The following is a 136424-nucleotide window of genomic DNA, read 5'->3' on the forward strand; positions in this document are numbered from 1 at the left end:
AAAAAAATCATACTTAATGGTAAAAGACAGAACATTTTCCCCCTAAGATCAGGAACAAGGCAAAAATGTCTGTCCTCACTACTTCTTCTTTTTCTTCTTCTTCTTTTAAAATATTGGACTATAGTTGTTTTACAATTTTGTGTTAGTTTCAGGTGTACAGCAAAGTGATTCAGTTGTACATATACATACCTCTAATCTTTTTCAAATTCTTTTCCCATTTAGGTTATTACAGAATATTGAGCAGAGTTCCCTGTGCTATACAGTAGGTCCTTGTTGGTTCCTTTCACTGCTTCTATTTCACATTGTACTGGAGAGTCTAGCTAGTACAATCAGGCCAGAAAAAGAAATAAAAGACATCCAGATTGGAAAGTAAAAGTTAGAACTGTGTTCACAGATGATATAATCGTCTATGTGGAAAATCTGATGGAATCTACAATAAAGTAATAAATTACATCAGCAGGGTAACAGGATATAGGATCAGAATACAAAAATAAGTTCTGGACTTCCCTGGTGGCACAGTTGTTAAGAATCCGCCTGCCAATACAGAGGACACAGGTTTGATCCCTGGTCTGGGAAGATCCCACATACCGCGGAGCAACTAAGCCCGTGCACCACAACTACTGAAGCCCACGCACCTAGAGCCCATGCTCCGCAACAAGAGAAGCCACTGCAGTGAGAAGCCTGCGCACCACAACAAAAAGTAGCCTCTGCTCGCCGCGAATAGAGAAATTCTTCCGTGCACAGCAATGAAAACCCAACACAGCATCCCCCCCAAAAAAGTTGTATTTCTATATACTAGCAACAGACAATCATCAATTGAAATGTAAAAAACAGCATTTACAATAGCATCAATAAACATGAAATTATTTAGAGATAAATCTCACAGAAGATGTGGAAGACCTGCACAGTGAAAACTATAAAACATGTCTGAGAAAAAATTGTAGAAGATGTAACTAACTGAATCAAGAGATATACTGTATTCATAGATCAAAAGACTCAACATTATTAAGATGTGAATTCTCCTCAAATCCATCTACAGTTTTCAACACAATCCCAATGAATATCACAGCAGGCGTTTTTACAGAAATTGACAATCTTATTCTAAAATTTGTATGTGAATACAAAGGACTTAGAATAGCCAAAACAAGTTTGAAAAAGAAGGGTCAGAGTTACACTACCCTTTTCTTTTTCTTTTCTTTTTATTTTTTAATTTTTTTTGGCCGTGCCGCACAGCTTGCAGTATCTTAGTTCCCTGACCAGGGATCGAACCCAAACCCCAGCAGTGGAAGCATGGAGCCCTAACCACTGGACCACCAGGGAATTCTCTACACCACCTTTTTCATATCTCATTATATAGTACACTAATCCGGGACTTCCCTGGTGGTCCAGTGGTTAGGACTCCACGCTCCCAATGCAGGGGCCACAGGTTCGATCCCTGGTCGGGAACTAAGATCCTACATGCCCCATGGCATGACCAAGAAAAAAAAAAAAGATTGTGGCATGGTGACTATAGTTAAAAACAAACAAACAAACGTAATATTGGCATCAAGAGAGACAGATAAATTGATGGAACAGAATGGAGGGTCCAAAAATAGACCAACATATGTATATGGTCAATTGATTTTTTTTTCTTTTTTTTTTTTTTTTTTTGCTGTACACGGGCCTCTCACTGTTGTGGCCTCTCTCGTTGCGGAGCACAGGCTCCGGACACGCAGGCTCAGCGGCCATGGCTCACGGGCCTAGTCGCTCCGCGGCATGTGGGATCTTCGTGGACCGGGACACGAACCCGTGTCCCCTGCATCGGCAGGCAGACTCTCAACAACTGCGCCACCAGGGAAGCCCTGGTCAATTGATTTTTGACAAAGGTACAAAAGCATTTCAGTGGAGAAAGGGTAAGTTTTTTCTTTTTTTTTCTTTTATAAATTTATTTTTTTTTGGCTGCGTTGGGTCTTTTTTGCTGCGAGAGGGCTTTCTCTAGTTGTGGCGAGCGGGCGCTGCTCTTCGTTGCGGTGCGCATGCTGGTCAGTGCAGTGGCTTCTCTTCTTGCGGAGTGCTGGCCCTAGGCATGTGGGCTTCAGTAGTTGCAGCTCACGGGCTCAGTAGCTGTGGCTCACGGGCTCTAGAATGCGGGCTCAGTAGTTGTGGCACACGGGCTTAGTTGCTCCGTGGCATGTGGGATCTTCCTGGTCCGGGGCTCGAACCCATGTCTCCTGCATTGGCAGGCGGATTCTTAAGCACTAAGCCACCAGCGAAGCCCGGATAAGTTTTTTCAATAAATGGCCCTGGAAAAATTGTTTTCCCATATACAAAAAAAAAAAAAAAGAGAGAGAACTTGCACCATATACAAAAATTAACTGAAAATGGATCAAAGACCTAAATGCAAAACCTAAAACTATAAAACTTGTAGAAGAAAATGTAGGATAAATTATCTTTGGGTTCTTTGTGCCAGTACAACCCCAAAAGCACATTCCATAAAAGAAAAAAATTGATAAAATGGACTTTATAAAAATGAAGAACTTCTCTTCAAAAGACACTGTTAGGGCTTCCCTGGTGGCGCAGTGGTTGGGAGTCCGCCTGCCGATGCAGGGGACACGGGTTCATGCCCCCAGGAGAATCCCACATGCCGCGGAGCGGCTGGGCCCGTGAGCCACAGCCGCTGGGCCTGCGCGTCCGGAGCCTGTGCGCCGCAGCGGGAGAGGCCACAGCAGTGAGAGGCCCGCATACCGCAAAAAAAAAAAAAAAAAAATTGGCTTGTGTTTTGACAAGCCAAAGAGTGAGAGAAAAATCTTCCTATTCATACATCTGATATATGTCTTGTACCTAGAATATACAAAGTACTCTCAAAACTTAGTAATGGGAAAATAAACAACCAAGTAATAAAATGGGCAAAAGATTTAAACAGATACCTTCACCAAAGAATATTTATGGATAGAAAAGAAACGTATGAAAAGATGTTCAATATCATTAGGTATTAGGGAAATGTTAAAACCATAATATGATGTCACTACACACATTTAGAATGTCTAAAATTAAGAAGACGACACCAAGTGTTGATCAAGATGTAGAGAAAGTATAGCTCTTGTACACTATTGGTGGGAAGATAAAATGGTACAACCGCTTGGAAAACAGCTTGGCAGTTTCTTAAAAAGTTAAACATACGTTTACCATAAGGCCTAGCCATTATACTTTATTTATTTACCCAGGAGAAATAAAAAAGCATATGTCCACACAAAGACTTGTACGTGAATATTCATACCAGCTTTATTTTTTTTAAGGAGACTATTTTTTAATTAATTTTAAAAATTTATTTATTTTTGGCTGCACTGGGTCTTCGTTGCTGTGCGTGGGCTTTCTTTAGTTGCTGTGAGTGGGGGCTATTCTTCACTGCGGTGTGCGGGCTTCTCTTGTTGCGGCTCACAGGCTCTAGAGCGCAGGCTCAGTAGTTGTGGCACACGGGTTTAGTTGCTCCATGGCATGTGGGATCTTCCCAGACCAGGGCTTGAACCCATGTCCCCTGAATTGGCAGGCAGATTCTCAACCACTGCGCCACCAGGGAAGCCCAATACCAGCTATATTTGTAATAGTAAGTGGAAACAACCTAAATGTCCATCCACAGATGAATGATTAACAGTGGTTAACTCTGGTATATTCATACAATGGAATAAAATACAGTAATAAAAAGAAATGAACTATTGATATATGCAACAACATGGATGAATCTCAAAATAATTATGCATGGTGAAAGAAGCCAAACAATAGAGTATATACTTGGATGATTCCATTTATAGAAAATTTAAACTAATCTGCAGTGACAGAAAGCATATCTGCCTAGGGATGGAGGTGGGAAAGGCTAGAAGAAAAGGGAGGTTAAAGGGGGTCTGAGAAAACTTTTGGGTGTAATGTGTATATTCATATCTTTTTTTTTTTTTTTTTGGCCATGCTGCATGGCTTGAGGGATCTTAGTTCCCCAACCAGGGATTGAAGCCAGGCTACAGCAGTGAAAGCACCAAGTTCTAACCACTGGACCACCAGGGAATCCCTACATATATATATATATATATATTTTTTTAAATATTTCATTTATTTATTTATTTAATTTTTATGGCTTCATCTAGTCTCAGTTGTGGCGCATGGGATCTTCTTGCGGTGAGTGGGCTTCTCTCTAGTTGTGGCGTGCGGGTTTTCTCTTCTCTAGCTGTGGCGCTTGGGCTCCAGAGCATGTGGGCTCTGTAGTTTGCAGCACGTGGGCTCTAGTTGAGGCACGCGAGCTCAGTAACTCTGGCACGCAGGATTAGTTGCCCCACGGCATGTGAGATCTTAGTTCCCAACCAGGGATCGAACCCGCATCCCCTGCATTGGAAGGCAGATTCTTTACCACTGGACCACCAAGGAAGTCCCCCTATATATATATATATATATATATATATATGTATTTATATCATGATTGTGGTGGTGGTGTCATGGGTATACACATATGTCAGAACTTATCAAATTGTGCACTTTCAAAAAGTATAACTTACTGTATGTCTGCTATACCTTAAAATTTTTTAAATTAAAAGTTTAAAGCCAATAGATAAAATTCTAAAAATTATTCAATTAATACAGAAGTAGGCAGAAAAAGAATAATAGAGGAGCAAAAAAGAGGGGCAAACAATAAACAAATAGTAAAATGGTAGGCTTGAGTCCATTCATATACATAGTTACCTTAAATGTTAATGGGCTAAACACTGCAATTAAAAGATATTATCAGAATTTAATTTTTAAAAATGCAAGATCCAATTATATGCTGTGTCCAAGAGATGTGCTTTACATATAAAGGGATAAATAGGTTGAAAGTAAATGGCTAGAAAATTATACACCATGAAAACTAAAGAAAGTTGGTGTGGCTATTTTAATAACAGATAAATTCAAGACAATGAGATAAGAAGAGGGAAATTTCATACTGATGAAAGAGCCAATTCAAGAAGAAGATATTATAGTCATAACATATGCATTTGTAAAGTTTGAAATTGCATAAAACAAAAATGACAGAATTAAAGGAATAGACAGGGACTTCCCTGGTGGTCCAGTGGTAAAGAATCCGCCTTACAATGCAGGGGACATGGGTTCGATCCCTGGTCAGGGAACTAAGATCCCACATGCCGCGGGGCAACTAAGTCTGTGCGCCACAACTGCTAAGCTCGCGTGCCTCAACTAGAGCTCACGTGCTGCAAACTACAGAGCCCACGTGCTCTGCAACCCACGCGCCACAACTACAGAGCCCATGTGCCCTGGAGCCTGCGTGCCACAACTAGAGAAGAGAAAACCCACACACCACAATGAAGAGCCTGCGCTGCCACAAAAAGATCCCTCATGCCTCAACAAAGATCCCACATGCCTCAACTAAGACCGGACACAGCCAAAACTAAATAAAATAATAAAGGAGTAGAAAATTCCATATAGTTTAAGACTGATAGAACTAGGCCCCCAATTTTTTTTTTTAGTAAAGACATAGAAGACCTAAATAACACAATCAACCACCTTGGCCCCATTGATAATTATAGAATAATACATCCAATAACTGCAGAATACAAATTTTTTGCAAGGGTACTTGATACGTTCACTAAGTTATTCTGGGCTGTAAACTTACAAGAATCTTTTAACACCTTGCACCTTGTACCTTCTATACCCTGAATCTTGGGAAAAGCTGAGGGTTATTATAATTTATTACTTGCTTGGATGATGTCATTATTCTTTGAGGGGCAATTAACGTGCTATTTCTCTTAAAAAAATACACAGCATATTAAAAAATTAAGGCATTAAAATTCTTATTCAATACTAATATATTTTTTTCAGGTGAAAAAAATTACAAAGCTTCATAATCACCCCAAGACCGCATAGAGCAAACATGAATGATATTTCTCAAAAGGCTGAGGTAAGTCTTAAAAGTTAAAAAATGGGGGAATCATAGGGTTGACTGTAGAATTGCTGAAAAGGGCAACTGGTGGAAAGGTCATTCACAGGAGTTCATAGTGACATAGTGTCAAGATGTAAAACATAAGAAGAGGTAAAATTTACAGGCTGGTCTTGGGCCCAGTATTTTCGTTTGGATTCTTATCTAGGAAGCATGATTATTAAGTTTTGTGAGTGATAGTGAAGTGGATGTGATGTCTGGCATCTTGAGTAGATTTTAATACCTTGATAAATTTTAGAAGTTATTTTTTCAGTATTAAAAAGACAGAATTGATGTATATACTTTAAGGAGAAAGAGATAATTCACTCTCAGGTGAGGATCCTTCTTAGCTACTTCTTCTAGCATCTGCAATTAAACTTATCTTAGGCCTTTTTCTGGTTCTTGGCTGTTGTTACTGAGAATTGTAATAAGAAGAAATCAGTTGCTGACACCCCAAAATTATAAACTTTAAAAAACCTTAAAATGGCCAATGGTACCATAAGTAGAAAATAAAATAGGGGCTGGGTATGGCACAGATTAATTATGCAATTTGCCATTATCACTAGAAGAAAGGGTTTGGTGTTCTGAGGCAATGAAGTTTTATTTTCTGAAACTTCTTTTAGAGATCAGTTTAATTTTCAAAAAGATGAAAATAATTTGCTTTCCTGGTTTCAGATGGAGGAAAATCATTTCTCTAGTCTTTTAACAGATTCCTCCTTCTTTGGAAAGCTCTTTTGTTATTTAGGAATTTTCCTCTCAGGGCACCTCCTACTTGGAATGATGCAGCATTTTTACGTATTTTCAACTAGGGTTTAAAGAAGTTCTAGATGGGCAGTATAGCAGTAGTAACAACAAAAATCACTGCTTGTGCACAAAGACCTTGGCTCACCTCAGCCACAAATGAGAAGTAAAGGCCTTCAGTTTTGCTGATATTAGATATGGAAACAAGCAAGAATTAGGCTTATGTGAATTAGTCTTAAACTTTTTGCTTTGTTTTCAACTTCATCTAACTTATTAAAATTAGTCTTGGTATCTTTTAAGCAAGAGATGTAAAATCTGAATCTTTAATGTAATGAAATAGGACAATAAAATACAGGTTGTTTTAAATTGGAATCCAGTCTTCAGTTTTTATATTTTGCTAGCCTTCAGCTTCAGTGGAACACACCTACAAAATGGGACTTCTTTGCTTTATATTAATAACATTTTTACTCTCATATTTTCTGTAATTTCATTTTTCATACTTAGACTTTAGAAAGTATCTAATCAGATTCCGATTATACAAATAAAGGTTTCCAACTCATTTCTATCTATAGTCTGTTTCAATAAGTATTTCTTATATTGCTTATTCTGATCTACCTTTACCTAATTTCTTCCTTTCTTATTTTTTTAACTTTCTTCTCTTTATTTTCTTCTAATGAAGCTTCTGCTTTCTTCATCTAAACCTGTACCAAAAACCTATGTGCCAAAACTTGGCAAGGGTGATGTAAAGGATAAGTTTGAAGCCATGCAGAGAGCCAGGGAAGAAAGAAATCAAAGGAGATCTAGAACCGAAAAGCAAAGAAGAAAAGAACAATATATTAGAGAGAGAGAATGGAACAGGAGAAAGCAGGAGGTTATTTTATTTTATTTTATTCTCATGCAAATATTCATTTTCATCTTTTACATTTTATTTGTTATTCACATTAACCACATTTCATATTAACTATAATTAATATTTTCTGTGTTTATAAGCTAATTGCAAACTCTGCATATAATGTGATCTAGTCTAAAGTTTGGATATGTTCATATTAATTTATTTAACCATCTAGATTAAAGAAATGCTTGCTTCTGATGATGAGGAAGAGGTATCTTCTAAAGTAGAAAAGGCTTACGTCCCAAAGCTAACAGGTAAGACACTTGAGGGGCAAATTGTAAATAAAATTGCAGAAAAGGAAGCATAGCAAAATATCAAACATGTTTCATATATTCTTAGGAACTGTTAAAGGTAAATTTGCTGAAATGGAGAAACAAAGACAAGAGGAACAAAGGAAGAGAACAGAAGAGGAACGAAAACGCAGAATTGAGCAGGATATGTTAGAAAAGAGGAAGATACAACGTGAATTAGCAAAAAGGGCTGAGCAGGTATACACTAGATATTAATTTGGTATTTGCTTCAGAAACTAATTGTACAGAGTAAAACTAATCAGTATGCTGCCTAATCAAAATATTTTAATATAACATAAACCTATTAAATAGTAGCTAACATGGAAATAAGATCTTAAGCACAAATATTTAACATCAAATGCCTAGAAGGATAAGGGCAGAAAGTGCCTATTTCAAGGTTGAATACTGAGATGACTTTTGTTATATACCATCTTATCATTCTCTCTGCATTCCTTACACTGTCCACATTCCTTATTTTTCTTGACACATTAGAGAATTTTACAAAGATATAAGGCAAGTTCACACATAAACTATCCACAAGCATATAACAAAATGCTGGTCTTTTAATAGCAATCAAAAAATACTTGCTGGTTATTATCAAACACAGGCTTAATTAGGATATCTTCCTACTCAATTATTTGAAACAAATTCAAGTCACATTTTATTCAATAATGGTATTATTAGCTGGCTTAGCTTTGTATTTTAAGTTGGGGACGGTAGTAGAAGGGAGAAATGTGTGACAGTCATTTCCTTCATATAGCCATTACTGTTGCCCATAGCCACAGAGGACAAATTAGAGGGAGAAAAACATTATTACTATGATTTTATATAGTCTCTTAATGAACTTAGAATTCCCATATATTTTCTTCTCAGAGCATGAGACCTAAGAAGCTGGTAAGTATTTTAAAATACTCAAGAATCTGACCTAATTTCCAGAAAAAGCTAATCTCTCCAAATGATTCATGTGTGTAATGACATAGAAACTTGAAATTCTAATAGTCATAATTACATTTTATTAAGTAAAGAACTGGTCAATTCACAAAAATTTCTTTAATATATTGATATCTGTTTTATATTATAAACGATCTGTTGTCATAGAGACATAGAAAAAAGACACAGAAGACAGTTATATTGCTTATGTACTTTAACTTTGTCTACACTGTAGGATCAAAAGAGATGATCAATGTATTGAGCTTAACAAGACAATAATGGTATATCTCCTAGCGTTTTTAATAAGATTATATGAGTTAATAAATGCAAAGCACTTAGTACAGTGCCTGGTACAAAGTAAGGGGGCTATAAATAAACGTCTCACCTAAATAATGGTACATATAGATAAAATGTCATGAAATCATTTTAGTTTCTCCTCCTTCTGTCATCAGTATTTTAACAACTATCCCAACATCGTCTTCACAGTATATTGTCTTTCATAACCGTTTTTTTTTTTCTTATTTTTTTTAAAATTTTTTTAACATCGTTATTGGGGTATAATTGCTTTACAATGGTGTGTTAGTTTCTGCTTTATAACAAAGTGAATCAGTTATACATATACATATGTTCCCATATGTCTTCCCTCTTGCGTCTCCCTCCCTCCCACTATCCCTATCCCACCCCTCCAGGCTGTCACAAAGCATCGAGCTAATATCCCTGTGCCATGCGGCTCCTTCCCACTAGCTATCTACCTTACTACGTTTGTTAGTGTGTATATGTCCATGACTCTCTCTCGCCCTATCAAAGCTCCCCCTTCCCCCTCCCCATATCCTCAATTCCGTTCTCCAGTAGGTCTGCGTCTTTATTCCTGTCTTACCCCTAGGTTCTTCATGACATTTTTTTCCTTAAATTCCATATATATGTGTTAGCATACGGTATTTGTCTTTTTCTTTCTGACTTACTTCACTCTGTATGACAGACTCTGGGTCTATCCATCTCATTACAAATAGCTCAATTTCGTTTCTTTTTAAGGCTGAGTAATATTCCATTGTATATATGTGCCACATCTTCTTTATCCATTCATCCGATGATGGGCACTTAGGTTGTTTCCATCGCTGGGCTATTGTAAATAGAGCTGCAATGAATATTTTGGTACATGACTCTTTTTGAATTTTGGTTTTCTCAGGGTATATGCCCAGTAGTGGGATTGCTGGATCATATGGTAATTCTATTTGTAGCTTTTTAAGGAACCTCCATACTGTTCTCCATAGTGGCTGAACCAATTCACATTCCCACCAGCAGTGCAAGAGTGTCCCCTTTTCTCCACACCCTCTCCAGCATTTATTGTTTCTAGATTTTTTGATGATGGCCATTCTGACTGGTGTGAGATGATATCTCATTGTAGTTTTGATTTGCATTTCTCTAATGATTAATAATGTTGAGCATTCTTTCATGTGTTTGTTGGCATTCTGTATATCTTCTTTGGAGAAATGTCTATTTAGGTCTTCTGCCCATTTTTGGATTGGGTTGTTTGTTTCTTTGTTATTGAGCTGCATGAGCTGCTTGTAAATTTTGGAGATTAATCCTTTGTCAGTTGCTTCATTTGCAAATATTTTCTCCCATTCTGAGGGTTGTCTTTTGGTCTTGTTTATGGTTTCCTTTGCTGTGCAAAAGCTTTGAAGTTTCATTAGGTCCCATTTGTTTATTTTTGTTTTTATTTCCATTACTCTAGGAGGTGGGTCAGAAAGGATCTTGCTGTGATTTATGTCATAGAGTGTTCTGCCTATGTTTTCCTCTAAGAGTTTGATAGTTTCTGGCCTTACATTTAGGTCTTTAATCCATTTTGAGCTTATTTTTGTGTATGGTGTTAGGGAGTGATCTAATCTCATACTTTTACATGTACCTGTCCAGTTTTCCCAGCACCATTTATTGAAGAGGCAGTTCTTTCTCCACTGTACTTTCCTGCCACCTTTGTCAAAGATAAGGTGACCATATGTGCATGGGTTTATCTCTGAGCTTTCTATCCTGTTCCATTGATCTGTCTTTCTGTTTTTGTGCCAGTACCATACTGTCTTGATTACTGTAGCTTTGTAGTATAGTCTGAAGTCAGGGAGCCTGATTCCTCCAGCTCCATTTTTCGTTCTCAAGATTGCTTTGGCTATTCAGGGTCTTTTGTGTTTCCATACAAATTGCAAAATTTTTTGTTCTAGTTCTGTGAAAAATGCCAGTGGTAGCTTGATAGGGATTGCATTGAATCTGTAGATTGCTTTGGGTAGTAGAGTCATTTTCACAATGTTGATTCTTCCCATCCAAGAACATGGTATATCTCTCCATCTATTTGTATCATCTTTAATTTCTTTCATCAGTGTCTTATAATTTTCTGCATACAGGTCTTTTGTCTCCTTAGGTAGGTTTATTCCTAGATATTTTGTTCTTTTTGTTGCAGTGGTAAATGGGAGTGTTTTCTTGATTTCACTTTCAGATTTTTCATCCTTAGTATATAGGAATGCCAGAGATTTCTGTGCATTAATTTTGTATCCTGCTACTTTACCAAATTCATTGATTAGCTCTAGTAGTTTTCTGGTAGCATCTTTAGGATTCTCTATGTATAGTATCATGTCATCTGCAAACAGTGACAGCTTTACTTCTTCTTTTCCGATGTAGATTCCTTTTATTTCCTTTTCTTCTCTGATTGCTGTGGCTAAAACTTCAAAAACTATGTTGAATAAGAGTGGTGAGAGTGGGCAACCTTGTCTTGTTCCTATCTTAGTGGAAATGCTTTCAGTTTTTCACCATTGAGGATGATGTTTGCTGTGGGCTTGTCATATATGGCCTTTATTATGTTGAGGAAAGTTCCCTCTATGCCTACTTTATGCAGGGTTTTAATCATAAATGGGTGTTGAATTTTGTCGAAAGCTTTCTCTGCATCTATTGAGATGATCATATGGTTTTTCTCCTTCAATTTGTTAATATGGTTTATCACATTGATAGATTTGCATATATTGAAGAATCCTTGCATTCCTGGAATAAACCCCACTTGATCATGGTGTATGATCCTTTTAATGTGCTGTTGGATTCTGTTTGCTAGTATTTTGTTGAGGATTTTTGCATCTATGTTCAGCAGTGATATTGGCCTGTAGTTTTCTTTCTTTGTGACATCCTTGTCTGGTTTTGGTATCTAGGTGATGGTGGCCTCGTAGAAGGAATTTGGGAGTGTTCCTCCGTCTGCTATATTTTGGAAGAGTTTGAGAAGGATAGGTGTTAGCTCTTCTCTAAACGTTTGCTAGAATTCACCTGTGAAGCCATCTGGTCCTGGGCTTTTGTTTGTTGGAAGACTTTTAATCACAGTTTCAATTTCAGTGCTTGTGATTGGTCTGTTCATATTTTCTATTTCTTCCTGATTCAGTCTTGGCAGGTTGTGCATTTCTAAGAATTTGTCCATTTCTTCCAGATTGTCCATTTTATTGGCATAGAGTTGCTTGTAGTAATCTCTCATGATTTTTTTTATTTCTGCAGTGTCAGTTGTTACTTCTCCTTTTTCATTTCTAATTCTATTGATTTGAGTCTTCTCCCTTTTTTTCTTGATGAGTCTGGCTAGTGGTTTATCTATTTTGTTTATCTTCTCAAAGAACCAGCTTTTAGTTTTATTGATCTTTGCTATCGTTTCCTTCATTTCTTTTTCATTTATTTCTGATCTGATTTTTATGATTTCTTTCCTTCTGCTAGCTTTGGGGTTTTTTTGTTCTTCTTTCTCTAATTGCTTGAGGTGCAAGGTTAGGTTGTTTATTCGAGATGTTTCCTGCTTCTTAAGGTGGGCTTGTATTGCTATAAACTTCCCCCTTAGAACTGCTTTTGCTGCATCCCATAGGTTTTGGGTCGTTGTGTCTCCATTGTCATTTGTTTCTAGGTATTTTTTTATTTCCTCTTTGATTTCTTCAGTGATCACTTCATTATTAAGTAGTGTATTGTTTAGCCTCCTTGTGTTTGTATATTTTACAGATCTTTTCCTGTAATTGATATCTAGCCTCATGGCGTTGTGGTAAGAAAAGATACTTGATACAATTTCAATTTTCTTAAATTTACCAAGGCTTGATTTGTGACCCAAGATATGATCTATCCTGGAGAATGTTCCATGAGCACTTGAGAAAAATGTGTATTCTGTTGTTTTTGGATGGAGTGTCCTATAAATATCAATTAAGTCCATCTTGTTTAATGTATCATTTAAAGCTTGTGTTTCCTTATTTATTTTCATTTTGGATGATCTGTCCGTAGGTGAAAGTGGGGTGTTAAAGTCCCCTACTATGAATGTGTTACTGTCGATCTCCCGTTTTATGGCTGTTAGTATTTGCCTTATGTATTGAGGTGCTCCTATGTTGGGTGCATAAATATTTACAATTGTTATATCTTCTTCTTGGATCGATCCCTTGATCATTATGAAGTGTCCTTCTTTGTCTCTTTTAATAGTCCTTATTTTAAAATCTATTTTGTCTGATATGAGAATTGCTACTCCAGCTTTCTTTTGGTTTCCATTTGCATGGAATATCTTTTTCCATCCCCTTACTTTCAGTCTGTATGTGTCTCTAGGTCTGAAGTGGGTCTCTTGTAGACAGCATATATAAGGGTCTTGTTTTTGTATCCATTCAGCCAATCTGTGTCTTTTGGTGGGAGCATTTAGTCCATTTACATTTAAGGTAATTATCGATATGTATGTTCCTATTCCCATTTTCTAAATTGTTTTGGGTTCGTTATTATAGGTCTTTTCCTTCTCTTATGTTTCTTGTCTAGAGAAGTTCCTTTAGCATTTGTTGTAAAGCTGGTTTGGTGGTGCTGAACTCCCTCAGCTTTTGCTTGTCTGTAAAGGTTTTAATTTCTCCATCAAATCTGAATGAGATCCTTGCTGGGTAGAGTAGTCTTGGTTGCAGGTTTTTCTCCTTCATCACTTTCAGTATTTCCTGCCACTCCCTTCTGGCTTGTAGGGTTTCTGCTGAGAGATCAGCTGTTAACCTTATGGGGATTCCCTTGTGTGTTATTTGTTGTTTTTCCCTTGCTGCTTTTAATATGCTTTCTTTGTATTTAATTTTTGACAGTTTGATTAATATGTGTCTTGGCATATTTGTCCTTGTATTTATCCTGTATGGGACTCTCTGTGCTTCCTGGACTTGATGAACTATTTCCTTTCCCATATTAGGGAAGTTTTCAACTATAATCTCTTCAAATATTTTCTCAGTCCCTTTCTTTTTCTCTTCTTCTTCTAGAACCCCTATAATTCGAATGTTGGTGTGTTTAATGTTGTCCCAGAAGTCTCTGAGACTGTCCTCAGTTCTTTTCATTCTTTTTTCTTTATTCTGCTCTGCAGTAGTTATTTCCACTATTTTATCTTCCAGGTCACTTATCTGTTCTTCTGCCTCAGTTATTCTGCTATTGATCCCATCTAGAGTACTTTTAATTTCATTTATTGTGTTGTTCATCGTTGCTTGTTTCATCTTTATTTCTTCTAAGTCCTTGTTAACTGATTCTTGCATTTTGTCCATTCTCTTTCCAAGATTTCGGATCATCCTTACTATCATTATTCTGAATTCTTTTTCAGGTAGACTGCCTATTTCCTCTTCATTTGTTAGGTCTGGTGCATTTTTATCTTCTTCATCTGCTGTGTGTTTTTCTGTCTTCTCATTTTGCTTATCTTACTGTGTTTGGGGTCTCCTTTTTGCCGGCTGCAGGTTCGTAGTTTCCGTTGTTTTTGATGTCTGTCTCCAGCGGCTAAGGTTGTTTCAGGGGGTTGTGTAGGCTTCCTGGTGGAGGGGACTAGTGCCTGTGTTGTGGTGGATGAGGCTGGATCTTCTCTCTCTAGTGGGCAGGTTCACGTCTGGTGGTGTGTTTTGGGGTGTCTGTGGCCTTATTATGATTTTAGGCAGCCTCTCTGCTAATGGGTGGAGTTGTGTTCCTGTTTTGCTAGTTGTTTGGCACAGGTTGTCCAGCACTGTGGCTTGCTGGTCGTTGAGTGAAGCTGGGTGCTGGTGTTAAGATGGAGGTCTCTGGGAGATTTCCGCCGTTAAATATTATGTGGAGCTGGGAGGCCTCTTGTTGACCAGTGTCCTGAAGTTGGCTCTCCTACCTCAGAGGCAGAGCCCTGACTCCTGGCTGGAGCACCAAGAGCCTTTCATCCACACGGCTCAGAATAAAAGGGAGAAAATGTAGAGAGAATTAGTAGAAGTATGAGGAAAGAAAGAAGGAAAGTAGGAAAGGAAGGAAGGAAGAAAGAAGCAAAGAAGGAAAGAAAGGAGGGAGGGAGGGAGGAAGGAAGGAAGGAAGGAGAGAAAGAAGGAAAAAAGACAGAAAGAAAGAAGATATAGTAAAAATAAAATGAAGTATAATATAGTTATTGAATTAAAAAATATTTAGAAAAAAAAAGGGACGGATAGAACCTTAGGACAAATGTTGGAAGCAAAGCTATACAGAGAAAATCTTACACAGAAGCATACACATACACCCTCACAAAAAGAGGTAAAGGGGGAAAAAATCATAAATCTTGCTCTCAGAGACCACCTCCTCAATTTGGGATGATTCATTGTCTAAAGGAGGGAAGGAAGGAAGGAAAGAAAGAAAGAAAGAACGAAGGTAAAGTATAATAAAGTTATTACAATTAAAATTAATTATTAAGAAAAAAAAATTTTTTTTTAAAAAACATGGACGGATAGAGCCCTAGGACAAATGGTGGAAGCAAGACTATACAGACAAGATCTCATATAGAAGCATACACGTACACATTCACAAAAAGAGGAAAAGGGAAAAAAATCATAGATCTCGCTCCTAAATTCCACCTCTTCAATTTGGGATCATTCCTTGTCTATTCAGGTATTCCACAGATGCAGGGTATATCAAGTTGATTGTGGAGCTTTAATCCGCTGCTTCTGAGGCTGCTGGGAGAGATTTCCCTTTCTCTTCTTTGTTCTCACAGCTCACAGGAGCTCAGCTTTGGATTTGACCCTGCCTCTGCGTGTAGATCGCTGGAGGGCGTCTGTTTTTTGCTCAGACAGGACGGGGTTAAAGGAGCCGCTGATTCGGGGGCTCCGGCTCGCTCAGGCCGGGGGTGGAGGGGGGAGGGAGGGGCACTGCGTGCGGGGCGGGCCTGCGGTGGCAGAGGCCGGCGTGACGTTGCTCCAGCCTGAGGCCCGCCGTGCGTTCTCCCGGGGAAGTTGTCTCTGGATCCCGGGAACCTGGCAGTGGCGGGCTGCACAGGCTCCGCGGAAGAGGGGTGTGGAGAGTGTGACCTGTGCTCGCACACAGGCCCCTTGGTGGCGGCAGCAGCAGCCTTAGCGTCTCCCGCCCGTCTCTGGGGTCCGCGCTTTTAGCCGCGGCTCTCGCCCGTCTCTGGAGTTCCTTTAAGCAGCGCTCTTAAACCCCTCTCCTCGCGCACCAGGAAACAAAGAGGGAAGAAAAAGTCTCTTGCCTCTTCGGTAGGTGCAGGCTTTTCCCCGAACTCCCTCCCGGCTAGCCGTGGTGCACTAACCCCTTCAGGCTATGTTCAAGCCGCCAACCCCAGTCCTCTCCCTGCGCTCCGTCCGAAACCGAAACCCGAGCCTCAGCTCGCAGCCCCGCCCGCCCCGGCGGGTGAGCAGACAAGCCTCTCGGGCTGGTGAGTGCCGGTCGGCACTGAACCTCTGTGCGGGAATCTCCCCGCTTTGCCCTCCGCACCCGTCGCTGTGCACTCCTCCGCGGTCCCGAAGCTCCCCCCTCCGCCTCCCGCAGTCTCCGCCCGCGGAGGGGCTTCCTAGTGTGTGGAAACTTTTCCTCCTTCGCAGTTCCCTCCCACTGGTGCAGGTGCCGTCCTTATTCTTTTGTGTCTGTTTTTTCTTTTGCCCTACCCAGGTATGTGGGGAGTTTCTTGCCTTTTGGGAGGTCTGAGGTCTTCTGCCAGCCTTCAGTAGGTGTTCTGTAGGAGTTGTTCCACGTGTAGATGTATTTCTGGTGTATCCGTGGGGAGGAAGGCGATCTCCGCGTCTTACTCTTCCGCCATCTTCAAGGTCCCCCCTTTCATAACCGTTTTTATTGTGAGATTGTACTTGGCTCTTTTTTGCCTACTCTTTAAGTGCCTTAAATCTATTTGCTATGCTTCTTTCAGTTTCTACTACTTTTCTTTAAAAAACATGACAGGGAATTCCCTGGCAGTCCAGTGGTTAGGACTTGGTGGTTTCACTGCCGGGGCCAGGGTTGGATCCTTGGTCAGAGAAGTAAGATCCTGCAAGCCACGCAGTGCAGCCAAAAAAATAACCAAACAAAAAAAATTTTTTTAAGTGACAAAGAAGGCAAAGCATATGCTGTATTTGCATGTCAAAGAAATTTATTTACCCTGACTTTGCAAATAACCACTTTTATGGCACAAACAGCCATTTTTATGGTGACAAATAATGTCATATGCCGGATGAATTACAGAAAAGAATTGGAATTTCCTATATTTTATTACTTTGCATCTCTTTGTCTGAAGAAAGGTTGGTGTACTTTACCTCTGCCACCTCCAGTCATCAAAGATTAGTATTCATTTTGAAATGAAGTTTCGGACTTCCCTGGTGGTGCAGTGGTTAAGGATCTGCCTGCCAGTGCAGGGGACACAGGTTTGAGTCCTGGTCCAGGAAGATCCCACATGCCACAGAGCAACTAAGCCCATGCCCACAACTACTGAGCCTGTGCTCTAGAGCCCACAAGCCACAACTACTGAAACCCGCGTGCCTTCACACCACTATGAAGAGTAGCCCCTGCTCGCCACAACTAGAGAAAGCCTGCACACAGCAATGAAGGCCCAATGCAGCCAAAAATTAATTTTTTTAAAAAAGAAATGAAATTTCACAAGGGAATACAGTTATAAGGAGGGAGTTCCCTTATTATAATAAGGGGATACAATATATAATAAATGAATATTTTAGGTTATATATAAAATATATCACTATATGTAATTATATTTATAATACAAATCGTAAAATAAGGTAATAAAATATATAATTAAAATATATGGTGTTTGGCAGGAAATGGTGATTATGCACATGGGGTTAGTCTATCTCTTTTAAGTCTGTGCCCTTTTCCAAAAAGCACTGATTACACTACCACCCCGAGAACTGAATATGGCAGTGGTTTCAAAAAGAAGAAATATGTGTGTTGAGGTGAATTTGAATATGATGAAGACATAGGATACTCAGAGAGAGATGGAAGAAAACTAATCACGAAAAAGAACCACTTTCTTTAGTAACCCTGGATACTACATGGCAGGGTGCGAGAGAATCTTGGTTAATAAAATTTTTAGCCTATTAAATTATTTGAGAATATGTCGGTAGAGCAATATAAACTATTAATAGTAATTTCATCTTGCAAATATGGGAAGTCTAATTTTAAAACCTAATTAAATACATTTTCCACTCAAATCTAATAAAATTTAATCTATCTTTGAATATAAGAAGTAAGGCACGACATAGTCAAGAAGAGTCTTAATGTTTGTTTGAAAAATCCTCTTGTATAAGTCCATGTTCAAGAACACTATAGAAAAGATTCCTGAGTCAGACAGGTAGCTGAGTAACATTTAAGATAATTACCAGTTCTGAGATTCTAGGATATTATGATAAATTAAAAATAGGCATACTTCGTATACTGGATGTTGGAATCAAAGACCAATAAAATTTGGGGGAGAATCTTAATTTGGTATAATCTGGTTATCTTTGAGGATATTTTGATGGACAAGGTTAATGTCTAACAACTTGGAAAAAGAGGTTATTGGTGGGAGATTGAGATGTTGAAAAGAAAGGGGAGAAAGGAAGTTGATTTGGGAAGGAGCAAAAGGAGTTTTCTTTCCATAAATCAAAAGAAATAATTGGGGGCTTCCCTGGTGGTGCAGTGGTTGAACCGATGCAGGGGACATGGGTTCGTGCCCCGGTCCGGGAAGATCCCACGTGCCGCGAAGCGGCTGGGCCCATGAGCCATGCCCGCTGAGCCTGCACGTCCGGAGCCTGTGCTCCGCAACAGGAGAGGCCATAACAGTGAGAGGCCCGCGTACCACAAAAAAAAAAAAAAAAAGTAAAAAATAAAAGAAAGAATTGGGAAGCAGATCTTCAATGGTAGTTTCTGAAAGCTAGCACTATAATTGAACTGAATATCTTAGTTCTCTATGAATATACTGAGACCATGGCCACTTAGGCAAATTCATCTTTTTCTTTGTTTGTTGAAACCCAACGGAAAAAAAATTCTATCTTTTGTTGTTTTGATAATGGTTTAAAATGAGCAAAGAATAAAGCAAAAATAACAAAAAAACACCCAACTAAACAAAGAAAAACTATTCTAAATATAGTTTATTATCTACTGTAAGCTAATAAAAATCTGAGAAGGTTGTAGCAACAAGAAAAAGAAATTTGGGGTTAAAAAATTTAGAATTTTTCTTCCCTATGCTCTCAATGTCTCACTTCTCACCATATCTCCTAGAACTTTTTATTGAGATTAACATGATTTGTAGAGGAATTGTTAACACTCTTTTGAAGGGAAATAATTTTGTAATTATTTTATTACAGATTCATTAAAATTTTTCATAGTATCATTTATCATTCAATAAAACCTTCATCATTTATTTACACAACAAATCAGTGTAATAAATAATTCTGTAACAAAGCAAATTATTCTGAACAAAGCTATTTAAAATAAACTATTAAGATACAAAATAGACTTATTTTTAATAAATGATTTGTTCAGAATAATTTCTTTTTCAAGAAATTTGGTATCTTAATAATATGTATTATTTCTTCTTGACAGAGAATATAGAAAAGTGGGATGATGAGAGAACAGGGAGTTAGCCAGCCCAGTTCCTAGTATGAGACAAGGTATAGCAGAATTCCCTTAGACTGAGTGAGGAACAAACTACTTCCAGCTCTTTCACTGGTGTTAAAAATCAAATTAAAACAATAAACAATCTGAATTTTTACTTTCTAACTTTTTCCATTTTCCTGTTGCTTATGTTTCCTTTTCCTGAGATCTCAAACATTGTGTTATTTAAATCACCTTTCTGTCATTTCTCACTCTGTTATGTATTGTATATTAGCCTGCCCCTCAAGCTAATCTTAATGGCCAAATTGAGCTCCCTCTTTTTGAATGAGGGCCTTTCCTACCTAGATCTGTCAAAATACAGAGTAAACAATTATGATTTCCAGAATTATCTTCCCTTCTAAACTAGCCATGTGAAAGCCTACACCTTTTACTGCGCTTTATTATTGTGTCAGTTATATTTTTGCCATCTATTTATATTATAAAATATAGTCATGATGATTATTTGATTGCTAATGATAGGTTTTCCTTTCGCTGTGGCAGAGAGAGAATGGGGAAATGTTTCTGTAGCTCCATTTAAATTGCTTAATTAATAACTGCTGGTTGTAAGCTCACAGCCAGATTATAAGAGTTTGGTCCATTATTCAAATTCCAGAATTACAAAGGTAGGCTTTATTTTAATTTTTTCTTAATATGTTGTTCCCTAGATAGTGATATCAAAATGCAAAAATTAATATAAAGTTTAATCTCTATTTAAAAGGACATAATTGGCTAATTTGGAGCAACATAAAAATACTTCAGAATGCTAAATTTTGAAATTTACCATAAATCACAACTAATACTTTTCAGTTGTATGTTTAAAACAAAAAGCAGAAATCTGATGTAATGTAATGATATAAAATTCTTATTCAATAGATTGAGGACATAAACAATACGGGAACTGAATCAGCATCAGAGGTAAATGGACATTTCCTTTAATGAAACATTCACCTAAAATTATCTGATTCACAAATAATCTTTCAATTAAAAAAATTAAGAGTTTTTTTATTATAAATATAGCAACAACAACAAGGACAAAAATATTTTGCAAAGCAAGATCATACTTTTGCACTTTCAAACGCTATAGCTTAGTGTTTTTAAAGAAAAGTATGTTTTTGCTTTCATGGTTAGAGACACAAGTCTCAATTTGAGATACTCTGCCAAGGCTGTATATTTCTTGAACTGTTACTAATAGTTGAGATTGTTGAAAGCTAACATTTGAAAAAGGCAGTTTTCTTTTTATCTCTGTCTTCTTTCCTCAGAGTTCCTGATAGTTTGTTTTGCTTATCACATACTAGCAGAGAGTACAGAATCTATTACCATGAAGGAATGGTCAAACCACAAAAATTTTAGTTATCTCTTTTTATCTAACAGAGAAAGTTAAAGATCAATCAATTTGATGGTGTGCCTAAAACTACAGCCACATAAATTGGAAGCAGTTTTATTTTAGGGGGCATGTGTTACATATTACAATTCTTTGTTTTTGAAAAAAGTTCAAAGGCAGTAACAGATGATGTAATAGAACTAATTAAAATGGATTTCAGAAACAAGTTTAAGAATATTTGAATAGGACCAAAGGCCAAAGAGTTTTGTCCATAATATAAATGTTTTCTAAATCACTTGGAAATACTGGGGTTTTTTTCCTTGCTAAAATGTTAGTTTTATTAAGTATTTAAAAACTTGCATGGAGAGAAAAATCAAACACAGAAACCTTTCTTGTGTGTTTAAACTGAAGCCATCCACCATCAAATTGATTTAGAGTATGCTCACATGCACATTACCTTTTGTGGGATGAGTGCACGGATAGTGAAATTCAGATAATTTCACGCAATTTTATCCAAACAGCTGTATTAACACCATCTTCTAGGAAAAAAGATGCTTCTTGAACCCTGTCAGCAGTGGATTTCAATAAGATTGACTCATCATGTACAATGAATTCAGAGAAAGAGCTATTTAATAGAAATCTGTTAAAAATATTAATTTTTGTTCTTCATAACATTGATGGCAATGTAATGAAATTCACCAATGATGGAAGTCCCATGAAACCTAAATTTTGATTAGGAAGAAATACGCTAATTGTCTATTTTATAAATTAGGAAGGAGATGATTCACTGCTTGTAACAGTGGTACCTGTCAAATCACACAAAACATCTGGAAAAATGAAAAAGAATTTCGAAGATCTAGAAAAAGAACAAGAAGAAAAGGAAAGGGTCAGGTATGAAGAAGATATAAGATATGAAGAACAACGTCGGTCTCTCAAGGAAGCAAAGTGTCTTTCATTGGTCATGGTAATTTTTTTTAATAAAGAACAAATAAAAGCAGTTAAGTTGGTTAGCAGCATATCCCTTTATGATTAACAGGTTTTCATTATGTTTTCTTAGGACGATGAACTGGAAAGTGAGGCAAAGAAAGAGTCACTTTCTCCTGGAAAATTGAAACTGACTTTCGAAGAATTGGAAAGACAAAGACAAGAAAACCGAAGGAAGCAAGCTGAGGAGGAAGCAAGAAAACGTTTAGAAGAAGAGAGGCGTGCTTTCGAAGAAGCAAGGCGGCAAATGGTAAAACAAACTGATATATATGTAACATTTATATATGATATTATAATACATAATTATATTATGATACATAACATTTATATATTATATTATACAAATTATATATTATATGTATAATATGTTATACAAATGTTATATATAAAACATTTAATATTAAGGGAGGTAGCTGGCTTTAGATAAGGTTCATTGCTATAAATTTAAGGAGATTTTCTATATACAAGGGTCTGATTTTGAAACTGTATACATATTCCATATATAACATGCATTTATATTATTTTCTAGCTTTCATTTTGGGATATTTTACCTAATATGCCTTAAATTTTTATTTTTATAAATTGTTGTAAACATACAAAATAATTATTCAACAAATCTAATATCTCTTCATCTGTTAGCTCAGCCTGCAATGTGTTTAATAGCATGGTGCAGCGTACTTTCAAGTCTAATCATAAGTGTACACTTAGTGTCAGTATATATACTGAATATATATATATATATGTGTGTGTAATGTATATAATCTAAGTGCTTAAGAGCATGGATTTTGGAGCCAGACTGCCTGGATTCAGATATCTAACCTTTACTGTGTACCCATGGACAAGTTATTGAACCTCTCTACATCTTAGTTTCCTCATTTGTAAAATGGTGAAAATAATTGTGCCTACTTCTTAAATCATTAAATGAGTTAATATAGAAAGCAGTTAGAGTAGTGTTTGGCATATAATAAGTGTTTCATTTATTTATTTATTATGTATTTTTATCTTTTTATTATTATTTTTTTTGACCTCGCAGCACAGCTTTCGGGATCTTAGTTCCCTGACCAGGGATTGAACCCATGCCTCCTGCAATGGAAGCGTGGAGTCCCAACCACTAAACCTCCAGGGAATTCCCAATATGTGCTTTAAAAATGTTAACTGCTATTATTATAGTAACAGATTTAACAACAAAAAATAAAATTGAAATAAGAAAACACTGATTCCAAATCTCATTGCAAGAATTTAAGAATGGAACATATGTAATTTTTTAAACTTTCAGACTTTCTTGATCAGTTTTCATTAATGATGTTCTGAGGTCTATATCTCCAAAATTTTAATTTTCTAGATGTTTGTTTGAAAATGTTGTTATTGGGTTGGCCAAATTTCGTTTGGGTTTTTCTGTAAAATGTTATGGAAAAACCCAAACAAACTTTTTGGCCAACCCAATATTTTGGGTAGTTACAGTTGGATAATACCTACACATTTTAGATATCACTGGTGGTCAACTTAGTGAAAAGACATAGAAATATCATTAATTAATCAAATCATAAATTTCAATGAGTAATTAATTTAATTAGCATTACATTAGAATTTTAAGTATAAAATCATAAAATTTGAATTGTATGTAAAATAGTTCCAGATGTTTTATCCATTTAATAACCTTAGTTCATAGTAAAAAAAATCCATGAAAATTACAGAATGAGAACTTTATTTTATTATGTAAGAGACTCAGTGTGTGTATACTTGAACCTCAATTTAAGTACACACACACACACTTTTATTTTTTTGGAAGATAAATTGTAGAATTTTTAATCAATGAAATACTATACAGCAATAGAAAATAATTAACTACAGGTAGCCCCATCAACACAGATAAATCTCAAAAAAAACTACAAGATTCAGCAAAACTGTAAGTCAATAGGACCACATACAGTATAATTTCTTATATGTAAAATTCAAAAGCTGCAACACTGAACAAATTTTTACATATTCAAACAAAGCAAAAGAATAACAAACACAAAATTAAGCATATTAGGTTCCTCTGAAAAGCCAGCAAAAGGTGGATGGGCTCTTGAAGGATACACAAAGACCTTCAAGAGTACTGGAAACATTCCATATCTTAAACTGAGTAGGACCCACATCTGTGTGTTGGTGTTACTTTTATTTATTTATTTATTTTAACATCTTTATTGGAGTATAATTGCTTTAAAATGGTGTGTTAGTTTCTGCTTTATAACAAAGTGAATCAGTTATACATATATGTTCCCATATCTCTTCCCTCTTGCGTCTCCCTCCCTCCCACCCTCCCTATCCCACCCCTCCAGGTGGTCACAAAGCACCGAGCTGATCTTCCTGTGCTATGCGGCTGCTTCCCACTAGCTATCTATTTTACGTTTGGTAGTGTATATATGTCCATGCTACTCTCTCACTTCGTCCCAGCTTACCCTTCCCCCTCCCTGTGTCCTCAAGTCCTTTCTCTAGTAAGTCCACACACGTGTTTTATGTTTGTTCTGGGAGAGTTAATGTTTAGTAAAACTTTTAAATGATTCCTTAAGAATTTTAAACAATTAATCTTATCCATTTAAAAATTTGACTTGCTTGAGAAGTTTTATTTAACTTGAGTACATCTTTATTTGGAATTTTTCCAAATTTGATTTTTTAAATCATATGAGACGTTATAAAGGAAGGGGATTTTGGTCAAGAATACTAGAACAAAGAAACATTTCTGTGTAAGGTGGCTGAGTCTGTGCCTTTTGATTTATAATTCATTCCTGTCTTTGATTAATCCCAGATTTTAGTAGTGAGTTGTTTCTTCGTTAGGTAAATGAAGAGGAGGAAAACCAAGACACAGAAAACATTTTTAAAGGGTACCGCCCTGGTAAACTCAAACTCAGTTTTGAAGAAATAGAAAGACAAAGGAGAGAAGATGAAAAAAGGAAAGCAGAAGAAGAAGCCAGAAGAAGAATAGAGGAAGAAAAGAAGGCATTTGCTGAAGCAAGGAGAAGCATGGTAAGATAGAATGTGACTGGAGGAGGCCATTGGGATTCAGTATGTTATGAGAAATCATTCAACTTTGGGGAATACCCTATTATTTCTGAACTTATATGCCAAAAGTAGGGATGGCATATAAGTTATTAAAGTCTTCTATGGCATAACACTGTCAGTTAAAGGTGTTTGCTTCATTATAGTGTTGAGAAGTTTCTGATTAAATTGCTATGCCTAGCATAGAGGAGTGTATGTTATCTTCCTTCTCTGGGAAGGCATGTTTTCCAGAACTAAGTATCTAAGCGAGGAGGGAGCGGGGTTCCTACCCCCACCTTTCCTTCCCTCCTCTCCATTCTCTTCTCCTTCCCTCCCTCACGCCTTCCTTCCTTTCCTCCTTTCTTTCCAGTATCCATCCCATCTGGGATATATTAAATGATAAAAGCCATTTAATCACAATTAGTTAACTCTCCAAAATGCTTACCATCGCTCTGGATATTGCTACTAAACTTAACTCTGTTACAAAGTTATACTTCTTATACCATTTTAAAAATATTTATTTATTTTGGCTGCGTTGGGTCTTCGTTGCTGTGCACGAGATTTCTCTAGTTGCGGAGATCAGGGGCTACTCTACACGGGCTTCTCACTGCGGTGGCTTTTCTTGTTGTGGAGCACGGGCTCTAGGCGCATGGGCTTCAGTAGTTCTCGCTTGCGGGCTCTAGAGCATAGGCTCAGTAGTTGTGGAGCGTGGGCTTAGTTGCTCTGGGGCATGTGGGATCTTCCCGGACCAGGGGTCAAACCCGTGTCCCCTGCATTGGCAGGCGGATTCTTAACCACAGAATCCAGGGAAGCCCCTATTCCATTTCAATGTTTGTTAAATGCACAGTTACCTGACAAACTTTTTTTTAAGTAAGTTGACACGTGAACGCTGCATCCCCTTCCTGAAACATTTTAATTGGCTTCAATGATATCATGACCTGGTTTTCTTCCTGTGTCTGGGTGAGCTTCAGACAGATATATCCAAGTGTTTATTTGGCTTCATCACCCACCCAGATGCTCAAATCAGAAACCTGTGGGCCTTAAGCACTTCCACCTCTCGTTCATGCCTCACATCCAGTCATTCACTGTCTCATTTCCTATATCACTCTAAAAATTGATCAGTTTTCCCCCATTTCCCACTACCACTACTATAATGCAGGTCACTGTTATCCCTTGCCTGAGGCCAACTCCTAATTAATTTGCTTTCTTGCCTATAATCCATTCTTTCCTATAAAGCCAGAAGTGGTCTTTCTTAAAAAAAAAAAAAAAAAAAGTAAATTTGATTATGTTACTATTTTGCTTAAAAATTTTCCACGTCCCTTAAAACAAAAATCCAAACACTAAAATTTTTAAATAAATTTCTTTATAATCTTGCCCTAGTATTTTCTCCAGTTTCATTTCTTGATTCTTCCTTTTTTTTTTTAAATAAATATATTTATTTATTTTTGGCTGCATTGGGTCTTTGTTGCTGCACGCAGGCTTTTTCTAGTTGCGGCGAGTGGGGGCTGCTCTTTGTTGCGGTGAGCGGGCTTCTCATTGCGGTGGCTTCTCTTGTTGCAGAGCACGGGCTCTAGGCACACGGGCTTCAGTAGTTGTGGCTCGCAGGCTCTAGAGTGCAGGCTCAGTAGTTGTGGCGCACAGGCTTAGTTGCTCCATGGCATGTGGGATCTTCCTGGACCAGGGCTCGAACCCATGTCCCCTGCATTGGCAGGCAGATTCTTAACCACTGCGCCACCAGGGAAGTCCCTCTTGAGTCTTCCTTAATCTGCCATGTTTGTTCCATACTAAATTTCTTTCCATTTCTTCAAAACGCTATGCTCTCATCTCTGGAACTTCATAAATGCTATATGAAACGTGTCTCTCTCTCTTTTCCCTGTGCTGAGCTATCTCCTATTCATATATTCCATTTCCTCTGGAAGCCTTTCCTGCTAATACAAGTTCCAGAAAGGTGTTCCTTTCATGTATTCTTAGAGCATTTAGTGCTCCCCTAGCATAGCACTAGCGCTGTATTGTTGTGGCTTATGGCCATCTTCCTCACTCAGTGAGGCTAAGACCACATCAAGCACATGACACGGGACTTCACTGAAGCCCGCGCACTCTAGGGCCCGCGTGCGGCAACTACTGAGCCCATGTGCTGCAACTAAGGAAGCCCACATGCCTAGAGCCCATGCTCTGCAACAAGAGGAGCCACTGCAATGAGTAGCCCGCTCACCGCAACGAAGAGTAGCCCCTGCTCACCACAACTAGAGGATGCCCACGCACAGCAACGAAGACCCAATGCAGCCAAAAAAAAAGAAAAAGATGGTGCTTGGACTTAGGAAAAAAAAAGCACATGGCACAATGCATTCTAGTGTAACAAACTTCCTGTAAATGCTTGTGGAATAAGTGATTTATTTTATTATTATTTTTTATTGAAGTAGAGTTGATTTACAATGCTGTGCCAATCTCTGCTCTACAGCATAGTGACTCAGTTATACACATTTATACATTCTTCTTTTTAATATTCCTTTCCATTATGGCTTATCACAGGATATTGAATATAGTTCCCTGTGCTATACAGTAGGACCTTGTTGTTTATCCATCCTATATATAATAGTTCACATCTGCTAATTCCACACTCCCAGTCCTTCCCTCCCGCACCCACCTCCCCCTTGGCAACCACAAGTCTGTTCTCTATGTCTGTGAGTCTGTTTCTGTTTTGTAGATAGGTTCATTTGAGCCATATTTTAGATTCCACAAATATGGTATTTGTCTTTCTCTTTCTGACTTCACTTAGTATGATAATCTGTAGTTACATCCATGTTGCTGCAAATGGCATTATTTTGTTCTTTTTTATGGCTAAGTTGGAATAAGTGATATTAATACTATCTTATTAGGTAATCCTTGATTCACAAATGGTTTCTACACAGAAACCCTACAAACATTCTGAGAGCACTTAATTTCTGGAGAATCAGCTGGTTCAGAACTGGTAGATAAGAAGTAGCTGTGAAGATCAGGAAATCTAGTCCTGGGAGCAGATTTTTAGGCCAAATCTGCCGTTTTATCATGACTTACTAGTGGAAAAAGTGCAGGGAAGGAAAATGGCATTAAACCAAAACTCCGGTTTCCTAAAGACATTTCTATATCAGGAAAGGAAAGAGAAACTTTTTCCTTCATTTATGTTGTTTTCTTATCTAGGGCCAAGTATTGTCATTTCATATTATTGCTCAGTTAACTCATATATTAATAAAAATTTTTTTGGCAATCTGTGGATTTTGAAACCATATAAACATTTCTGAGTTGAACTAGTTCTGTGGTAAAGCCTGTCGTATATAAAACTTGGAACAAATAATAATTTCTCTTTACCTCTCTTATTCCTGTGTCTAGTTCAGCCACAGGGACACAATTCAAGTGAGAGGTTTATGTATATACTTTCAGGGGTTAGAATTAGGTCATTGCTTTTCATGGCAAAATGTATTCCAAGTCAATGATTTAAAGGCAGAGTTTCTATTTGCAATTTAGAGATTGCCTATATACAGGGAATGATATTGTAATAATAAAACTGCTATTTAGGAGCTTACCATAGTGTCAGACACACTGCAAAGTATTTCCAAACTTTATGTAATTCTCATGACAACTCTATGAAAGTTGTCACAGATAAGGAAACTCAGATTTAGAGAGGCTATGTAACTTGCTCAAGGTCATAACTAAACGGCAGTTAGACATGTAATTCATGAAATTACAAAAAGGTAGTCTAAATAGTTATTTATAATTTTATTAGAAAGACTTCTAAACTTTGGAATTTCACCTTTTCCACATAGTATTTGTGTTGACTTTGGACAAGTTACTTTTTAGTGCCTCAGTTTCCTCATCTATAAAATGGGGATATTAATAACACCTACTTCACAGGGTTACAGAAAAATAAGTCAATACACGTAAAGTGCTTAGAATTGTACCTGGCAGCTATAAGTATTAACTATTATTATTTACTTTTAATTAGCCTGACAGTAAATAAATCAGCACAGTAAAATCACAGCATTAACTGATTTTTGCCTGATTATGAAGGGGTCATGATATCTAATTCATTCAGGTAAAAACCATGATTTAACTGAAATGCTTTATTTTAATTACCAGAATGGAGGTTCATTTTAATCCAATTAAAACATTTTCCCAATATTAGAACATCTTTTTAATTTTTTTAATTAAAAAAAGTTTTGTTGTTAGAACATCTTAATGTCTAATTCAAATTACTCATAGTATAAAGTCAAAGTATTTATTTGTGTTCACTGGAATGGAGACTTTATGGTCACCATTTTCTCTGTTACTACAAAATACTTTAGTCTTACAGTTTCTAATAATTCCTTCTTGTTTATTGTTTTATACTTTTAAAGGGAATTTTTGGTTTTTAGTTCAATGTGAAACCTTTCTATTCAAGAAATATTCCCTTTGTAGTATGTATAATTCTGGCAAGAGTGATAAAAGAATTATTTTAAATAGGTAGTAGATGATGACTCCCCAGAGATGTATAAAACAATCTCTCAAGAATCTCTTACACCTGGAAAACTAGAAATTAATTTTGAAGAATTATTAAAACAAAAAATGGAAGAAGAAAGACGACGAACAGAGGAGGAACGGAAGCATAAGCTAGAGATGGAAAAACAGGAATTTGAACAACTGAGACAAGAAATGGGAGAGGTAAGACTTTAAGAAGTGTCCATTTTTATTCCACAAATATTTAGTAATCTCAGTATTTCACATGCATTACCTTACAATAACTATCTAAGTATTATTTTTACATAAAGGACACTCCTATGAGGCACGTGGTACAAGTTTCAGCATAGTTGAGTGTACCTTTCCAGCCTGCTATAACTCTACTCCTTCTTGCTAGTTTGAAAAATATATGAGATTCCAAGTGACTGAGATATTACTGTAGTATGTAAGTAAATATTTCTTCCTATATACCTCACAATTGTGTGAGATTATACCATGATTGAGAACTGTCACTCTAGAGTACTTAATATACCCAGTTATACTTATTTTCCTTGAAACAGAATTAAACTGGTAATCAAAATAAGAAAAAACTACAAGAGTACCATGGATGCTAATAGGAACATCAGTTTGGCAGGTCTTTGAATAATTTTACAGGCATACTGCATTTCATTGTGCTTCACTTTATTGCACTTTGCAGGTACTGCACTTTTTACAAATTGAAGGTCTGTGGCAACCCTGCATGGAGCAAGTCTGTTGCCACCATTTTTCCAACTGCATTTGCTCACTTTGTGTCTCTGTGTCACATTTTGGTAATTCTCTCAATATTTCAAACTTTTTCATTATTATTATATTTGTTATGGTGATCTGTGATCAGTGATCTTCATTCTTACTATTGTAGTTGTTTGGGGGCACCACAAACTGCTCCCATATAAGATGGTAAACTTAATCGATAAGTGTGTATGTTCTGACTGCTTCACTGACTGGCTGTTTGCCCATCTCTTTCCCTCTCTTCGGGCCTACCTGTTCCCTTACACAATAGTATTGAAATTAGGCCAATTAATGGTCTCTGAGTGTTTAAGTGAAGGTAAGAGTCGCACATCTCTCACTTTACACTTGGCCAAGAAGCGATTTGTCTCACTTTAAATTAAGCTAGCAAGATTAAGCTTAGTGAGGAAGGAACGTCGAAAGCTGAGATAGGCCAAAATCTAGGCCTCTTGGGCCAAACCATTAGCCAAGATGTGAATGCAAAGGAAAAGTTCTTGAAGGAAATTAAAAGTGCTACTCCAGTGAACACACAAATGATAAGAAAGTGGAACAGCCTTACTGTCGATGTGGAAAAAGTTTTAGTGGTCTGGATAGAAGGTCACATAAGCCACAACATTCCCTTAAGCCACAACATTCCCTTAAGCCAAAGCCTACTCCAGAGCAAGGCCCTAACTCTCTTCAATTCTATGAAGACTGAGAGATGAGGAAGCTGCAGAAGAAAAGTCTGAAGCTACCAGAGGTTGCTTCTTGAAGTTTAAGGAAAGAAGCCACCTCCATAACAAAAAAGTACAAGATGAAACAGCAAGTGCTGTTGTAGAGGCTGCAGAAGTTATGCAGAAGATCTAAGATAATCAAAACGAAGGTGGCTACACTAAACAATAGATTTTCAATGTAGACAAACAGGCTTGTATTGGAAGAAGATGCCATCTAGGACTTTTTTAGCTAGAGAGGAGAAGTCAATGTTTGGCTTCAAAGCTTCAAAAGACAGGCTGACTCTCTTGTTATAGGCTAAAACATAGCTGGTGACTTTAAGTTGAAGCCAATGCTTATTTACCATTCTGAAAATACTAGGGTTCTTGAGAATTCTGCTAAATCTACTCTGCCAGTGCTCTATAAATGGAACAGAGAACCTAGATATAGCAATCTATTCACAACCTGGTTTACTGAATATTTAAAGCCCACTGTTAAGACCTACTGCTCAGAAAAAATGATTCCTTTAAAATATTACTGCTCATTAATAGTGCACCTGAAAGAAACTTCTCTAGGCAGGAAACACAAGAAAAGGAAAAGATATACAATAACAAACCCAAAACAATTAAGAAAATGGTAATAGGAACATACATATCGATAATTACCTTAAATGTAAATGGATTAAATGCTCCAACCAAAAGACCCAGACTGGCTGAATGGATACAAAAGCAAGACCCATATATATGCTGTCAACAAGAGACCCACTTCAGACCTAACGACACATACAGACTGAAAGTTAGGGGATGGAAAAAGATATTCCATGCAAATGGAAATCAAAAGGAAGCTGGAGTAGCAATTCTCATATCAGAAAAAATAAACTTTAAAATAAAGACTGTTACAAGAGACAAAGAAGGACACTACATAATGATCAAGGGATCAATCCAAGAAGAAGATATAACAATTGTAAATATTTATGCACCCAACATAGGAGCACCTCACTACATAAGGCAAAGGCTAACAGCCATAAAAGGGAAAATCTACAGTAACACAATCATAGTAGGGGACTTTAACACCCCACTTTCACCAATGGACAGATCATCCAAAATGAAAATAAATAAGGAAACACAAGCTTTAAATGATACATTAAACAAGATGGACTTAATTGATATTTATTGGACATTCCATCCAAAAACAACAGAATACACTTTCTTCTCAAGTGCTCATGGAACATTCTCCAGGATAGGTCATATCTTGGGTCACAAATCAAGCCTTAAGAAAATTTAAGAAAACTGAAATCATATAAAGTATCTTTTCCGACCACATGCTATGAGACTAGATATCAATTAGAGGAAAAACTCTGTAAAAAATACAAACACATGGAGGCTAAACAATACACTACTTAATAACCAAGAGATCACTGAAAAAATCAAAGAGGATATCAAAGAATACCTAGAAACAAATGACAATGAAAGCCAACAACCCAAAACCTATGGGATGCAACAAAAGCAGTTCTAAGAGGGAAGTTTATAGCAATACAATCCGACCTTAAGAAACAAGAAACATCTCAAATAAACAACCTAACCTTACACCTAATGCAATTAGAGAAAGAAGAAAAAAACCCCCAAAGTTAGCAGAAGGAAAGAAATCATGAAGATCAGAAGATCAGAAATAAATGAAGGAAACATGAAGATCAGAAATAAATGAAGAAAACAATAGCAAAGATCAATAAAACTAAAAGCTGGTTCTTTGAGAAGATAAACAAAATTAATAAACCATTAGCCAGATTCATCAAGAAAAAAAGGGAGAAGACTCAAATCAATAGAATTAGAAATGAAAAATCAGGGCTTCCGTGGTGGTGCAGTGGTTGAGAGTCCACCTGCCAATGCAGGGGATGCGGGTTCGTGCCCTGGTCCGGGAGGATCCCGCGTGCGGTGGAGCAGCTGGGCCCATGAGCCATGGCCACTGAGCCTGCGCATCCAGAAGCTGTGCTCCGCAGCGGGAAGGGCCACAGTGGTGAGAGGCCTGCGTATGGGAAAAAAAAAAAAAAAAAAGAGATGTAACAAATGACACTGCAGAAATACAAAGGATCATGAGAGATTACTACAAGCAACTATATGCTAATAAAATGGACAACTGGGAATAAATGGACAAATTCTTAGAAATGCACAACCTTCCGAGACTGAACCAGGAAGAAATAGAAAATATGAACAGACCAATCACAAGCACTGAAATTGAGACTGTGATTAAAAGTCTTCAAACAAACAAAAGCCCAAGACCAAATGGCTTGACAGGCGAATTCTATCAAACATTTAGAGAAGAGCCAACACCTATCCTTCTCAAACTCTTCCAAAATATAGCAGAGGGAGGAACACTCCCAAACTCATTCTACAAGGCCACTATCACCCTGATACCAAAACCAGACAAAGATGTCACAAAGAAAACTACAAGCCAATATCACTGATGAACATAGATGCAAAACTCAACAAAATACTAGCAAACAGAATCCAACAGCACATTAAAAGGATCATACACCATTGATCAAGTGGGGTTTATCCTAGGAATGCAAGGATTCTTCAGTATACGCAAACCAATCAATGTGATACACCATACTAACAAACTGAAGAATGAAAACCATATGATCATCTCAATAGATGTAGAAAAAGCTTTCGACAAAATTAAGTACCTGTTTATGATAAAAACCCTCCAGAAAGTAGGCATAGAGGGAACTTATCTCAACATAATAAAGGCCACATATGACAAACCCACAGCCAACATGGTTCTCAATGGTGAAAAACTGAAACCATTTCCACTAAGATCAGGAACAAGACAAGGTTGCCCACTCTAACCACTGTTATTCAACATAGTTTTGGAAGTTTTACCCACAGCAATCAGAGAAGAAAAATAAATAAAAGGAATCCAAATTGGAAAAGAAAAGTAAACCTGTCACTGTTTGCAGATGACATGATGCTAAACATAGAGAATCCTAGAGATGCTACCAGAAAACTACTAGAGCTAATCAATGAATTTGGTAAAGTAGCAGGATACAAATTAATACACAGAAATCTCTGGCATTCCTATACACTAATGATGAAAAATCTCACAGAGAAATTAAGGAAACACTCCCATTTACCATTGCAAAAAGAATAAAATACCTAGGAATAAACCCACCCAAGGAGACAAAAGACCTGTATGCAGAAAACTGTAAGACACTGATGAAAGAAATTAAAGATGATACAAACAGATGGAGAGATATACCATGTTTTTGGACTGGAAGAATCAACATTGTGAAAATGACTATACTACCTAAAGCAATCTACAGATTCAATGCAGTCCCTATCAAACTACCACTGGCATTTTTCACAGAACTAGAACAAAAAATTTCACAATTTGTATGGTAACACAAGAGACCCTGAATAGACAAAGTAATCTTGAGAAAGAAAAACGGAGCTGGAGGAATCAGGCTCCCTGACATCAGACTATACTACAAAGCTACTGTAATCGAGACACTATGGTACTGGCACAAAAACAGAAATATAGATCAATGGAACAGGATAGAAAGCCCAGAGATAAACCCACGCACCTCTGGTCACATTATCTTTGACAAAGGCAGCAAGAATATACAATGGAGAAAAGACAGCCTCTTCAATAAGTGGTTCTGGGAAAACTGGACAGCTACATGTAAAAGAATGAAATTAGAACACTCCCTAACACCATACACAAAAATAAACTCAAAATGGATTAAAGACCTAAATGTAAGGCCAGATACTATCGAACTCTTAGAGGAAAACATAGGCAGAACACTCTATGACATAAATCACAGCAAGATCCTTTTTGACCCACCTCCTAGAGAAATGGAAATAAAAACAAAAATAAACAAATGGGACCTAATGAAACTTAAAAGCTTTTACACAGCAAAGGAAACTATAAACAAGACGAAAAGACAACCCTCAGAATGGGGGAAAATATTTGCAAACGAAGCAACTGACAAAGGATTAATCTCCAAAATTTACAAGCAGCTCATGCAGCTCAATATCAAAAAAACAATCAATCCAATCCAAAAATGGGCAGAAGACGTAAATAGACATTTCTCCAAAGAAGATATATAGATTGCCAACAAACACATGAAAGAATGCTCAACATCAGTAATCATTAGAGAAATGCAAATCAAAACTACAATGAGGTATCATCTCACACTGGTTAGAATGGCCATCATCAAAAAATCTACAAACAATAAATGCTGGAGAGGGTGTGGAGAAAAGGAAACCCTCTTGCACTGTTGGTGGGAATGTAAATTGACACAGCCACTATGGAAACAGTATGGAGGTTCCTTAAAAAACTACAAATAGAACTACCATACGACCCAGCAATCCCACTACTGGGCATATACCCCAATAAAACCATAATTCAAAAAGAGTTATGTACCAAAATGTTCATTGCAGCTCTATTTACAATAGCCAGGACATGGAAGCAACCTAAGCGTCCATCAACTGATGAATGGATAAAGATGTGGCACATATATACAATGGAATATTACTCAGCCATAAAAAGAAACAAAATTGAGTTATTTGTAGTGAGGTGGATGGACCTACAGTCTGTCATACAGAGTGAAGTAAGTCAGAAAGAGAAAAATAAATACCATCTGTTAACACATATGTATGGAATCTAAAAGAAAAAAAAAGGTTATGAAGAATTTACGGGCAGGACAGGAATAAAGACGCTGACGTAGAGAATGGACTTGAGGACACGCGGAGGGGGAAGGGTAAGCTGGGACGAAGTGAGAGAGTGGCATGGACTTATGTATACTGCCTAATGTAAAGTAGATAGCTAATGGGAAGGAACAGCATAGCACAGGGAGATCAGCTCCGTGCTTTGTGACCACCTAGAGGGGTCGGATAGGGATGGTGGGAGGGAGACGCAGGAGGGAGGAGATATGGGGATGTATGTATATGTATAGCTAATTCACTTTGTTATAAAGCAGAAACTAACACACCATTGTAAAGCAGTTATACTCCAGTAAAGATGTTAAAAAAAAAATAGTGCACCTGATCACCCAAGAGCTCTGATGGAGATTTGTGACGATATTAATGTTGTTTTCATGCCTGCTAGCACAGAATCCATTCTGCAGCCCATGGATCAAGAAGTAATTTCTACTTTCAAGTCTTATTATTGAATTTGTAAGGCTATAGCTGCCATAGATCGTGATTCCTCTGATGGATATGGACAAAATCAATTAAAAACCTTCTGGAAAGGATTCAACATTCCAGGTACCATTAAGAATATTTGTGATTCACGGGAAGAGGTGAAAATATCAAATTCACAGGAGTTTAGCAAAAGTTGATTTCAGCCCTCATGGATGACTTTGAGGAGTTCACGGCTTCAGTGGAGGAAGTAAGTGCAGATGTGGAAATAGCAAGAGAAGTAGAATTAGAAGTGGAGTCTGAAGATGTGAATGAATTGCTGCAATCTCATGATAAAACTAGTGAATAAGGAGTTGCTTCTTATGGATGAAAAAAGAAAGTGATTTTAACACTTCACAGCAAGGCCCTAACTCTCTTCAGTTCTATGAAGGCTGGGAGATGAGGAAGCTACTCCTGGTGGAGGTGCTGTGAAGATTGTTAAAATGACAGCAAAGGATTTAGAATATTACATAAACTTAGTTGATAAAGCACCAGCAGAGTTTTAGAAGACTGACTCCAATTTTGAAAGAAATTCTACAGCGGGTACAATGCTATCAAAGAGCATTGCAAGCTACAGAGACGTCGTTCACAAAAGAAAGAGTCGATTGATGCAGCAAACTTCATTGTTGTCTTATTTTAAGAAACTGCCACAGCCGCCCCAGCCTCAGCAATTAACACCCTGATCAGTCAGCAGCCGTCAACACTGAGGAAAGACTGTCCAACAGCAAAAAGATTACAACTCACTGAAGGCTCAGGTGATGGTTAGCAGTTTTTAGCAATATTTTAAAGTTAAGGTATGTACATTATTTTTTTAGACATAATGTTATTGCACACTTAATAGACTATAGTGTAAACATAACTTTTATATGCACTGGGAAACCAAAAAATTCATGTGACTCACTTTATTAAGATATTCGCTTTATTACAGTGGTCTGGAATTGAATTCCCAATATCTCCAAGTTATGCCTGTATTTTATTAAATTATTCTAAGATAGAATTTTGATACTATTAAATACCTTAGTATGGTTTCACCAGCATTGAAATGAATTGTAAAAATACATATATAGGGACTTCCCTGGTGGTGTAGTGGTTAAGAATCAGCCTGCCAATGCAGGGGACACGGGTTCGAGCCCTGGTCCGGGAAGGTCCCACATGCTGCGGAGCAACTAAGCCTGTGCGCCACAACTACTGAGCCTGCGCTTTAGAGCCCGCGAGCCACAACTACTGAAGCCTGTGTGCCGCAACTACTGAAGCCCGCGCGCCTAGATCCTGTGCTCCACAACAAGAGAAGCCACCACAATGAGAAGCCCACGCACCGCAACGAAGAGCAGCCCCCGCTCACCGCAACTAGAGAAAGCCCTCACACAGCAACAAAGACCCAACACAGCCAAAATAAATAATTTTAAGAATACATATATACACATACATACCTATAGACTGTACAGGGCCAGCTTCATGAACATGCAACTTGTGCCCTCACAGGACCCCATGCTCAGAAGGGACACAGGATTTAGTGCTCTGAGGTTGCCTTTGAAATTTTAAATAAGTTTATCTTTGAACTTGTGTGTGTTGTAATTGAAAGTTGGTTGAACAGTGGAGCCTGCGCTAGAGTCTCGGAGCCTTGGCTCACCCACTCCATGTGACGTCTCCGTGCTTCCTCATGGTGGGCTCTCAGCAGCCCTCTTCCTACCTCCTGATGTCCTGGGACCCTGTCTAACCTTCGCCTTCCTAACCCTGAACACTGCTTCCCTCCATCTGGATGGCCAACCAGTTGCATAGGCAGAAGTGGGGAGGGTGAGGGAGGAGGCCAGCATTCCACCGTCACCCTTGGCCTCGGGCTGGGCAGGGTCCCCTAGCAGCTACACGAACAACAGTGTTGGGGATGAGTGCACAACCCCATTACTTGGGGTGAGGCGAGCAGTGGCTTTCCCAGCCTAAGTAGGATCGGCAGTGATATGGCATGTTTGGTAGGTGACTTGGTGGGGGCCCCTTGCCAACTCCTGATCTAGGAACCGAGTGGGTTCCTTCACAGAGGTCGCAATCTCTTAGAAGTTGCCTCTTTGTCATGGGTTGGAGCAATGGGACTGTGGGGATATTTACTTCCTTGCCCAGGTCAACCAAGAGACGATAAATGCTGCATAAATATATAGTTAATCAGAAAATATAATGAATATGCTGTAGGAAAATACTGCAAGGTGTACCCTCAGAATTTTAAAAAAATGTAATAGCATTTATTTTGTAAAGGAAGCTGAAAATGAATTGTCTGTCTAGAAAAACAAAGTAAATTAGAATATATTTTAGTAATACTATTGGGAAGTAATCTAATTCATATATGGCAGGGTGTAATTGTCTGACATTCTGGTGCTACTAAGTGACTCACTCCACTATGTCTGGGAGTTTTCAAACAAGTAGAATGCCAATTCCAAGATTACATAGATCATAACTGATTAGTTCAACCATTAATTTTGATCAGAGTGATGTGGGAACCATTGTGATATGATGTGATGTCATAACTTTGTTAATTTCTGGTATTTTAGGAGTTGCCCATTTTCACCCACATAGACCAAAAAGTGGAGGTAGTATAAAGGAATAAACTTTCTTTTTTCCCTTTGTTGAACCAAGAAATTAAGCCTCATGTCAACGTCATCCACTGTGACTCTTCCCGCACCCCACCCTGCCCAGTCCCACCTTTTTTTTTTCTCTCTGCCTAGAACTCTAGGTTTTCCCCAGGAGAAGTGTACCAGGAATAACTGCAATATTCTACCAGTCCATTAGGGTTTAGTGTACGAAGTATACAAAGAAAAGGGAAAGACAAGGTAAAAGACAAGGGAAAGGAACCTGAATAAGGTATTCAAGATAAAATGGTATAAAGAATTCAAACCCAATTTTTGTTGACTCATCTTTCTTGGCAGAATATAAAATTGAGAATACAAGTGATATGTAGCAAAATGTAGGGATTTTACCAGACTATATCTGTAGAAATGCTTAATTCAGTTGAATTATTAAGAGTAATATTTAACTTTGACTATCATCAAATCAAAGGCAGGAGGAATTTTAGAGATACTGTGGCTCTATATAGAGATGAAAAAATCATGTCCAGTGGACTAAGTGACCAGGCAAAAGGCCACACAGTATCAGAGTCAGAACTATTGACTCCTAGCCCAGTGTTTTTTGAATTTTCTTTACCTTCCCCTAAACCAAGGTCTTCCTACAATTCCTAGTAAAAGCTAATCGTGTACATATTTTACTTTTAGCAGGTTATAATGGAATGTTAATGAGGTTTTGAGCCATAGTCCCTAATTAAATAGCATTTTAAATGAAATAAGATGTTATCTACAGTCTTAAATTTGTAGCACTACTTTTAATTAGTAAATTTAGGCACTGTATTTAGGGAGGAAGTTATTTAACATTTAGTTTGGACTTCAAATAAGAAATAGTGAACTTTCTGGATGGTTTATTGTACAAACTAATTTTCTGGTATTTAATATATAAAAATCTTAATTTTTTTGAAGGAAGAAGTAGAAAATGAAACCTTTGAACTGAGCAGGGAATATGAAGAATTAATCAAATTGAAAAGGAGTGGCTCTATTCAAGCTAAAAATCTAAAAAGCAAGTTTGAAAAAATTGGACAATTGTCTGAAAAACAAATACAGAAAAAGATAGAAGAAGAACGAGCAAGAAGAAGAGCAATTGATCTTGAAATTAAAGAGCGAGAAGCAGAAAACTTTCATGAGGTATACTGTTTTATATTTAAGTTATAGTTCAGTAATGATGATAAACTTAACAGAAATAACATTGACTTTGAAATAAGTGTTGGAATTTACAATTAACCATCAGTGTATATAATAATCTTGGAACTAAATAGCAAAAGCACATTAAGATCTTAAGAGACTTTGAAAAGATTTCCCTACTCTAGCATTGTTCCAAAATGACTTTTATAAGAATTAAAGCCTACAGTGAACATCAAATGGTTCACTTTAGCAAAAATAGCTCAGAGATATTTATTGGCACAAGTTTTACTTTGATTCAGTAGAACCAGTGTATATTAAACTCCAGAGATGATTCATACCTACCTTCTTAAAGATGAGGCCAACAAAGCCTATATGATATGTTCAAAGTCATGTCAATCATTCAGTGGCAGAGCCTAGATCAGAATTCAGGTGACATGAATTTGAAGTACCTCCATATGTAAAATAAGGAGGCACTCACTAGATGACCTATAATGGCCATTCCAGCTTAAGGACTAGTTCCATGATTATGAATATTGGTTTAAATAAGATCTGGAAAACTTAATTCTGTCAAAATTGCCATGTTATATTTAACATATATTCTTCTAAAAATTGATTTTCATCATACATTTAGCTATAAATGTATGGGAATTTGGGAGGGCCTTCAGAGGAGATTGGTGAATAAAAAGAATGATGAAACTGGGCAAATTCCAGGACGATAAGCAATTCATTATTACTGAGACAAGTAGAGTGCAAGCACAGCAAAAGATGATGAAGACGCAAGCACAGGCAAGATGACCCATCTTAGATGCCATATTAAGGAACTTTGTTTTATTGGGGTGCAATGAAGGGATTTTTAAAACATGGAATGATATTATCAAATAGGCATCTTTATCACAAGATCATGCTGAAGCTAAAGATGGCTTTAGACTTATGCATTAAAAAATTATTTGAAAGCCTACTATGTTCCAGAGACTGTTCTGGGCACTGGGACTACATTGATGAATAAACCTGCAGTCCTTGCTCATATGGTGTTTAGAATCTAACAGGTGTGGGGCAGGAGACAGGGAATGGAAAACAATGATTGGGTAGTAAATAAAAGCTATGGAGATTAACAAAGCAGGGTAAAAGACTACAGATTATGTGGTACAATTTTGTACAGGGTGGTCAGAAAAAACATGAGGATTTGAACTAGAACTGGAATGGAGAGGACTGATAAGTATGTAGGATACAAAACTGGCAAGACTTAGCTTGGAAATGGTGGTGGAGAGGAATCAAAGTGACTGGGTATACTAGGTAGTAGGGGAACATAGGAGTTTGGTAGGAAGAGAGGTCACAGGCTAGACAAATGGAGATGCTGTAGAACATCCAGATATCAATTAAATTGATATGCATCTGAACTTAGTGCAACATACACAAAAACATAAGGACTTAGGGACTGGGTTATAAACCATTTTGTCACAGCTGAAAACTAATGCCATTGCTATTTTTAATATCTTCTATGTTGGGCCCTATGTTAAGTTTTGGGTACATAAAAGTGAATATAATATGCCTTCAAGAAATCCAGCCTAATGAGATGAAAACAATTAAAATTGTCATTAAGTGCTAAGATAGTTATGTATTTAGTGTTATGGGATCAAGTAGTATGGAATCAGTATTCCTAGGAGATGTTTAACAGGGCTGAGAAAATGACATTTTAGCTGAATGTGAAGGTTGAATAGAAGTTTCAGTTAAAGAGGGAAAGCATTCCAGATTGGAAGGACAATGTGAGTCAACAGGAAGGTTGTAAAACTTTATCTGGCAGAGTGGAAAATAGGTTCAAAGGAAAGGTTCATATAATAGGTGATAGTATAAAATGTTGTAAAACTAGGTTGCAGCTAGCTGAAGGGCCTTTTTAACCTTATGGGCACTATAATCCGGGAACAATGTTAATAATCAGGGTTTTTTTGGCTGCATTGGGTCTTTGTTGCTGCGCGCGGGCTTTCTCTAGTTGCGGCAAGTGGGAGCTACTCTTCGTTGCAGTGCGTGGGCTTCTTATTGCGGTGGCTTCTCTTGTTGCAGAGCACGGTCTTCGTGGCACGCGTGCTCAGTAGTTGTGGCTCGCGGGCTCTAGAGCGCAGGCTCAGTAGTGGTGCACGGGCTTAGTTGCTCCGCGGCATGTGCGATCTCCCCGGACCAGGGCTCAAACCCGTGTCCCCTGCATTGGCAGGCTGATTGTTAACCACTGCGCCACCAGGGAAGCCCAAATAATCAGTTTTAAGACAGAGTAATAAAAGGCTTATGTTTACAGAATCCTGGGATCATGGAGGATAAACTGGAAGATGGTCATGAAGTTGGGGGCAAGGGAGAAAAATTGACCCAACTTTAACAAAACTGAGTTACAGGCAGGTGGTTGCTGAGAAGCCTAACATTGCTTCAAGACTACCAGGGAAACTAGATGATGCTACAGAGAATTCAGGAGGTCAGGGAGGGGTGAATAAACTGTTTTGGACCTGTGAAGTTTGAGCTATATTTGGAAAGATAATGGCAGTCTGAAACACAGGTACTGGGCTCAGGGAAGAGGCAGGAGCTACAGATTGTTTCCAAGTATAGATGTAGATAAAACCATCTTGAGAGTCAATAGTTGGAAGGTGAATGATAAAACCCTGGAGAACACCAACATTAAATGGACGGATGGGCCATAAGATCAGTTGATCCTTTAGAGACAAATCACAGAAGGTAAAGAATTTAAATAAGCATGCACGTGCTTCCATTTTTTTAAAAAAAGGTACTGAAACCTCAGAGCAGTGATACCTAGTCCTATAAAATTTGTAGGTAAAATAAATGAGGTAGGTGGCTTCTGGTTTTAATTACTGACTCTTGTATAAAAGGATATGAGGGTTTCCCTGGTGGCGCAGTGGTTGAGAGTCCGCCTGCCGATGCAGGGGACAAGGGTTCGTGCCCCGGTCCGGGAAGATCCCACATGCTGCGGAGCGGCTGGGCCCGTGAGCCATGGCCGCTGAGCCTGCGCGTCCAGAGCCTGTGCTCCGCAGTGGGAGAGGCCACAACAGTGAGAGGCCCACGTACAGCAAAAAAAAAAAAAAAAAAAAAAAAGGATATGAGATTAGGACCTGGCTGATCTTCTGTAATCCATGAGGATGTCCTAAATTGAGTTTCCTGTGTAGAACCTGACATTCCTCCTATCATATCCCTCTAGATTAAGGGTCACCCAGATCCTGTGTTAGCATAGTTTTGGCAGAGTATAATAAACTTCCAGAGTAGGATCTTCCCCTCCCATCTGATACTTGTTTTCCTCCTTTAGAAAATACCTTCTCTTTATGTTCCAGACACCTTTCAAGGCCTAACTCATTCATGTAACCTTACCTAATCTAAGAATTCCGTCCCAGCTCCTGTAGCCCTTAACCTGTACTAACATTTGGTAGGTAAACCACTTAATTTCCTTAGTGTGTTTGACATTCTATCTAGATTTTACAAGGTGCACTCCAAAACCATTCCTTGCGTTTTTATCCCAAATTCATTGCCTATTTCGGTTGCCTGTAATATCCACACGCTGGGAGTATCAATGCCCTGCTAAGCATGCACCTAGACTCTAGAACAAAGATCATTCCATTTATAACGTGACTCTCTTAGTAGATTCATTTCCTGGAAACACTTTTAACCTGGCTTTTCAGGGATTCAACAAAAGGCAACTGTACTCAATAACTGAAAGACTGTTCATGAACTTTCTCCCAGTTAACTTATGAAGAATCTTTTTTTTTTTTGCGGTACACGGGCCTCTCACTGTTGTGGCCTCTCCCGTTGCGGAGCAGGCTCACGGGCCCAGCCGCTCCGCGTTATGTGGGATCCTCCCGGATCGGGGCACGAACCCGTGGTCCCCTGCACTGGCAGGCGGACTCCCAACCACTGTGCCACCAGGGAAGCCCTACACAAAATTTTATCCAAAAATCCAGAAGGCAAGTTATTAACCAGGAGGGATTCAGTCAGAATAGCAGTTATTGTGCCTGCTGAAATATCCTATCTTGAGGATTTATTTTGTAAGCAAAGGATAACATGAACTGTTTAAGTCTGAAAAAGGAGGTCCATTTTTCTTTCCATGTAAGTCTCAGAAAAGCCTGCTGAGATTAAAACTGCAGTTTAATACTTTGCTTGTTAAGCAAGCAAACCATTGTTTAACATGTACTTTTTACCCTATCTTTTAAATATAATAAACAATCATATCAACACTGTTCACTAACAATAATGGTAGTCAGGCTTTATGTTTATCCACTGAAGGTTAAATAATGGCATTAACAATAGAATTTACCCATTAGGTCTCTGGTTGTGTCTGATGTTCTAGCACTTTCCAGTATCAAACAAAAATTTGATTCAGGAGAACCAGAAAAACTATCCAACTTACTTTTAACTCCTCCTTCTACATTCATTGGAGCTGCAGTGCAACACCTCAAACTAATGTAAAACATTGATGAACCAAGATTTTTCTTACACAGGCAGTTATTTACAGCTTGTTTCAAAATTTCCTTTATTGGTTGCACGTGGTACCTGGAAGCAATTTCCTCATAGTACAGTGAAATGTAAGTGGTGGCATTTCCAGATAGACCCACAAGAGTCTAAGTAGTTTAGAAACCAAGAGTCGACTACAACTAAAGTACTTTTGAAACCATGGATTAACTGTACCCATAAGACCCCACTCTACTAAAACTGCTATCAAAAGGCCAGTGAGTGATCTCATCACCAAATTGGTTTTACAGACTCACACTATTTGTTTGACAGTTTAAATTCTGCTCTTAAATTACCCCCTTATTTTCATGGCTTCCAGCTCTCACCCCTAAACAGACTGACTCAGAACCATACTTCACCTCAATGATTTCCCCAAGTTCCACCACTGCCTCTTTCAATAGTTGTCTTCCTGTTTATTCTATCTGAAAACATTCTTTGCCATTGCCCATCAATAAATTATTTGTTGAATGGAATTCATCTCAGTTATTAACAAAGAAGAGTGAGGAAAGAAATCATGAAGTGGGAAATAACAGAAATTATATTTCTGTATTATGTAGTAGGGTGAAGAGTGATATGGAGACTCTAACGAGAAGGAAGTATTTTAATAACTTAACAATGTATCATATCCTCACCCTTTTCTGTTACTCATTATCAACAAGCACTGAGATTTGGTTGGGTAAATAAATACACCAGGACTCCAGAGAGATAATGTATGATCTTTACACTGGGAGAAAAGGATTCCAATAGTTAAGAAAATAGTTCACAAATGAAACTTTCATCTTTCCCAAATTGGGGGATAGTGAAAATCTCCATGTCTGCAGTGTGGCAAATAGGCATAACCAAACATGTTAATTATTCTGTGTCTAGACATCTTCAGAACTATTAACATCTCAGTTCTTGTTGGTTTTTAGACAATTCTTATTCTTGGCCCATTTTTGTAAAGGAAGAAGATGTTGATATCAAGCCTGCAAAAAAAAGTGAGGCTCCATTTACTCATAAAGTGAATATGAAAGCTAGATTTGAACGAATGGCTAAGGCAAGAGAAGAAGAAGAACAAAGAAGAATTGAAGAGCAAAAGTTATTACGCATGCAGTTTGAACAAAAGGAAATTGATGCAGCACTACAAAAGGTACCAGGCTTATATTTCCTTTATTTTCCAAAGATGACCTTTTAAAGACAATGAAGTTTTATAAGGAGGTATTAAAAAAAATTTTAATAGTTTTCAAGTAATTGAAATGTTTTATAAAATACTTTGTAGTAAGCATACTTACACGTTCTTTACTTTGGGGGGGAAAAATATATTTACCTCCAAATTCTATTACTAAACCACTGTCCTGAAAATAGTACTATAGTATAAATGCCAACTTGAATGCACTTATTTTATTATAGAAAAGAGAAGAGGAGGAAGAAGAAGATTGTAGCAACATGAATGGCTCCACCATTGAAGATGAAGCGCAAACCAGATCAGGAGCTCCGTGGTTTAAGAAGCCTCTAAAAAACACATCGGTTGTAGACAGTGAGCCAGTTAGATTTACTGTTAAAGTAACAGGAGAACCCAAACCAGAAATTACATGGTGGTTTGAAGGAGAAATATTGCAGGATGGAGAAGACTATCAATATATTGAAAGAGGAGAAACTTACTGTCTTTATTTACCAGAAACTTTCCCAGAAGATGAAGGAGAGTATATGTGTAAAGCAGTGAACAATAAAGGCTCTGCAGCTAGTACCTGTATTCTTACCATTGAAAGTAAGAATTAATCACTCTTTGAATCTAGAACTTTTATTCTATTTTAAAATGTTTTCCTTTAAAAAAAAAAAAATCACTTTTCTTCTCTCTTTTTTAGCTGACGACTACTAGGTCCCCTTCCCTCTCCCTGGAACACACACCCTCTCTCTCCGACTTTCTTACTGCATCCATCCTTTCTGTGGCGGGGCCAGAAAAGGAAACTGGAAGTGCCACTACGCTGACTCTTCATTCCTTTCCCCAACTGTCTTCACAACACAAGCTCGTCTGAAAAGTACCTCCTTCCTTTTCAAATGAGCACCAGATTCACATTACGCAGTATACGTTGGTGTGTAATTTAATAAGGCCAAGTGGGAAATTTACTCAATTATTTCTATCAGAACCCATACAAAGGCTGCGTATTTCCCATGTTTACAGCAGTGATGTTTAAAAAAATCATAAATCGGACATATTTTGCATGAAAGAATAACACTTATGAGCTATTCACACCTAAAATTAGTCTGAAATAGCTGAGTTAAGGAATTTGGAACCTATCAATTTGAGTGGGCTTTTTTCCTCAGTAGTTTTATCATTTTGATTGTTGTAGTTTCAGAGTCTTTCTGAAGCAGAGATATAAGGGGGTAGGGGTGTCATTTCTCCCTCTGGGTGGAGAAAACAAAAAAACTAAAGACTTTTAAGAAACAACTGCCAGAGCAAATCTGATGGAAACCACTGCCTAATACAGAGTTCTGAGTGTTGAGAATATCAAACGTACTTTTCAAATGTGTGTGATATATATTCAAGCTTCTAAAAGCAAATTTATGTTGTGACCTTGCCTGAACAAATTATATTTTAATGAGAAAACTTTGTATTAACAGTTCATGCAGGAGAAAACAATTTCAACATAATCAAAGATTTCAAGATCTAGAATTAGATTTAGGGAAAAATGGCACAATCTTCAATTTTGAGTTTTTAAAGTGAGTTTGTAAATAATTAGCAACCATGTACTAATCAAGTTGTTTTATATTTTAATTGTCTGGAAGACAATTTTATTTTACAATGTAAACCCATAATAAAGTCACTTCTGTACTTAAAAAAAAGTCTTTCAGTATTTTAGAAAAGAGACGAACATTCCCTTATAATATTCACCAATGTACATTTATTTTTTTATTGAGGAAACCATAATCAATACAAAATTACAGCAATCATGTACCCTTTTACATACAATGGTATTAAAGCAAACTCTAAACCACAGTTTGTAAAGTATTCAATTTACCTCAAGTCCAAGCTGCATCTCCCTAAGACACTGTTCCCATCACAGTAGCCATTTTAAGCCAATCTTCTTTTTACACGGGTAGTTTCTGTAGAGAACACTTTTCTCAGGACGAAAATGCATTGAGCATGCATAAGAAAAAATATATATATATGTGCAAATACATTTAAGAGTTTCTATAGGGGTATCACTGAAGAAAATAAAATCCTGGGACTTATTTGCTTTCTTACAAGCACCAATTTAAAAAAATCCCTCAAAAGTTTACTGTGGCAAGAAAACTCAAGTGACTAAACAAAAAATAAGGTTATTTTCAGAGTCAAAATTATCTTTAACTAGGTATTGTTAAAATACATTTTAAAGTGAGGCAGAATTTTCAGAAAATAAAGACATCTTCATTAATTAGTAATTTCTACAACCTTATTCTAGACAACATAACTTTGCAGGCAGAAGTGGTTCTCCTGGCAGAGTATTCAAACAAATGTTATCACTTTGAATACATTTCTATTTCCCTCTTAAGGTACTCTGTTCACTCCTATCCAAACCCACTCCTGTAATTAACTACTAAGGTATCTGTCTAAGGATGTATTTTACAATGCTCATAAACAACTAGTATTAAACCACTAGTTTTAGTATTAAAACCATTTTCATTAATTAAAAATGAAAGTATACTTCCCATTTCTAAAAGAAACATCAAACCATAAGAATTCTAAGTACTACCACACTAAGAAATCTTAAAAACAAAAACACATTGTCAAGTTTAAGTGCTAAATAAAATAAATCAATTTCAAGCTAAACATTCTTTCTACCACTCCTAACATCCATTGCATTCAAATCAACTGGCTCACCTTTTCTGCTTTCCATTTATTTCAAGGTTAAGATTAGCGCCATTTAAAAAATGCTTGCAGTATCAGTGAAGGCTTATGATAATGAATAAAAAAAATTCTCATGAGATAGAAACAATGCCCCAATATCTATTAGCATTCATATGTATTTTGTTTTATAAAAATGCAAACTACAACTAACCAAAACTTGACAGGCTCATAAGGTTCAAAGAGCTCCTTAATATCAATCTTAACATACCTATCATTGACTATTAAAACACACATACACACACATAAATGTGGTGCAATAACTACATAACTTTCAAAATTTAACAGTTCATGGAACATTTAAGATCAAGTGAATAGCACTTTAAAATGAAAAGTGATCAAAGCAGGTACATTACACCCTATACCATATATTATGTATGGGAAAACATTTCATTTTTCTCAATTATGATTTGCCAATTTTACCTTCTACATTGAGCCCTTCTATGGTCCATGCTCATCGGCTCACCAATGGCATACACTCAAAGGATTCCTCTTATGGGTAACTATCTCAGGACCTGATTTTATGAGCTATGATTTGGTGCTTGCAGCATCTTCAGCACTGTGTGTGAAAATGAAGGCAGTATTTTTGAATATTTTTCTTTGTTGCAAAGATAAGCAGGAGTTTTAAAAGGATCAGCACATTTTAGAAATCGAATAAACAAAACTGATATGATGCTGCTTTAATACATTCATCTTAACTCAAAATATGTACCAGTTAAAATCATCTATAAGAACACACAAACATTTTAAACTGGCAAAAAATAAAATGCAGCGTCAGTTATTAAAGAATTATAAACCAGAAAAATATTGGTTGCTATACAGATTATGAAAGGTTATTCGCTATACAGTTAACATTTCACTGATGCACATGCCTTTACCAAAACATACTGCCAGTATTTCTTAGAATTTTTTTCCTTTTTCAGTGTATATAAAAAAGTTATGAAAACTGAATTGTCTAAAAAAAAGTCATAATGAAATTCTTGACCCATAATGTCCTTACTGAGTTACTACAGTTCAAGAATAAGAAAAAAAATAAAGACTCCATAGCTTTGGAGGGCAAAGAAAATGTCTTGTCAATCATAAACAGATTGTGAAGGCTGTTGAAGTGTCTGACCAAATGATTTCCTAAATCCTGAAAACTATGTAACTGTCCTTTTTAAAATTTTAACAATTCTTCTATATTTGGGAAAAGTTCGGATGTAGTTTAATTACAGCAGCAATCTACTCATCATTTTTTCCCGTTTTAATTTAAAAAATTAAAATAAAAAACATTACCCAGAAATGTAAACAGTTGTTTGAACAACTTAAAGACTTTCCACTGAAATGGTAGCATAAATAACAAAATACACTTTGGGGAAGCAGTAGCAGATTGCTTTTGAATACACAACCACAAAAACCTCACAGGGACAACATTAATGTACTGAAATATTTATTTATATATGTCCTTAGGTTGTGCTTACCTGTTGCTTTTTGCAGCAGAACCTAAGGTGGAAGGTCTGGGAAGGCACTGTGAAGTATAAATAATTGCACTGTTTGCAATTAATAAAGATTTTAAACCTTAAATGAATCAAAATCAACAGCCTCCAATTTGTGAGTTATGATATTGAATCCAACTGAACTATCTCTTCAGTTTAATTATTTAATGTACCACTTTCCTAAAAGTTCATCTATAAAACAGTATCATGCAAAATACTGAAACTGTTCACATCAATACCCTACTCTTAAAGATAACAGATAACTCCTTAACTATTAAACTTGAAGCTAGAACTACATATCCATATCTAAATAAGGGTAAGGGAAGTCACTCTAGGTTCTATAAAACAGTCAAACAACATTTCAAAACATCTACAATGAACTGTACTGCTATTTTCTACCCTATAAGTAATCTCAACATTTATGTCCTTGCACATCTTTCTTTATAGTATATTAAGAACAGCAAATGGTGCTCCCCCACCAATGAAAGAACTAGTATATATATATAGGAAATGGTGTTAAAACCACTACATTGCTTAATATTTGCAAACTGAAAACCACTCTGTCTGATACATTTCAAGTCTTTCATATTAATATATAAGATATGCATGTTTTACACTGAAAAACAATATATTTTAGGAGCACCAATGAGTAATACTATTCAACTTTGTTAATGATCAGTTTTCTTTAGCTATAGCTAAAGCATATCAAAAATACTTACCCATTAAGCTCACTTTAAAAAAAAAATACAGACCTATGAATTATTCTATGTTAAATTAAGAAGCAGTTATGGTTTTCCAAGATATAGGCACTGTATTCCAACATAATATTCACACAAAGTATGGCATTTGCATTATGTGGAACATTGACAAAAAGATACTGTTGCAGTTCATCAATTTGTCATTCTGATGTACTTACAGTGCAATGCTCCTTGAAGGAACACAATCAAGGATGATACACAGCACAGTCCTCCTCACCCCTACAGAGCTAGTTCTATACTGGCTGGATCAAACCTGCACTTCAACAGACAATGGCAAGACAGACTGTATTTGCATGTAGTCTAATATATTAATATGCAAAGAGCCAACAAATATGCAAAGAGTAAAACAATGGATTTCAACAAAATATCAGAACTTCAGCATGAGTGTTATAGAGTAATAAAATGATTTTAAGTACATAAAAAAATTAAGTTGATTCAATGATTGGACTTGTGCATTTACAAAACAAAGCTTATCTATACTGCAAAAAGAAAAAAAAGAAAAAAAAAGCTTGAACATTTTCATACCCCAATAATGTTTCAATGGCAGATGCACTGTAGCTATACTTTTTGCACACTACTACTTTTTCTACCCTAAATTTAGAAAGAAACACTCTAATATCGTATACATTTGCAAGAGCTGCTTTACATGAAAAAACTGTTCTTATAGACTACTCATATTCACTATCCGAAAACTGAAACAGTCTTGGAAATCAAGTAATTATCAAATTAAAAAACAGAAAGGTTAACTGTTATAGCAGCAGTACAGGTCTGAAACAGTGGTCATGTATAAAAGGAAATTTCACTGTTAATGCAATGGAAGTCTGCCAAAAGATCACTGTACACACATGCAGTTTTTAATCAAACAGAAGGGGAAAAAAATGAAGATATCAGGATTACTTGTGCTGAAACAGCCAAATACAATAAATGGAAAAGATCCTCCAATCTACTACTATACTGCAAGGGGGAAAAAAACATGCCAGTGTTTAAAAACTCAAATTAATATTTCATGGGGAAAGCTTATATATTTGTGTATATGTATCTTAATTTATCATTGCTAAGAAATTATGAATCCTTTAAATACCCACATATCCAACTTACCGACACAGGAGGTTTCATATCATTTATTGTAAAGCACAAAACAGGCATTTTAAAAGTGAAAGTATACATTGAAAAAAGTACATTTATATCACAAAGCATTGACCACATAATAGTTGCAAATACATTTGCTGGAATGTGTACATCTACACTAAATACTAAAAACAAACCAATTTTCATTTCTACACAGAAATATTAACCTCCTATCAGTAGTGATAGATATTTTGTACATTTTCAAAAAAAAAAAAAGAAAAAAAAGAAAGAAAGAAAGAAAGAAAAAACACTATTTTAAACCAAAAACAAAATTAAGATCTTCATCAAGCCGTCTGCATCCATATATTTAACAAAGGTTTTTTTCCCCCACACAATGAAGCAAATACTGTATTGTCCACTTCTTATTATTGGCCCTGTGCAGAAGAGATACATAAGAAATACACAAAAAGTTAAAGAAAATCCTTTAAATGGAGCTAACTCAGGAGTGAATCCTTTAAGAAAGAAAAACTGGTTAATATAAATGGTGGTGGCTTCTTGCATGATTTGCAAATCCCTGGGGGAAAAAAATTTATTTTTAAAATCAAAGGCATTATAGAGATATCTAGCACTCAGATGCCAGAAAGCATTGTAAAAAACAAACAAACAAACAAAAAAACCCAAACAATATACCACAGTACTTCATTTAGTTATACTTTGCCTGATAAAAATTTAAAAGGCAAACATAATCCCAGACAACAGTAAACATGCAGAAAACAGGACTGGAGTTGAAATCAACACATTAGCAAATTTATTATACCTGAGGTGCTGGAGGATGCTGTGGCATTCCCTGGGGACTTGTCTGGGCGTAGTAGGCTGCTTGTTGTCTATAGTACTCAGCCCAGGCTGCACTATAATCTGGCTGACCACCTGGTGGAGCACCAGTAGGGGCAGGAACTGCTTGACCTTTGAGAAAACAAAACAACTTTGTTGCTGTAACCACAACTAAAAGCCCCAAAGAATCTCAGTTCTAATAAAAACAATACCTTGCTTCTTGTAATATTCCTCCCAAGCCTTTGAATAATCTTGTGTCTGCCCTTGTTGACCTAAAAAAAACCCCCTAAATTTTAATACAAAATTATATCCACTGTAAGTACAGGTTATAAAAACAAAAGCACAGAGGGTCAGAATTGCTCCTGTTTTATTTTAAATATTCATTAGTGTCAGAAAACTACTCTGTAATTAAAAAAAAAATCTAAATGCTCTTTTATTTTCTTTTTGCCTTATACTAATCGTAACTTTTAGTTCTAGAGCATCACTATTAATAAAAAACAAAGCCATCCACATAGTTTTAACTAAGATAGGTAAACATTTAGGCATTATCTCGATTCAATTACAGAATTAATGCTCTAAATTCAGTCTGGAACAGCAGTCCACGGTTCCCCAGTGGTGATGCTGGGAGGAATGGATGGCCCGCTATTTTTTTTCTTTTGTTTTCTTATCCATTTGGATTTGTTACACTACAACTTTTAAATAAAATGTAAATCTTCAATGGAGAAAAAGAAAAAACTTTTTTGAGGAAAAAAAACCCACTTAAAAGCTATTATTTAAAGACTTCATTATTTTAAGATCTGGCCAACATTTTTGTTTCCTGATAAGTAACCTATAAACTACATGTATAAACACTAATCTTCAAGATATCTTTTAATATGACATTTAAAGTTTTAATATGCTGTGTCCAAATTACAACACAATTTTATTAAAAATAACTTGATGAAGGACATAAAGAATAATCACTACTGAAGAGGTTCTAAGAAGCAAAATCAATGAAACACAAAGCTCAACAGCTTGCACAAGCACGTTCTTCTGGTGACCTTCTGGAATTAAGAGACTAAAGAGACATACTCAAATGCGATGCATGAACCTTGAATGGTCTCTGGATTTAAAAAAAAAATAAAAACAAGTTCCCCCCCAACACACAAATAGCTACAAAAGACACTTTTTCTGACAACCAGGGAAACAAATACGTTGATTTAGAGCAACAGTTGGCAACTTACTTTGAAATGGCTCAGGCACCAAAAAAAGTACACATACAAAGTACACGTTGCAAACTTTTTGAAAATGGTCAATCTGGATAGGAAATATAAACATGGGTGTTCGCTGTACTATTTTTCCAATTTTCTGAAGGTATAAAAAAATTTGAAACCAAAAGTTGGAGACAAAGAGAACCTGAGTTTCCCTATTTAACTCCTTTATTTGAAAAAAAATTTATTTAGTTTGTACTTTATCTGACTTTATAAAATTATTACAGCTAGACAAAAAATACTGGCAGAAAGCTGTTTTTGTTTGTTAGATGTTGCCAACAAGGCAACTTTATAGTTTTAGAAAGTGGTCTATTCACCATCACAAAATTGGCCAAAGAATAAAAGCAACTGAGTAAATAAAAATTTAAGATTTATGACTAACTTAAAAAATGCAAGAAACTCCCCCCTACTTATATGGGCAACAGCACAGAGAAATCCCATATACTGTAAACAAAATTCTCACACTTTTGTTTTCCATACTCTTTTCAAAGAGGAAGTGAGTCTAACATTTTGATCTTATGAGGAGACACAATTCAAGTAAATCTAAAACCAGTTTCAGTATTTAGACAACTGCCAAATATCTTGGTACCAATAGTAATAAAACCATATACAACATTTTCTTACAAACTGCACACTTGAAAACTTGCTGACTTGAGGCCAAACTTATTTAAGACAGCAACAATTTCCACTTCAGGTTTACAAATGGAACTAAAAACCTCATTGTTAAGAGATACTCATATTTTAGAGGCAAAAAAATAACAATATCAGGGAGACATATCAAGAAAATTCATCAAACTCAAATGTTCCCTGAAAAACACCCCCCATCCCAAACTCAAATATCCCTGTGGAAAGCTAAAAGTAAACATGTTAGACTCAAAGAAAAATAAACATTTGGTTAAGTAAGTCATCAACATTTGACATTCCAACCTTGAAAGCGTCCACAGAAAAACTCATTCCACTCCTATGTGAAGGGCAAATGTCATTCTTTTTGCCCAGGTGAAAGCAGGAAAAGAACTGTTCCTATCTAATCTATTTATGTTTTGGCTCTTCCCCTAGCCTCTTGCCCTTTGGAAAGTCATGTCCTTAACTTGTTCCCTTTATTCTTCTCCTCAGTTTCAAATACTGTTTTGATATGAGATAATTTAGTAGAACAATACTTAACATTTACATGTAACTTTACAATGTATAAAGTCTTAATTTCATTTCATTCAAGAGATAAAACTTGTCCTAGAGTTCATATGTAACATTCGATTACAGCCCAAGCGACAGTCTTGCTTGATTTCACCCTCAGTTATTTCTCCATACACCTGCATCTTTCCCACAACCACTCACACCTGGCTTTTAGGCTAGGTACCATATGCTAAGGGTTCAGAGTCCACCATATCAGTGCTTAATATTAAAAGGGACTCCGCCTCAAGTCAAACTTATCCCAAAATGCCTTCATTTACTTTCCTCCAAATAGAAACTGCCTGTCTCTATTCTGAAACCCTATTTCTCTTTAGGGTGTTTACTTTTTTACAAAAGTTCCCTTCATGCTAGCTTCAAAAGCACCCACATCTAGACTGCTGTCATTCCATACAGGACAGCGATATGAATTCCTTAAAGTTTCCGTCTTTAACCCTCCAGAATCTCATCTTTAAGAATTTCTCTCTTAAGTTCTCTTCATGCTAATCTAGGGAATTTACAATTGTTTCAGAAAACAAAACTAATTAAAAAAACTCATCTGTTTCAACAGACTTTAATTTTTTGCAGTAAGCGGGCCTCTCACTGTTGTGGCCTCTCCCGTTGTGGAGCACAGGCTCCAGACGCGCAGGCTCAGTGGCCATGGCTCACAGGCCCAGTCACTCCACAGCATGTGGGATATTCCTGGACCGGGGCACGAACCAGTGTCCCCTGCATCGGCAGGCGGACTCTCAACCACTGCGTCACCAGGGAAGCCCTCAACAGACTTTTACTAATAAGCAAGCTGACAAATCTACAGTATTAGTGGGGATTTTCTGTTCTTAACAGAAAAAGCTGAAATGGCTTCAAAAGCTGAGACAGTCTCCCTCGTTTGGTGACGAGGGCACTGGATTAGAAATCAGGACTTCCTTACTGGACTGAATGTCAGTATTATGACATAGTATGAGTGTGTTTCATGTTTGATAATTGTAATCATTGTTGCTTTTGTTGTGATCATCCATTTACAATGCTTGGTGTCAGTTTATTTATCTCTTGTAAAAATAAATTATAGTGCGTGTGTGTGTGGGGGGGGGAAACAACAAACATCATGGGAACAGCAAACCCAAAAACTGCAACAGATACACAAAAAAGAAAAAAAAAAAAAGAAATCAGGACATCCAGAGTCCTAGGGAATCCTACCTATGCCACTTGGAAGAGTAAAACTCCACCTTTCCAAATAAGGGAGTTTGACTTAGAGATAAAGATCTTTCTCTCTCCCTGATATTTTATTACCCCTTTCTTTCCCTTCCATTTAAAAACATCAAAAGATTGAACTGATTAGTTTGATGCTTTAAGGTTTCTTATTTGTAGTTATCCTAAAAAGATCTTAAGGACAAGCAATGCACCTAGAAGAAATCAAAGTAGTTAAGCAATCAATCCTTTACAAAACAAAAAACAAAAAAAGACTTATACAGGAAAAATACGTGGACCTTGTAGCTATCATTAAAGACCTGACAACCTAACATTATTTAAGATTTACATGTAAGGGGGAATCACTCAACCAGTTCACTTAGCTCATAAAATTAATAGCTTATCATTGTGCTGCTACAGAAAAACATTCAAGTGAAAAGAAGGTGGGGGTTAGGAGGATCTTCAAACATGGTGTTATGGCAAAGAACACTGAAATTTACGTTGAGAATCACAAGTAGACTGTACCTTATGACAAAACTATCACCTACAGATACTTTCTGTATCAGTGAAGAATGAGCAAGTTTATCTTATTAGCTTCTGTTTGTGACAAGTGGCAATGGTGTAAGTGTGTTAATTTTGAATGACTGAGAATAAGCATCTGAAAAAAACCTGGTCTGTCTGGAAGTATAACATCAGGTTTGAAATGGTTCCTGAAAAATGCAAATTCAGGAGACAGGCTTGGGACTTAGACTCCCTTAAGAGTTCAAAGTCTGGTTCCACCACTTTGTAGTTGTGTAACCTGTTTTCCAATATGCACATCTAAGTGTCAGTGAACAGAAAGAACCCCATCCACGGTTTTGCTTTCTGCAGTGAAGTGACCTGTGGTCAACCGTAGCCTGAAAATATTAAATGAACAATTCATAAGTTTTAGATTACGCACCATCCTGAGGAGCATGATGAAATCTCATACTGTCCCTTTGTCTAGCATATCCCACCAGTCAGTCACTCAGCAGCCATCTTGCTTAAAAGATTGACTGTCCTGGTACTGCAGTGCTTATGTGTCCAAGTAACCCTTATTTTACTTAATAATGGCCTTGAAGTCCAAGAATAGTGATGCTGGCAATTTGGATATGACAAAGAGAAGCCTTTTCCTTTAAATGAAAAGGTTAAAAGTTCTCCATTTAATAAGGAAAGAAAAAAATCGTATGCTGACTGAGGTCGCTAAGATCTATGTAAGAACAAATCTTCTGTGAAATTGTGGAAGAGGAAAAAGAAATTCATTCAAGTTTTGCTGTCCCACCTCAATATGCAGGTTACAGCAACGGTACGTGATTAGCTGCTTAATTAAGATGGAAAAGGCATTAAATTTGTACAAGGTATTTTGAGAGAGAGATCACATTCATGTAACTTTCATTCAATATACTGTTATAACTGTTCTATTAATGTTGTTACTCTCTTACTGTACCTAACTCATAAACTTTATCATAGTTATGTACATATAGGTAAAAAGCACAGTACAAATAAGGTTCAGTACTATCCGCACTTTCAGGCACCCATGGTGGGGAGGGGACTTGGAACATATCCCCCATGTAAAAGTGGGGGACCACTGTACAGTTTTCATTCACAGCAGTTTGCAATAATATATTTGCAAAGTACTTGACTGACAACTGTACCCTCCATTAGAATATAATAACCAGAAGGGCAGGGCTCCTAAGTGTTATGCCCACAGTCACATTCTCAGTATCTATTCCTATGCTTGGCATATAGTATATGCTCTACATTTATTGAATGAAAACAGTCCTTCTAGGTGACTGTTATTCCTTTCTCATAATGCAAATGTTATTTAAGTAATTAACTTTCTCTGTCACTGTAGGTTCCTTCTTTTTTTTTTTTTTGCGGTACGCGGGCCTCTCACTGCTGTGGCCTCTCCCGTTGCGGAGCACAGGCTCTGGACGCACAGGCTCAGCGGCCATGGCTCACGTGCCCAGCAGCTCCGCGGCATGTGGGATCTTCCCGGATCGGGGCACAAACCCGTGTCCCCTGCATCGGCAGGCGGACTCTCAACCACTGCGCCACCAGGGAAGCCCTGTAGGTTACTTCTTATCTGTTATTTTGCAGCACAAATAATATCACATGCAACCAATTTTTGCTTGGTGCTCTATAATTTAACCGGTGTCATTTAGGTTACTGACATGTAACTTATCTTTGACAAAAGTATAGGTAATATTCAATGTCCTATGTGCCAGTGGGGAAACCTTTAGCTTCAATTAGTAAATGGCTGACAAATGCACTTAGAAATAAAAAGATTTCTTAACCACAGATTTAACAATTATTATTGTAAGGACCATGATACGTCTGAAAGTTCAGTGATTTTGGAATGCATTCTTGTTCAATAGTTCTATACCTCAAGATTTTAAAAGTTATTGGATGAAAGAAGTCCAAGGTAATAAAAACATGGAACAAACATGCTTTTTATCAAAATCTTCAACCTTTTAGTGTGATATTTACTTAACGTTTCAGTTTAATAAAATGTATTAAAAAAGAAATATAGAACATACCCATTTTCTTGTAGTACTCTTCCCAAGCCTTGGTATAATCAACCTGTCCAGCTGGAGCTGGATTCTGTTGATCTCCTTATTTAAGAAAAACATAAAAAATTATGATTAAGGTTTTTAAAAAGCAATTTTGGCCCTTTCCTTCTGTTTTTTGTGTAGAGGAGTTGAGAGTAGCCTGTCATGGAAAATGAGGGTAGGAAAGAAGTGCTGTGTGATAGTGGCATCCTTGCTGGTGCCAAAGACACAAGACTCTGGGAGTACAGAGATAGTGTACAGAGAAGATGGTCTATTTATTTAGAAGAGTAGTTACATTGAGCATGTAAGTAAATTCACTGGTCAAATAAAACACACTGATGATACCAGGTCTTTCACCATTTATAAGCATGGAAAGTGGGAAAAGCTAGAAGGAACTCTGAAACCCTGGAATGGAATTGCAGGTGATATGAGTACAGTTTTAAAAATACATACACATATGGATATTTATGTATTTTTATATGTATGTAGATATGCATGTACATAAATTCATTTCCTAGCTCTGTACACTGAAAGGAGCTAGTAGCAGTAACACCTCAGCAGCAATGAACACAACTGTTAAGTTTCTAAATATCATCATCTACTAAAAGAAATCAGGGATCATTGGAAAAATGGCTGATTTAAGGGCTGGAGCTCAAAAAGCACAATATAAGCATCTTATTGTGCAAGAAAGTAGGGAAGTGCTTAAAGAATGACAGGCATGTCAAAAAGATACAGGAGCCATCTTAAAGCTACTCCTGACTGACCAAATCTAGGACAATCTGGTTAAGTTAAAAACATAACTTACTGAATAAAACAGGAATCCATACAGACATAGAGAAATAAACAGAAAGAAAAAGGGAACCTCTTAAATGCAGAATGAATGACGGAAGGAGAAATTATCATCATATTTGTAATTCAATCAGGCAGCTATTATAAATGAAGGCTAAGGCCTTCAATGAGGAACAGAATCCTAAGAAAGTTTAGCTTAGAAATCTTAGGAAGTTTTCTAAGGAAGTTTAGCTGTGGTACATGTTTTGATCAGAAAGGTAGTTTTTTTTTCTCTTTGCTCTAGTAGTTTTATAATTTGTACTAGTTCTTTGTTTTTGCTATCATTTGTTTTTTAAAAAATGTTAAGATTATAAATCACATCTCATCAAACTGAACTGTAAAACTTCTACTGTATCTTTATTTTAAGGAAAAATGAGAATAAAATTATCCTGTTTGTCCTGCCCCCTCCAAAAAAAGAACAGAATAGTGGTATAATCTCAGTATAACTCTATAGACAGTATTAATTTCAAAGAGAAAAATGGTGATTTTATGGTATAGAATCTTGGCAGACATCAACATGACTGAGTGACCATGGTCATCACCTCTGGGGATAATACCGGTCCACATTATACGACCCCTACTGTAATGCACTAAGAGAACAGCATTCATTTCTGACGTATTCTTGCCATAATGTAAGCAGGAACCCTGACTATGACCTCATCTTCATAAGAAAAGGTTGAAGGGACCTAGGTTATCCATAAACATCTCACAAAAGGTCTGTACTCTTTTGAAAGAAAAAGATAAGAATTATCCTTGATTGATGAGAAGCTGTTGGAACAATTGGTGAAATCTCAGTAACGGCTGTGCCTTGGGGACAGTAAGATGTATCAACGTTGATTAAAGAGTGCCGTGTGATGGTTAATTTTGGAGAAATACAGAAAGAAGTATTTAAGGGTAATGGGGTATTATGTCTATAGCCTGGTCTTAATGGTTCTGAAAAAGACTAATGATGATGGATATGGACACATGTGATAGGGTAATGGATCAAATGGGGGAAGATAAACATCAACAGCTAGATTATCTGGATGTTCTTGGTAATGTATCTTACAACTTTTATGAAAGTTTGCAGTTATTTCAAAGTAACTTGTTTTTAAAAAGCAAAGGCTGCTTACTGAAGCTGTTAACTAAATATTATAAATTTGGGGGTAATACACCGATATACTTTATATATAATTCCAAACACAGGTTTTCACTTCCACATAGAAAATAAATTCTTTAATTACCATAGTTACCTTGTCCATTGGTTTGGGTTGTAGTTGGTGCACCGGCAGGAGCTGCAGGCGGTGGCTGTGCTTGTTGTTGATAATAGTGAGCATAATAAGCAGCCCAAGCTGCTGAATTTGGATCTGTTCCTGTTTTAGCTAGAATAAACACAAGTTCTATATTTGTATCTAAAGTCCATAATCAATCACACACACACCTCTCTAGCAAATATATAGACCCCCAAATTAACTGGACATTAAAAAACAGTAAGTGGACACTTTCAAATTCTTCTATTATTTTTACTGTCATCATTAGCTTTTATTATAGAAAACTTAGGCTCAGAGATTAAGTAACTTTCCTAGTTCCTAGAAAACTAGTGACTGGCAGAGTTGGAATACGAATAAAGATCTTTTGGTTCCAAATCCAATGCTTTGTCTCTAACCATCCTGTGCCCTCCTTTTTCTAAACCAGTTTTGCCTCAAGCACAACAGTTTTATGTGGCAGATGACTAAAGGAAAGGAATTCTAGGGACTAACCTGTACAAGAAAGAATTATTTTACAACTATGAACTCTGTCCTATCTTGTTTTCAATGAAGAGACAATTTAAAAACCTTGGAAAAAGAAAAAGATTCGCCATATTTCATCTCATCATATTTCAGTGATTATCCTAAAAGATAAACTCGATGTCACTGCCCTATTTGAAATTTATTTACTTCCTGGAGTCTTTAGGGACTATTAAAACTTTTAAGTAAAGAATATCATTCAACATATTTAACAAGATATTTGGACACCCTCGCTTATACTTTCCCTTCCAGCCTCCTCTCCCTGCTGTCAATATTTTTCCAACACTCAAGTTCTGGCCACAGTAAATTGGTTGTACTTTTCAAAAGTCATCATGCTCATATTTGGGCGTTTCACCATGTTATGCTTCCTCTGCACTTGACTGTCCCTCACTCATCCTTCATAAAAATCAACTGATGCATTAAAAGTTTGAGACTTCTCAGTCTGAAACAGAAATCCTCTTACGGATTCTGTCTTTTATACTGGGTGTATCATATGATACTATAGGTATATCTTTATTAGTTTATATCCTGAAGAAAGATGTGATTTCCTTAACCAGATTCTATATCTATATGTAATCTATTGAGCCTTCATCCCAAATGGGCAGCAATTCTCAGCTGCCTAATAAAACAAAGGTTAGTGATGTTTGAGAAAAAAAGGGTAAGGATTCCCAGAGTGATCCAATGTCTAAGGTGATACAATTATAAGGCATTATGCCACTCTCCATAAGTTTCTAAATTAATACATGTGTCCCAATACACAGTATCATTACCTTATAGTAATTAATACAAATATGACACTTATAGCACGTCTAGATAGAGAAACTGAGATAAAACAGACTTTTAGGAATTGATACTTACACTCTTAAAATGTGTAGACCATATATGAAAACCAGTCTCATAATTACATATATACGTACTGAGCACTTACTAAATTCATTCATTATTGTATTCATTCATTTACTTATCATTTTATAGATAAGAAAACATATAGAGAGATTCAAAACTTGCTTACTATCCCATAATTAGTAAGTTATGACTAGGACTTATTCAAGTCTGTTTCACTCTAAGTATGTGACTACTACATAAATCTTTAACAACCCAGTAATTTTTTTATAGAAACAGATTTTAATTCAGAGAATACAGACTTTACTGTCAATATAGGGCCACATTTAAATACCAGGATGTTTAATACAAAGTAATGAAAATTTCATTTTGGTTTTTACATATAAGCAATATCTAACACTAGCTCTTATCTTTTAGCAAAATGGGTTATTTCTTTCCCAAAGGCATTGCTGAAAGTCACATTCATTAACCAATTCTTTCACTGATGACTTCACCACTACCCCAAGTGGGAAAATGAGACTGTGAAACAGAGACCACTTCTTATTCCCATCATTTCTCTCAATCATACTACCTACCCAAACAGAGCATCCAAATAGGTGCAGTCCTGCATCCTGCACATCCAAGTTACTCAATATAAATCTGCCCCTTAATTTTCTGTCTCTTCAGTGGTGGGATTCTTCTGCTTAATAACACCATACCAATTAACTTACAAGAGGGAAAGAAAAATCCTTCCATTCTTTAAACACTATTATACAATAAATCATATTTGACCCTTCTTAAGTCCTTCTAGCACAGTACTGCTAACATTTTAAGTACGCATTTCTACAGAATGTAAATTCGTTGCTGCATACTCAGACCTTAGCGCACACAGTTTAGTTTCTTGAACGTGAGGGAGTTGTGGTTATTTGGTAACTGTCATGTTGTATCATCATGTTCCAAAGAGCATATACCTCCTATGAAATTAAGGTATGTTATAACACAGGGCCACCCTTAACTCCAGACATGTTTAATAAAATTCACTAAAACAATTTCATTTATATTATTTTAGTTTTTTAAAAAATAAGTATAGGGCTTCCCTGGTGGCACAGTGGTTGAGAGTCCGCCTGCTGATGCAGGGGACGCGGGTTTGTGCCCCAGTCCGGGAAGACCCCGCGTGCCGCAGAGTGGCTAGGCCCATGAGCCATGGCCGCTGAGCCTGCATGGCCGGAGCCTGTGCTCCGCAACAGGAGAGGCCACAACAGTGAGAGGCCCGCGTACCACAAAAAAAAAAACAAGAAAAAAAAACTAAACTAAAAAGTAAGTATACTAGTGTGAAAAGGAATCTTTAATTCAGTACCTTCCTTGAAACTACTCCAGTGAAAGAGGCCTAAGAGGTATGTAGTAGGTGAGAAAAAAAAAGGGATCATAAATAAAAGTTACTGGTTTCAATTAATGCTCTTTGACTGTGATGGAAAGAAAACCACAGGGTGGGAAAAGATTCAAGGATAGAATAAAATGTAACAGATAAAAATCACATTTGAACAGAGAAAATATTTAACTAAATTAATCTGAGAGTTCCAACATGCAGATATTTAATACAGGCCTGCTTTTTACTAATGTGAAGTTATATCAGAAATACTAAAATAGGCAACTTACATATCTTGAGAATTTGGAAGTTTAATGCCCAAGGATTAAACACTCCAACTGACTCTCACACAATTTTATAAATAAATATACACTATTCTTTCATGGATAATGTCACAATTAACATACATTTGATGGCACTAGCATCTAAAACCTAAGACACTGTACTTCTTCCTATACTCTTGGCTTTTAGCATTCTGCTATATTCACTTCTAAAGTAGAGAAAGCCAAATGCAGGTAGAAAAAGACCTACGAAAATAGACCATACTCATAACAGTCTTATACACTGTAGTAGAACCAGAACCTAACACTTCTGCTGAAGGAGTGAAACAAGTGCAGAAAATGCACACAATCAACACTAGAAAATGTATAACTATAACAGGAGTGGCAAACAAAAACACAGATTACACCCAAATGATAAGCATCTTTTACCTGGATCTGGAGGGGCCTGTTGCTGCCAATGTGGATACGCATTTCCCCACCCCTGGGGAGCATAAGGGGCTGGAGGACCACTGAAAACACAGAAATCAATTTTAAAATAGTTTCCCAAAATCTAGAATCTTTGAGGAAAAGCCTAGAACCAAACTCAAAACTTACTGAGGAGCAGGGCCAGGTGGTCCCGGATTATAAGGTGCAGGGTTATATGGTCCCATCGGAGTTCCAGGCCCAGGGGGCCCAGGAGGCCCATGGGGGCCTGGGACACCATGGGGCCCATGGGGTACAGGTGGCCCTAAAGGATTTACTGGGCCCTGCAAAAAAGCAAAAGACAAACAAAAATCAGAAAGACAGTAATGGTTAAACATTTCAAAGGCCAAATAACCTTCCATTTCTACCCTTTTACCTAACCACAAGCAATCTAAAATTTATGATTTTCTTCATTTCCTCACTCAAGTTGCAAAACTTCTGAAAGGCATGTAAAATTAATTAAAATCAACAGCATTAGCAAAGAACTGAAACATTAACTTTACCTTCTATTCTTTTCAGGCTATTCCCTTTTCCATTATTTCCCTTTCCTTGTACAATTTTTACTTTTACTAACACTTTATCATCTTAATCATGGAAGCTTATCAAATATCAAGTTCTTACCTCTAGCTCTTCTCTCTCTGCATCTACTCTACATCTATTCACTTAACATTGTAATCAGAGAATCATGCTGACAATACAGTGCTCAAATTGCTTAGGTCTCATATCATGAACTGGCTATTGAATACTTCCCCAATAATGTAACAAGTTCTCACTCAACAAACCAGTCCTTCTCACAGCCTTCCTGTCACTGAGCCCCATTTCAATCAATAATTTATTTCCTCCCTTACCCTTTTTATCATAATTTTCTGAATACCATGAAGATTCCCTTTTTAATTGATTTAACAAATCAGGATATTTCGTATCTATTTCATGCCACATCATAATTAATAATGCTTAGTTGATTCTTCTTTGATAATCCAACTTGTAAGGACCACTAGATTTAACTGTTCTAAAATAAAATATTCCTTTCATGCAGTTAATACTCACCATGTGACAATTTGGACAAAAATGCTTAATCTATATATGGTTGTCAATTTTCTCACTACAATAAAGCCAAACTTCAAGACTTTCATAATAACCTGTCTCTTTAAGTCTCTAACTGCTGTCATTATCCCTCACTTCAATTATACATAACCTTTCCTTTCCAAATAGTAAAAAAAACGATTACTGAAAAAAGGTAGCAACATTTTTACAGGGCTTTGTGCTAGGCACTCTTTTAAGGGATAAACACACATACTTCAAACATTTAATCCCTATAACCCTAAAAGGTAGGTATGATTATCCTCACTCTCAGAAGAAAAAGAGGCAAAGAAGAGTGTAATTATCTTCCCTCCAGGTCACACAGTAAATGATTCAGAGTATTTTGAACCCAAAGAGCCTGCCTCAAGAGTCCAAGTTCTTCTTAAGAGCTTCTCTTGAACAATATCTAGTCTGTCCATCAATCCAGAAGCAATGCTGATGATAGCAAAATCCAAAACCGAGATGCACTATTCATTTTTCTACCATCAATTCCTGCCATTACTGAGTCCAACAATTATTTTCTTCATTTTTTTGAACAATTATACTTATTCTCCACACCACAGAACTTATGTTTGTGTATATTTTTATAAGGTATTCTTTTTTTTTAAAATAAATCGGTCTATCTATCCTACCTACCTACCTACCTATCTATCTTGGTTGTGTTAGGTCTTCGTTGCTACACGAGGGCTTTCTCTAGCTGCTGTGAGCAGGAGCTACTCTTCGCTGCAATGTGCAGGATCCTCATTGCGGTGGTTTCTCGTTGCAGAGCATGGGCTCTAGGCGTACGGGCTTCAGTAGTGGTGGCACGTGGGCTCAGTAGTTATGGCTCATGGGCTCTAGAGAGCAGACCCAGTAGTTGTGCCACACGGGCTTAGTTGCTCCGCGGCATGTGGGATCCTCCCGGACCAGGGATCAAACCCAGGTCCCCTGCATTGGCAGGTGGATTCTTAACCACTGCGCCACCAGGGAAGTCCCCATAAGGTATTCTGAAGTGTCTTTTGTACATCTATTTTTGTTTTCCCAAGCAGAGAGAAACACCCCATTCACAGCATGGCAAACATCAAGAAGAACTTTCCTAAGATACTCTAATTATTATTAATAATTTAAGATGCTCGTTCACGTTAATTCTTCACAGTAAGATAAACACAGTAAAGCACTATTTCCTATTTCCAAATTTGATCATGCATCAGAATCACCTGGAACATCCTTCTAAAATTAGATGCTGGGTCCTACTGCAGACATTCTGAATCAGAACTGTGTACGTTATATGTGTCAAGGTGTAAAGCACCCAAGCGCTCGACATTTTAAAACTCCCCAGACGACTGTCAGCCAGTCTAATTAGAATTTATAGATTTCTACTTTACTGAGGGGGCAGGCATCTGATTCACCTTTGCTTCACCAAAGTTGGGTACGCAAGCCCTTAATAAATAGTGACTTCCTGTTAACTGTCTCCTTCAGGTATACTCCACTATCTTCCACCAACCCTAATATCGTAACTCAAGTAATGCTATCCTCTTATTTACCCACCCTCAAGTACAAGGTTCTGAACACCTGTAACTGTGTATTAACTGGGTTATTTTCATCACTGGAAAATCTCTTCTATATTGTATGTTTCTATTATGTGACCAGACCTATAATTTTAGAGTAGAAATTAACATTTTTCTGTACAGCACTTATAGGAACACATGAATTAATGTCTTATTTAACTAACAGGATCTGTGCTATCAATTGGAAGTTTAAAGCATACTCACACCAATCTTTTCTTCTATGAGTTGCCGAGCATAGTCTATTTGCTGTGGAGTGCCACGAATTGTAAATAACTTCATATTAGGATCTGCATTAGGTGGAGGATTTCTCTGAAGTTCTATTCTTGCACCAGACTGTTGGCTTATGCTTTTTATGGTTTCACCTCCTAAAATCAAAGCACAGTAATTTCTCTAAAGATTCAAAGGATACAGAGGAGCTATTCAAAACAAACTGGTCACAATTAAGAAGGAAGGTATGAACAGTATCCCATTTGCCAATATTCTACGAGGAGTTTCCATTTATTCTACACTTTAAATCAAATTATATGAAGCATTTCACACATTTAAGTTTTAAGACATAACTTAGTATGTCTGCACCCAACCTTAAAATGAATTATAACATCAAAATATTTGCTTCAAAGAAATTCCTTTTCTAAGCAACGTAAATATAAACTAACACAATGACTTAAAAATTCAAAAATTTAAAAACATGTCAGGAAACAGCAAAATAAACAAAAACACTAACCACTTTCTAGGTCAGAAGAAAAATTTCTTACACTATTATACTGTTGGTTCCCTTCTCTAGAAGCCAATGTGATTCAAATCCCACTCTTGACTTAAGTACATACAAAGCCCTTCATTTAGGCTTTAGGTATTACTATCAGCATAAGAACACTTTTCTACTAAAACACAGCCAAAAAAAAATTATTGCTACTCATTTACAACAGCAACAGAAATAGCATCCAGAACCGTTAAATTATTAACCACACATTAATAGTTTTAAATACATTGCCTTTTCCTATTATTAATCCAGTTTTTCCAGTTGGTACAATGAAATTAAATTCCTGTAGTCCACCAGGTGGTCCCATGTTCCAGTTGCCTTGACCTCTACCTCTTCCTCGACCACCAGGCCCAGGTCCACCAGGATTACCAGCCTAAAAGAGGGGAAAGACAAAGTCAGAAATATGCTCTTCTTTCCACAGTAAAATTATTACACATCTATTTCCCTTGACTTTCATTTTCCTAAATGAGAAGTTTAGAGAAGTTGGGACACACCTTGGCCCAAATAATCAAGAAATGACCACCACCATTTATTCCTTTTATGCTGTGGTGAATAAAGCAGTGCACTTATGTAGCTGCCGTCCTGCTCCAAAATGTTCACCTTAAAGCAATTTAAACTTTCTAGCTATTAATAAAGTATCACCAAACAGATTCTGATAAAAATAATATGGAGGGGGACTTTCACATTTAATGAAGGTATTTTTAAAATGAAAACAAAACAATGAAAATTTAACATTCTTTCAAACCTGAACACTTCGGAGAAGGTCTGTAATAATTTCTGCAGCATGTTGACATCGGTCTGGAGGTCCTGTTATTTGTGCTATTCTATCTGGTGTCGTTCCGTCATCTTTAAACAAAGGAAACAAATTGGATTAATTTAGCATTAAATTAATTAATGTCAAAAGTAACTGCCACCAACGCTTAGAAAATAAATATATGTACTCACCTGGCTTAAACTGAATTCGAACACCAGCATCATTTTGTATTTTTTTAATCATCTCTCCATTTCTTCCTATTACGATGCCAACAGCAAATCTTGGAATGGGGACCTTACGCAGAGAAGACCAAGCATTAGGAAAGCCATTTCCTGAAAAATTAATCTGCCCCAAACCATAGAAGTACTATATTTATATCAAAGAGGTTGGCAAGATACAAAGTACACATTCTGTATTCCAAGGTAGAAAGTGGGGGGGAAGACAGTACAATGTTAGAGAAGTCTATGTAAAACAAAACAGGAAAAACCTTATTTATGGACTAGCATTCAACCACTTCTAAATTGGTATTTTTACTTACATCTATTCCTTCATTTCCTCCTATTCTTGACCCATACTCATTTCGAACTTCTCTGAAACCACCTTGATCACGAATTAATTCTAACACCATTTCCTTGGCTTGCTGAAGTAGAAAAAATTACCCAATTTAGGAATCGTGTCTCAAAACACTGTAATTATTCATGCATGTGTTCCCCCTCTGCCATCCACCCCAAATCCCTCTTTGTAAAATATAAACTTAAGTTTACTTGAACTTTGTATGGGTCCCCTGTAATCCTAAGAGGTTTGTCAGCACCAGTGTTCTGAGGTCCATCTTGGATCATAACCATTTTAACTCCAGCCCGTTCCTGTTAATCACAGAAATCAGATGTATTAATAAGAGGGGAGAGGAAGGAAACGGGCTTCAAAACAGACAAAAAGTAATCGTTTTACAAACATAGTAATACCTGAAGTTGTTTAATAGTCTCTCCCCCCTTTCCAATGACTAATCCTGCTTTGCTAGCTGGAATCATGATTTCTTGAACCGCATTTCCTGGCCCATCACCATGATGGAAGCCAGGGGCTGGTCTTCCTTTTTCAACAATCTGGTCCAGTAACCGTTTTGCTGATCTGTTAACAAATTAATAGCCAATACAAAATAATATAATCAGGTACTCCTCTCATCCCAATTCAGGATAAGGTGGCCTAAAACTAAATTTTAACAATTAAAAGAAAATGCCATGAGTGTCAAAGACTGAAACCACACAATAAATTTTCTAGGTATCAATATATAATCAATATTTTTGAGAATAGTCCAAAATTTCCAAGACACACCCTACTTCTGAAGTTATCTCAGAATAAAGCTCATTCTCCCAAAAACTAAACGATGTGTTTACTTTTTAAAACCTTTACTTTGGTTACTCACATGTTAAAATTTATTTGTTCATTCAACAAATACTTAAGAAATGTCAACTATATGCCAGGTACTATTCTAGGTAATGGGGTTACAGCAATGAAATAAAAAGACAAGGTCCTTGCTGGCATGGCTTAACTTCATTAAGTAAGTAAAAATAGCAGGTTAAAGAAACAACATGTCATTTGTGAAGTGCTATAAAGAAAACCAAAACAAGATAAGGAGGACAGGTTGTGTGTATGTATGTGAAGGGATGCTATTTTATGCAAAATACATGAATGAACAATTCCCTGGCGGTCCAGTGGTTAAGACTCTGCACTTCCACTGAAGCAGGCTCAAGTTCGATCCCTGGTCGGGGAACTAAGATCCCAGAAGCCGCATAGCAGGGCAAAGAAAAAAAAAAAGAAAAATGAATGACCTTACTGATAAGCAGACATTTGAACCAAGACCTGAAGGAAGTAGAGGAGTGACTATGAAAATATCTGGGAAAAAATGTTCCAGGGAGAAGAAACAGAAAGTGCAAATGACTCTAAAGAGAAGCACGCTTGGTGTGCTGAAAAAATAGAAAAGAGGCTAAATGGGGCTAGCACCAAGTGAGTTGGGAGAAGAATGGTAAAATATGAAGTGAGAAAGGTGGCAGGTAAGCCAAGACATAATAAAGACACTGACTTCTACTCTAAATGGGAAAGCATTAGAGGATCTTTGAGCAAAGTAGTGATATGAATTGATTCATATTTTAAAAGGATCGGTATGGCTATACTATAATTAGACAAGGCTAAAAAGAATGGAGACACGTTGTGGTAATATAGGCAAATGGTGTCATAGATAAGGTGACAGTACAGAAGGTGGCAAGAAGAGGCTGAATTCCAAATAACTGGGAAGGAAAAAATGCTTATGGATAAATGAGACTTCAGAGAAAGATAAAGTATTAAAACAGAGTTTTCATACACTGAAATGAGATGAAATGGATTGAGTAAAAGAAAAAGCATGGGCTGGAGAACAATGATTCTGTTTTTAACAATTTGAAGTTTAACATTTAAAGATGTCTAGTAGACATTCAAGTGGACAGTATACTAAGGAAGCAGCTGGATATGAATCTGGAATTTAGGGAAAGAAATCAAGGCTGAAGATTCAAGCAGAGCTACCACCTTTTAAGGAGTTTTTTTGTAAAAGAGAACAGAGAATTAGAAATGTGGGGTTTAGGGATGGTTTTCTGTTTAGAGGGATTTTCAAGCATGTTTATATGCTGTTAGAAATTTTCTAAAAAAGGGGAAAAGGAATAGTGCAGGAGAAAGTCAGTTCAATTGCAGGGACAATATCCTTCAGTAGGAAGGAAGGGCTGGAACATGATTTTCGTACTTACTGGACAGACTCAGGGGTTCCAGTTAACATACAAGACCTTTCTGGAAGGCCACCACTGTCTACAATTAAAAACAAACAAAAATCTTAGGCCAAGAAAATGTTAACAGCATCATTTTCACTAGCAACTTTAAAAATGCTAGTTTTCTTGTCACTTTGAAAATAATAGCAAGAGAATAACATTACCAGGAGCTATCTGTATTTTGCATCCAGATTCCTGTTGTATGCGTGAGATCTGTTCACCTCCTCTGCCAATTACTAGTAAGAAAAAAGAAAATTATTTGCTGAAAGATTTTAAAGTATGTTTTGATTATGTTTTTTCATAGCTTTAAAAAAATTAGATTACTTACTAAATCCAACCATCCCATCTGGAACTTTGTATTCTTCTGTCATTACAGATCTGCTAAGAAATAACAGAAACCAACATTTTCCTTCAAAGAAAGATAGATAATTTGTTTACAAATAAAAGGTAAACATAAAAATGGAAATCTAATGGCTCCTAATAGCTTAAACTAGATTTCTAGGCACATACTTAAAATACTCAAAGTCAAAATATGGGGCCTGAGTAGTTAAACCCAGTATCTTAATTAACGTCATACACATCAAGTGAGGAAGGTATGGTGGATGGAACAGTCTGAAGGCACGAACAAAAGAGTTGGGGTGCAGTTCAGGAGATATCATTTTAACAGTTATTTTAAATTCAGCTTAGTTCTTCTAAAGTGTGGCTAATTCCACCCATCCTTTCAAATTACAAACGTATCTCACTCAAGAAAACAGATCATTTGCTATCACCTATTTGAGTCAAGGGAAATGAGCTATATATACCAAAAAAAAAAAAAAAGCAGACACATATTCACTATATACTAACTTGGCTGTGTTTCATATACAGTTCCACTAAAACTTGCAAAGTGCTCTTTGAAAAGCTTTTATTTGACCATACCTTTGCTGCTGATGCATCGGTGGTAACTGTGTTCCAAAAGCTACCAAAAAATTAAATAAAGTGAGAATTTAATTTAATTTAATTGACATATATTTAACAATATAATCATTTTAAGCAATTCTAAAATCTTTCCCTGACACACAGACAACACCCTGAAGAGCCCAAAATTTTATGCAGGATACTTAACACTGAGAGTGGGCAAGAAACTCAATGAAATGGCAGACATTATTGGCAATAGCACAGAAGAAAAACTGTCCTTTTTCAAGCAGCATAAGCAAAGATTAAGAAATGGAGCTATAACCCCTATGTTCATAGGAGCACTATTCACAATAGCCAAGACATGGAAATAACCTAAATGTCCATTGACAGATGAATGGATAAAGAAGATGTGGTACGTATATACAATGGAATACTACTCAGCCATAAAAAAGAATGAAATAATGCCATTTGCAACAACATGGATGCAACTAGATATCCATACTAAGTCAGAAAGAGAAAGACAAATATATGATATCACTTATATGCGGAATCTAAAATTTGACACAAATGATTCCACCTACAAAACAGAAACAGACTAGTGGACAGAGAACAGACTTAAGGTGGTGGGGGTGGTGGTGGGCTGGGAGAGGGATGGAGTGGGAAGTTGGGGTTAGCAGATATAAGCTAATATGTACAGAATGGATAAACAATGAGTTCTTACTACATAGCACAAAGAACTACATTCAATAGCCAATGATAAACCATAATGAAATGTATAACAACTGTACTTCAAAAACAGAGCTATAAAAATAAATTGAACATGTAAAATGACTTAGCAACTAAATCTGAAATTATATTGATACATGGCCATAACTGAACTGGGAGATAGAAGGTATATTTTTACAAATAAATTCATACAAAAAGATAATTTATGGCCTCCAACTAACTTCAAAGATACCAAACAAAACAGAGGAACAAAGCCCTAATATTAAAATCCACAGTTACTTTAACTTTTAACCCAATTTAAAATAAATACTTACAGTCATTTTGAGGAGCAACTTTCTTAGCATCTGGCTGATCTGTAAAATTAAGAGTCTTTTAATTTTTTGCCAGTAAGTACAAACATAAGACTTAGCTCCCCCATGCCCAATCAAGAATACCAATATAAACATTTACTGAAATAGCTGAGGGTATGGTTTATCATTTGAACCAAAACTGCCAAAACTCAACCCAAACACTTAGTGATCGAAAGAAAACGGCATTTCTTTCATTCTCTTCATGTTTAAAAGATGCACAGACATTAAAAAAAGTTCTCTTTTACGGAATCAAATCACTGACCTTAATGTATGTTAAGCACTTTAGAATGATACAAGACAAAGTATTTAGTCCGTTACTTAGCAAAACATCACATGCTAAAGTCTAATGATGCTTCCCACTGTAGGAACTGAAGATTGGAAGGAAAAAAACCTATCAAAATGTGAAAATTTGACATATCAAAAGTTGAGTGTATCTGACAGTGAACACAAAGCTATGAAAAATAAGTAAAAAATCACATTGCAAGGCAATCTCAATCTAAACTGTTCTACTGTTCCTAACCAAACATTTCACAGCATAAACTTCAAAAGAAACTCAAACAACTACATGACTTCATCTTTATCTACATCCTTTACACACATGAATACAATGCGTACCTTAGAATAGACAACCTACAGCTCAAAGTACTACGTTCTCCTCCCCCCTTCAAACTTAAATGATTAAACATCAGAATGTTGTGCAACAAAAATTCAGACACATAATCCAAGAAATATTTGTGTCCATTTAAGAATCCACTGGTTTATTTCACGTTTACATACTGAACACAGGTAATAAATAAAAATTCCTGCCTTTAAAAGGAGAGGGCATTCCCTCCCAGTGTGTTGTACTGCTCGGACTTGTCCAAGAGCCATCTACACATAAAATAAAAAGAATACATTACATACAACATCTGAAGCATCATTAGCTCATTTTTTTTGTATATTAAAACCTCACTATAAATGTGAAAGACACTTAAATAAAAGGAAACCAAGCACTCCTGGTCAAAAGCTACAAATACATTCTATATGCTCATTCAGAATCCTCCTTTAAAAAAAAAAAGGGCAAAAAGAAAACGTATCAAAATTCATACATCAAATCTAAAACAAAAAAATATGTGCAGACTTCTAAGTTCAGAAGGTTCAACAATTACGTTTTTAAAAAATACAAGGCACTGTTTATCTACTGTTTTAAGCCACATTTTGAGTTAAACCTGAAACACAAAACAAGGTACTAAAACAAACAAAAAATGGTATAACCTGCAACACACTAAAGTAGCAAACTGTAACAACTTCAACCTTTAAAGTGAAATCTGAAATAACAAAGTAATGAGAATACAGCATCTCAGATTAATTCATGTATGATGAGAAAAACCCATGAAATGTTTCCTAAACATTTTGTATTTTTGTTTTCTTCAGTATATTAACAAGTCGTCTGTGCAAACTATCAATCTGGCACAATCCTAAAAGAGGGAAAATGATGTTCTCTAGTAAGACAAAACTGGCTGGTTAACTCAAATTTTACCTACCTTGTCTAGGTCTCTTTTCCCCCCTCTCCTTTTGAGTCCAATATAACCCTTACAATTTTAGGAACCTTATGATAAAAGCAATGTTTCAAAAAAAGAACATCTGAAAAATACTGAAAATCACTTCAACTAAACTCTGTGTAAAACAATTTAAAATATTTATGGCTATAACTTACCTCCATCTTCCAAAGGTCTTTTCTGTCCCCCATAACCATAGTCATTTGAATTCAGTGATGTACCAGCATCACCTCCAATTTTTGCTGCAATCTTAAAAAACAAAAAACACACCGTCATTAAGGATAGCATCATAACTACATTATTTCCTAATATATGCTAAATATCTATCACATAAGAAAATTAATTTGATAGACAAAATTACAGTTCAATTTATTAATATCATTAATAACTTCAGAGTTAACAAATAATCATCATCTGGAATTGCTTCTGATATATCTCTATAAAAACAAAGAAGTAATCAATTAAGAATCTTTAGAAGACTGACCAAATAACTTTGAGGAAAATATGGATCCTAATCCTATCTTCTCCATGTCTCTCTCCCATGACTCTCTGTGTTGGTATAGGGAGAACGTGAACAGGCTAAGGCTGTGCTGTCTAATAAGGTAAAATGTTAGCCACATTTGGTTACTGAGTATTTCATATGTCTAGTCCAAATTGAGATGTACTTCAAGTGTAAAATGCACACCAGATAGCGAAACCTTGGAACAAATATAAAGAATGTAAAGCGTCTCAAAAATTTTTATACTGAACATGTTAAAAAGGTAATATTTTAGATATGTTGGGTTAAACAAAATATGTAACTTGCATTATACTTCTACTGGACAATCTTTTTCTAAGGGAACGAGGAGGTGTGGAGGAAGCCTGGGAAGTTGTACGTCTAAGGAAGTCTCTGTTACAGAACCACAACTCATTTCATTGTTAGAGACTTTTAACTTTTAGAGTGGGGCAAACATCGTGTAAGAAACACCAGCCTCGGGCTTCCCTGGTGGCGCAGTGGTTGAGAGTCCGCCTGCTGATGCAGGGGACACGGGTTCATGCCCCGGTCCGGGAAGATCCCACATGCCGCGGAGCGGCTAGGCCCGTGAGCCATGTGCCGCTGGGCCTACGCATCCAGAGCCTGTGCTCCGCAACAGGAGAGGCCAAAACAGTAAGAGGCCTGCATACCACAAAAAAAACAAACAAACAAACAAAAAAAAACACCAGCCTCAAGTCATAAGTGGGGCACAATCAGGGGTTATTTACTGCATTTTTCTATGAAAAGGGAAATGGAACTAAAATTGCTGAGTGCCAGCAAAAGGCCAAACTCTGTATTATAATAAATGTTTTATACTCATTTTGTCACTGAATCATCACAACAATTCTATGAGGTACAGTATTTAGTGAGATAGATATCCATTTTACAATTGAAAACAATCTCAAGAGGTAACTTAACCAATGTTACATAGTAAGTCAATGGTGGAGAAGTCCCAATTTCTACACACCTCCTTGACAGTTACTACAAGTGGTAATCACCAAAGATGGGTGATGGGCTCATTAGAGTTCACCACGTTATTCTTTCAATTCTGAGTATGCTTGAAATTATCCATGATAAAAATTAAACAGAAAATGAAACTTTTGGTGACTGGAATTCTTCTAAAAAGGTGTTGATGTGGAACTAAACCAAGTGCCTCAAGCTTCATTATAATTAGAAAACTGGAAAGGATAAGCGTATTAAACGACTTGAACCCAACATGTATCACGTAAGTCCTAAACATATATCAGTTCCCATATACCAAATGTATTTCCTAGGATTCCTAGGTTTCTTTTTCTCATCTGTAAATGCAAACACCCACCACAAAGCATATTAGGATTAAATATAAAAATGCTCAACAAGAAAGGTATACAATTATGTATTTCCTGACTTTATAGCTTTGATCACTCTAACCTATCTTAATCATCTCTCACTTTCTCAAAAGCTTATTCGAATCTTTGATCTAATTAAAATCTTATTTCTTTCCTGAAAGTTTTCCTCATCACATCTGAGAACTGCTTTTCCACCATTCAGTTTTAAAGCAATCAGCATTTGAATTGTACCTCAGGAAATTTAACATACTGCTAGGCATTGATGTTATGAGGAAAATATTTCTGGCCCAAGGAAAGAGTTAATACTAATGAAAGAAAATGGTTTAGGCTGGTAGTACCTTCTGCAGTTAGCTTTTATAAACACTGAGTTTGCAAAGCAGCACTCCTTGAACTCCAAGGAACTTCTGCACAGAAAAAGGATATTTATTTATACCTCCCTATCCACTGAATAGTTCTAAAAATATCCAACTGAAAATAAAATTGATCTTTAGTTCACTCAGAAGAACCAGTTAACACCATCTCAAAAATTCAGAACCAATACAAAAACATTAAAGAACTATTAGAAAAAATACTAACACAGATTTAATCAATTCTCCAAGATCAATAGAAAACATACACTTCCTAGGTCACTGCACAGAATTTAAGAGAAACAGTAATTCCTAAAATCCAATCTCTAACTATATAAAATTCTTATGAGACTAGTAGAATTAAGTGTAGGTAACTTCTTTGATTTTCAATTTACAGTAAAAATTCAAGCTTTCCATTTGGACCCTGCCTACTTCTCAAATGAGTAAATATTTTTTGTGCTTTCAATGTTTTAGCATTTTCCACCTTTCTTCATCAATTATTCCTAGAATCCAAGAATTCTGGAGTTGAAAGGAAATTTGAGATTATTCAGTCATACCACCTGATTTTAGAGATTAAAACGACAAGAACAAAACCACAAACAACACACAAAAAGCTGATTTTCAGAAGTAATTACCTAAATGCCCAAAATGACTATCTCCTAATTTTCAGTCTACATGCTTCCTTAGGCTTTGGGGTCCAACCGTGATTTGGGGTCAGTGGTAATTCTGGTTTTACTGCTTTGTGTCCTTGCCAAATTTTCTTAAGCATTTTGTGACTCATTCATCTTCTGTGTACAAAAGAGATAAATAGTTTCTACACTTACCCTGTAGAATAGTTGTGAGAATTAAATGAATTAATATAAATATGCTTAGCACAGAGCCTAATATGTAGCATATAAATTGCCAGTTACTATGAACAAATCAGCACACTTTAATTCAACTATAAAGCAGGTTCACAAGACTTCAAATATTCAATTTAAAAAATTTAACAGGTTTTTATTTGTACTGGCCAAAGATATACACTTTGAAAGAACATAATTATTTTCAGAACAAAATTTCATTACTGCTTTAATTCATTAAAGATATCTGTTGATTCAATTCAATAAATAATGAGTACCTACTATGGGCAAGGTCCTAATGGATTCAATTCCTATGCACCAGAAATGTGAAGAGGCTAGAAATATTACTAGCCCACCACTTTATTAGCATTGTCCCCTCTTTACAGCCCAGAAATCTGTGCTTATTATCATAATCAAGCTTTGCTATCCCGTCTCAAAATGTGTTAAAAAACAAACAACCAAACAACCCCCCCCCCCACCCCACACACACTCAAATACTAGTTTTCACTGGAGATTAATGCTAAGTAAAAAGTCAACAGTCCTATTTTATAAATTCTTCATTGCATTCAAACATAATACAGTCTGAATTACTTTCACAATTTATCAAGAAAGAGATTTCAAGAATTGAGTACTTAACGACTAATTTAATAGTTGTTTAGAGGGGAAGTGATGAGGATTGATATTCTTGCATAACCTGTGATCTACCACTATACTTAGTCTCAGTCTCTGATTCACTTCTATCTTCATATAACCTTAAGGGGAAAAAAGTAGATAGATGTATCTCAATTTTCCAGTGTTTCAAAGACAGAACTTGTTATCAGTGTGATCACTAAAGATCTAATCAAAGAATTTCAACATCACCCTCTGCAGTTACAGTTTGAAATACCCAAATACAAATTTCTAAAGTAGACAGGTTGGAAACCTAAACTAGAGAAGCAGTCTGGTGCCCCTGTGCTAGATTTAGCTCACAGAATATTATAAAAATCTGGAAATTTCACATTAAGAAAATAAGCTATTAGAATTCTCTGGAAAAAAGACTGAGCAACTCGGCCTCAATTGCCTCATGGCAACAATCAGCTAGAGTAAATGCTACTAGCATTTACTAGATAGGGACCAGGGATCCCTATCATTTGTTCTGCTTTCCTGCATAACAAAGAACTATCCAGCTGAAATGCCAATAGCTTCCCAAGCAGTATGCAGCTCTTTAAAGGCAAGAAGCTGTTCTTATACCTCTTCCTTCCAAAGAACACAGCACAATACTCTAGACAAAGAAAAGAAACTTAAGGTTAGATGGAGATCTTGGAAATATAATTCAGTATCCATTTAATATAGATAAGGAAAAAAGTATTTCAGGGATTAACCTAATTTGTCCCTTCAGCCCAAGCACTTTTCCCTATACTCCACTTACATAATCAGACAAGCAGCTCTACAACCAATATACAGAGGCACTCTCAAATGTAACCAGAAGGGGCAATTCAACTCAAATGCTAAATATGAGAATCTCAGATTTAAGATCAATTCTGTAGAAACAATCAAATTACAGCAAAGACACTTGTAAATTTTATTACAGAAAGGGCACTGGGGCAGCTATTGGCATATAAACAGAGGACAAGAAATTCATAGTTTGAGGACAATTTCTATATTTAAAAAGGCAGTCTAAATAAGAAAATTGTCTTCAGAAGTTGTATCCACCTGTACCTTTTCTCACCTCATTTTCCACCCTCCTTCCCCCACACAACCCTATCCTCCAGTGACTTCACTCTTAGGTTCTTGTCATCCCCCAAACCCCCATACCTTTGCACATGCTGCTTCTTTCTCCACTGGTCAAACTCTCACTCATTCTTTAATGCGTTGCTTAAAATATCAGTCCTTTACTTTGGCAGTTATGTACCCCAATCCCTGGTGTTATGTACAGTACCTGATTCACAGAACTCTAAAATGTTTATAGAACAAATGGATGAATTAACAGTGCCCATATTTTGTCTACTGTTTGAAAGCGTTAATCAGATACTTCTATTCTTTTGTCTTTGGTTCCTTGACCATCATAGCTTCCTAGAAGGCAGAAACCTAATTAACACACTTAAAAAGTCTCCAGTATTTATGTACAGTGTGTGTCACAAATTAATTCAATATGCTGGTTGAATAAAATAATTCAGGTGAGTCTTCCAATCCAATCTAATAAAACCCTTCTAACAGAGTTCCTGACATTATATAAATGTTTCAGTCACTATTCTAAACATGTTCAGAAGTAGTAAATAAGAATAAGGTGAATAAATCGCAGAATTAGGGTTAATGATGACCTTCTGTTGACTCCTTGGAAAATTTCTGATTAAAAACAAGTACAGGTACATTTTTATTTATAATGTGTTCACATTATAAAAATATGAGCGCTTTGCTACATCACTACAGATTTTATGGATTTTGACTCAAATGATCCTTTAATCCAACCGGGGGGTGAAAAATAAGTTAACGAAGTGAACTAATGTAATCAAAACATACCACAAAATTGGATTCTGATTACCATGAGCTTAACACTGTACTCTAAAAATCTCTAGCATCTAACACGCATCATGTCATAACGAGAATATAAGATTCTTACTTTTACTTAGACACAAGTCCATACCAACATCACACGTTTTAAAATTACATTAAGGGACTATCTAATAAAGATAAAGTTCAAATAAAATCCTGGAAAATAACTTTTTTTTTTTTTTTTTTTTTTTACAGCTTTTGTTTGGAAAAGTGGTGCCTTCAGGGCAAATGTACGCACCTACGTAATACAAAGAGGTCTGGTCAGTTTACGACTCTGAACTGAGAGGCAGATTCAAATTGAAACTTAGGGTATAATGGCCCTGAAGCCATTTTGAGAAGTAAGAGGGAAGGAACAGTAGAACACGCGTAAATCCCGCCCTGAAGAGGGATTCCAACGCGGAATACGAGTGCTCGCCTCTAATTTTCTTCCTTGAAGGTGTGAAAGTGTATAGTACCGAAAGATTAATTGCGGGAGAGCTCGAACGGGTTGGAAGCTCTAAAGACTGCTTTAATGACAGATCCCTTCCCTTACCATGGCTCCTGCGGACAGACCCTAGTCCTTTCCCAAACTCATTACTAGAAGCTTCCATACTATTGTGTAAAAACTACGCGCGCTTTACCCCATGGAAGAGGATGTTCACTCCGAGGAAAAGGAAATGCTAACACCCTGGAGAAAAAAGCGCGAGTACCGCAGAAACGGGAGAAAAAAATCTAAAGCCATCTTCGCGTAGCACGCGTTGGGGTTCAAAGTGGCTTAGACACCAAGAACACAAAACCGAGTTCCAGCCTCTATTCGATATTACCAACGTGGAGAAACGTGAGTCTCGTCACATTTCAGAGGGCGGAAGGGCACTTCTTTCCTCTTCCTCATGCGCGAAGAAGTAGCGGCCTACTCAGCCAACGGCCAATTACCGTGAGCTGTCGGGGTCTCGCCGCGCGATCCAGACTTACCTGTCGGGCTCTCTGCAGCGCATCTTTGAAAGCATCGTTAACTCCTCCACCACCACCGCCGCCGCCTCCACCACCAGCTGAGCCAGAGGAGGGTGGAGGCACTGTTGAATAATCTGCCATGCCTACTCTACAGTGGCCGCTACCGCTTCTTCGCAGGGACCTCTCAACCAACTGCTAAGAAAGAAAGAAAATGGCGGCCGCCGAGGCTGTATCACATTCTTGTGCGACCATCGTGCCGTAGAGGGGCGGAGACTTAAAGAAGAAAATCTCGCGATGTTTTGAAGCAACGCGCTGGTGTGGGGGTGAGGCTGGAAAAAGCCAGACAGCGAGATATCGCGAGAATTGTCTTTAGATTTCGCGAGAATGGGGTTTCTATTGGCGCCTCCTCTATGCGCGTTTTTGGGTTGAGGTGGTGCGATCATGCCTCTGGGTTAGTGGACCGGTGAGCTGGCCGCCGTCTGCTTGAATTTTTGAAAGGCTGGAGGAAAGGAGTAGTTTCTTATCGGTCGCCGCCTCAAGGAGGTAGAATGGGTGGACTTTCCGCCCAGGGTCATTCTGTGTACTAATGGGGAAGTGGGGGACGTTGATAGGCGTAACGGCGGCGCAGCAGTGTCTAGAGCGTGCCGCCGGGAGGGCATGTGGGAGACGCGCGCGTTGGCCGCCGCGCGGTGATGCTCCCAAAAACGTCCGCCCGGCATAGCGGGAACGCGGCATGATTTTATGGGTAGTGAAGTGTCCCTGCATTTCACTTCCAGATTGCCAGTTTTGAGTTTTGTCACAAGTGGGGATGAATTTAGGCCGGAGGCCTTCGTTCTCGAGCTGATTTCTAAGTTATTGTGTAAATTCTTTGGATGAGGCTGTGACGATATGACTGCCCTTTTCTTTACCTTTTAAAAATGTAATTGTTCCTAAAATTCAGTTTTAGCCAGACTCAGTAACGTAGTATCGTATGTCTCCATGGCCATTTATTGAGGTCCTTATAGATAAGAAACGGCGTCCATTTCTTGACCAAAATTGGCTTTGTGGCTTCTTCGAAATAGTTTCCCTCAGCCGCAACCTGTGAGAACTCTGATGTTTTGTATTGTCATCCCGGGACTAGATGATGATGATATTGATTATTTTGTTTTTTGTTCTCTACTTCAGTTATCAGGTAATTTCTTTCTGGAGCATATCGCGGCACGTAGTTTACTGCATTAGTGGTAGTAGTTTCAGGCCCATTAGAATGCTTTAGGAGTCGATCACATTGATTTTACTTTTCCCCCAAATTCTTTCCCTTTAGATAACAAAGAATGAGGTAAAATGAACTTTACCAACTTTGGTATTTTGTGTTTAGTGAGTTAGGTCTCAAAGAGTACTTTGCCCATTGCTAGTCTTAGAGTAATAAAGAGAAACGTGTGCTGCAGTCTTACTTATACCTGAAATTAATGTATCCACTTGCTGAAGGCCCAAAGTAAGTCTGATAGCAGTTACATGCACACAGGTACAAGTGGGCCATCATTTTCCCATAATTAGCTTTTCCTACCATTTTATCCATTTACAGCTCTGATTATGTCCTTCAGTGTGCATAGCCATCTATTTCGATTTGGGGGGGAATTTGTATTTGGAAAAGCAGTGAATGTGTTGGACTACAGATTTAAGCATAACTGGTAAAAAGAAAAACTGTATAAGCAGTGTTGGGTGGTATTGCTAAATAGGATTTCTTCAGCTGTGCTTTGAGCAAGTCTGTCCAATAAATGGCATTTATTAATCATTAACTGATTTTTTCCTATGTTATTAATTAGACATATACCAGTTAGTCCTGATCAACATAGTGTTAGTCACAGAGTGATATAATTTACCTCCAAAGAAATAAACTTTGTTTCATGTATACCACAATTTTAGTTATCTCTAAACATTGATAATAAGTAAAGACCTCCATTTCTAGTTTTTTTTGGTAGAGTCTCCTGGAAGTACGGGTATTCTAGGATGGGAACCATTTGGAATCAGTCAGATTTCTCAACCTTAGCACTATTGACACTTTATGGCCAAGTAATTTTTTATTTTATAGCACTACTGTGCATTGTAGTATGTTTAGCAGCATCCTTGGCCTCTACCCATAGATGCCAGTAGAACCTGTACCAATATGAGAACCCCCATACCAATTAGGACAACCAAAAATGTCTCCAGAGATTGCAGATGTCCCCTGGGAGGCAAAATCACTCCACAGTGAGAACCACTGGTCAGCCTTGATTGCTGCCCCTGATTTTTCCATCAAGAAGACCTATTTACCTTACTTCAGAGGTATATTCCACATTCCACTACTCTTCATCTCCACTACTCCTGAGTTACCGTCACCTCAGTCTTGGGCTGTTACAGTAGCATTTTAGTTGTTTTTTCTGCTTCCACCCTTAACATCTTTACAATTTACTTATAAAAATTATGAAATTTTGTACAGCGAAGTATATAATGTATGTATGTAATGTCTCAAATGTAACAAGCACCCATGTATCTGCTTTCCAGGAATGTTCTCCAAAAAGTAGACCATTACCAGTACTCTTGAAGCTCAAGGGTGCCTTTACTTGAATGTATTACAATTGTTTCTTCATATAGCAGCTTAAAAGCTTTCTTTAAAACATAGATCATCTCACCTAGTCTTCTCTCCTGTTGCACTTTATTTTTTTTTTAATTTTTTTTTTTCCTGTTGCACTTTAAATCCCATCTCCTGGAATGGCCTAAGGGTGCCATGTAATCAGGCTACTATCTAAACACTCCTGCTCCTCATTCTATTTGAGCCACCTTGCTGTCCAAGAACATTCCTGCCTCTAGGGCTTTATGCTTGCATCTTCCTCTGCCTGATTCAGATGTTCTTATAGACCTTTACATGGATGATTTGCCCTCATCATTTGGGTCTCAGTTAAGATGTCATCTCCCTAGACCATCTCTGACCTCTGTTGTGCCATTCTGCAATCACTCTCCAATTACCATGTTCTCTTTATAGAATTTATCGGAAATTATGTCGTATGTGTTTACTTGTTTATTGTCTCTTCCATTAGATTGTAAACTGCTGGAGAGCAAGGACCTTGTCTGTCTCTACCACTGACTAGTCCCTAACACATAGTCTTAGCTTTCTAGATATTTGTTGAATGAATGAATGTCGAAAAAAATCCATCTCTACATTTTAGTTGATTTTGTGACCTTGGTCAAGTGAACTTAGACTCTGTGTCTCAGATTTCTCATCTACATAATGATCATAACCTGCATTGGTATCCTCAAATGAGGTATCTCTGTGAGCTCTTCAGAAACTGGAAAGTGCTATCAAATGGAAATTGGCTTTATTAAACATAGAATTTGGCTTCTGGTATTTCATAATTAGGAAAGGATAATCCGTGGTACTCCACTTCTATAAATTTTTTGGATTAAACATCTATGTTCAAATCTTAGTTTTGGTAAAACCCAGGATCTTGTAACAGCAACTGAATTGTAGGAAAACTATAACCAGTGACTTGATTTGGTTATATGTGAATTAGTTCTGAGTCCACTCAGTCTTCTCAAAGCCATTTGTAGTTTGCTGGTTACTCTAGATAATTTCATTATAACTGATGAAATCAGAGTTTTCTTGACTAAATGCATTTCCCTTTGCAATGTAAATCCTCTTAAAAGTGGATGTATCATAGCTAATCTAAAACTGGTTTATTGTGCTTTGAGAGATTGGCTAAATTTAAAGCTGAATTCTATTTTATAGCACTGTCTTATAGAAATTAGTATTCCGTATTTCATTCTCAGGATGAAGCAAAAGTCAATGTTTTTAAGCTTATAAAAGTCTAGCTGGGGCATTCAGTTTTATCAAATAACAGAGTAAAAAGATTAGTAAAGATAGTACAAGTTGGAATGTACTGGCAACATTCTTCATTTTACCTTCTGATTTATTGGTTACCAAATGACTGATTCTTTCTCAGCATAACTTTCCACTGTTGGATTAGTTAAATCTGTGTGGAATATTAACAGATTCTTATTTTATAGCTATTGGAGAAAAAGTCCATTATAGCTTTTTGGATAGGCATTTTAGAGTGGCAAAATTGTACAGACTTCCTGCTTCATCTTTATATCTATCACCCACCTCCTAACAACTCTTAGCCAAAAGGAGCTGATAACTTTATGCTGTATTCTGTGTGTCATTTGAACCAGGCCTGTATTTTCTCAGTGCACAGTCACAACAGATTCAGGTTAAATGTGAGGAGGAAAGTGGCCAGTTAGTTCAAAGTAAAGTAAGTGGTCCAGGATGTTGGTCATGGATCTTAATGACTTTTGTATCCATTCTGATTGAGTTTGTAGGATTCTGTTTCAGACTGTGTGAATGGAAGCAAGAACTATCAGTACTTGCATTATAAAGGACAAAGTTGTTAACACAAATGTAACTTGGGAACTTTGTGGAGAACAACAGTTTGACTAGTGTCTGAAACTGGAGGCAGCCCCATGTAGTGAAAAGAACTCTGGACTTGGTCCCAGAGGATCTAGATTCAAGTTTGACCCATGTGCCCTTTGGTAAGTCACATAACTTCCTTTTACCAGCATACCAGAGACGGCAGTTTAATCTGTTTTTGAAAAGTAAACGATAATAAAAATGTCTTATGTTTTTACACCATGATTTCTGTCTTTTCTCTTTCAGAAGTCACCATAGTATCATCTCACCCTCAGTTATTAGAAATTTCTTCTCTGATTTGGATGTCAGATTTAATAGTATGTCCTGATTGAAAGGCTGTTAGAGCATTGACAAATCCTCTAGGATATTGCTCATGACCATTGATTTGCCATAAATCCAGCCTTTTGCCATCCTTGTCATTCCCACCTATTCATAACTGTAGAGCCCTTGGGCCTTTGCACATATCTTTCTCTTTGTCAGGAACACTCCTCACCTCTTCCATTTCACTGTTGCCTGTTGAAAATTTTCCATTTTTCCAGAAAACCTGTCCAGAACTATCAAATTTAGGGATTCCTATTTGTATTCATGTACCATATCATGGTAATAATACCATAATATCATTTATTGTTTAGAATTCCCACTAGATTATAAGGTTCATGACAGTAAGGGCTATGCCTTTTTCTGTGTCTTTACTGCATAGCACACTCTAAAGTGCTATATACTGGGCACTGTAAGTGCTTTACATGTATTTTATTCATTTATCCTCACATTGGCTTTATGAGATAGGCGCTATTAAAATCTCCATTTTGCTGGGGTACAGATGAGCTAACGAATTTGTCCAGGCTCACATGTTAGTAAATGTTAGAGCTGAGATTTGAACCTAGGCAGCCTGACTTGAAAGAATGGAAGAATCTATTAAAAATCTATGAAATGTATCTCTTTGTAATTTCTAGGGTATGAGTCACAATTTGGTATTTCTTACTTGGATGTTTAAAATATTTGCATTAGTTTTTATCAAGACTTAGGCTAAAATTCTTCATGGGAAGACAGCTCTTAATGTAAGGTAATAAAAGTAGATTACTTACAAAATTTAAAAAACCCGTGTGTCGTGTAACATAATAGAAGCTTGTTTCTCTGTATTGCTAATTGCACTGGGTGGATTAGTAATATGCCTTACTAAAGTATATAGTGCTTTATGGTGTGTGTGTGTATATATACATATATACCTGTATATTTGATGATGATTAGTGTTATTTTTCAAATACATCGTTCAGGGGGTTTATGTGTTTGTAGTACACATCACTAACTAGGTTGTAAGACTTCTCAAGACAAGGATAGGATTGATTAATTTTAATTTTTCCCCTGTATTACCACACAGTCCCTGTGATAATGTTTGCAAAATTCATATATTTACTGTTCTTAGTCTCCCTTTATTTTGTGGTCAAAAGCATCTCTATTTGTTCCTCCCCTACTTAGATCATTTATTTATACATTGGTTCCTTTCACTTCTTCTGTTACGTTTATCTTTTTCATTAAATTTTTAGCCAAGTAAAGAGTCTGATAAAAAATCATCTTTTTTCACGAAACTTAACCTGACTAACCAATTCCAGTGATCTTGCCCTTAATTTAATGGTTGTCTGCATTTGTTACAAGGAGATTTTTTTTAAATGTGAAAGCTGAGCCACAACTACCACTTCCAGAAACTCTGGTTTAACTGGTCTATATCTGTATCTGTAAAAACTTCCTATGTTGATTTTATTTGTTTATTTAATTTAGCTGTGCCGGATCTTAGTTGCGGCATGTGGGATCTTCATTGCAGCATGCATGCGGGATCTAGTTCCCTGACCAGGGATTGATACCTGGGCCGCCTGCATTGGGAGCGCAGAGTCTTAACCGTTGGACCTCCAGGGAAGTCCCCCTATGTTGATTTTTTTTTAAGTGCAGCCCACACTTGAAAACCACTGAAATAAAAAGTCTATATGCTCCATCAGATTTTTGCTTATTTTTAATGCCTTGCAGTTTGTTCTCTAGTTGTTATGGGCATATAGTTTTGAGAACTCAAGCTCTAGAAACATTTTCTATTTTTGAACCTATCAACTTTTTGTTGATATAGGCTAATGGCAATGTTAATTGAACAGGGCCACCAGCATCATCTGGGGGTGCTTTTAAAAATGTGGATACCTGGGCCCCACCTGGATGTAGTGAATCATTTTTATGGGAAATTACACTTTTTTAAATGTGTCTTAGGGGAATATTCTGGTGGTCCAGTGGTTAGGACTAGGTGCTCTCATTGCCAGGGGCCTGGGTTCCATCCCTGGTTGGGGAACTAAGATCCCGCAAGCCATGGGGCATGGCCAAAAAAAAAAGCATCTTAGATTCTTATGCTCATCAAAGTTTGAAAACTGACACTTTATGCAAAAAGTATTTAATAAGTATTTACATAATTAAGCTGAATTAAAATTTGTCTCCCCAGCTAGACTGTAGCAAATGTTCTGAATACAAAGATCTTGTCCTTTCCCGTTTCTCCTCTGTGTAAGAGAGGGCCGTGGTCAAGGACTGGCTTTTACTCTTCGGCTTGCCCAGTATGGCTTAGTGCTTTTCTTTTGGTAGAAAGCCTGATAAATATTGAATTGAGTTTTATATGTAATCATACTTATTTTGCTGCAAAGCTAGAGCTAAAAACAAATTGTTGAATATGTGGTTACGAATGTTGGGGGCCTTCGAGGCTAGGTGGCACAGAAGAGTAGCTTCACTCGAACTTTTCCTAAGAACTTGGAAAGACTTTGAGGATCGTCTGGTCCATTTCTTTCATTTTATGGAGGAAACTGTGACCCAGATTGCTTGAGTGCTATGTACAAAGTGACAAGATTAATTGCAAGACTAGAGCCAAGACTAGATTCCTAGTCCAGTGCTCTTTATTTCATGAAATAAGTTCTCTTTGAAGCAGCAGTGATTAGGTTAAGTTTCAGATGGAGGTTTTCTGCTTCTTAGGTACAAGGGGAAGAAAACTCTGTGCACCAGCAGAAACAGCTGATTTTTTAAATCAGGACATCTGCCTTTACTCACATTTATTTTTTGAGATAGATTACTAGAAGATGGAGGATCTTTGCCGATGAAATCCTTAACTGAAGGTGGGTGGGTGTGAGATATAGAACTCACTTGGCATACAATTTTGTTGTTGTTTTTAGTGGAACTTTGCTTCTCTGTCCTGACATTTCCATGTCTATTTATAGCAGTGATCTCTTTGGAATTTGCCTTCTGATTGTTTGTTCTTTTATGTTGCTTCATATTAACAGATATTCTCACTTCATTTTTAAAAGAGTGTATTTGAAAGGACTTGAGAAGGAAAAGAAGGAATAAAAAATTTTAAAGTATCTGAAATTACTATTTTCCTGTGACTTAACCATAATATTCTTCATAACAGATTATCTAATTATGTACCTAATAATACAAATACTAAATTTTCAAGATAGCATGGTAGTTTATTTTCTAAATTTAAAAGCATATCGGGACTTCCCTGGTGGCACAGTGGTTAAGAATCTGCCTGCCAATGCAGGGGACACGGGTTCGATCCCAGGTCTGGAAGATCCCACATGCTGTGGAGCAACTAAGCCCATGAGCCACAACTACTGAGCCTGCGTTATAGAGCCCGAGAGCCACAACTACTGAGCCCACACACCTAGAGCCCATGCTCCGCAACAAGAGAAGCCACTGCAATGAGAAGCCCGCACACCACAATGAAGAGTAGCCCCCCGCTTGTCTCAACTAGAGAAAGCCCACGTGCAGCAACTAAGACCCAATGCTGCTAAAAAAAAAAAAATTCAAAAAAAAAAACTGTATAAAAGCATATGAAGTCTACAATAAATTCCTTTTATCCAGGAGAGGTATTACTTTTAGATTTTAACAATCTTGCTTTTTTAACTGTACTTTGATATAAGTGAAGATCAAGAGATTTTATTTTAGTTAGAGTCTTTAAATGGTACACTCTTTAAGTGCAGGAGCTGCCTTATTTACTTTTTTTTTTTTTTTTACTTTTTTTTTTTAACTTCTGAATTTTCTTTTCGGTACGCGGGCTTCTCACTCTGTGGCCTCTCCCGCTGCAGAGCACAGGCTCCGGATGCGCAGGCCCAGTGGCCATGGCTCATGGGCCCCGCCGCTCTGCAGCACGTGGGATCCTCCCAGACCGGGGCACGAACCCATGTCCCCTGCATTGGCAGGTGGACCCTCAACCACCGCGCCACCAGGGAAGCCCTAAACTTTTGAATTTTATTTGTTTATACAGCAGGCTCTTATCAGTTATCCATTTTATACATATTAGTGTATATATGTCAATCCCAATCTCCCAATTCATCCCACCACCACCATCCCCTCCGCCACTCTCCCCCCTTGGTGTCTATATGTTTGTTCTCTACATCTGTGTCTCTATTTCTGCCCTGCAGACCAGTCAGGAACTGCCTTACTTACTTTTGAGATGAATATACTACCTGGCATCTAGTGGATGCTTATTAATCTATTCATTTATTCAGTTCAGTGAAAATGCTGGGCATTGTTCTAGGTGTTAGATATACAGTAGTGAACAAAATAGACAAATACCCTTATCCTCATGGACCTTATTCTAGTGAGTGAATGTTGAATGAAACCATGAATCACTTTGGAAAGACCCTATATTTTCAGATCGTAATTTGCATCACTCTAAAAAGGGTTAGCAAATTCCCTGGTGGTCCAGTGGTTAGGACTCGGCGCTTTCACTGCCAAGGGCCTGGGTTCGATCCCTGGTCAGGGAACTAGGATCCCACAGGCTGCCTGGTGTGGCCAAAAAAAAAATTCTTTGAAGAATTGAAAAGCTTAATCAGACCACTCGTTCATTTAAACATTTATTTCCTTGTGTGAGTATGTAAAATTATTTGAAATAATTACATAACTGCCAGTCATTGTCATCCTAATTGTCATTCGGTTCTTGTGTTCTGTTTGTAACCCTGAGTAAAATGTTCATTTGTAACTCTATGAGTAAAGGCCTCAGTTGCTAGCCCAGCTACAACCAGGGAACTTCATCAAAAATCAAATACCACTGAGTGCCTCTGATTATGCTGGCCCAAAACTCCGTACACACCAAAGTTCTAGTTGTTTACTTGTTTGTTGTCAGTTTTTCACACCGTAGTGTGAGCTCCACAGGGTGTATTTTAGTCACCACTGTATCTTAAGTGCATAAAATAATGTGTCACATAGTAGATGCTAGTAAATATTAATAAATCAATCCTTGACCACTGAAAATGCAATTTCCTCCCTACTCATAGCTACAGCCTACATCTAATCTTCATCCAGACTACTCAAACAATAAAAATCTTCAATTCCAATATTCTCTCAAGAAGACCTCTTATTATTTTACTAATGTATTCCTTCTGTTCTTCTAGTCTTTTGACACTTTTCTTTTTTTTCAATCTCTGTTACTTCCTGGCCTTATTTGCCAGTCACTTCAAGAATTCTCAACTCCCATTCCCCTTTGTCTTTCAGTTATGTCCACTCTTTAAATCTACTCTAAACCACTTAAAATAGACTTTGGAGTTAGTTAAGCTTCAGTTCACCATTTGCTACCTATGTAGCAAGTTATTTAACCTGGCCATGTTTAATCTTTTTTGAGTCTCATTTTGTTCTTTGTGCTCTAAGCATTTTTATGAAAATTAAATGAGATTATGGTAACCAGATACAATTGCCTATAAGTAATGAAAACCCTTATTAAATAATAATAAAAAGTCGAGGTGCAGAGTCACTCTAGGGCTGGTTGATTTAGCAGCTCAACAATACATGAGGTATCCATATTTTTTTCATCTTTGCCCTCTGCCATCCTCATCATGTGGCTTAGTGCCCCTAATGATTGCATAATGGTTGCCACAGTTCCCAGTGTTATGCAGGCATGATTGTAAAGTGGAAAAAGAATGTTTCTTCCCTTTAAAAACAAGGAAACACTACTACCTCCTTCCTCTAGTTGCTCATTGGATTAACCTTGTGCTGCTCAAAGCTGAATCACTGGCTTACTCCAGCAAGTATCATACTTGGTTTTGAATAATTAAGATTCAACTCCTGAGGCTGAGAGGCCTTACCTTATTAGTAATAGTTATCATTACTACTATATTTGTAAATCTTAGGACTCTCTCCTTGGACCCTTTTTTTTTCTATCTACATTCAATCTAGTATACTCTCCTTTAGTCTTGTGGTTTTAAAGTTCACCTCTACTGATATTTTGTCTTCCCTCTGTACTGCCTCTATTAATACCAAACTCATCCAAATGCCTATTAGACATTACCATTTATAAGCTTAACTGGCGTCTTAAACTTAATATGTCCAATATTGAACTCTCCAATTTCCTCCTGTAGCTCTTCTGTCTTCCTATTTTAGTAAATAGCAATTCTGTTCTTTTAGCTTGCTGAAGCTGAAAAACCTTGAGGTCATTACTGATTTCTCTCACATTCCACATCTGATTCATCAGAAAATCCTATTGACTCTACCTTTAAAATAAAGTAGGACCTTCGCTGCTACATCATGGTCCAAATCACCTGAACTATTATTACAATACATTCTTAGTCTTCCATCCTTGCCCACCATGCTTCTCTACTCCAGATGCCAAAATAATCCCATCATTTTTCTGCATAAAACTCTCCAGTGGCTTCTCACCTTCCCTCAACTCAAGTCAAAGTCTTTAGTGGCCTGCAAGGCTATACTCGATCTAGACATCTATTATTTCTCTGACCATTTCCCAATCCCTTCCCCACCCCTACCCCATCATTCTTAAACAACCAAACCTCAAAGATGCCTGGCATTCTCTCACCTCTAAGCTTTTGAATGACCCCCACATATGTATATAGCTTTTCCCTTTTCCTCTTTCAGGTCATGGTACAAATGTTTATTTTCTCTGTGAAGCCATTTCTGGCCACCCCATCTAAAATTTTAATTCTCTTATTTCCCTTTCCTACTTTATTTTCCTTAGTACCTACTACCATCTAACATTCCATATAGTATTTTTTAATATTTTTAATTATTAAAAAATCTTTAAAATTATATCTTCTTCATTATAATGTAAAGTATATGAGGCAGGAATTTTTGTTCATCTTTTATCCCCAGTACCTAGGAAGGTGCCTTGGCATATGGAAAATCCTTAATAAAATGTTTATGAAGAAATGAATAAAATGAATATTGATTCATCTTATCATGGTTTCTGGTTTTGGCTGGGTCCTCAGTGAGATTTAGTAATCCTTTTCTTGTTTCTTATTAGTTACCTTCCTAGTTCACTTAACTGCTATGTCAAACCATTACCATTCTCTGTCAAATGCCCTACTTTTATTCTCAACTCCTTAGTTGCAGATGTCCTTTTTAAAAAATTTTAAGAGGATTGATAGCATCTATAAACTTTTTAGTCTTCCTAGTCCTCTTGCCTTCAAATTTATAATTTTTTCCTTATTTATTTTCTCTTAATCTCAGAGGCCTACTTCTAATTTTGTTCAAATTTCATCTATTTCCAATCTTGGCACCAAACCCTCCTCCCTCCTATTTCCTCTGAGACCTTAATTAAGCAATTATTTCATTTCTTATGTATTTTTATATATATATCTCATTTTCCTCTATATTTTTTCCTCTCGACCATCTTTTTTCTTTTTTGGGCTGCATTGGGTCTTTGTTGCTGCACGTGGGCTTTCTCTAATTGCAGCGAGCGGGGGGATACTCTTCATTGTGGTGTGTGGGTTTCTCATTGTGGTGGCTTCTCTTGTTACAGAGCACGGGCTTCAGCAGTTGCGGTGCGTGGGCTCAGTAGCTGTGGCATGCAGGCGCCAGGACCTGTGGGCTTCTGTAGTTGTGGCTCGCAGGTTCTAGAGCGCAGGCTGAGTAGTTGTGGCTCACGGGCTTAGTTGCTCTGTGGCATGTGGGATCTTCCCAGACCAGGGATCGAACCCATGTCCCCTGCATCGGCAAGTGGATTTTTAACTACTGCGCCACCAGGGATGTCCCTCACTTGACCATCTTAAAACCTTTTTTATCCCTACTTTATTACAACTCTCTCTTCTTCCCTCAGATGACTTTCTTTTTTTTTTTTTTTTTTTTTTTTATGCGTTACGCGGGCCTCTCACTGTTGTGGCCTCTCCCGTTGCGGAGGACAGGCTCCGGACGCGCAGGCTCAGCGGCCATGGCTCACGGGCCCAGCCGCTCCGCGGCATGTGGGATCTTCCCAGACCGGGGCATGAACCCGTGTCCCCTGCATCGGCAGGCGGACTCTCAACCACTGCGCCACCAGGGAAGCCCAGATGACTTTCTTTAAAAGCTTAAACTCTTCTATTTTCATATCTCTCTTATTGTGCAATTCACTGGATTCTGGCTTTTGCTTTCATTGCCCACAATTCCATCCATCTACATCATAGGATTGTTGTGAAAGATTAAATGAGGTTATATGTATTAAGTTTTAGAATAATGCTTGCACATAGTTAGTGTTTGAGTGCTTACTATGATTAGCTATAACTACTGAAACAAAAATCATTCTCACTCTAGTGGGTACTTTTCTATCACCCTTCTTGACTTTCCTATATCCTTCATGAAACACTGTCCTCCTTTTGGTTTCGGGACACCAGTGATATCAAGATGTTTTCAGCTCCAAGTAACAGAATTTCTTTAACAATAAGACCAATGATAGATGGTTCTAATATTGATTAAGGGATGCAACAACACTATCAAGGACCCAGGCTCTTGCTTTCTTTGTACTCTAGCATTCTCACTGTGTCACAGATGTTTACCTTTAGGATTGTAAGATATCAAGCACCGTAGCTTAATCATCCCAAAGCAGAAAGGCAGTCAGTGCTGGGGTTTCTCTGGGGTAGGTATCTCTTTATGGGGAAGACAGTCTCCCCCAGAGTTCCCCAAAGCATTTCCCTTACATCTCATTGGCCACCCCTACCCCAGTCACTGGCAAAAGGAAATGTGATTACTATGATTGACTTAAACTAACCATGAGTCATTCCCCAGGGGCTGGCGGAGGCACTGACCTTCCTTGAGTTCATTACTCTTTTCTGGAAGAAACTAGATATCTGTTATCCAGAAAGAAGATTGGAGTGGCTTTGTGGTTCATAATCAATAGTGTCTGCCATACCATTCTCACCTGGTTGATCTCTGATTGTTCCTTCTTAGTGTTTTTCATTTTTTCCTCTTGATTGATGTGTCCCCTAAATGCTGGTATCCCAAAGTTCTGTCTTTGATTCTTTCAAAAATTATTATTCTACCCTTTAAAATAACACCTGTGTTATGGTCTTTTCTAAATCTTTATCTCCAGCTAAGACTTCTTTCCTAAGCCCCAGTTTAGAATATCCAGCTGTCTCCTGGACATCTTCATCCACATTCAATTCAATTGAATATTGTTGTGCTAGGTTTTTAGGAGTCAAAAAGTGAATAAACCTTGCCCTGTATGATCTTACGTTATAGTTGGAACAAGTTATTCCAACACAGGTAGTAATTAGGAATGCAGTTTTATCAAGCAATAAAATTTTCCAAGTATAGAAGTAGCATAGGGACTTCCCTGGTGGCACAGTGGTTAAGACTCAGCGCTCCCAGTGCAAGGGGCCTGGGTTTGATCCCTGGTCAAGGAACTAGATCCCACATGCATGCCACAGTTAAGAGTTTGCATGCCACAGCTAAGACCCGGCACAACCAAATAAATTTTTTTTAAAAAAAATAAAGAAGTAGCATAGGTGAAGAGGTTATAGGAAACTAAATGGAACTCATCTTTTCTTCAAATGTACTCTTCCTATATTCTATACTTTAATTAGTAGCACAATTCTGCATACCTTTGGCCTAATGGTTAGGATTCCGGGCTTTCACTGATGTGGCCTGGGTTCACTCCCTGGTCAGGGAAGATCTCGCAAGCCGCATGGCCAAAAAAAAAAACAACGAAGGGGCTTCCCTGGTGGCACAGTGGTTGAGAGTCCGCCTGCCGATGCAGGGGACGCGGGTTCGTGCCCCGGTCCGGGAAGATCTCACGTGCTACGGGGTGGCTGGGCCAGTGGGCCATGGCCGCTGAGCCTGCGCGTCCGGAGCCTGTGCTCTGCAACGGGAGAGGCCACAGCGGTGAGAGGCCCGCGTACCACAAAAAAACAAACAAACAAACAAACAAAAAAACGAAGAAGAAACCAGGGCAATCTAAAATCCTTCCAAATCCCCCACATAAAGTTGGTTGGCAAATTGTATGTATTCTACCTCTATTAAATTTGCCCATTTGTCTTTTTATATCATAGTCATCATACTTTAGGTCCTTGTAATTTCTCATTTCATTGAATTATTCGCTCAGTAAAAGTTAATTGAACAGCAATGTATAACAAGGCTTTATACTAGGAAAATGTTCTAAAAAAAAGAAAAAAACAAAAAAAAAAACAAAAAACTGGGTTGTAGGGAGGCTACAACCCAGTGAGTAGGGCATAAGCAAACAGATGGTTATGTAGTTGTGATAAGTGGTAGAGATACTGAGAAAAATGTGGGAACTTGTGTTCAGCGGAACCTAACCCAAGTTGGGATCAGATTTGCCCAGTTAGAGACTGAGTCTCCAAGTAGTACTAAGCTGAGTATGGAGTGGGGAAGAGGAAAATACACACATACATACACACCTCACTCAATTTATACATACCAAAGAAATATTACTTTAAAGACATTATTTTGGGTGACTGTAGTTTTCATTTTGCTGTTGCTTAAAAGTAATTTTTTAAATGATCATAATTTAGATTATCAGTAGTAGTACATACAGTTGATCCTTCCTATTCACCAGTTCTTTACTTTCAAATTTGCCCACTGACTAAAATTTACTTGTAACCCTGAAATCCAGGGTGCTTTATTGGCCATTTGCACGTGCATGTGCATGAGCTGAGCAGCAAAAAAAATTTGTCTTATGTTCCCAACTGATATCCAACAAGGCAGTGCTTAGCCTTCTTATTTCAGCTCTCATTAACAAGTCTTTGTAGTCTATTTAGTGCATTTTTGCATTTTTTGCATTTTCGTGCCTTTTTTTTTTTTGGTGATTTTACTGTTTAGAGATGTTTGAATGTGGTGCTGAAGTGCTGTCTGATGTTCCTAAGCACAAGAAGTCTGTGATGTGCCTTATGGAGGGAATACATGTGTTAGATAAGCTTCATTCAGGTAGGAGTTACACTGCTATTTGACCATGAGTTCAGTGTTATAATAAAGAAAGTGTCTTCATTACAGAAATAAATGGGAAACAAGGTTATGTGTTCATGAGTTGACTTAACCCAGCATTTCCCTTAGGGGCAATGATTCAATATTTGCTAAAATTCAGCATTCACGCAACTTTATAGAATATAAATATGTTAAATAATGAGACAGGATAAATTTGACTTTGGGAACCAGCCAAAGTCATTTATGGCCAGGAGTGATGAGTTAGATGGTCAAGCTGAACAATATAGAGGTATGATTAGAGGTATGATTAGTTCTGTTAGATTCAAATGAGAAATTGGGGATAGGCAAATATAATTTAAAAACTGCATGACTCAGTTCAATGGCATTAATATTAATCACTATATTGTTATGGAGACTTTTATTCTATAAACATATATGGGGTGCCAATGTTCCAGCTACAATCTGAGCACTGTGTTTTTCTATCTTTGCAATGGGAATAAAAAAAGCAAGACTGATTTTAATTGGAATGACCATCTAGATTCCTACAAGGTACTAAGATCCGTTCTTTATATTCTTTACATTTGCAGTATGCGGTTTTCTAAAATTGTAGTTAAAATTGAAACCATTTTACCCCCCATTTACAAAATTTATCCTTTTGATTTAAGAGAAAAGCAAATTGTCTTTTTGCAAGCTAATAAAAGCTCTGAGTTGTGTCTAAATCAGTAGTTTCCAAACTTGAGTGTCCATTAGTGTCACACTAAGGGGTGGGGGTGGGGTTTAGGTCTCATCAAAAATGGAGATGCTGAGACAGCGTGCCCCTCTTTTGATAAGCATCTCACTTCACTACCCTAAGTTTTCTAATATATTCCCCTTAGCGAACATGCCCAGGTTGAGAATTTTAGTTTACAAGTTTTATTTTACCATCAGCCAGGCTGATGTTTTATAAGCTTAAGTGTTTTACAGTGAAAACTGTTTTTTTTTTAATTTGCTATATATAACAAAATTTTGTGTTCACTGCTGCTTTAGCCTGCCCTCTCCCTCCAGTTAAAAGATAATTTGTATAAAGCAGGGGTTGGCAAACATTTTCTCTTAAGGGCCAAACAGTAAATTTTTAGGTTTTGTGGGCCACACAGTCTCTTCTACAACTACTCAACTCTGCCACTGTATGGGGAAAGCAGCAATAGACAATAGGTACTATTTTATGTTTATATTGTATGGGAAGGGATCATGACTTAGACTGTTTTGATCTCAGTAAGTGTTGCCTTTACTTGCTGATTTAGCATAATAATAAAAGGCTATATTTTAAAATATTAAAACCCATCCACTTAAATTATTCTTGAAATCCTACTTTTTCTTTTACCTATAAATGTCCTCCTTTAAGCAATTACACTACTTTGGGCTCATTGTATTTGGAGTTAGGCAGTCGATGGCCTAATTTTATAGCAGTTGGTGGATACTATACAACAGGTTGGCTTATTTTATACATGTCCTAATACTTAATATTTGGTAGGTAGCAATAAAGTCTTTGAATCATATTTTAGTCTCCACAGTAGCAGAGGTTTAATTATGCCTTCACAGGTGCAACGTATTATAAAGATATTTCATACTTAAGGTTATGTACTGATTTAAATTTAAAATAAACCATTTTAGGGACTTCCCTGGTGGTCCAGTGGTTAAGACTTCCAGGGGGCATGGTTCAGTCCCTGGTTGGGGAAGTTCCGCATGCCGTGCAGCACGGCCAAAAAAATAAATCATATTATTGAGTTGTAAACAGTTGGAGAGCTAAACAAACTTGCGAGATAATCAGTTTATTGCAATCTTGCCTAAGAGCCTAACAGTTTGGCGAAACAGCAGCTTATCCTCTCCTTTCCTGCTTTACCTCTGGGCTACAATCATTTTTTTTTCCCCTCTACTACTTGTCTTACCCTGAGGAGCTGTTGGTTTCACTTTGGCCACAGAGTGCTCTCCTCTCTGGCCAGCCAGTTAAGTTTTCCAGGTGATTCTGATGCCTTCCCTAGCTACTTGTGAGAGGAGAAACTTTAGAAAAGAATAAAGTGAAAATCGCATAAATTCCTCATTTCCTAGCGTTGCTTTTACTTTCAAGACTGTGAAAGCATATACTGAGTGAGCATGTGTAAATAGAACCATCCCCACTACCCTAAAAGTAAAGTATTACTTTGAAAAAGTCCTTTTTTTGCAGATGAAAGATGGGATGTTTTGTTTTTCAACTTTACTGAGATATAATTAACAATATTGTAAGATATTTAAAGTGCACATTGTGAAAATTTGATATATGTGTACACTGTGAAAGGACTTCTCCCCTCTAATTGAAACATCCATCACCTCACATATTTATCTTTTTTTTTTTTAGCCGCGCCCCGCAACTTGTGGGATCCTACTTCCCCAACCAGGGATTGAACCTGGGCCCTCAGCAGTGAGAACTTGGAGTCCTAACCACTGGACTGCCAGGGAATTCCCTCTATCTTTTTAAAAATATATAATGCTTCACGAATTTGCGTGTTATCCTTGGGCAGGGGCCATACTAATCTCTGTATTATGCCATTTATATGTACAGCTGAAGTCAGCACTGGAATACTATTTTATGAGTAAAAATGAACTTTTTAAATATTTTATTATTTTTTTTATTTTTTTGTGGTACGTGGGCCTCTCACTGCTGTGGCCTCTCCCATTGCGGAGCACAGGCTCCGGACGCGCAGGCTCAGCGGCCATGGCTCACGGGCCCAGCCGCTCCGTGGCATGTGGGATCCTCCCGGACCGGGGCACGAACCCACGTTCCCTGCATCGGCAGGTGGACTCTCAACCACTGCGCCACCAGGGAAGCCCAAGTTTTATTTTATTTTTGGCCATGCAGCATGGCTTGTGGGATCTTAGTTACCTAAGCGTGGAGTCCGAGCTACTGGGCAACCAGGGAATTCCCAGAAATGAACTTTTCTTTAATATTCATCTGTTAAGATTTGGTTTTCCCTAAATATGCATGTCAGAGATGTGTATGTATGATATACTTAAGTTTATAGGTTAAGGTTTCTGAAAAGTTGGATCATAGCATTGGGAATTGGAAGGAACCTCTAGATCTACACTGTCTAATACAGTAGTCACTAGCCACATGAAGGTAAGTGCCTGAAATGTGGCTGTCTGAACTGAGATGTTGTGTAAGTGTAAAATTCACACTGGATTCTGAAGACTTAGTACAAAAAAAAGAATTGTAAAATATATCTTATTGATAATTTTTTATTGACTACATGTTGCAGTATATGATATCTTAGATTTATTGAGTTAAATATATACATTATTAAAATTTCACATTTCTTTTATTAAAATGTGGATTATAAAAATGTTTCAGTAACACATGTGGCTTGCATTTGCAGCTCACTTTATTTGTAGCTCGCTGCTGGACAGCACTACTCTAAGTTATGTGATCTTTCAACATAATCAAATACCAATTTACAACACCTATTTAAAGTGACCTAGAAACTATAGTTTCTTTTGGCTTTCTGATTCAATATTGAAAAATATTGTACAGAACACTTTAATTCTTTTTTTTTAATTAAAAAATTTTTTGGGGGGGGCCACACTATGGGGCATGCAGGATCCCAGTTCCCCCACCAGGGATTGAACCCACACCCCCTGCAGTAGAAGTGCGGAGTCCCAACCACTGGACCACCAGGGAAGTCCCAGAACACTTTAATTCTAAAATGTTAGGAAAGTATGAGATTAGCTCACTGTATATTCATTAGTCCTGTGGTAAGCTTTTCAGTAACTTCTTATAAAAGAGGGTTAGAAAGAAGGGCAAGTTATTATTGGGCTATTTTATTAGGAAACTTTTTAGTATCATCACAGAATAAAATCAGTTCTACACTCCCCAAAAAGGAAATGCTTTTTTAAAAAGCAGAAAATATTTCTTATGCCTGGGTATCTCCAGATAACTCTAGTATTTTTTATAAAATGACTAAAGCAGTTTTATTTTATTTATTTTAAAGGCATGTACTTTAAAAATTTGTTTTAATATTATTTTAAATCTTTTTTTTGGTAAATACTGTTAAATTGGCCAAATTGAATGTGTAAATTCTATTATAGTGCTTTGTGCCAGGAAAAGTATTGTAAAATCAAGCAATGAAGGACTTCCCTGGTGGCGCAGTGGTTAAAAATCCACCTACCAATGCAGGGGACACAGGTTCAAGCCCTGGTCTGGGAAGCTCCTACATGCCGTGGAGCAACTAAGCCCGTGCGCCACAACTACTGAGCCCACACCCCACAACTACTGAGCCTGTGTGCCAAGAGCCCATGCTCCACAACAAGAGAAGCCACCGGAATGAGAAATGAGAAGCCCATGCACTGCAATGAAGAGCAGTCCCCACAATGCAGGGGACATGGGTTCGATCCCTGGTCCTGGAAGATCCCACATGCCGTGGAGCAGCTAAGCCTGTGTGCCACAACTACTGAGCCTGCGTGCCACAACTACTGAAGCCTAGAGCTCGTGCTCTGCAACAAGAGAAGCCACCTCAGTGAAAAGCCTGTGCACTGCAACAAAGAGTAGCCCCCACTCACCACAACTAGAGAAAGCCCGTGTGCAGCAACGAAGACCCAATGCAGCCATAAATTAATAAATTTGAAGTACACATATAGTACACCAAAATTTTTAAATAAATAAAAATAAAATACACAGAGTTAGAAGACTGGCACAAGAAAAAAAAAAGCAATGACAGAATCAAAACTTGAAAACTTGGGAATTACTAATATAACTATAGTGATTAAAGTACTGGGAAATTTAGGCGGTATAGACAGTATTCCAAGGCGAATTATGATTGATAAAGCTCTTCTTCCTATCAATTTTTTAGGTTAGTTCGACATCTTTTACTGGTGCTCTTGGAAGCTTACAAATATTAATGAAATTTTTTACCTTAATAAGAGAATTAATTTCCCTAGCTTACTAAGACAACTAAAAAAGTAATTTCACTAGCTTCAAAGTAAATTGGCACTTAAGAAATGAAGCAAGCTTTTGAATAAAGTTTATTTCAAAGACCTAACAAGTTAGCACTTTTTGAAGATCATGAATGAGCAGTCATTAAGTAAAAAAGTGACATTCAAAACTTTCAGCAATCTGACCGTAACTTTTATCTGTCAGCTTCCTAAATCATACGATTTAATCTGACCACTCTTTTTGCTGTATCAAATGATTTTATGCTTTTTGCTTCTGGGCTTTGAGTTCTTGGTCCAAATCACAAACCCTCCCCCTTCCTCTCTTTCTTTCTAAATTGTATCAATCTTTCAAGATCCTCACTTTTTTTTTTTCTGAAACCTTTCCCATCCCCACCACTCTGCCCAAAATGAGCATATAATTAACATTTGTATAGTATTTTACTTTTCGTAAAGCCCTTTCCATATTGTCTCATTCTATATGTCAGTCTAATGAGGTGGATGATGTTATTCATTTTGGAGAATAAGGGAATAATACCTGATTTTTCCAGAACTTTGTATGAACGCTGAGTAGCAAAACTAAGAATACTGGAACCAAATCCTCTCATTCCAAGTTTGATGCTCTTTCCTCTCTGCCTCAATGGTCCCTTTACTCCTATAATAGTTACATAACACGTATTTGGCCTTTAATTATTTACTGTCTTTGTATCAAACTAATTTGATTGTCAGCTATAGATTTGAAGGGATATGTACACATTTGTACATGGGGAATGGGAATAAATGGAAAAGATGATGAGAGCTGAATACATCTCTTGATAATAGAATCAAAGAGGTCATTAAGAACTCCTTACCGGCCCATTTGCTTTTCTGAAAGCATTATATTTTTTAAAGTATGATACCCAGACTTTCTTCTTTTCCTCTAGCCAAAATAACTACCTACCCTAGTGCCAAATTTTTAGTATAATTTTTAAAAGGGAGCTAAAAAGAGAGGGCTTCCCTGACCACCCTGGCTAAAGTAGCCACTTTCCATCTCTGTCTTAGCAACATTTAAAATTTTTCTTTAAGGTACTTCAAATTATCTGAAATTTTATTATTTATTTTTCAACTTGTTTATTGGTTGTCTTATCCCACCAGAATATGAGTTGAAGGAGAGCAAGGATGTTGTCTGTCTAGTTTATAGCACATAGTATGCACTCAGTAAACATTTGCTGAATGATTGAGATACTTTATTAATGGAGAATGTTCCCTATGGTCATAGCCATCTTTTAAAACAAGTTTTGTAGTACCCATCAGATACTATAAAATGGGTGCTCACATGCTATTATTGACTGCCTAATTCCAAATTCAAGTCCAAATTACTGTAGTTACCCAAAGAAGGACATTTATTGTTAAGAAAAAAGACAGGGTTTCCAGAACAGTTTAATTTTAAGTAGATGGCATTTAATGACTTAAAGACACTTGCCTTAAGTTTGCTTTTTCTGTTTTGTAACGTGGATGGAGTAAGAAATGAATCTTTTCAAAAATTTTAAATTTTTTCCCCTAAAGTTAAAGTTGCATTTGTAACCATGACAAATTTTTTAGGTTTTATAACTTATGCTCAAAATTTGAAGCCTTTCCACAGGAATGAGAATATAGAATCTAAGTTCCAAACTAGCAGTCAAGCAATTTGCTATAAGGAATCTATGATAATGATTCCTCAGTGCTGGAAGGAGTTTTAGCAAAGTATAAAATGTAGAGGTAGAATATATTCTATTATTAGATGGCCATAGTTTGATTATATGTAATCATTTAGGTATTATCTAAAACGCAGGCCAAATATTAGGACACCAGCCTGGTAGTACTCCTTATGTTAATATTGGAACAATGTCTATTTAAGTATTGTTTAAAATATCTTAACTCGGGCTTCCCTGGTGGTGCAATGGTTAAGAATCTGCCTGCCAGTGCAGGGGACACAGGTTCAAGCCCTGGTCCGGGAAGATCCCACATGCCGCGGAGCAACTAAGCCCGTGTGCCGCAGCTACTGAGCCTGAGCTCTAGAGCCCATGAGCCATAACTACTGAACTCACGTGCCAGAACTACTGAAGTACGTGTGCCTAGAGCCTGTGCTCCACAACAAGAGAAGCCACCGCAAGGAGAAGCCCACACACCGCAACGAAGAGCAGCCCCCGCTCACCGCAACTAGAGAAAGCCTGCACGCAGCAAGAAAGACCCAACACAGCCAAAAATAAATAAGTAAATTAAAAAAAAAAATTAAACAAAAAATATCTTAACTCACTATTAAATTGCTAGCCATTGAAAAGCTCTTTGAAATCTTACCACTACTTTCAATATCAGATGTGTGTGCATATATATAGATTACATATGAGAAAGCATACGGAAGTGTTTGATAAACTGTAAACTAATTATAACTTATTATTACAGAGAAGACATAGCACAGTTTTGTTGTTGTTGTTGTTTGCGGTATGCGGGCCTCTCGCTGTTGTGGCCTCTCGTTGCGGAGCGCAGGCTCTGGACGTGCAGGCTCAGCGGCCATGGCTCACGGGCCCAGCCGCTTCGCGGCATGTGGGATCCTCCCGGACCGGGGCACGAACCTGTGTCCCCTGCATCAGCAGGCAGACTCTCAACCACTGCGCCACCAGGGAAGCCCCACAGTTATTTTTTTAATACTAAGAGACTAAAATTCAGTGATGAAGGTCTGAAAAGGGAACATGGCAAGGGGCATGATCTTAGAGGATGCCTGAGTCCTTTGGGGGTGATTCTGGTAGTTACTCTAATGCTTTATACCAAGTAAAATTTCTTCAGTAAAGAGAGATGATTGGTCAATAGACCTTCAAGTGGTAGCAGAATAGTTTGTATAGCTTAAAATAATGAAAACAACTTATATGTATATGTCGTCATATAAATTTTAGTGCTTTCATGCATATTATTTGATTCTCACAATAACATTTGTGAGATAGGAATTCAAAGAAATTAAATGATTTGCCTAAATTACCTACTAAATGGCAGAGCTGAGATTAGGAACCAAGCATTGAAATTCTTAGGTCTTTATTTATTATTTAACTTATACTTTAGACATTTGTAACCCCTTTATGCTAGTCCACTAGTAGGAATTGAAGATTCAGTGATAAATAATAGTTTTCCCTAGGCATCTTTCAAATAATATAGTATGATTGAGGTATATGAGGCAGCAACAGAAATCAAGGCTGGAGGGATTTTCTGACTCTCAAATCAAAGATATATATATTTAAAATATAAACACAACTTTTTATCCATTTATTTTTAAATTGACAAATAGGCTTTATTTTTTTGATCAGTTTTATAATCACAGCACAATTGAGTGGAAGGTACAAAGATTTCCCATAAACCTCCTGCTTCTAAACATGCATAGCCCCCCCCATTATCAACATCTCCCACTAGATGGAACGATGAACTTATATTGATACATTATTATCACCCAGAGTCCATAATTTACATTAGGTTTCACTCTTGGAGTTGTATATTCTATGGGTTTGGACAAGTATATAATGACATTTGCCTACCATTCAGTATTATACTGAGTAGTTTCACTGCCTTAAAATCCTCTGTACTCCACCTATTGATCCTTCCCTTTCCACTAAACCCCTGGCAACCACTGATCTTTTTATTGTCTCCATAGTTTTGCCTTTCCAAAATGTTACATAGTATGTAGTCTTTTCAGACTGGCTTCTTTCACAAATAGTATGCATTTATTTAAGTTTCCTCCATGTTTTTATATCACTTGATAGCTCATTTCTTTTTATTTTCTTGTTTTTAAATTTATTATTTTTTTCTGCCTGCCAATGCAGGGGACATGGGTTTGAGCCCTGGTCTGGGAAGATCCCACATGCCGCGGAGCAACTGGGCCCGTGAGCCACAATTACTGAGCCTGCGCGTGCGATGAAGAGTGGCCCCCGCTTGCCACAACTAGAGAAAGCCCTTGCACAGAAACAAAGACCCAACACAGCCATAAATTAATTAATTAATTTTTTTAAAAAATTATTATTTTTTAAACTCATTTCTGTTTAGTGCTGAATAGTGTTCCATTGCCTGAATGGGATTTTACCACAGTTTATCTATTCACCTACTGAAGGACATCTTGGTTGCTTCCAAGTTTTGGCAATTATGAATAAAGCTGCTATAAACATTCATGTGCAGGTTTTTGTGTGGATATTGGTTTTCAACTCCTTTGTGTAAATACCAAGAAGCATGATTACCAGACCATATGATGGATGTATTTTTTGTAAGAAATCACCAAACTTTCTTCCAAAGTGGAAGACATTCCTGTCATCAATGAAAGAGAGTTCCTGTTGCTCTACGCCAGCATTTGGTATTGCCAGTGTTCTGGATTTTGGCCATTCTAGTAGGTGTGTTATGGTATCTTATTGTTTTAGTATGCATTTCCCTGATGACATACACTGTGGAGCATCTTTTCATATGCTTATTTGCCGTCTGTATATCTTCTTTGGTGAGGTGTCTGTTAAGGACTAAAAAATGTTAACCCATTTTTTAACTGAGTTGTTTGTTTTCTTATTGTTGAGTTTTGGAGTTCTTTATGTATTTTGGATAACAGTCCTTTACCAGATATGTCTTTTGAAATATTTTCTTCCAGTCTGTGGCTTGCCTTTTCATTCTTTTGACAGTGTCTTTGTCAACAGAAAATTGTAATTTTAATGAAACCCAGCTTATGAATTCTTTTTTCATGAATTGTTCCTTTGGTATCATATTTTAAAAACATTGCCAAACCCAAGGTCATCTAGATTTTTTCCTATGTTCTAGGAGTTTTATCATTTGCATTTTACGTTTACGTCTGTGATCCATTTTGAGTTAATTTTTGTGAAGGGTATAAAGTCTGTATCTACAGTCATTTCTTTGCAAGTGGATGTCGAGTTGTTCAAACACTTTTTTCTCTATTATATTGCCTTCATTCCTTTGTCAGAGATCAGTTAACTATACTTATATGAGTCTATTTCTGGGCTCCCTATTCTGTCTTATTGACCTTTTTGCCTTTCCTGATCTATTGTTGTTTCACCAATACCACACTGTCTTGGTACAGTATTTGAAATACACTGCATTTGAATACAATGGATGCTACCTATATGATGTCTTAATGATTCTAAATTTAACAGAGAGTCAAGATGAGTAAGTAGAAAATAACTGGAATATTTGGAAAAAGCCAATTCTTCTTAGTTGGATAGCTTTTCTGTGAGTGGATGTGTATGCTTGTAAATAAGGGCATTTTGTTATACATATGGTATAGTAATCATTTTTCCAGGAAAAAATTCTTCTAGTTCATATGATGAAATCATTGTTATCATTACAGTAGCTAACACTTGCATGGACTGCACTATCCACATTTAAGTGCATCACACATTTATCTCATTTAATCCTCATAACAGCCCTGCAAAGTAGGTGTTAATGTTAATCCCATTGGACAGATAAGGAAACTGAGGCACAGAACGGTTAAGTCCAAGGCCACACAACTAGTAAGTGGTGTTGCCAGGATTCTAATACAGGCAGTCTGTCTCCAAAGTCTGTGCTTTTACCTACTACACTGTCAATATTCCCTGATAAACCTTAGCAGATTTTATAACCACTATTCAAATATCTCAAGCACTGTTAACAAGGTATAAAAGAGCCTCAGTTTGCTTATTCTTGGATAAGAAGTATCAGGGAATGGAAGTCATAAGTTACTAATATTAATACTAAATGAGAAATTTCAGTTCTGAATGTACCGAGTTAACTAAATATTGACAGAAAAAGTTTTCAGCAGGAACATCAGTAAACTATTAGAAATCATTTGTATTCAAGTATTGCAGTGATCTAAATTTTAATAGTAATTTCTTCTGAGACTCTAGAAGGCTTACTGTCTTTCTCTGTACTAATTTTCTTGTAAATTGAGAAATGATTTGTGAATTGAAGAAATAAAACTTACTTTTTTAGTGTCTCTGAATAAAGCCAAAGTAGAAGGTGAAGATGGTATCAGTTGAATGACTAGTTATATACTTTCAGGGTTTGTTGGGGTTTTTTTTTGCGGTACGCGGGCGTCTCACTGTTGTGGCCTCTCCCGTTGCGGAGCACAGGCTCCGGACGTGCAGGCTCAGCAGCCATGGCTCACGGGCCCAGCCGCTCTGCGGCATGTGGGATCCTCCCAGACCGGGGCACGAACCCGTGTACCCTGCATCGGCAGGCAGACTCTCAACCACTGCGCCACCAAGGAAGCCCCAGGGGTTTTTTTTGTAGTTAAAATACTATTATCTTTAGCTCTCATTCTCTAAACATGTTTAATATTTAAACCGTGGTGATAAAATCAGAAAGGACACATACTTATGTAAAAGTAATTTCTCTGTACTTATTAAAGGATAATATCCCAAATAAGGATGTTTTATTAAAGTTATTAAAAATAAAATGTAATGTCATTAGAATATTTACTTAATTCTGGCCCTCGACTCCCTAAAAGAGAGTGATACACTTCCCTCAAATATATTATTAAGCACAAAAGTTTTGTTGCTATTAACTTTTATAAACAAAATAATAAACATACTTAAGTTTTATGATTTTATTGAAAAAATTAAAATCATTTCTTTAAAATACATTGTAACTTGTCCTTCAGTTAGAGATGAACTACCTCTACCCCAGCATGAGAACTTGACCTTGTAAACTGTAAACATTAAAAAGAAGAATCTCACTCTTTGTAATTTTCTTTTAATAAAGGGAAGAGAATTGTGTTTTCATGGAATAATCTCATCTATGTTTGAGTAATAAAAATTAAAAAATACAAACGCTAATTTCATATCCTTGTTAAAAATATAGCAGCTTTAAAGAAATTAAAGAAAAAAAAAGGGTGTTCCTAACTCGTTAGTTTTTGTTCTCTTCAAATTTTCTGCCACACATACACATACCTATAAAATTAAATAAGCACTGATTTATGTGATTTTTAAACTGTTTCAAATAGACTTATTATGTAATTTTTTTGGTTTTGTTTTTATTTTTACTTTTAAAAGCACACTTATTAGATGAGCTTTGCTTACATCTCTGCTCCATTTTCCCTACAGGCTGCCATTACTCTTTGCTTTACACACTCTATTTTTGTCATGATAATTATTTACAGGGGTGACAATTGCTCTTGCGCCCCCCATCCCCCCCAAAAAAACAACCCACATTCATCTCATCTCAAACAAACTTGGATGAAGAAGATTGAATGTAAAGTGATTGTGTAATGGATTTTCAACTTTTAAGTGTATGTAAGAGTAAAATGTCTCTCAAGTACTATGGAGTGTAATAATGACCACATTGATCCATTACCCTATTGCGTGTAATTGCAATGGGTATATTTGTATATATAATTTTTTCTTTGAATTATTTCCTAAGAAATTTCCACGTATGATATTTACAGTGCTTCTAAAATCATTTTAAATAACCATTCCTAAATGTTTGAAAGAGTTATTTACACTGCTCATTTTACCAAAACTAGCTAGATTATTTTACCAAAACCTAGCTAGATTATTTTACTATTTAAAGTCTTAAAATTATAATTTCTTCCTTTTTAACTTGGAATTTCCAAGTTGAGGGGAATTCTTGCATTTCAACACTACCACTATAATCCTTTTGTGTGCTTATGATATTTGAAAAAATATGAAAATCCTTTATCACCATTCTCTATGTGTGAAGAGCCAGATTTCTTTCCATTTGTTAACATGTAATGCATTTTTTAGAAATGTGAAAGATCTAGCCTTTGGGTTCTGAAATCAGTTAATATGTCAAGTCCTGATAATATTTCTAGCTCTCTGAAAATGATTGAATCAGATAAGAATATGGTTTTTTTTAGTTCCCAGCATTACCCACCAGAACAATTCAGAATTTTCATATTACTATACCAGTGTTCTTTGGTAATAAATATTTAAAGGAACTCTCTTGGAAATTAATTCTAGAATAGATGATTTTTATTATATTTTTACTCTACTCTCAATGCTGATCATTGCGCTGGATTCCAACTTGCAATATGCTGTTTTAAAAAGCAGGAGTCTTAAGGTGACTTTGGATATTAGCATTGTTCCTCAAGTTTTCTGGATTTGAAAGTTTATCTTTTGACATTGACTATTCCTTGGTGGGACTAAAAAAATTTGCTGAATAGCTGGCAAACCTCTGTAACCTGTAAGTAGGCTAGATAAATACGATACCTTTCTATACCAAGGTGTTTCTAGAGTTTTGAGAAATAGTAAATCCTAGCTGTCAAAATGGACAAAGAGGAACATTATGAAAGAATTGCTGAATCATTAATGTAAGGCTGATTGGTGTATAGAGTAGGTGATCCCATATTTTTAAAGGTTAACATGTGATCATCACCCTTTCTTTATACTCTAAACATACAGGTACATTTACTTTTTCTCATAACTGTTCTGTTTTCTTTTAATTTTACAGACTTAAGATATTCAATACAGTGCTCTGTACAATTCTTTTGACATTTTTTTATGTCACACTAACATTTAGCAGGGATTACCTAAAGTGGTATGATAGGAAGGTTTTGTTTTGTTGTTTATTTATTTATTTATTTATTTATTTTTGGCTGTGCTGGGTCTTCGTTGCTGCCCTCAGGCTTTCTCTAGTTGTGGCAAGTGGGGGCTACTCCTCATTGTGATGCACGGGCTTCTCACTGTGGTGGCTTCTCTTGTTGCAGAACACGGGCTCTAGGCACGCAGGCTTCAGTAGTTGTGGCATACGGGCTCAGTAGCTGTGGCTCGCGGGCTATAGAGCGCAGGCTCAGTAGTTGTGGCACACGGGCTTAGCTGCTCTGCTGCATGTGGGGTTTTCCTGGACCAGGGCTCAAACCCGTGTCCCCTGCATTGGTAGGCAGGTTCTTAACCACTGTGCCACCAGGGAAGCCCAGGAAGGTTTTTATTTTATTCTTTTTTCTTTCTGTGTTTTCCAAAATCTTCAGTTAGCATTTATATTTATAATTAGGGAAACTGTGAGGGGTTTTTTGTTTGTTTTTTTGCGGTACGCGGGCCTCTCACTGTTGTGGCCTCTCCCGTTGCGGAGCACAGACTCCGGACGCGCAGGCTCAGCGGCCATGGCTCACGGGTCCAGCCGCTCCGCGGCATGTGGGATCTTCCCGGACCGGGGCACGAACCCGTGTCCCCTGCATCGGCAGGCGGACTCTTAACCACTGCGCCACCAGGGAAGCCCGGGAAAGTGTGTTTTTAAAAGAAAAAATATCTCTCATGCCTCATAAATAGCATATCCAGATTTTAAGCTGATCCGGTTAAAGTCTTAAAAGAAACATGAGTTTTTACTGTCTGTAACCTGATACTTTCTCCTATCATTCCTGAAGCAGGACAAAAATTCTTTAAATAGTGACCCTAGGAGTGGGGAGGGCAGATCTCATTCTGTTTTAGTTGAAGTAACTAAAATCAGATATGAAGCTTTCAGAAGTTATTAGTTTGCCTGAACTATTAACTCTTGTATACTACAAAAAAAAAAAGAGTTAAAATCATCAGCTAAAGTCATATTTAAGTCCTTTACTGACTTTAAAACCTTGCTTTTGATATTTATGACATGTAGACTTTTACAATGCCAAATTCCTGGCATTTCTGATTGATAGACCCTAGGAATTTTGAAAATGACACAAATTATTTGACAATTTTAATTTAAACAAACCGTATTTTAGTATTGTATATCTTACATTTGAATAACTTGAAGTTGAAATTAATATACCTAAAATAAGTATTTTTATTTGTATAATAACTTTAACTTATTTTAATGGTAAGATACTTAATGGCTATAATGATTTTTTTGTTGCTTTTTTACCTAGAATGGAGTAAATAAATGTGTAGTTAGGACATTCTGTGCTGAAATATTGGTTTCTTAATCCACTTGGCCTCTTAAAAAGGACATAAAAATGGTAGAGCCAGAAGGAAAATGAATAGTTAATCGTGGAGGAGGAGAAAACCTAGCTCAATACTTTGACTAGAGGCAGCTGGGGAAGTGACGTCCTGTAGCATTTGCTGTTCTAGAAAGTACAGAGACACGTAGTGAAAATGGGAGGATCTAGAAGGAGGCCGTCTCCTGTGTAGTGTATATTTATCTGTAAGTGAGCTGTTGGGGAAGGAATTAAATACAGAGACACTGTCTGCTTGCTGCCTTAAGACAGCAAAGCTGAATTGCTGATTTGCTTTAACTTTTAAAATACCCAGCTTGGTTTATTTTTCTTAGAATCATTGTATTGCTAAGACTGGGGACGCTGTTTTCTTTCACAAAGGGAATCTAAGTTCATTTCAAGGCATTCGAAATGGGGAAAGACTATTATGGCATTTTGGGAATTGAAAAAGGAGCTTCAGATGAAGATATTAAAAAGGCTTACCGAAAACAAGCCCTCAGATTTCATCCGGACAAGAACAAATCTCCTCAGGCAGAGGAAAAATTTAAAGAGGTCGCAGAAGCTTATGAAGTATTGAGTGATCCTAAAAAGAGAGAAATATATGATCAGTTTGGGGAGGAAGGTAAGTATTCAGTGTACATCTTTCTGTTTCTCCAGCTCTGTCTCTCTTTTTTCTCTCTCAGCCTTCTGGTTATTAAATTAAATTCTCTGACATTTCAAAAGTAGAAAGACAAATAATGGATGAAAACAAGATTTCATCTCTGATCATATGAATGAATGTTATATAGCTATGAATGAAATGTATTTGTTTGCCTTTTTATGGATTTTGACATTTTGTAATATGTATATTCTACCATTAGATTTATAATGTTAACATTATGTTTGAAAAGAAACCTTAAATTCCCATACTCATTAAGAAATTGTGTCAAAAGTCTTATGCAACCTGTTTTGTTTTCTAAAGAATTTTCTGTCAGAACCAATAAAGATTCTTTAGTCATTTAAAATCTTAAGATTGGCAGTTCAAATTCTGGGTAGTTTATATTTTATTCACAAAAACAAAAGAAGTTTTTTGCCTTTCTTATGGCAAAGCTAGTTTAAATTAAACAGGACAGAATCGTCTCTCTGAGAAGCCGAAGGCCCAGGCATTTAGCTGTAGTTGTTTTTGGCATTCTGCCTGGAGAGGAAAGAATTTTCCTGATGTCATAAAATACCAGAACAAGTTTTTAGCTTAATTGTAAACAGTAATTGTGTGCCAAGAAAATGAGATCTCAGAAATATAATTTTTTGACCTAAAATGGCCACCTAGTTAGAACAATTATTGATTTACTTTAAGGTAACATTATTTCTTTTAAAATTTTACTATCTAGGTATAGAGGAAGGCATGATAACTTCCCTTTCCTCTCCCTGCCACACTTTTGTTTCTTGGATTGTGAGATCAGAAACTAGTTGAATACAGTAAATGGGAATAATTGAAGATTATCCTTTTATCATTCTGGATTTTAAAGTATTTATCCATCATCTCCATATAAATGTAGCTATAAAGTAAGACTATTTTAAATCGCTAATTTAACAACAACACTTTAATTTCTACAGGTTCTGGGATTTTCAACGTTTTATATCAGGACTAAGTTGTTTTGTTACTAATTTTTCTCCCCAGATGTTTTTTTTTAAATCATTGTAGTTATGAAAACTTTTCTCGGGTTTTTTGCTTCCTTTATTGCATTTAATGTTAAATTTTCCTAATTAGAAATATATCCTAAAGTATAGTGAAGTAACAACTGCTTATTTTGAGTTAAAACATTAAATTTAGATAAGCAGGGTGATTGTGTAGAGGGTTTTTTGTTGTTGTTTTTTGTTTTTGATCTGAGTTGCCCCAAATTGCAGTTTCTGCTGCCAGTTTTGGTGTGATGAGGACCTGCAGTATCAGGTTCTTACAAAGTAAATACTGAAAAAAGCAAATAGTGGGCAGTTCAATCCTGTTGGTTCCTTATGGCCATACTACTCAAAATACTATGATTTGGTTCTTCTCAAAACCTAAGCAGGATTCTGAGATACTACTAACCATATACTACTCTTTCTGAAGAAGTTATTTTGTAATTTTGTAAAGAAATCTACAAACATGGAGTAACACAATAAATTCCCATGAAAAAGCAAATATCCACTGATTTAATCCCCATCTCACAAATAGCTCAAACCTGTCTATAACTAAACCATAAGATTCAGTGTTTACTAAGGATATTTGCAGAATTTTCAAGTCACCAAATGATACATTTTTCTTGGCTTAATATTACCTCTTAATAGTGTTTTTCTTGGGTGATATTTCTCCAGTTTGATTTTTACTGAGCATCACCAGTGAGTGAATTTAAAAAAGACTAAAACAGGATCATCTGTGTACCCCAAATCTTTTTTTGTTCTTGACTCAGGTAATTGATACAAGCAATAGAGGTAATAGGGAAGAATAAGTTTTTTAAAGCATTGACATATATTATTCAGAAATATAATTCTCTAGTTATGTTACTTTAAAATACAGTTAAATGAAAGTTATTCGATTATGTTTTAGAAATTATCTTCCTTTACAGAAAAGCATTATATTTACTTATCCTTTATTTAAAATACCTCGTTACGTATACTGTTAAAATGTGGGAAAATACCTTTTGTCTTTGCCTGTCATTGATCAGTTTGTGCCGGCAGGCCTGGTTCCATAGCCCTATGTGTTTCTCTAGAAGTAACATAACAATAATTTTAGGACTGTGGGGCCATTACTAATTTACCTTATATACTTTTTTCCCCCAATTATTGCATTCTTTTGCAAGGCCTGAGACTGTGGAAATAAGGAACCGTGAACTGAGAATTGTATGAGTTGAACATGCTAATTTATATATTTAGGACCTACCAGAACCAGTGATCCCAGTATATTTGTGTTTTGAAAATCTCTAATATCCACAATTTTTTTTTTATATCTACTTGGTTGTGGTTTTTGTTTGTTTGTTTGTTTTTTTAATTCATTTATTTGGTTGCGTTGGGTCTTTGTTGGTGCTCGCGGGCTTTCTCTAGTTGCGGAGAGCAGGGGCTCCTCTTTGTTGCGGTGCTCAGGCTTCTCACTGCGGTCGCTTCTCTTGTTGCGGAGCACCAGCTCTAGGCGTGCGGGCTTCAGTAGTTGCGGCACACGGGCTCAGTGGTTGTGGCTCTTGGGCTCCAGGGCGCAGGCTCAGTATTTGTGGCGCACGGGCTTAGTTGCTCCGCAGCATGTGGGATATTCCCGGACCAGGGATTGAACCCGTGTCCCCTGCATTGGCATGCGGACTCCTAACCAGTGAGCCACCAGGGAAGCCCCTCTAATATCCACAATTTTAAATTCTGAGTTTTTTAAAGGTTGAATAAAAATAGAGATGTTTTGAAAGTATCATATGACCCAGCATTTCCACTCCTAGGAATCTGTAAAAGAGAAATGAAAATATAGGTCCATAGAAAGACATGTACGTGAGTGTTCACAGCAGCACCATTTGTGATGGCCCCAAATGAAAAAATCCGAAAGTATCATCTTTTAGTGAATGGATAAAGTGTGTTGTATATGTATACACACACACACACACACACACACACACACACACACACAAATACTACTTAGCAATTAAAAGGACTGATTTAATAAAACATGGAATAACCTCATGAACTATGCTTAAAAAGTCAGATGTAAATGACTACATATTCTGTTACTCCATTTATATGAAATGCATGGATAAGGCAGATTTATAGAGAAAGATAGCAGATCAGTGGTTGCCTAGGGCTAGAGGTGGGAGCAGGGATTAACTACGAATAGAAATGAAAGAACTCTTTGGGTTGATGGAAATGTTTTATAACTGGATTGTAGTGATGGTTGCACAATTCTACAACTTCACTAAAACTATATTTACAATGGGTTAATTTTATTGTATGTAATAAATAAAACTATTTTTCCATATAGAGACGTTTCTCCATAGTTGAATCATTTGAAACAAAAAACATAGAACTACAGAAATTGAATTTTGAAACAGTCTCTCCTGTAAAGTTTTCGGTTTAGTTCTGAATTGTTCCGTGATGTCAACAGAAGTTTATATTAAAAGACTTAAAAAAAAAAAAAAGATTTTCAAGAACACATCTTCATAGTAGTCTAGTTTTCTAACATTTCTTTTTCCTTACGCCTTCTTTTTTTATTGTTTATGTTTTACTCAATAACTTAAATATTGAAAGGTAGTATCTATATGATCAAATTTGTGTTTAGTATATTAATCTTTATACTAGCTTGCAACTTCTGTTCTTCATATAGTTAATCAACTGAATTTATTTACTATATATTTTTTTAAGTGAGTAAATTGTATTTTTATGAATCAAAGCTGTCTAAAGAATTTCATTATGCTAGTTAACTGTAAGTATTTTTTATAAATCTGGGTTCTCACATATTAGATCTCCTTAAAGAAAGTTTTTAAAGTCCTATAATTTTTTTTCTTTGAAATCCTAATTCTTCTCCAATGCTGCTGCTTTTGATAAACTTTTAATCAACTAACTAACGGATATCATTGTTATGGATAGTATCCCAGACACATAATTGTTTCTGGATTGCAAATTGGTTGATTGGTTGTTTTTTAAATAATAGCTGTCGGTACAGCATAGGTAAATGTTGACTCTGGGGTGCATTTCTTGCTCACACGAGTGATGATGATGTCTAGAAAAAATTTTGGATAGCAGAGGGAATCTAGCTGAATATTAAAATTTTCCATGAGCAGTCAGAATGTAGTAAAGAGTTGACTCTAGTTGATGACAGGCTTGTTACAATTCAAGTGCCGGGCAATGCAAGTGATACTTGCATAATAATTCATGTCGTATTGGTGTGAATTTTGGTAGGATTTTTCTCAGTCATAGAGGATACGTAGTTGACTGTTTAGTGTCAAAGCTGCATTGTTGGCTGTTAGCTTTGATAAACGTCACTTCAGTGTGTGAATCTTCTCAGGGACTCTGTAATCCTGACTGAGTTACCATTTTTGGCAGAGGAAGGAAGGGCTTTTAGAGAAAAGCCAAACCCATGATGTAATAACTTAAAATGTTGTTCTTTCTTTTCATGAATCCATTATAGGTCCAAAACATTTAGATTTTGTCTTGTAGAGGGTTAGATTGGGCAGGCTAATTCACTCAATTTACTTTATTAACTCTGTTAAATTATTATACTCTATTTGTGGGATGAAAGATGAAGTGATTGAAATAATTTAGCATTGGTTTAATCACATTGGTAATGACCTTGAGTTATATGATATATATATATCATTTTTAAAAAATCTGCCACTAGCTTTTTTTAACATTTGGAGTTATAACTATACCACTAAAATTTATAAAAAGAAGTTTTGGATGAGTTCTGTGTTAAAAGTTCTTGTCCTGCTTGTACTTGTCATTCTGATTCTACAAGGCATATCCGTGAGTGCTATTTGGATATATCATCCAATACATGTATTGACAATTTTCAAATTGTTAGATTTCTTTTTGTGTCTCCAGATTTCTATTCACGGATGAAGGTAAAAATTTAAACATCATCTGACACTGTTGGATGAAGTAGAGTATATGTATACCTTTTAGTGGAAGTTGCCAAATAGAATAAGACACGTAAAACCCTGTGAAATCATGCTGAGTGACTTCAGTAGAATTTTTTATTATTAAATTTCTCATATATGTGTGATTATACTTTATGTTGTTTTTGCTTCTGCCTTTTCTCAAATATCTTGACACTCAAAATACATTTTAAAGTTTAATTTTGGAGGCTTTAAGAATTAGTTCATTCCCTTTATTCAATAAACGTGAGCGGGGCTTCCCTGGTGGCGCAGTGGTTGAGAGTCTGCCTGCCAATGTGGGGGGCATGGGTTCGAGCCCTGGTCTACGAGGATCCCACATGCCACGGAGCAACTGGGCCCGTGAGCCACAACTACTGAGCTTGCGCATCTGGAGCCTGTGCTCCACAACAAGAGAGGCTGCGATAGTGAGAGGCCCGCGCACCCGATGAAGAGTGGCCCCCATTCACCGCAACTAGCGAAAGCCCTCACACAGAAACGAAGACCCAACACAGCCAAAAATAAATAAATAAATTTAAATAAATAAACAAACATGAGCGCCTGTCATTTTCAGACCTGTATGCATGAGCAATGCAAAAATGAATAAAATGTATTTCTTGCCCTCAAATTGGTCACTGCTTGAATATATTGGAATCTCTTAGTTTAATTCGCTTGACTTTTTCTTTACAGTTTCATAATTTTTATATTCTTTTCCTGCTTGTTTCCTTGGTCAGGAATGCCCATAAGGCTTATTCAGAAACTTTGCTGATACTGTAATGATATAAATCCTTGTCAGTATTGATCCCTTAAAAGATCACTATACTGTTGTTCTGTGGGTTTCAGTAGAATCTTCCTTCAGTATGTAGTAGAAAATGCTACTTCAAATATGTAATCTCTTGTGAGCTACTTATTACTTAGTTGAGCTTAAAAAAGAGGATCAAAGGGTCACTATCTTGGGGTCTGAAGCAGGTTGACCATAATAGACAGAAATAACCAGCCCAAAGGCCTTACATGTCAAAAGAGTTCACAGCTCATGATTTCAGTCTTTTCACATGCTGTTGAAATTAATGCTATCACATGGTATGCCTAGATAAAGAATTTTGTTATCTAGGATAGGATAACAATTTTAGTGTCTAAAAATTTTTTTCATAGGGTTTTCTGTTATTAGAATTTTTTCCCTTTCTGCCACAAATGAGTTCTGTTTAATTCTTAAACAGTGAAAGGTGATCTGAAATACAGATAGTTAGTATAAATATGGTATTTTATATTATTGATTTGTGCTCACTGATTATAATGGTACTCAAAGATTTAGGTTACGTATTTTGCATTGATTCCTGAAGACCTTTCAATTGACATCTTTTATTTTTTATTATTATTATTTTTCTATTTTATTGAAGTATAGTTGATTTACAATGTTGTGTTAATTTCTGCTATACAGCAAAGTAATTCAGTTATATATATATATATATATTCTTTTCCATTATGGCTTATCACAGAATATTGAATACAGTTCCCTATGCTATACAGTAGGACCTTGTTGTTTATCCATCCTATATATACTAGTTTGCATCTGCTAATCCCGAATTCCCAATTCTTCCCTCCCCTACCCCTTGAACGAAATCTTTTAAAAACTTAAATTTATATACTTTAGGTTATCAATCCAGTAACTTATGAGATAAGAGGTTCCCGATTTTTATTTATTTTCTTTTTACCTGTGGAACAAAGACTCAGGAATAATTTACCATTAAAGAGGGGGTTTGGGGCTTCCCTGGTGGCGCAGTGGTTAAGAATCCGCCTGCCAGTGCAGGGGACACGGGTTCGAGCCCTGGTTCGGGAGGGTCCTCCATGCCGCGGAGCAACTAAGCCCATGCGCCACAACTACTGAGTCTGCGCTCTGAAGTCCATGCTCCGCAACAAGAGAAGCCAGCGCAATGAAAAATAACCCCTGCTCGCCGCAACTAGAGAGGGCCCACCTGCAGCAACAAAGACCCAATGCAGCCAAAAATAAATAAAAATAAAATAAATTAATTTTTAAAAAATGAAGTTTTAAAAAAAAACAAACCAGTTTAAAAAAAAAAGATGGGGTTTGGAAGAAGAATTTTAAAGATAAAAATTTAACTTAGGGTGGAATGATTGGAAGTTATGTAGCTGTTCTGTATTCAGTTATAATGGCATTTCTGGCCAATATTAATAAATAGCAACCTAAGTTAGCCAACGTTTATTAGTAATACAGTTGTTGAAAGTTTAACTTTCAAGAGTTGTAAGCAATTTTCTAATCATGCTTATCTCTTCATTTAGGGTTGAAAGGAGGGGCAGGAGGTACTGATGGACAAGGAGGTACCTTCCGGTACACCTTTCATGGCGATCCTCATGCCACATTTGCAGCATTTTTCGGAGGTTCCAACCCCTTTGAAATTTTCTTTGGAAGACGGATGGGTGGTGGTAGAGATTCTGATGAAATGGAAGTAGATGGAGATCCTTTTAGCGCCTTTGGATTCAGCATGAATGGATATCCAAGAGACAGGAATTCTGTGGGGCCATCCCGCCTCAAACAAGATCCTCCAGTTATTCATGAACTTAGAGTATCACTTGAAGAAATATATAGTGGTTGTACCAAACGGATGAAGATTTCTCGAAAAAGGTTAAACCCTGATGGAAGGAGTTATCGAACTGAGGACAAAATTCTTACCATCGAGATAAAAAAAGGGTGGAAAGAAGGTACCAAAATTACTTTTCCAAGGGAAGGAGATGAAACACCAACTAGTATTCCAGCAGACATTGTTTTTGTCATTAAAGATAAAGATCACCCAAAATTCAAAAGAGATGGATCAAATATAATTTATACTGCTAGAATTAGTTTACGAGAGGTAAGTTGGTAGGACATAGGATTCTGAAACCAAACAGAATTATGCATGTGATCTTAGGGCATTTATCTAAATAATAGCTAACAGTTTTATGTTTACTACACATTATTTTTAAAATTATCATAAGAACCTTCTGAGGTAGTACCACTATTATACCTCATTTATGGATAAGATTATACTTTCTAAGTCTAGTTATTTATACTAACAATTTAAATCACAATTTTAAGTGAATTATATACTATGAGGCCTAGTCTGGATTAACTCTACTCTGTTTTTTACAAGTATGGTTTATGAGAGCTGCACTGTAATCTCATCACCTTAGTCCATGTATAGAATTTTTCCAAAATTGTTAACTTGGGTTAATAATTATATAACAAAAAAAGTATTAAAAGACAAAATAATTTATGAGGGTACTGCTTTAATACATTAGTTCGTATTTGTTCTATTTTTAGGCACTATTTCTCAAATTGGATTGTAATCCTGCAAATAAGGCCATATCAGTTCCCTGCTTAAAATTCTTAAATGACTCCACATAGCATCTACCATAATGTCTAAACTCTTTATCTTAAAAGGTTGTTTTTAATCTGATTTCTAACCCTCAATGTATATGCATTTCCCTAAGTTTGATGTATTATTATCTTGTATACCTCTGTGTCATTGTCTGAGCTGTACTCTATGGAACACTGCTGTTCCTCACTCTACCTCAACACCTGCTACTGGTCCAATGCTTACCCCAAACTTACCCCCTGAAGCTAAGGGGGTAGGTTGGGTGCCCTTTCTCTCACAAAAGACTTCTGCACATACTTCTGTGCCAACTTTATACTGTAGTATAATTACTAGTTTGCTTCTGAATTCTTTGTGCGTTCCTTGAGGTGGGGTCTGTGTGCATGGTCCCTATGTGCTCAGCCTCTAACAGGAATATATGGCATATAGTAGGTACTCAGTAAATATTTATTGACTAAAACATTAAGTATATTTCTTGTCCTAACATTTTCCCTCCAGAGAAGTTTGTAGTTGCTCCTATCTTATTCTTTCTAGTCCTGAATTTCTCCCTCTTCTCTTCTCCCATTCCACCCCTGCATCTTGAATGTTGTAATAGCAGCCTCAAACAATCCATTTCATTCCAGGGCAATGTGAAAGACATTCTTTCCTCCGTTTTTCCTTTTCTTTTCCTTCCCCTTCTTCTTTCCTTCTTTTGTAAAATGTCTGATTATATGTGTCCTGAAGGGACTTTCTAATGTGGAAAAAGTCTTATAATTATTGATATTCTTTTGGAGGTTAAAAATTTGCCTTAGAGGTATCATCCTTTACAGCTGGTAATATTTTTGATTAGACTTTTACGTTTTGAAATTTGTTAATTTTATTTGGTCCATTTTAGGCATTGTGTGGCTGCTCATTTAATGTGCCAACAATGGATGGAAGAACCATACCTATGACAATAAATGATATTGTGAAACCTGGAATGAGGCGAAGAATTATCGGATATGGGCTACCGTTTCCAAAAAATCCTGAGCAACGTGGTGACCTTCTAATAGAATTTGAGGTGTCCTTCCCAGATACTATATCCTCATCATCCAAAGAAGTACTTAGGAAACATCTTCCTGCCTCATAGAATGAAAAACTTTGTTACCCATGTTTTGATAAGGCACTGAAAATATAAAAGGACTGGCCATTTACTGATGTAGATGTGAATTCTGTATAAAGACATGTAAATTATTTCAAGGGTTCATTAAATTGCATGAATAGACGGGTCAAATAAAAAGGCAAAAGGGATTTTTACAGTTAGAGAAGAAGAGAAAACCATTCACTGTATTTTATTTCATTTCTCCCAAATCAGAAAATTTTAGTATTTTGCTTACATGTAAAACTTGTTTCTGTGGAGTTAGTAGATATATTTCTAATAAGGTACTAGGATATCCAAGTACTTTATTTCTTATATCTTTACATTATCAGTATGATAGGTTCTCACTTAGGATGGAAATTTAAATTCTTAACAAAACTATACATGTGATAGGTATTTCTAGAAAATAAAAACCCAAGTCACTTGGAAATCTAGTTAACTAGATTAAAGCCACCATATGAAATGCTGCTATAGGGCTGGTACCCATAAAAGAATATCCTAATACATATGTTTCACCATTTTGATTTTTAAAGTATGTTGTAGCATTTCTTAATAACATAGCTATAATGTTCTTAAGGCAGCCCTTTTCTTCATAAAAAGGATATTAATGGCAATTTATCTCCTGTGGAAATCCCAATTGGCCTGAATTACTGATATTTTAGAAATAGGTTGTTTTTAAAATGCCATATATAATTTTATGCAAGTTGACTATATATCTTGGACTTAATAAATTATAGGTACATTTTATTGTCCACTAGTTAAAAATAATTTGTTTGATAATAAATGTGTTTTTAGAGGAAATATTGCTACTTGGAATTAATTTTCCAATTACACAGCCTTCTATAACTTACTCATAATATGCTATATGTACCATATGCAATTTCCCTAAAAAGAATAAACTACCACTATGGTGTTAAACCAAAATATGGGGAAAATAAACACTAACTGCTGCTTATGAATGATGTTGCTACTACTTGTTATGCATATAAATATTTTACTTTTTCATATGTATACATTGCATTCTTAGGTGTTTTAATTTTTAAAATATATTTACGTTTAAAAACTTATTCTGGGGCTTCCCTGGTGGCGCAGTGGTTGAGAGTCCGCCTGCTGATGCAGGGGACACGGGTTCGTGCCCCAGTCCGGGAGAATCCCACATGCCACAGAGCGGCTGGGCCCGTGAGCCATGGCCGCTGAGCCTGCGCTTTGCAGCGGGAGAGGCCACAACAGTGAGAGGCCCGCGTACCGCAAAAAAAAAAAAAGTTATTCTGTTTTCTGTTTTATAGCTATAGTGAGAATGATATGTTGAACCAATGTTTTTGGTCCAAAAGTGATTTTCAGGATGATTGATATACAAGGTATATTGAGCCCTATCACCTTTCAGCAGAATATTGTCTTCTTTTAGAAATTCAACACATAGGTTTTAATCACCACATACTTTAACACTTTATTGAGATATAATTCACCTGCTAAAAAGTTTACCCTTTTAAAGTGTACAATCCAGTGGTTTTAGTATATTCACAGAGTTGTGCAACCACTTTCTAATTCCAGAACATTTTTATCACCCCAGAAAGAAACTGAATAACCATTAGCACCCACTTCACATTCCTCCAGCCCCTGGCAAACACTAATCTACTTTCTGTCCCTATGGATTTATCTATTCTGGACATTTCCTATAAATGGCATCGAACAATGTTTGGCTCTTTTTTTTTTTTGGCTTCTTTCACTTAGCATAATGTTTTCAGGGTACATCCATGTTGAATCATGTATCAGTACTTTGTTCCTTTCCTTATGGCAGAATAATATTCCATTGTATGATATACCACCTTCTGTTTATCCATTCATTAGTTGATGGGCATTTAGGTTATTTCCACTTTTTGGCTCTTATGAATAATGCCACTATGAACATTTTTGTACAAGTTTTTGTGTACATAATTTTTCAATTCTCTTGGGTATATATATACCTAAGAGTAAAATTGTTGGGAATAACCATATACTTTAGTTGCAAGTGGAAAATGCTTGAAAATACCAGAGAATTCAGCTAATCATGCATATTATTCCATCTAATTCGTAAATGATTCCTTTATAACTTTTCACTGAGTGACATTTAAAACTCCTTAGGGAAGTATGAACATCATGGAAATTTTCTCACAGGTCTAAAGAGATAAGAGTTGAAAAGCATCAGTCAGAGTGGTAGGTGTGGTTTCTATTTTAAACCCACTGTTATTTATTGTAATTTTCTTGATTAAGCATTTTCTCCCAAGTTAAATAAATGATTTGTAGATTAGATAGATGGATAATCTTTGGATTAAAAAGTATTTTTTTAAAGTACAGAAGTATTCTTCTAGTAGTAAAATTAATTTGCATTGTTATAGAAAAACTATATCAATGTTTTTCATGTCTTTAAGTATATCAATATCGAATAATGCCTTAGTTTGTAGTAAGTGCCCAATTTTTATTTATTGAATTTGACTTAATGTAAGAGTTTTACAGTTTTCTTATTTACTTAAATTATGAAGGTACTTTTGATTTTAAAATGTTCTCTTTAAATTCAACCAGGTTCTTGGATACCTGGATAGTTTTGAAGTACTGTGGATCTCAGTAAGCTAATTGATAAACATGTTTACCTACCTTTCCTACAACTAAAATTTGATTGGTACATCATCTCTGTAGCTGTTAGAATTTTGGTTTATGTGAATGTAGTTCTTAAGCCATTCTTATAAAGAGGAAACTGGAGATTTGGGAGAGTAAAGTGAATGACAAAGGAAAATGAGTTTTGGATGCAACCTTAAGCATGAGAAAACCAGAGGCAAAGAACTCCACTCCTGTTTCTGTTAGAGGGGTGGCACTGAGATGAAGACAAAAAATCTGGACCAGAAGTACTACTGTGACACTAAATTATAACAGGAGATCTCTATCAGAGAAGAGCTTGGGAAATATTTAGTTACGTTTAATAGGTTAAAGGTTGCACAATATTTTTAATCATTAGTATATATTTTGCATCTCTGGGACTGGGAATGAAAGGGTTCAAGAGATGGGATTAACTGAGAATTATAAAACCTGAAAAATATGAAACATTGGGAACGAGGCTAGGCATTTTTTCTTAATTGCCTTTCTTCATATACTTGTTATGTCTAACAAAGGAAAAATAAATTTGCAAGCATCTTACTGAAGCTGTGAGAATGAGCGATCCTGAAAAGTTTCTAGGAAGCAGGGACTGGCAAGCCATATTTATTCCTAGCTAAAGACTATCACTCTTTTGACTTCGTGCAGCCTTCATTTTAGTGAGCATAAACGCTGACTTCCGGGCGCAGCCCACCCGAGGGCTGTGCGGCCCCCAGCCCCGACAGGGGGGTCCCAGCTCTGCGCGGCCCCCCTCCCCAGCCTCCTGCAGGACTGGGTGCCAGCTCCGGGCCCACGCACCTCTCGCGCCTCCCGCCCCGTCCCTCTGGTTGAGTTCCCCACCCCACGCCCAGGAACACACGCGCCTACCACCTCCCTCCACCGCAACCTCCGGCGACCCCATCGCCCGGACCTCTCCTCTCGCATTCCCGGGTTCTTCGTGCCCTTCGGTGCGTGGGATCCCCACTTCCTCACCCACCCCATTCCGCGCACTCACGGGCTCTCCCGGGGCAGCGCCCAGGCCCGTGCTCCCCAGCGCCTCAGCCTGGCTCAGGCCGGCCGGGCCGACCCACCGGCCGGAAGGGAGGGCGGGGCTCTGGGCCTTCTCAGAGGGCCTGGCCACTGCGGCTGGGCACCAACCCCGGCGTTCCCAGGTCTGAGTCCCGGAAAAGCGTTAATCTAAAAACCGCTTGACTAAGATGACAATTGGGATAGAAATGCGTATGCTCCAGGCAGGGGTTTCTGAGAGTCTATTCTTCCGTGGGCTAGCTTCAGTTGGGCGGGGGCTTTGATTATTTTTGTCCGTTTCTTCAGAAACTTTCTTTGAGTTGGATTGCTTCTGAACAAGCTTCTAACTTACAGCAAGTTGTTCCCGTTCTGTGGTGTTTATGGCGGGACGGGGTGGGGGAGTGGGGTTTGAAACCATCCAGAGATTTCCTGTTTGCGGGTTGTTAAGGACAGAAGGTCAGTTACAAACCGCAGGGTGGCCAGCAGGTGCCCAGGTGTGACCCACACAGCCCGGATCAGTCTCTGCCCCTGCATCTGTATTGGGAGGGTGTGTGTGTGTGTGTGTGTGTGTGTGTGTGAGAGAGAGAGAGAGAGAGAGAGAGAGAGAGAGAGAGAGAGAGAGAGAGAGAGAGAGAGGGAGGGAGGGAGAGAGAGAGAGAGAGTCAGAGAGAGAGAGAGAGAGAGAGAGAGAGAGAGAGAGAGAGATTCCTGTTTGCCTTACTTGGATTTTCTGACTTTTCTGTAATAACCTTGCTTTGCCTTTGGCGAGGGTGGGGCAGAGCTGGGGGAGGAAGCATAAACTAGAAAAGAAAGGAACCCTGGTATTTTCAAGTTTGGATTTTAAAGTCTCAAATCCAAAAAAGAAAAATCTGACTTCTTAGGGTTCTCCCTAAAACATTTTTTTTTTCCTATAACAACTGAAATTCCTCAGCTAATTGTGTTCCTACCGAATGCTTTCAGAAACATACCTCTCTCAACTGGGGAAATTATATTTTACTCTGGCTTTTATAAATTACACTCCCTTACTTATTAAAACAACCTGGAAAATTGGCACAGCCCACTTCAGAGTAGTAATTATACAATAGGACTAGTTAAACATTTTATGCCTCTTTTTCCAAAATATATATATATTTTTTGCGGTACGCGGGCCTCTCACTGTTGTGGCCTCTCCCGTTGCGGAGCACAGTCTCCGGACGCCCAGCCTCAGCGACCATGGCTCACGGGCCCAGCCGCTCGGCAGCATGTGGGATTTTCCCGGACCGGGGCACGAACCCGCGTCCCCTGCATCGGCAGGCGGACTCTCAACCACTGCGCCACCAGGGAAGACCCTTTTTCCAAAATATTTGACTCATCAATCTTGAAGGAAATTTTTCAGAAGTTAAAACTGGAACACTTAACTGATAATGGGGCCTTAGTATTATTTAAAAATTAGTTGCTGGCTTATATACGTTTATTCTCATTAAGTTTGTAGAAGGTATACATGATGACCAAGTGGGATTTTTTCTAGGAGTGCAAGACTGGTTTAGTATTTGTAATTTCTCCAATACAGCATTGTTCTCACTCATCTCCTTTGTGTTGTCGTTGGCAAATATACTACATTTCTATATATTATGGTCGTTACGTTATATGTATGTTGTTTTATACAATTGCTTTCTAAATCAGTTAAGAGAAAGAAAGGAGAGGAAATAGGATTTGCATTGTGTTTTATAATTACATAATTACCTCTGCCAGGGCTCTTTGTTCATGTGGATTTGAGTTACTGTCTGCGGCCACTTGCTTTCAGCCTGAAGATCTTCTGTTAGTATTTCTTGTAATGTGGGTCTGCTATTAACAAATTCTCTCAGTTTTTGTTTACCTGAGAATGTCTTTATTTTGCCTTCATTTTTTGAAAGATAGCTTTGCTGGATATAGGATTCTTGGTTGACAGATTTTTTTCTTGGAGCACTTTTAACATCTTATCCCACTGTCTCTGGTCTCCCTTATTTCCAGTTATAAGTAAGCTGATTTTATTGGGGTTCTTTTGTAAGTGATGAGTAGTTTATCTCGCTGCATTCAAGAGTTTCTCCTTGTCATTGGCCATCAGCATTTTTACTATGATGTCTATGGATCTCCATGCTTATCCTGTGTGGAGTTTGTTGACCTTAGTGGATATATAGACTAATGTTTTTCAATAAATTTGGGAAGTTTCCAGCCTGCATTCCTTCCTTCCTTCCTTTCATTCTTTCTTTTTTTAAGATTTTTTTTTTTTCATGTGGACCATTTTTAAAGTCTTTATTGAATTTGTCACAATATTGCTTCTGTTTTATGTTTTGGTTTTTTGGCCACGAGGCATGTAGGATCTTAGCTCCCCAAGCAGGGATCAAACCCGCACTCCCTGCATTGGAAGGCAAAGTCTTAACCACTGGACCACCAGGGAAGTCCCCAGCCATTATTTCTTTAAATATTTTTTCTTCTCCTTTCTTTCTCTCCTCTCCTTTTGGTACTCCAGTTTTGCATATATTGATGCATTTAATGGTGTTCCACATTTCTCCAAGGCTCTGTTCATTTTCCTTCATTCTTTTTTCTCTCTATTCATTCCTCATTCTCTCTATTCCATTGAACTGCATAAACTTCGTCAGTCTGTCTTCAAGTTTGCTAATTTTCTTCTCCTGCCAGTTGACATCTACTGTTGAGCCCCTCTAGTGAGTTGATTATTTCAGTTATTGTTGTTTCAGCTCTAGAATTTCCACTTGGTTCTTTTTCATAATTTCTCTGTATTGACATTCTGTATTTGATGAGACATGGTCATCATATCTTCTGTAATTAATCATGGATTCCTTTTGTTCTTTGAACATATTTATATTGTCTACTTTGAAGTTTTAAAATCTGACATCTGGCTGCTTCACATGCAGTTCTTGTGCCTTCTTACTTTCAAGTGTAGGGGTCATATTTTGTTTCTTTGTATGTCTTATTATTTTTTTTTATATTAAGCATTTTCAATAATATATTAGAGCAACTCTAGGTACTGGTCTCCACCTTCTTTTAGGACTTGTTATTTACATTTTTAGCGACTGGCTGAAAAATTTAGTAAAGTCTATTTTCCCCCTGTGATAGGAAGCCTCTGGTGTTGCTCTTCAGCGGTTGCAGCCTTCAGTATGCTCAGTCACCCTGGGATGGCAGTGATTTTAATAAGGCTTTCTTTGTCTCTTTCCCTGACCACACCCTGCTGTTAAGCTACACTAAATGCTGAGTGATACTCTATTGTTTTCAACAACAGCCCTTGGGCCATAAATTGCTCCACAAACTGATCAAATTAGATTCCTTTGAAAGGATAGTTCTGCAATTTTGTTTGAGATTTGTTCTGACCCCAGGAGGGCTCCTCCCACTTTTCTCTTTCCTCTCTCAGGCAAACTAGTGCTGGCAGGTAGGAACAATGTTGCCGATTTTTCTGAGTGACACCCCTGCTTTAAGAGCTTAGTGCTGCTGGGTGGAGGGCAATTTGAGAGTGACCCCAGGTTTCCTCAGTTTGTCTCTCCAAGCATGGAAACTCTGCCCCATGAACAAGTATAAGGGCCCTGAGGGCTCCAGTGTCCTCAGCAGTGCTGCTCCCAAGGTAGATCCTCCATCCTAATGTGGGAGTAGAAGAAGGGATCCCCCAACTCTCCCTCACACTCACCCAGAACTTAGCCTCAGCCACAGGTAATGGGACAGGATGAGAAATACTGATGTCCTGCCTTCCCAGGAAGATAACCCTCTGACTGGGTTATAATTCCTCCCACTGGAGGAACAGGATACTTCTGGCTGTGCCCGTCTGGAGTGGAGTTTCCATCTCACTGAGTTGGAAGGGGGAGGGATAGTGTGGGTCTTTGTTCAAATACCACAGGTTCTCACTATTCTTACAAAATTTTAGTAGCTTTTCTTTCTTTCTTTGTTTTCTCTTTCTTTCTTTCTTTCTTTTTTTAAAATTATTTATTTATTTGGCTGAGCCAGGTCTTAGCTGCAGCACGCAGGATCTTTAGCTGCAGCATGCAGGATCTGGTTCCCTGGCCAGGGAGCAAACCTGAGCCCTTGGCAGTGAAAGTGCAGAGTTCTAACCACTGGAGTGCAGGGGAATTCCCTCTAGAGATTTTATTTATTTTTTAAATATTTTATTTATTTATTTTTGCTGCGCCGGGACTTAGTTGTGACATTTGGACTCTTAGTTGCATGCATGCAGGATCTAGTTCCCCAACCAGGGATTGAACCCAGGTCCCCTGCATTGTGAGCTTGGAGTCTTACCCACTGGACCACCAGGGAAGTCCCTCCCTCTAGAGATTTGAAATAGTTGTTTTAAAAACTAATTTTCACCAGTTTCACTGGGGAGTAGGACTGTGGAGCGGCACATTACTGTCTCATACTGGAGCTTCATAAGGTTTAAATCCTAACAGATTAAAAAAACCTTCTTGAAAGGGTGATAGGTAAGTTGCTTGTAATATGTTTTTTATTATTAATTAATTAATTTATTTATTTATTTTTGGCTGTGTTGGGTGCTGCGCACGGGCTTTCTCTAGTTGCAGCAAGCAGAGGCTTTTTCTCGGTGTGCAGGCTTCTCATTGCGGTGGCTTCCCTCATTGTGGAGCACAGGCTCTAGGCACATGGGTTAGTAGTTGTGGCTCACAGGCTGTAGAGCGCAGGCTCAGTAGTTGTGGCGCACGGGCTTAGTTGCTCTGCAGCATGTGGAATCTTCCTGGACCAGGGCTCGAACCTGTGTCCACTGTATTGGCAGGCAGATTCTTGACCACTGCGCCACCAGGGAAGGCCTGTAATATGCATTCGTTGTTCATATTAGTGCAATTATTAAAATGCCTAATCTAGTAATGATGTGTTCTAACAAATGTCTTTGGAGAAGGAAAATGGATATGCCTTTATTTTTTTATGAGTAATTTTTTTGCTTACTTCTGAAAACTGAAATAAAGTACATAATAATATAATACTAGAGGGTGGTCTGTTTAAAATATGATCCACTAATGAAGGAAAGCAAAATATTGGTGGGAAGAATACTATTAGGCATCAGGTTTTATCAGTAACTAACGTTTGTAACCTTGGGCAGGTAATTTTTTTTTTTTTTTTTTTTTTTTTTTTGCGGTACGCAGACCTCTCACTGTTGTGGCCTCTCCCGTTGCGGAGCACAGGCTCCGGACGCGCAGGCTCAGCGGCCAAGGCTCACGGGCCTAGTCGCTCCGCGGCATGTGGGTTCTTCCCGGATTGGGGCACGAACCCGTGTCCCCTGCATCGGCAGGCGGACTCTCAACCACTGTGCCACCAGGGAAGCCCTTGGGCAGGTAATTTAACCTCTCTGCTTTAGGTGTTCTTCATTGATAAAATAAAAAGTTTAGTAAGATGATCTCTAAGTCCTAGGACACTTGAAAATATTGTATTTCTAACAAGGAGAATTATGGAGTGATGACTTCCAAATTTTATTTTGTTTTCAAATTATTTATTTATTTTGCAACAGGTCAAATTTTTAAAATTAGGGTACAATGCTATCTATAGAAAAAAGACTGGAGAAAAGAAACCAAAATGTTTAACAGTGATGATCTTGAGACCATGGGATTAAGGATAACTGTTGCTTTCATTTTAATTTTTAAATTAAAAATTTTTTTTTCTTCAAGGAACACATGCTACATTTATAGGCATAAAGTTGTTTTATAATGACCCCTGTTTAAAGTCACATTGTATTAAACAAGAGAGGGGACAAATGTCTTCAGAGGTTGATTTGCTTGTCCAAAGTCTCACAGCCAGTATTCATTCAACACATTTTGACTGGTACCTACTTAGATGCCAGGTGCTGTTCTGGGCCTGGGAAAGGCAGCAGTGGACACAGACAGCTGGACTACACTTCCCAGCCTCCCTTGCAATTAGGTGTGGCCATGTGAGTAAGTCTCCTCCAGGGAATGTGAGCAGTGTGCTACCTTCTAGGGCACATAGAACCTGGCTTGTTTTTCCTACCAAGTCTAGAATTCTAACATTGCTAGGACCCCAAAACACCGTGTGTGCCCTTTCCAATTTTAACCTCTTCCTTCCCTCCCTTACAGGTAACCAGTGACCTGATTTTACAATAATTTTTTTCTGGCTTTTTGTATACTTTCCTCTTCATTCTAACAATATAGTTGGTTTGTCAGTTTTTCAGCGTTACATGGTGGGATTCATACTTTCTTTTGTGTTTTGCCTATTGCTTAATATGTCTGTGAGATTTATCCATATTGTTTCCTGGAAGTGGAGTTCGTTTTTATTGCATGTTACTATTCCATTGTATGAGCACACACCACCTACCAAAGGTGGATATTTGGGTTCTCTTCGGGTCTGTCTTACCATGAATAATGCTGCTGAGAAAATTGTTGTCCATTGCCCTTGGCACACATGTGCACAGATTTCTCTAGGGTAAAGACTCAGATGTCTTAGGACGTGTCCAAGCTCACATGATAATTTCTGTTCTCCAAAGTAGTTAAAATTGTATTGTCAGATCTCTTATATACTGAATATAAAACCAGCATCTCATTGTGCTCTTGTTTTGCATTTCCTTGATTACCAGCAAGTGAGCAGCTTTTCACATGCTTATTGCTCATTTGTATTCTCTCTTTACTGAAATCACTATCCCTGTCTTTTACATTTTCTATTGGGTTATTTCTTATTGTAGTTCTTTATATTCTGGATATTAATTACTTGTTGGCTAAATGTGTTGCAAATATACCTTCAAGTTTGTGGCTTGTCCTCTGTTTTCTTCATGGCATTTTTTTGGTGAATAGAAACTCTTAATTTTAATGTAATCTGGTTTCTCAATCTTTTCTTTTATGATTTGGAATTTTTGTGTCTTCAGAAATCTTTATCTACCCTGAAGTCCAAAAGATATTCTTTTATATTTTCTAAGAGTCTTCAAGGTTTTAAAAAATCTCATTTTAAAAATTTTAATCCATTTAGATATACTTTTTCTGTATGGTGTGAGGCAGGCCTCCAGTTTCATTATTTCCATCTGGATAACCAATTGTCTCAGTATCAGTTATTCAAGAGATCATCCTTGCCTCAGTTGATCAGGAATGCCACCTTGGGTATTTCATCTTCTGGAAAACCAGGAGTCTAGGAGTGAACATGGTGGTGGTTCCATCAGATTTCAGCTCTGGGTTCAGGCAACAGGGAACTTGAAGAGCTGGACGGAGGGAGGGAAGGAGGGGTGGGACAGAGGGAGCAGCAGGAAAGAGGATGTAGGGTGGGGGCAACCAGTGAGCATTCGTGTCTGGAGCCCCAGCCCAGCCTGAGCTGGAGCCTATGATTACCTTTTCTAAAAAAAAAATTTGACCTCATGGGTTCTAACAAAAGGTTTAATTTTCACACATTGTTTTTATTTTAAAAATGTCAAGGTATCAAAATAAAATTTATAATTTTATTTTAAAAGCCTGCCTTTAGTCATTAAACAAGTATTTACTGAGCATACTGAGTGTATATCACTGTTGTAGGTGTTGGGATACAGTCCTACCACTAAAAACCTTATGTTCTAATCACAGAACATTTTAAAAAAGTTAAAGAATAATGTATGTTTGTGGATGATGATAAGCATTAAGAAAAAACGTGACAATGGGTAGGGAAAGAAGAGTGCTACTTTTTAGGTAGAGCACTCAAAGAACGTCTCTTTGGGAAGAGTGACATTTGCACTTAGATCTCAATGATGCAAAGGGGCAGCTGTCCATGACCTGGTAGGAGAGCATTTAAGGAAAAAGAATAGCAATTACAAAAGTCCTGAGATGGGAACCTTTATGGAAAACAAGAAAAATACATTTAATTAAGATTTACTTCCTAATTTTCAAATAGTGTTAATATTATGTTTCCTATTTCACACCAAAAATGCAGAAGATAATGTCAAAGAAAGAAAATGGAACTAGAAGATGTCAAATGTTGACCTCTGATCCTGGTTTTCGGAGCTATAGAGCCTCAATCAAATTTCTTTTCAGGCTTCTTTTACCTATTTGTAAATGGAGAATACTTATTGCTTCCTAATAGAATATGATACTGTATAAAGAATACTAGGTATGGATAGGATGATATTAAAAGAAAAGTTTACTTAGACATTTTAAGTTATGTTAAACTAAAAATTTATCTTTGGCTGAAGTTTCTCAAATGAAGATTTTAAAGGACATATGGTTCTATAGCCCCCAGGCTGCTGATTTATATATAGTAGAAAACATTCCTGCATATTCTTGTAAATTGAAATTCTTACCTCTTAAAAATAAAAAAAAAGTAAAGATTTACAATCAAAAGTTTTAAAGAGGAGAGATCTTCAAGTTGGCAGAGGAGTAAGACATGGAGATCACTTCCTCCCTATAAATACATCAGAAATACATCTACATGTGGAACTACTCCTACAGAACACCTACTGAATGCTGGCAGAAGAAAGACCTCGGACCTTCCAAAAGGCAAGAAACTCCCCACCTACCTGGGCAGGGCAAAAGAAAAAAGAAAAACCAGAGACAAAAGAATAAGGATGGGACCTACACCAGTGGGAGGGAGCTGTGAAGGAGGAAATGTTTCCACACACTAGGAAGCCCCTTCACTGGCGGAGACGGGGTGGGGGGCGTGGCGGTGGGGAAGCTTCAGAGCCACGGAGGAGAGCACAGCAACAGGGTTGCAGAGGGCAAAGCAGAGAGACCGCACAGAGGATTGGTGCTGACCAGCACTCACGAGCCTGAGAGGCTTGTCTGCTCACCCTCTGGGATGGGTGGGGGCTGGGAACTGAGGCTCCGGCTTTGGAAGTCAGATCCCAGGGAGAGGACTGGGGTTGGCTGCATGAACACAGCCGGGAGGGTGCTAGTGCACCACGGCTATCCGGGAGGGAGTCCGGGAAAAAGTCTGGAGCTGCCTAAGAGGCAAGACACCAGTGTTTCCGGGTGCGTGAGGAGAGGGGATTTAGAACACTGCCTAAACGAGCTCCAGAGACTGGCGCAAGCTGTGGCTATAAGTGCAGACCCCAGAGACGGGCATGAAACACTAAGGCTGCTACTGCAACCACCAAGAAGCCTGTGTGCAAGCACAGGCCACTCTCCACACCTCCCCTCCCAGGAGCCTGTGCAGCCCGCCACTGCCAGGGTCCTGTGATCCAGGGACAACTTCCCCGGGAGAACACATGGCGCCTCAGGCTGTTGCAGCATCATGCTGGCCTCTGCCGCTACAGGCTACCCCGCATTCCATACCCCTCCCTCCGCCCAGCCTGAGTGAGCCAGAGCCCCCTAATCAGCTGCTACTTTAACCCCGCCCTGTCTGGGCAGGAACAGATGGCCTCAGGGGACCTACATGCAGAGGCGGGGCCAAATCCAAAGCTGAACCCCAGGAGCTGTGCGAACAAAGAAGAGAAAGGGAAGTCTCTCTGAGCAGCCTCAGGAGCAGTGGATTAAATCTTCACAATCAACTTGATGTACTCTGCATCTCTGGAATACCTGAATAAACAACGAATCATCCCAAAATTGAGGCAGTGGACTTTGGGAGCACCTGTAGACATGGCATTTGCTTTCTGCGTCTAATTTGTTTCTGCTTTTATGTTTATCTTAGTTTAGTATTTCTAGTTTATTATCATTGGTAGATTTGTTTATTGATTGGGTTGCTCTCTTCCTTTTTTTTAATATATAGATATAGGTATATTTTTTGTTTTTCTGCTTTTGTGAGTGTCTATGTGTATGCTTCTTTTTGTGATTTTGTCTCCTTAGCTTTGCTTTTACCATTAGTCCTAGGTTTCTGGCTGTCCGTTTTTGTTTTTGTATAGTTTTTAGTGCTTGTTATCATTGGTGGATTTGTTTTTTGGTTTGGTTTGCTCTCTTCTTTCCTTCTTTTTAAAATTTTTTTTTTTTTTTTTTCTGCTGTATGTGGGCCTCTCACTGTTGTGGCCTCTCCCATTGTGGAGCACAGGCTCCGGATGTGGCTCACAGGCCTAGCCACTAGGCGGCATAAGGGATCTTCTCAGACCGGGGCACGAACCCGTGTCCCCTGCATTGGCAGATGGATTCTCAACCACTGTGCAACCAGGGAAGCCCTATGTTTTATTTTAGTAACATTATTTTATTTTATTTTTTCATTCTATCTTCCTTTTTTTCTCCCTTTTCTTCTGAGCCGTATGGCTGACAGAGTCTTGGTGCTCGGGCTGGGTGTCAGGCCTGTGCCTCTGAGGTGGGAGAACCAAGTTCAAGACATTGGTTCACCAGAGACCTCCTGGCTCCATGTAATATCAAACAGCAAAAGCTCTGCCAGAGATCTCCATCTCAATGCTAAGACCCAGCTCCATCAACGACCAGCAAGCTACAGTGCTGGACATCCTATGCCAAACAACTAGCAAGACAGGAGCACAAACCTACCCATTAGCAGAGAGGCTGCCTAAAATCATAATAAGGTCACAGGTACCCCAAAACATACCACCAGACATGGACCTGCCCACCAGAAAGACAAGATCCAGCCTCATCCACCAGAACACAGGCACCAGTCCCCTCCACCAGGAAGCCTACACAACCCACTGAACCAACTTTAGCCACTGGGGACAGACACCAAAAACAATGGGAGCTACAAACCTGCAGCCTGTGAAAAGGAGACCCCAATAACAGTAAGTTAAGCAAAATGAGGAGACAGAGAAACACAGCAGATGAAGGAGCAAGGTAAAACCCGACCAGAACAAACAAACGAAGAGGAAATAGGCAGTCTACCTGAAAAAGAATACAGAGGAATGATAGTAAAGATGACCCAAAATCTTGGAAATAGAATGGAGAAAATACAAGAAACGTTTAATAAGCACCTAGAAGAACTAAAGCTCAAACAAACAATGATGAACAACACAATAAATGAAATTAAAAATTCTCCAGAAGCAATCAAGAGCAGAATAACTGAGGCAGAAGAACAGATAAGTGACCTGGAAGATAAAATAGTGGAAATAACTACTGCAGAGCAGTATAAAGACAAAAAGATTGAAAAGAATTGAGGACAGTCTCAGAGACCTCTGGGACAACATTAAATGCACCAACATTCGAATTATAGGGGTCCCAGAAGAAGAAGAGAAAAAGAAAGGGACTGAGAAGATATTTATAGAGATTATAGTTGAAAACTTCCCTAATATGGGAAAGGAAATAGTCAATCAAATCCAGGAAGCATAGAGAGTCCCATACAAGATAATCCAAGGAGAAACATGCCAAGACACATATTAATCAAAGTACCAAAAATTAAATATAAAGAAAAAATATTAAAAGCAGCAAGGGAAAAACAACAAATAATATACAAAGTAATCCCCATTAGGTTAACAGCTGATCTTTCAGCAGAAACTCTGCAAGCTAGAAGGGAGAGGCAGGACATATTTCAAGTAAGGAAAGGAAAAAACCTACATCCAAGATTACTCTACCCAGCAAGGATCTCATTCAGATTCGACAGAGAAATTAAAACCTTTACAGAGAAGCAAAAGCTAAG

The 136424-nt window shown here is 37.3% G+C and overlaps 3 protein-coding genes and 1 pseudogene across 9 annotated transcripts; 2 read left to right on the top strand and 2 right to left on the bottom strand.

The window, feature by feature from the left end:
- Positions 1–5851: 5851 nt before the first annotated feature.
- NEXN (nexilin F-actin binding protein) lies at positions 5852–46205 on the top strand. 2 transcript variants are annotated; one of them, XM_065885541.1, is made up of 12 exons: positions 5852–5914; positions 7353–7544; positions 7741–7819; positions 7905–8053; positions 20492–20533; positions 21712–21903; positions 21997–22173; positions 24741–24929; positions 29418–29615; positions 39556–39777; positions 45212–45397; positions 45658–46205. In XM_065885541.1, the coding sequence occupies exons 1-12, from the start codon at positions 5888–5890 to the stop codon at positions 46024–46026; spliced, it is 2022 nt and encodes a 673-aa protein (XP_065741613.1). In that variant the 5' UTR covers positions 5852–5887; the 3' UTR covers positions 46027–46205. The 2 variants fall into 2 exon arrangements, with proteins under 2 accessions (XP_065741613.1, XP_065741605.1); XM_065885533.1 differs by lacking the exon at positions 7353–7544 and having other exon boundaries at positions 5888–5914.
- Positions 46206–48661: 2456 nt separating this feature from the next.
- FUBP1 (far upstream element binding protein 1) lies at positions 48662–81157 on the bottom strand. Of its 6 annotated transcripts, XM_065894830.1 has the most exons (22): positions 80915–81034; positions 74562–74652; positions 73673–73735; positions 72830–72868; positions 71811–71850; positions 71221–71270; positions 71057–71128; positions 70875–70932; positions 69066–69228; positions 68868–68966; positions 68642–68743; positions 68295–68397; positions 68095–68195; positions 67581–67722; positions 66794–66954; positions 64095–64246; positions 63930–64009; positions 60498–60626; positions 58426–58500; positions 52252–52397; positions 49594–49640; positions 48662–48692 (listed from the first exon to the last, which is right to left on the bottom strand). In XM_065894830.1, exons 1-22 carry the CDS (start codon positions 81032–81034, stop codon positions 48662–48664), a joined length of 2064 nt encoding a protein of 687 aa, XP_065750902.1. The 6 variants fall into 6 exon arrangements, with proteins under 6 accessions (XP_065750902.1, XP_065750909.1, XP_065750931.1 ...); XM_065894837.1 differs by lacking the exon at positions 73673–73735; XM_065894859.1 differs by lacking the exons at positions 48662–48692; positions 49594–49640; positions 73673–73735 and adding an exon at positions 50586–50624.
- A 17799-nt stretch (positions 81158–98956) lies between these two features.
- LOC136140583 (U6 spliceosomal RNA) lies at positions 98957–99053 on the bottom strand (annotated as a pseudogene).
- A 12468-nt stretch (positions 99054–111521) lies between these two features.
- On the top strand, positions 111522–122307 carry DNAJB4 (DnaJ heat shock protein family (Hsp40) member B4). Its single transcript, XM_065883336.1, has 3 exons — positions 111522–111916; positions 119166–119734; positions 121110–122307. Exons 1-3 carry the CDS (start codon positions 111706–111708, stop codon positions 121341–121343), a joined length of 1014 nt encoding a protein of 337 aa, XP_065739408.1. The 5' UTR covers positions 111522–111705; the 3' UTR covers positions 121344–122307.
- Positions 122308–136424: the final 14117 nt, after the last annotated feature.

The sequence above is a fragment of the Phocoena phocoena genome, chromosome 1, assembly GCF_963924675.1.
Source record: "Phocoena phocoena chromosome 1, mPhoPho1.1, whole genome shotgun sequence".
Lineage (NCBI taxonomy): Eukaryota > Metazoa > Chordata > Mammalia > Artiodactyla > Phocoenidae > Phocoena > Phocoena phocoena.

What these genes read in the sequence shown, in the direction of transcription:
- NEXN (XM_065885541.1), top strand. Translation starts at nt 5,888, where the DNA reads ATGAATGATATTTCTCAAAAGGCTGAG. An exon ending in ATATTTCTCAAAAGGCTGAG is followed by an intron (nt 5,915 to 7,352) that starts GTAAGTCTTAAA and finishes CTTCTAATGAAG; the next exon opens with CTTCTGCTTTCTTCATCTAA. An exon ending in TTACGTCCCAAAGCTAACAG is followed by an intron (nt 7,820 to 7,904) that starts GTAAGACACTTG and finishes ATATATTCTTAG; the next exon opens with GAACTGTTAAAGGTAAATTT.
- FUBP1 (XM_065894830.1), bottom strand. Translation starts at nt 81,034, where the DNA reads ATGGCAGATTATTCAACAGTGCCTCCACCCTCCTCTGGCTCAGCTGGT. An exon ending in AGATGGGATGGTTGGATTTA is followed by an intron (nt 71,129 to 71,220) that starts GTAAGTAATCTA and finishes TTTTCTTACTAG; the next exon opens with TAATTGGCAGAGGAGGTGAA. An exon ending in AGCATCCTCCAGCACCTCAG is followed by an intron (nt 49,641 to 52,251) that starts GTATAATAAATT and finishes TATACTTCACAG; the next exon opens with TGCCTTCCCAGACCTTCCAC.
- DNAJB4 (XM_065883336.1), top strand. Translation starts at nt 111,706, where the DNA reads ATGGGGAAAGACTATTATGGCATTTTGGGAATTGAAAAAGGAGCTTCA. An exon ending in TGATCAGTTTGGGGAGGAAG is followed by an intron (nt 111,917 to 119,165) that starts GTAAGTATTCAG and finishes CTCTTCATTTAG; the next exon opens with GGTTGAAAGGAGGGGCAGGA. An exon ending in CTAGAATTAGTTTACGAGAG is followed by an intron (nt 119,735 to 121,109) that starts GTAAGTTGGTAG and finishes GGTCCATTTTAG; the next exon opens with GCATTGTGTGGCTGCTCATT.